Source organism: Castanea sativa, chromosome 5 (assembly GCF_040712315.1).
Source record: "Castanea sativa cultivar Marrone di Chiusa Pesio chromosome 5, ASM4071231v1".
NCBI classification, from domain to species: domain Eukaryota; kingdom Viridiplantae; phylum Streptophyta; class Magnoliopsida; order Fagales; family Fagaceae; genus Castanea; species Castanea sativa.
The window spans coordinates 66,804,461-66,948,639 of NC_134017.1; the positions used below are offsets into that span (position 1 = coordinate 66,804,461).

Below are 144,179 nucleotides of genomic sequence, written 5' to 3' on the forward strand. Positions count from 1 at the left end.
AGATAACACGAAAATGTGTTATCAAAGAGAAAACCAAAGAACTCGGCAAAAAACCTCTCCGCGACCCTCCAAGTCAAAATCGATCCACTAGTCAATAAGTTGGAGTACACGAATAACAAAAGACCCTCCAAGTCTACCCAATGTACTTGAGCCCTCCAAGCTCCGGCTATCAACGGACTTCTCGTAGTTTTATCTTCACTAGCTTTTCGGATCCCACAATACCACCCGATTGCATCCGCCAAGCCTCACTGGCTTCTTTTAGCAAATCCCCAAAACTTCCCAAGTTCCAAATCACTCTCTACACTTTGAATAGGTGTGGGTTGTGTTTGGGTACAAATCTCCTCTCAAGGTATAACAATCGGAGAGGGAAAGGAGAAGAGACTACAAGGATTTCTCTATTGAGGATGAGTAGCTCTCTCTAACAACGGGTGAGTGTGTTATAGAAATCTCTCTAGGGTTTTCTTCTAAATAGTCTCTTTGCACTTTTGTGGGTAATGAGGGTAAATTTAGTATGGGTGAAAGGTAAGAAAGTCACACTTAAAATCCTCTAGGCACAGAGTTTCGCGGGTACCTCGCGAGATGAACTTTCTCATGAAGTACTCACGAAAATATAGCCTGGTACTTGGCTTTTCAACTTCCAACATGTGCCTCTCATGTGGTCTTTTTCGCTAGTACCTTTACTCGCGAGCTTCTCACGAGATAATCGTGAAATTGCACTGGTCTTCATTTCATGTTCGATTTTTCACCAACTTAATACTAAATCCAATACAATAAAATCCCACAAAATACAAGAAAATAATTTATAGCAATTACAACACTTTTTGTCATGAAATAAAGCCAACATAAAACATAGTTGTAAATCACAACTTTACAAAACCCCACAAATAAGCTAGGTCATCAAGCCAAGGGCCATTGGCATATACATAGATTTAGCATTTAAAGTACAGATGGTCTAATATCCAATTATATTGTGGGAGTGTAGCATGAAAGAAATTTAACAACATTATTGTGCAAATTATTCTTCCAAATCATCCCATATTTGGCTTTTGAAAGGGATACAACTACAAACATATTTTTCCACTGGCCTTAAGATTAGCTAAATACATACACTTCCTTGTCTAATGGAGGGACATATCCAGCTCAAGTCCCCTCAATAACTTTTCCTATACAAAAAAAAAAAAAAATACAAACACATTTTATACAATACTAAGAAAAGAAGTTGGACTAAGGGGGATTGAGATATCTACAATCCCTTCCAGCATTAGTTGAACCTTTTTTTATCAAAGGACGAAGAGATGACTCATCAAGAATGCACCAGAGTCCCACTTTAACCATTCTCTCCAATTGTTTTTTGTCAACTTCCTTACCACTCACTGTGGACGCAAGGGGGGTCAAAGGAGTTGCCACCTAGTTTTTGCAATGGTCTACCAGAGATATATAGCATATATAGCATATATATAGCATTCTTTTGAGGAAGAACCTTTTGATTCATATTACTACCAGAGATATGAGTTCAGAGTTAAGATACGGTCTTAAGGAGGTGATAGGCGCCCAAAACCGCCCAACCCTAAGGTTGGCTTCCCATCATTGTGTCTCATGTCATAACTCTATTAAAGGTACACTCAATGTTGTTATCTAACTCACACACACACTAACATACATCTAACAATCAACATGGCATCAAACATCTCTAACCATATATCTACCATGCTCACAAGCAAACTACCATACATCTAACATGACATCCCCTATCATACATCTAGCATACATGTCACTTAATCCTAATATTCATCTAGCATGGCATAGCACAACATATATCATAAACCCTAGCATTTATCTAATCATGGCATCAAGGCATTCATCACATCACAAACCCTAATCATACATCGAAGCATGCTTCATCACTAACTCCATGTTATCCATTCAAGGCAGCAAGCAAATCATGATAGAAACACAAGCATAGAAAGATCCAAGCAACATTTGATTGCACCTACGCATTGGAAATACTCATCCAAACAAGCATGTTCATATTCATTATCATAGCAAGATCATTTCGCAAATGCATGCACATTACAAATGCATGACTTACCTTTACTTACCGTGCAACAACTCAACACCTATGGCATTATGCATGAGCATGTGAATCCATGTTCATAGCATTAAAGCAATAAAACCCTAATTCTAACATATGAAAGCAAAAAAACAATTAAGCATGTGAAACAAAGACTTTGAAAGCATAAAAATATGGAAAAAGAAGCTAAACAAAACAAACACGTGAAGGCAGAAACAAAACAGATAAATAAAATTAGGGTTTTTGGGCAAGTTCATGCGCATGCATAAATTTCCCTGCATGCGCATAATCAAGCCTGCGTGGCAGGCAAAGATTATGCGTACACACGTCTCTACCTAGAAACCCTAGAAACACAACAAAGACTTAAAATACTAAATTTGACATCCTACCATGCATTTCAAACATACAAAAACGTAAACCTAGACTACATAAACATATTAATACATAATATAACAAGAAACTAAGATAAACAATAAGATTAAAGAGCGGAAAATAAGAAAAAAGAAAAAGAAAGGTTTAAAACTAATAACTCAAAGAAAATCCCTTCAAGCTTGATTTATGACCGTTCCTCTTAGTCAAATCTATTCACAATTCAACAAAACAATGATTAGTAATCTTAAACTCAAAGATCAAGATCAGAAAAGGCCTTAATCAAAAGAAAATTGAATTGATGATGTTTTGTGAAAAACTCACTCTTTGTTTCACTATTTCTAGTGAATCTTGATGTTTTCCCATGGGATTTCTGTGTGTTTTGAAAATATACCATGTAAGGCTACTTATAGTGTGAAAAAAGGGGGTTTAGAACAACTCCTAGATGATGTGAGATTCGTTCCAAACCTCAACATTAATGTAGAAAACTTGCCTTGTATGGTTTCTGAAATTTGTTATACGTGCGCAAGATCGGGCCTGTGTAAGATCGGACCTGCGTACACAAGATCGACCTTACACACTCCAATTTCCTGTACCAACATTACTGCCCTTCTTCCTAGCGCTGCTTAATTAAGTTTCCATCGTTTCAGCACAAAGAGGGAATTGGAACCTTTGAGTCTAGGCTTGCCAAGATCTCTTCACTTGAACGGCGAATCACAATTAGGAAAATAATTCTATATAACGTTGAATTAAATTTTTATGAAGAAGTTACTTCCATAAAATCTTTTTTTTATTTTATCAGAGCCTATTTCTGCCATTTGTACTGTATTCATACGTATTTTGAATAGTAGCACTCTTCTTTATATATTGAACTTGATTGATTAATCATTAATGCAAGTATTTAATTAATTATATGTTCCTCATATAAAGATATATATGATGAAATGGGTGTGGAATCCTTGCAAGTTGCAATTCGACTTTGGCACTATTAGAGATGCGACAGATGACTGTTCTGAATCAAATAAGCTTGGACAAGATAGATTCGGGGCTGTTTACAAGGTAATTGTATGGTATAATATTGTGGAGAATTGTATCATTCATCCATAAAAAATCTTCAAATTCTCTAACCGTGATAAGAACTTTATTCTTATATATCTTCAGGGTATGTTCTATAATGGCCAAGTTATTGCAGTTAAAAGCCTATCAACAAATTCTGGACAAAGAAATCTAGAATTTAAGAATGAGGTCTTATTGGTTGCCAAACTTCAGCATCGTAATTTAGTCAAACCTTGATCACTCCCTTTTTGGTATGTATGCATTTCTCTTTATCAAGCTGTGCTCATAAATTTTCTTTTGGGTTACATGTCTTATCAAAAAATATCTCGACATATTTTAATTAATTAAATCAAATGCTTGATTTGTTACGTAGACCCTATCAAACGTGTATAGTTGAATTAGGAAAAACGTTACAAAATTATAGGAGGTATTGCTCGAGGGCTTCTCTACCTTCATGAAGATTTGTGCTTTCGAATTATTCATCTTGATCTTAAAGATAGCAACATACTTTTAGATGTAAATATGAATCCCAAGATTTCCAATTATGGCATGGCAAAATTGTTTTTACTAGATCAAACTTAAGCAAATACAAGTAAATTGTGGGGACCTAGTAAGTATCTTAAGTGAAGAGAGTTAATGTTTATTTTATAGAAATATAATCAAACTAATATTATTAATGTCCACTATGCAGTGGATATATGACTCCAGAATATATAATGCATGGCCAGTTTTTAGTGAAGTCTGATATCTTTAGTTTTGGTGTGTTAGTTTTGGAGATAGTGAATGGACCGAGGAACAGTTTCATTTGAAATGGAGAGAATGTGGAAGACCTTCTAAGCTATGTAAGTACAATCGATTTGAGCACATTTCCCCTTTCTTGTTAGTGTAGCACTTGTGTACATTCTACATACCGATGAAATTAGAAAAAATTGGAAATAGCAAGTGTGTTTCTCCCTCTTACATACGATGTAGTTATAATGTTTCCTCTAATTTTAAAGCCAAGCAATGTTTCTCCTTTGCCCCTTTTTGTTAGAAATTCTATCAAATTTGATGGAAAAGCCAATTTTTTTTAAGTATTTAATAGAATTTTGAATTTTTGGATAACAATATTGATAGAAATCCTAATCACACGTGGTACCATACTTATTACCACTAGTTCAGTTAAATAAATTTTTTAGTTTGTATTTTAAGGGGGACATTGCAGCTTCACCATAGTCAAGGGAAGAAAAGTACGATTTGCTCATAAAATATTTGTTTTCTAATATCATTCTTGCCCATTTAATTATATCTTGCAGGTATGGAAAAATTGGACAGAGGGAACTGCTTCACATATTATAGATCCGACATTGAGACATAGCTTGATAACTGAAATAATGAGATGCATCCACATTGGTTTACTACGTGTTCAAGAAAGTGTAATTAATAGGCCAACTATGATTATTATTGTTCTTATGCTTTGTAGCTACTCTATCACTCTTCCAGTAACATCACAACCTGCATTCTTTATGCATAGCAATATTGAATTAGACCATAATTTGGAGGTGACCAGGTCAAATCTTTCTAGAGGCAACTATGTCCAACACTGAACCAATGAGGCTCCAATTATTGAGCTATATCTGTTTGTTCTGTTTAGACCCCTTAAACCAGATTTTTTAACATAATATATTAGCCAATTGATTATTTAGGTTAATTATTCATATCTAGGTTCAATAATAATAAATCATATCATACACAACAGCGGAAAAGTAAATAACACCACAATATGATGACTCAGGAAAATTGATGAAACAAACCATTTCAAGGTAAAAAAAACCTAAGGAGGATTTGACCTAGCAATCCTCAAGGTAAATATATTAGTCAAGTGATTATTTAGGTTAATTATTTATATATAGGTTAAACAGTAATAAATCATATCATGCACAACAACGGAAAAGTAAATAACTCCACAATATGATGACCCAGGAAAACTGATGAAACAAACCGTTTCAAGGTAAAAACCTAGGGAGAATTTGACCTAGTAATCCTCAAGGTAAAGCAAATTCACTATAAGAGAATTGAAGTTTTTACAATCAAATTTAACCCTAAATCTATTGCTACCTCAAGTAGTAACTTACTGATACGACCACATGCAAGCACCAAATCCACGAACTCCTCTCCTTGGATTTACTGCAACACAAGCACCCATGCTTGTGACTTTGAGATCCCACTCAAAGGTTTCAGATCACCCTCTTTTGTTGATCTTTGTAGCAGTAACTAGGATCTACCATGGAGCAAGTGTATTAGAAGGTACAAAACCTCTTAGATCTCACAAAGGGTAACACACAAGTCTTCCAAAAGTCTGAAAAAAATAGTTAGGGTTTCCCTTGTATATGTGGACAAGTTAGATTAAAACCTTAAACGTTTTCGCAGACTTGGGCCTGATTTAAAATTCTATAGAATTTCTTTTTCTGTGATTCTCGATCAATAGGGCCTAATTCTTAATCGATCGAGCTTGGTAGATTCTGACTCCTCTTTTTTGCAGTTAGCTTGAACTTGAAGCTTGAAACATACACCTTTGAGCATTGTCTAACACATAGACTAGAAATGGTTTGTTCTCAGTTTGCCAACACATACAAAATATGGTTCTAAACATTTAATCCTAAATCTTTAGAACCTAACAATCTCCCCCTTTGGCAATCCATGACAAAACACACATACAAGATGAATTTCTCAAATCAAACATCAGCCCAAATACAAAGTGTTGCCCTAATACAATTCTAACACAACTACTAACTATTAGTTGCTAGTATAGACAATAGCTGTTGAAAAAATTAACCTGTAAATTCCTAAAACACTGAAAACAAACCATAAACGCATGTATGAAAATTACAGTAGAAACCCAATAAATAAAAACTGAACTTGAATTCACAAAGCTTAAAAGATAGACAAAATATCAAATGAATAAACATCAAATATAATATCATAGTCAATGAACAATCAATGTTTGTGAAACAAGAGCAATAACACTAAACAAATATACATGAAAATAAGAAAAATACATCAAAAACTATCATCAACTCAAAACAACTCCTCCTAAGTACAAAAACTCTCTACTCCCCCTAAAAACAAGAACTCTCAAAGACCTAAATCCTACTCCCCCTTTTTGTTACATATTGCCAAAGGCAACCATCAAGCATTAAAGGGCAAAGAAGGTGGAAAAACACTCCTATACTCAGCAAAATCAGCTCTCAAGGCAGCCACCTCAGTAAGTGACTATTAAGAAGTTGTCCATGAGCTGCCTGAGTAGTCATAAAGGACTCCATCATGGCACAGAGTGAGAGGGGAGGGGTAATTGTAGGGTCAACAGCATCATCATCACCAGAAGGATCCACAGCAGCAGTAGGATTGACATGAACCTCCTCAGTAGTAGGCATAGCACCAGAGGTAGGAGCTGTAGTGGAGGCTTCACCTCTTGATCTCTTTAAAGTACCAGTGCTTGGTTCAGCACTCTTCATCGGAGCCTGTCGTTGTCTAAGAAAAGTGTCTTCTATAGGGGCAGTGATATGAACTAACTCTAGATGAGGAAAATCTAATAACCTTAGAAATTTCAAGATACTATATATATACACAGGAAAGAATAGCTTTTGTGCTTTACACTTACTCCTATAAATATCAACAACAGTTTGAATGAAAAGAGAAGGAAAACACATAGATCCATCAGTGATGAGAGCATAAAGGAATGCATACCTATCTATAGGAATAGTACGAACATGAGAGATAGGATAAATGTTATGGCAAGTTATATTTAAATTAAGATAGTTAAGCTCAGTAAACTCACATGAGTTTATTCTTGGTTCAGATCCCCAAGAAAGTGACCTACCACAGAGCAAAGACATGATATCACTTGCAAGAGGAAACTCATGATGGATATGTGAGTTTACGAACTAAAGGTATACCTAGAGCTTCAGAAAATGTTTGTTTAGTAATCCTAAACTCTTTACCTCTAATCCAAGAAGTCAAATAATGACCACCTGTAACCTCAAAATAGACAGAGAGATTGGAGAAAAACTCTCTAATCAAAGCAGTAGGAGGAGGATCAGACATATCACATAAAGAAACCCAATTCCTAGACACTAAATTCCTACGTATAGAAGGATCTAACTCACATAAAACAATCTTTCTCTCTACCCCTATATAGACCTGTACTCATAGACTTCCTCAATCTTAGTAGAAAGAAACCTAACACTATCAACCAAAGGAGAGGCAAAAGAAGAAGAAGCAGTGTTTCTATTTGCTTTGATTTTGAATTTCCTACCAACCTTAGATGTCATGTCTAAAGATTAAACAAAAGACAAACAAAAACCAAGGGAAGACTGCATCAAATTGAGTTAGAGACAAGATAACATGAAATTTTTGAAAAACTATATGATGCATGACATTAGTACACAAATGATGCATGATCTAATGCTCTCAAATAGTTCAATTTCATCTTAATTTTGAAAATTAACCAAGAAAATTGGAAATTTATCAAAAACCCAATTTTGAAAAACCTAACTTTCAAAAATTTTAATATTGAGAAATTGAACAACACAATATGTATCAAACATATTAGAATCACTCAATTAAGCAATATCAAGTGTCAATTTTAATCAATTTAGCTCAATTGAACAAAATCCCCAATTCTCTCAAGAACACATAAGCCCTAATTTTGAGATTTTTGAAATTAAAGCATGAGAAACATGTTTATATTATGTATGAACAAAACCCATCTAACAAATTGGATCAAAATACTTAAAATCACCAAAAACCCTAAATTCTCTTTGATTCAAAAATTTTGAAATTTTTTATGAAAAATGCATGAATGCATGTAATTTAGACAAAAAGAAGGGGTAAAAGAGTCTTACCTTATGTGGAGGAAGAAAGCCTTTGAAAGTTTGACTCAGAAAAAGACAAAATATTTTGAGTAAAAAGGGATTGAGAGAGGGAACAAAGAAAAAGACAAAAACATGAAGAACATCTGATTTGATTCCTATTTGTTTAAAAAAAAAAAAAAAGAGTTTCGATCAGTCGGGAGGAATTGAGACAAGAATCGAATATCATTTAAAAATAGATTTGACTAATCGAGAGGAATCGAACGAGAAAACCCAAGAGTTTTAGCCTTAAAATGGATTTTTCTTTTTCTTTTCGATTGGTCGAAAAACAGGTTTGATCGATCGAATCCTAAAGAAACAGGAATTTTGAAAAACCTAGAAATTTTTCTATAGAAACATTTGTAAACTAGTTTTTATGATATGAGATGCATGTTCATGATTTTAAATGTTTTACAAAAACAATCTTTCCCAAAAAAGAAAATTCAATCCTAAGCAAATTTCATCAAAGATTTCTTTCCTCACACCCCCAAAATGTATTAAACATATCAAGAAGTTAAATCTTGGATGGCCACAAAAATTAACACACAATCACAATTACAGAGTTTAACAAAGACTTGCTTGTGGTGTGTGAAACTAGTAAGTGTATGAGTAACCCAATAGGTGATATGTAGATGGAAAATAAGCATAATTTCTACATTATCAATCACATAAGTTTGAAAGTGACTATCATCTAAAGAGTTACATCATCTAACTCTCACATCTCCTAGAAAATACGCTTGCAACCATGCAATTTTTTTAATATATATTTTGCTTTTCTTTTTCTTTTCAAGCATATATTTTCTTTGTTTTTCTTTTTGATTTTTGGTTCTTTTATTTATTTTCATAGCAACACCTTAAAATTCTTGTTATGCAAGTGCTACACTTTACCAAACACGGCTTATATGATTTGCATACAGGTGTTCATGATTGGCGAGTAATAGTGGTAAGATGGTTATTTATGTCTTTCTCCCAAGAGATTTTAGTCCTTACAATCAAAAGAATATGACTTCAAAATCAAGAGCATGTATTTAAAAACCATAAACAACTCACACAATATAAGCACTACATAGCACAAACTAGCAAAGTGCAAAAAAATAAAACTCATCAAAACTAAACAAGGTACATAGTCATGAAATGCAAATTTCATAGGCCAACCTTAATTACACATCTTGAAGATGTATGATACAAAAACCTTCCTTTTTTTGTTTTCTGATTTTTTATTTTTTATTATTTAAAAAAAAAGACAGAAAAACATCAAAAACAAACTTAGAATGAAATAGATGAATGTAATGCAAATGCAAACCCTAATGAAAAACAGTTTTGGTCACGAGAGATTGAAAGAATTAACACAAGGACCATGTTAGACAGAGTCACTAAGACTTAGTCTTTTGCATCCAAATTCTTTTAGATGCAAACATGGAGTTGGGGTTTCTATTAGAATTAGCCCTAATCTTAGCTCTCGTATTGGCATAAAGGTTAAGAACCTTTACCAATTCATGGATAAGTTCCATAGGATCTTGTGCTTTTGGCATAGGCACTTTTTGTTTTGATGCTTGCTTTGAAGCTTGTAGTTTAAAGCAATTTAACCGAGTATGCCTAGCTCTACCACACAAATGAAAAAACCATTGAGGTTTGATGTTTCTTGCTTCCAGATTGATTGGGATTCTTAGGTTTTGACTCACTTAGATCTACCCTAGTTCTTCTAGAAGCTAGAACTTCTTCCTTATGTACCTTAACTTCAAACAAAGATGGATGAACAATAGAAGTAGATGTAGCAAGTACAAACTTGGGAGGATGGACAACAGTAGAAGAACCACTCTCAACAAACCCAAAACCTGTCTTATCAAGTACATATTTTTGAGCATTTAGCATATCATCCAGTTTAGAAGTAGAAGACTTATCTAGTTGTTCTCTAGCAGCTGATAATTCTAATTCTAAACCTTTAACCTTTTCAAGTAAAGACATGTCCTCAATCTTAACATAATTTAATAGTTCATTGGCATCAAACAATTTCAACAACAAATTCTTTTTCTCTTGTTCAAGGGTGTTTTTCTTTTTCGGCCCAAGATCAACACTCATGAAATCTTTTGCTACAATCTTGCAAAGCTTGTTATAAGCCTCTCGTAGGTCAGCATTCTTAAAGAGTTCCCCATTAGAAGGGTTCTCATTAGTAGTCTCAGTTTCACTTACTACAGCAGTAGTAATGAAAGCCATAAAGTTTCCTTCTTGATCACTTTCAGACTCATGATTAGAAACTTCATCATCACTTAGAGTGACAACCATAACTTTTCCTTTAGATCTCAAAAATGTTGGACTTTCAGATTTTAGATGACCATACCCCTGACAACCAAAACACTGTTGTCCTAAAAACTTGTTAGAAGATTGAATAACATTATCTTTTGATTTTTCAGAATTGTTATTTTTAGTTGTATCATTCTTCTTCACATTCTTAGGGTCAACATTGTTTCTATTTCTTTCCCTTCTATAATTATTTCTTAAAAAATTTCTAAAATTCTTGGCAAGATAAGCAATCTTAATAGATGAGAGTTCATCATCAAATCCACAATCATCAACATCATCAACAGATTTCAAGACTTGAATTTGTTAGTTTTTGGTAAGTCAGATTCATAGGACTGAAGAGATCCTACAAGTTCATCTACAAGAATGGAAACAACATCTTTAATTTTAGTTATGGTAGGCACTTTTGATCTAAAGTCCTCAATTAACGATTTAGGAATTTCCCTAACAATTTTAGGTCGATCATAAATTTTACCCAAATTAAAAGCAGAATTGAAAATATCATTCAACTTAACATAGAATTCATCAAAAGACTCATCATCAAACATTCTAATACTTTCAAATCTAGAGGTCAACTGTTGCAATTTATTTATTTATTTTGCCTTAGTGCCTTCATGCACTGTTTTCAAGATGTTCCATGTAGTGTGAGCAATCTCCACATTTGAGTTCCTCTTGAATTCTTCCATAGAAATAACATTGAATATCACATTCATAGTCTTACTGTTAAAGCTTGCTGGTTCCTTTTGGGTAGTAGTCCATTCACCAATAGTAGTGGTTAGTCTTTCCCAACTGTTTTCAACAGATAGCCATACTCTCTCATCAATAAATTTCAAGAAGATTTTCATTCTAACATTCCAATAAGCATAGTTATTTCCATCAAAGTGCAGAGAAATCACAAGATAGTGACTGTATTCCATGACAATAGGGGTCAAGGATCAACTTTAGGTATAAATGCCTAAAAACAAGAGCTAACTTGCTCTGATACAACTTGTTTGTTTTGTTTAGACCTCTTAAACCAGATTTTTTAACCTAATATATTAGTCAAGTGATTATTTAGGTTAATTATTCAGATCTAGGTTAAGCAGTAATAAATCATATCATGCCCAACAGTGGAAAAGTAAATAACACCACAATATGATGACCTAGGAAAACCAATGAAACAAGCCATTTGAAAGTAAAAACTTGGGGAGGATTTGACCTAGCAATCCTCAAGGTAAAGTAAATTCACTAAAAGAGAATTGAAGTTTTTAACAATCAGATTTAATCTTAAATCTATTGCTACTTCAAGTAGTGACTTACTGACACAACCACGAGCAAGCTCCAAATCTACAGACTCCTTCTCTCTTTGTATTTACTGCAACACAAGCACCCACGCTTTTGACTTTGAGATCCCACTCAAAGGTTTTAGATCACCCTTAGTTGTTGATCTTTGTTGCAGCAACTAGATTCTACCACCGCTAGATTGTAACTCTTGCTCTGGTAGACACTTGTGTAGTTAGAAGGTACAAAATCTCTCAAATCTCACAAAGAGTAACACACAAGTCTTCCAAAAGTCTAAAAAACTTAGCTAGGGTTTCCTTTTTATATGTGGACAAGCTAGATAGAAACCCTAAATGTTTTCGTGGGCTTCGGCCTGATTTAAAATTTTGTAGAATTTCTTTTTCTGCGATTCTCGATTGATCGGGCCTAATTCTCGATGGATCGAGTTTGGCAAATTCTGACTCATCTTTTCTGCAGTTAGCTCAAACTTGAAACTTGAAATATAGACCATCGAGCATTGTCTAAGATAGATTAGACATTGTTAGGACATATGTGGAACATGTTCTAAACATATGTTATTTAGAATTGGCTAATCCTTTAACAAAACGCACTTTACTTATAATTGAATAGATCTAGGATGTGTTTAATACTTCAAGGAACAAGAGTTCAAGTCCAAGTATTGAAGTCATGCAAATCTGTCCAAGAATCAAGTGAAAAAGTGTTGTTCTTTAAAGCTCGATAGCTCTCGACAAATAGCTATCTACCGAGACCCTTAGACTACTTTTCTCGATATATCCTATTGCATTTTCGATCCATCGAAGCTTTTTAGAATTTTCTCGATAGCTTCTTGATAGCTGTTCGATCCATCGAGGTTTCTTTGTCGTCGACAGATGCTCAACAGCACATGGATAGGTATATCTATTGAGAATTAATGCTCAATAGCTCTCAACAGCTCCTCGATCCATCGAGATTCGTGTTTCTATATAAAGCTTCAACGCGATTTCTTTCTCACTTTTCTTCAATCTCTCTCGATAGAAACTTTCTCTTTACTCTCCCAAACATTTTTCCCTCAACGCCTTCACCTTCCCCACTTGTTTTTCGGCCCAAATATTGATTTTTGCCTCTGGTATGATCTTTTTTCTCTCATTCATCATGCATTTCATACATTTAGACCTAGGTTTTTGGGCTTTTAAAAGTTTTTGGGGTTTTTCAAAATTGTTGAGTTATTTGTGAAATTTTTGGGTTGGGTTATATCTAAATGATCCTATATGCTCATGCATTGCATCACATTTGTATTTTCACAATGTTTCATGCATTTATATGTGTGTTTTATATGTTGAAACCTTGTGTGCTGGTAGGTTTGGATTGGGCTGAGCAATGATGTTTTTATTGTTGCATGTCACATGTTCATGCATTTTTCATGCATACGTACCATTCTTTTCTTTCTTTATGGTGTTGTTGTTGATTGATGCTAATCTGCTTCTCTCTCTCTCTCTCTCAGATAGTCTGCCTATGGCACGCAAGCGCAAATCTGCTCCATCCGAAAACCCTCTTCGTTCCAAGGCATCTTCTTCTTCTGATTCTACTCCTCTTCACGTCTGATTCCGTGATGAGAAGGCCCGTCACGACTTCTCGAAGAACTTTTCTAGACGTGGCATTCATTCGGAACGCCAGGTCATCCTTTCATATTTCTCCGATATTGACATTCCCACTGTCATTAACAGTAGGGGTTTTACTCCAATATGAGATCCCGGTCAGTTGTCCCTCCGTGATCATACAGGAGTTTTACTCTAATATGCACAAATTTGATTATTCCATACCTCTCTTTGTCACTTCTGTTCGAGGTATACGTATTATAGTCACTCCGGAGCTTATCTCTGCTGTCCTCGTCTAAAGACTGTGTCTAAAGACAAGCTCATATCTCTCTTTTGTGCGACACCTTCATCTTGTGGTGAATGTCAAAACACCCATTGCTTGGGTTTTGCAAAAGGTCTGAGGTTCCTGCATATGGTGATGACATTTGTTTTACATCCCTTGCCTTACTATAATTCTATTACTAAGCCTCGTTCTTGCTTTTTGTTATCCCTCCTTGAGGGGTTTACCATTGACTTTGCCTCTCACTTCATACTCTCCCTTATAGATGTTTATAAGGATACAACGACCTGTGATAACCTTATCTTTCCTTCTGCTATCACGAGGATCATTCGCCATGCTTCTGTCTCCTATCCAGAGTCTGCTCACTTCACCATCATGGGTGCCATTAACGGCGTGTCCGTTAGATGAAGTGAGGCTCAGCTTTGACCAAAGTGGCCATGGACGAAGATGGCGGCTCCTTTAGCCCGTTCTACTCCATCCACCTCCGCTCCTTCTTCTTCCGCGGGTGGTGTGACTCTCAAGGCCAACATGGCACAGCTTGAGCGCATGGATACCAACCTTGACACTCTCAGTCATAAGTTGTGTCAAGTGAACACCTGTGTTGGTCATATCACATGACGACAAGCTGTCATGGGTGGTTTCATCGCATCTTCGTCTCCATCTCCACAGGCTTCAAAGGATGAGGGAAATGATGATGACTCCAGTGATGATGATGCTGATGAGGATGATGGTGCTAGCTCTTCCAATAACGAGAAGATGACTGCTTCTTAGTGACTTTCCCTTTGTCATTTGTGACAAAAGGGGGAGTAGTTTTGGGTATGAGAGTAATCACATACTTATGGGGAGAGTTAGCATAGGAATTTTTGGTAGGGGAAGCGTTTATCACTTTGAGGGATGTAGTGAGGACTTTTGTATCTTTTTTTCTTTTTATTTTTTTATTTTTTTATTTTTTTATCTTTTCGATACATTGTTCTTGTACATTGGTCTTGTAACCACCTAGTGATAGCAAACCTTGTATTTATTATTGATATATATTTGATGAGGTTGTTATTACATTTTTTTTCACCTATCTTTCCGTGTGTTGTTTTTTTTCTCTCTTTATACACATGCTTTTAATTATTGTATGCAATCTTTTATTTTTGTTTCACACTAAGATGCCATGATGAGTTTTGTTTAGTGTTTCAGAAATACAAGTTGTCAAAATCTTTCATGCCATGAACTCTCTTCTTGCAAATTTTTTCAAGATTTTGTATTAGGGTAGATTTTATTGTATTCAACAAGTGAGTATGAGTTGAGTAATTTATGATTTCTCTCATATTTCATTTATTTGTTGTGGTTTCGTCACGGATTGCCAAAGAGGAAGATTGTTAGGACATATGTGCAACATGTTATGAATATATGTCATTTAGAATTGGCTAATCCTTTGACAAAATACACTTTACTTGTAATTGAGTAGATCCAGGGTGTGTTTAATACTTCAAGGAATAAGAGTTTAAGTACAAGTATTGAAACCATGCAAATCTGTCCAAGAATCAAGTGAAGAAGTGATGTTCTTTAAATCTTGACAGATAGCTGGACAAATGTATCTATCGAGATTTAAAATGTGAATCTCGTCAGATAAGCTCGCCAGCAGTATCTATTGAGAACAATGAAAATCAGTTATTCTGATATGTTTTTCACACATATCCAAGCTATGTGTTTAGGTTTTTTTTTTTTCCTCACAACCCTAGACATATATAAGGATTATTTCAAGGGTCGTCTCACTTGATGCAAAGGTTGTTGCAATGTTGTTACAAGCATATTATGATCGGAGACAATTTGCCGTAGTTCGTCTTTTTCTTTAAGAAGCTGCTGCGTTTGTACGCCGTAGGGTTTTGTTACTAAGGAGCTTCTTGATCTTCATCGTCTGGATGAACTAAAGAATTTTGTAGCCAACATTCTTCTCAAGTTGGTGTGTCAATCACGTATTGGGATCCGTGCATCGATTTGTTTGTCACGTACTTGGAGTCGTGCATTGAAATGAGAGATTTTCACTACATTACAAGTCTAATTGTGTATTAGGGTAAGGGTTCAACTGTAGGTTGGTATAAGGTACTAGGATTCCTTCACTTGTAACCGTTTGTTTTGGTAATAGTGGATTCTCGGGAGTGGTGACCTTAAATTCACCCGGTGGGATTTTTGCCTAGGAGATTTTTCCCCATTCGTAAATAAATCACCGTGTCAAATTTATTTTCTGCTGCATTTAACTTAGTTGGTGATTTATTTGTATTACCACGCGAATTGCATGTTAATTGACTTAATTAATTCACTTGGTTAATTTACCATAAGGGGTCAATACATTCTTGACCTATCAGACATGTTTTGTTATCAGTTTGCCAACACACATAAAATATAATTCTAAACATTTAATCTTGAATCTTTAAAACCTGACAATATCCTCGTTAGTGGTTTAAAGAAGGTACAATTGAGAAGGCATATATACGCCAATCGTTTAACTACATATTGATTGATTTTGTTGTATCTAGAGAAAATAAAATCCTTGGTAAGTGGCGCAACCCAATGCACTTTTAATATCATAGCTGTGTATTACCGCTTTTCGCTCAAAAAAAAAAACCATAGCTGTGTATGATCATTTTAATTTTGTTTTCGATTGTTTGAGTTTAATTAGCAATGTTTGTTGAATAAAATTTTCTCTTATTTTAATTGAGAGATAAGTTTGTCTGTACATGTCATGTAGTTTAGTTTAATTTAAAAATAACAAATTTTCACAAAATATTTTATAAATATTGAGGTTGCAAGTTCTTAATAGTAAAACTCAAAATGAGAAGTAAATAAAACTTGTCAATTTCGTTGTTGTGAAAAATATTGGTACCACACAATCATCTATTATGAAATATATCCAATTTCTGGTTAGTCTTTGAATAACCAATACATTCCTAGCCTCTGCAAGCTTCTTCTTTTTTTTTTTTTCTGTGGAAAAATTATATTTTAACTCCTAAAATTTAAGGGGTGACAATTAAAGGCTATAATTTTAAATGTAAAAAAATTAAATCTAATAAAAGATAATAGATTAATCATTGACTTATTTTAAACTCAAACACAATATTCTATCACTTTAAATACGAAGGTTTAATTTGTAAATTTTTAAAACCTTATGGGTTTAATTGATTACTTTTTCAAACTTAAAATAATTTAGTTTATTATTTTTGAGATTACAGGATTTAAACTGCTACACTCTCAAAATATAGGGTTTAAACTTTGAATTCCATTTTCAACTCTTCAATTATTTTTATTTTGGTCTTAAATTTTTATGAAACTATCATTCATTAAAAAGTAAAAACTAAGAATAAACATTAAATGTAATGTATATCTCATGTATATGTGGATGTAAACAAAAAATACATTTTATTTTAATTTTTTTTGTGAGAGATAGTTTCAACCCAAATTTCTTATTCCACAATATTAAAAATCAGTTGAGCTAACTGGAACTTACATATATATTTTTTTAATTAAATGTACTATATATCTCCCTTTAAAATTACTGAATAATTTCACCCCAAGTTACCCAATTATCCTGCCAGTAATAATTACGCTTGCATAAGACCAGCTCTCTCCATGAAAGGAAGTGGGTAAGGCTTCTGTCCAGTGGAAATTTCCACTGGACACGTCCAGATTCGGACACGTGTCCAAGAGTGGACACATGTCCACCATCCAACATGTCCAGTGGAAACTTCCACTGGACACAAGCCACACCCAAAGGAAGTCATTTAACAGAGCTTAAGGCTTTTATTATTTCAATTTTTTTTCCTTGCCACAAGGCCAGAAATTCCCCGAAAATACTCTAGTTAACGCCAAAATGACTTGAGACCTTGACACCGCATTCTTAACTTTTGAATATTCCAAATTAAATTTAGGGATGAATCTAACTAATTTTCTGTTTAGAAATTATTTCTTATGGATAATCAGCCATAACATAAGCATATGTTCATGAACCAATTTTCTGTTGAAGCTTAGGGAGTATTATGTTTTTATTAGTCTTCTTTTGTTATTATTTGCATTCTTTGCGCTTAGCAGCTCCATTAATTAATTTAATTCCCACCCAACGGTTCCAACCTGGCCTACAAGAAATTGCCACTTTTGTTCAGATCAATCAATGAAACTGCCAACGCCAATTACAAATTGGCCTCACAGTCCTGTTGGATTCTTTATCCTCTAAACCATTCCATAACTACAGCTTCTACAACGATAGCTCTAAAATTGGAATTTATTATTATTGCCTCTTCATGTGGAATTTTCTGAATACTTTTTCTTCTGAGCTACCTAAATTTTTCGCTCCAACGGGTTTATAATTTTCATCTTGAGAATGTTTGAATCTAGACCTTGACTCATGACTCAAATATAGATATTGAATTTTATGGTAAATCAAATGTTTGTAATACCTATTTAACATAATGGATAGTTCTTCCCTGGACAAGTAATTCCAAATCAAGTCAATTATATACATGGTGATCCACCTATATTAAATCTCAAATATGGTGATAGTGAATTAATAATGATATCCCTCGTCAAGAGTCTCATAATTCAACTGATTAATAACTCCTAGCATGTCTATCACATCTAGGGTTTAAATCTTTCCTCCACCGTTGTAATTATTGAATTATCCCCAAAAAAAATCAAACATGGTCGTAGCTAGTGATCTCATCCAATAAATTGAAAAAAAAAATCACAATTCTTGTTTAATTTATGAAAAATACTAGTAGTATTTACTCTATCACAAGTCACAACCATTGCATAGATAAAATGCTTATTTTTCCCCTCCCTTCTTTCATGAAATATGGCTGTATTGATCAATTGTTAAAGGATTTAATTGGTTAAATTCTCTGTGTTTAATTTGTTAGTTTTGAAATAATAAGATTAATTTATTACACCCTTATAGTTTTTACTATATAGTTTTACTCATTTTTTTCCTTTTCAAGTTTTTATGAGCCATAATTCATAAAATAAAATAAAAAATAGAAGTGAACATTACAATGGTAGAAAATAAATCTGTAATATCAAATAGTGCTGCTAGAATAATAAGATCCAACAGATGATCATAACTAAAAACCAATCATTCCAATGATTGGTTTTTTATCCACATCAGCTTTGTCACTTCTTAGAACTCGAGAATTAGATTTTTTTTGAATACGAGAGTGTTAAATGTTGGGTGTACATGTGCGAGTGAAGTCCAACGTCGAATAATGATGAAAGGAATGAGTGATTAATATATCATAATTGAGCTCATATATGTTGGGTTTAGGCTTTTTGGGTTAAATATATTTATAATTATATTAACTAAAAAACTAGATGGAGAAAAATGCTATTGAATGTATTCAGCATTAGTGTTACTATTTATCAAAAAAAGAAAATGTTAGTGTTACTAGAATTACACTTTCACTAACGTGTGGAAAATTAGGTGGACAAGATTTTGGGGACCCATGAGATTTACTCTACTAGAACTGTACTTTCTTGGAAAAAACTGGACACTATATAGCGTGTAGAAAGTTTGCACTTTCTTGGAAAAACTAGATGGTGGACAAGATTTTGGGCACCCATGAGCTTTACTTTACTTGAACTACACTTTCTTGGAGAAAACTAGACACTATCAGTCTATAACGTGTGGAAAGTTTACACTTTCTTGGAAAAATTAGGCGGTGGACTAGAACTACACTTTTTGGAAAATATACAGTGGAGAAAACTTCACACTAACGTGTGGAAAGTTTTGCCCAAGGTAAAGGAGGCTTTAAAGACTTTAGAAAAGAAAATCCAATTCTCTAAAACACTCTTGTAAGACTTTAGATGTTCAAAGTCTTTAGATTATAAATTTGTAATTTTCAAAACAAAAAAATATATATATAAATTGAATTATCATTATTTGAACAATTAGGAGTTTAGAATTATCATTTTGTATTTTGATTTTGATCACAATAGTGGCAACATAACAACCCCATTATGGTTATGAGGCATTTGATCTAAATTGGGATTTCGAATAAGAGACTCAATGTTTTGGTTATTTTTCTTCAAATTTTATGAGTCTTTCAACTAAATATTATTAACATTTGCATTTATAGGTGTTATGTTGATTGTGTCAACTAATTTAGGTAATGGAGAAGAGACTTGGGAGAACTCACTACCCTAAGTGCTGAATTCCACAAAATTTTGGCATTGGCGGTTACAAATTAGGGGGAAGAGAGGAGAGAAACTTTGATAGCAAATTTAGTACTTCCTTTCATATTACTATGAGACTAGTTATCTCTATTAACATCATGCAAACTAGAGGACTCATTTTTACACACACACACACAAGTCCTAAGTGATCAATTAATCCGTTAAAAATAAATAAATAAATAAATAAACCTTCAACTAATCTCACATTTTGTAGAAAAATGAGAGATTCAAACAAATGACTTAGTTTAATGAAGGACTCTCCCTAATCACTTGTGTTACTCAAATTCTTCCAAAAAAAAAACTTGTGTTACTTATGAAAAATTCATATAAGTCTAATGCCACACACACACACACACACACAAAAAAAAAAAAAATCAAAACTATTGAGAAGACAAATTATTATTATTAATTTGATAAGTGAAAACACGATATTGATAACATGCTCAGATAAGAATCGATATAAATTTGTCTAATCAGCTATTGTAAAAACTGTTGTGTTTAAAATATTCCTCATGCAATACATGTCTTTAAAAATGAGAAACTTGCTTTTTATGGTGGAAGACTTCTTTTTTGTAGGGGAAGACTATGCAAAAGGTTTTATGTTTTGTGACTTGTGAGAAAGATGATTGTGGTTGCTTTTTGTAGTCTAAACTCTATGAACATGAATCATGAATTGATTAGAAATTTTGAATGCTTTCGATAAGACAAAATTATTATTATTACTAGTGTTTAACCCGCGCAATGCGCAGGAACATTTTACATTTTAATTATGAGTTTTGCATCGTACATAAACTTAGTTATGATACTTACACGGCATACATTCAAACTTAAATAATGTAGTATATTTAAGCATATAGTGTCTGAAAAAGGAATTTGACTTTAAGCAACAACAACACCAACAATTATGCAGCTACTTAAACCTCCAGCAGCAGCACCAACATGAGTTATGCAGCAACTTATATTGAGCATTATTGCCACCAATCATGAGCATTGGTTCAGCCATCATAAATTCTGAAAATCAGTCTCATTCTGGTAAAAACCCAAACATAGAAAATCATTGCATCAAATCAAATCATTGCCAAACTCAAGGAAAATATTATGCAATAATAAATCATGACAGATCGTATTTAACCGATGCATCAAAACTTTCCTTGTAACTTGTATATTAAAATATAATAAACTATTTTATTACTTAACAATATAGTATATATTAAGAGTCATCAAGCAACACCTGTGATGTTTCTGCTAAAGTTGACTTGCTGCCATAGCTGTTATTGTTGATGTTGCCTAACGTACACTTGTCCTAAGCCGCTGCATTAGAGTTAGAGAGTTGTTAGTCTTTTACCATAAAAGCTGTTAACATCTGTTAGTTGCTGTCAGTTAGTTAGATATATAGGTTGTTAGAATATGGCTTTACTTGGAATAGCTTTGAATACTCAAGAAAACTGGATATTAGTGGTTTGCTTGAGTGGTGATTGTAAGGACCATTGAATGAAATAAGCAACGGTTCTCTCCTAATCTTCTCTATTCTCTCTAAATCTTATTTCTCATTCTTGGAGGCCAGTTGCCTCGAATTAGGTATTTCTCATAGATATGAATTACATATTATGTTAAAACTCTAAGCACAAAACTTTTTGGAAAGTAAAAGAGACAATAATAATGAATTGCTATAAAGTTGGTCTAAATGGTTTGGCAATGTGTTGTAGCTAATATTTATTTGCACATAGGCTATTAGATTTTCTATCACTCATTTATCACTCATTTCAACAAACATTTGGCGTTCAAATATGCTTCAAAACACATTTCTTATACATAGATAAGAGATGTCAGTTAAGAACTCAACCACCGATACCTTTATTTTATTTTTTGTGAACACGTGGAAGAAGAACAATTGAATGTATGAGATGACACTATTTTTTGTGATACTGATTTACAATAATGCTTTATGCTCACTGTGAAGCAGGTTATTTAGTAAATATCTGATAAGCCAGGAGAGGGGTACCAATCTCCAAAGGATTTGTAAAAAGCAGAGAAAGGAAAAAAGTAGATAAATTGGATGTCTGACAGGGGCATGATTTTCTATCTCTTTTTCTTCCTGCCATGTAAAGAACTGACTTCTATCAGTCACTGAATTTCAATTTAGCTATTTTGAGTACTAATTTATGGTCAAGTGCAGGTTTCTTCTTGGCATTCTCTGTTTTTTAAAAAGAGTTTTGAGAGAGGGCTTGATTTTGTTCTTTTGAATCAAAGTAGTGTAAATCCCATTCACAACTCTAATTTGAGTCCGATTGACAACTATAAGCCCAAACAGGTCCAGGAAATTAAAGGGTTGACAATAACAAAAATGTTTACATCAATGTATGCATCATAAAATTTAATTTTCCACCTTAACTTGCTTCTACTTGGCAGGAAAACACAGGATTAAGCTTCACAGGTCATTGAAGATTGGGTATGCTTGGTTTCTTTTCCAGGATATGACAAAAATAGCACATGGTTTAAAGCCACAATTCATATACTTAAATTATTAAGGTTTTTAGTTGGTCAATGAGTACTCAAATTGATAAAATCAAGAAAAAGGAAATGTGTGGATATTTGAGCCTCAAGAGAGTCAGGGCATTCTTGATCCTTATTGAGACTATAAAGCTATTTCGATTAAAATTTAATATAGGAAGTAAAAGTTTGATTTATATCCACAATTCACTACACATGATTACATGAACAAATTACACTGGAGTCTCGCCCATCTCAGCAAGTTATTGATCAATTTTTGGGAAATCAAAAAAGGAAAAAAAAAACATCAATTGTAGGTATTTATGCCCAATTGCTCATTCCTAGTACAAATAAGACTAAAGTTAAACTCCGTATGTTCTCAGCTTTGGTTCCCTATAACTATCAGATTCTAATAAATTTAGAGGGAAAAGGGGGAAGGGGGGGGGGGGGGAATTGATTTAAACCTTTATAAATTATTAAAAAATAATAAATAAATAAAAACTCTAGTTCTTTATAAATGGGTTCAAAAACTGAACTTCGTTTTTAATATACTCAAAATTTTCAAGTAATGCTATAATGTTGACAATTATCATACACCAAGGTTTCTCTTCCAGATCATGCCCAATACCAAGTAGTGATGTAAGCCAAGCTTACTGTGATTTTAAATGCATATATGTATGTATGTATGATGATGATGATGATGATGAACGATATATCCATACCACATCAGCAAAGACAATCTCCAGCTCATTGAAAAAGTTCTCTCTCCGATGTTCGTACTTTGCAGCAATCTAGAAAATAATATATATATATATATATATATATATAAAGGATTATCTACATAAATCAAAAGAAGAAGAATTAAAGGTTTATTACTAAGAAATGAGTATGGGGATAGAACCCCATGTGCAGACAGAGAGGGGGAAAGGAGTCCATTTACAAACTTAATGGGAAAACAGGCATGCATTCTACAAATATAAAAATTTCCTCCTTTAGCATGCCATAATTAGGCATCCAGTAAAACAAACAACACATTCACTAACCAAAAAGCAGACTCCATTGGAACATTGACCCCAAAAAACTCCCATTTTCAACTAACAACATCCCAAAGATAACACATTTATAAACCACAACCCAAGTAAACAATTAACAAAAACCAAACTTTAAATAACAAATGTGTTTTCTTATCAAAACTTTGAATAACCAAAAAAAAAAAAACTTATCGTTGAGTGACACAAACACCCAATGGGTTTTAAAATCCATGATCTCACCCTACAACTTGGGGGAAGGAAATGCCATTTGTGCCAAAGCTCATTCCTACCAAAACTTCACAAAAATTGAGAATGACACACGCATTGTCAAATACACACAGAATTTGAACCAAGTATAACATCTATATATACCCAGAAGCTCCAAAAGTACAAAGAATTCCCCCACCACCAAAAATAAAAATCCAAAGACAATTCATATAAAATTACTTGAAGCTTCTTGGCAAGGGCCACTACTTCATCCATGTTTGCGTCACTTTCCTGGTACAAAGATAACAATGCCAAATGACTGGTTTTGTGGGAGATTCTTAAATTCTATTTTTTTTTTTTTTAAAGCTGAATATTATTAAAAAAAATTAGAAACAACAAAAAATCAAAATTTTCACATCTGCTTCTGATTCCATTGATTAAATTAAGTAAGCAACAGGAATTTCACCATCTATTAGCACAATGACCTAAAAGATGACTCACCTCTAGGGAAGATGACTCACCGCTATGGTTTGCCATCAAGGGCTATATCCCTGTCATGGAAACACCACCAATTAACTCCAAGCTTGTTTATGAATCCAAAATTGGCTTTCATTGTTATATGCATTAAGAATTTTGAGGGGGAAAAAAAGTTCATATCATTTCCACTGGTAAATTATCAGTGCCAAGTATACAAAATTGGACAATAAAGATCAATCTTACTTCTTCTCTTGGCCATAGCCACTAAATTTGTACCATCGCTTTAGCATTTTCTGTTGAAAATCCACTTCGTTCTTTAAAAATTTCTTCTAATGTAATGTGCTCCTATCAAACAAAGTATTTCAAAGATTTTAAAAATTAAAAATAGAACTTTACAGGTAACGATTTCGGCAATTTGACTGTGTGAAGACTCTAATTTTTCTCCCTACTTTATAATCTCAAATCTCTATGTCGTTATTCTAAAATCCCCAAATTTTTCCTATTTGATACTGAAACAGTTTTTAACAGCAATTGTGGTTCAACATTTCAACAGAAACTGCCATAGAACGGTTGCAGAGAAAAAAGAAAAAGTAAGAAGAAAGAAAAGGAAAACCAAATATAATTCAGAGAATAAGAAGAAAGCAAGAAGAGAACAATAGCATTAACAAAAAAAATATATATATATATATATAAATCTGAAAAATAAGAATCAAAATTGATTTTTTTTTTTCCTTAGAACTTTGAGTCTCTCTCATTCCGTTGTGCGCCTTACAAATTGTTTCTATTTGTGATTGTGGTTCCGGTGGTCTAAGATTGGCAAGGGAACGGATGGTAGAGGAAAAACTAATGGTTTTGGCCGGCCTTAAATATTTATCTCTTGGCGCCCTATGAACTCATTCTCTCCTATCTCTATATCTCAAGCCTTTCGAGTTCCAATTGCATTTTAAGTTTTTAACTCAATAACTAAATCTAAAGCAATCCAACCAAAAAATCCAAACCTAAATCATATTCAAACCCCAGATTTGAAAAAGAAAAGGAAAAAAAAAAACCTAAAAAAAAAATCAAATGCAACATTCAATCCTATACTTATTTAATCCCAACGATTTGGTTAAGATTAGAAACATAAGTACCCAAACTAAAACCAATATTTTTTAGTGATTTCTGTAATCTTTAAAAAAAAAAAAAAATCCTGTTTCTTTACGGTGAAAACCCCAAAAAAAAAAAAAATCAAAACCTAGTGTAATCCAAATACCTAAATAAATTCAATCCAACCAATCTCATACCCAAATCTAAGAAAGAAAGAAAGAAAAGAAAACCTTTACCGATGGTAGTTCCGACGATCTGATGGTAACGTGTTAATGGCAATTAGTTTTCTCTTCCATCAGTAGCTGTATTTTCTAAATTTCTCATAGTTCTATCTTCTCCTAGGCCTTTCCTAAACACATCTATTTTCAATAGGGCGATACTTCCAGTGCTTTTTTTAAAAAAAAAAAATAGTAATGATGATATTTTGAGACCAAAGAATTCAAAGAAAAATACTAAACCCATCTTTTTTAAACTGTTTTTGTTTAAAGTTTTTTTTAATCAAATATTAACAAATGATAAAGAGATACAAATTTAAATGAAAGCAACGAAGGAAAATTAGGCTGGCCTGACCTTTCTATTTAATCTTGTAGCTCTTCTTGAATAGCTACCAACTGTCTTATAAGCTAGAGCCGAGATGATAGATCTACATTAGCACATGAGGAAAAAAATTTCATTGAATATACAAAATTACTGATAAGTGAAAATGTAATTGAGGCCCTCAAAAATTTGGCATATTAATGAATTATTAGTACTTGACAGGAAAAACTCAGCGAATCTGAATTGCAACAAAAAATGGAAGGGTAAGAAGGTTTTTTAAAATGATAGAAGAGAGATGAAAGATAGACACACGCCAAACAAACTATCAAAAAGTAATAATCACACAACCATATTAAGTAAATAATCCCTTAATATGCAGTAACACATTTATTTAACAAACTATTTGCTATTTATTTGTTTGTTTCTACTCAAAATTTCACTCTGGAAAAATTCTCAAAACAAAAAAGTAGAGACGTTAATTTGAGACCAAAGCATCCCAATAAAAACCAACCTTGCATCTTTTAGGCATTTTATCGAACACTTCAAGTGCATAATTAAACCTGCTACTGTAAAAAACAACAGCATATTTTGATTCTGTCAAATTTTTACACCCAAATGCAATGGGTAGGACAAACTTCCCTTTCACAATCCTAACATTCATATGAAAATCTGCTAACCCAAGTTTTCGACTAATGCTAAATTAATCATTATGCATGAGCATGGAAATACCTTACTTTGATGCATGAAATGCATAGGAAGTCAATGAAATTTAGAGAAGATATAGGGCTTACCAATTGATAGAGAGCAACAACAATTAATAAGGAATAAATATGCGTAAGGAATTTGATGGAGAAAAGGGTTTATCCATGTGTGTCTGATCAAATGGGAGAATTTGACAGTTACAAAATGGGTCAGATTGTAAGAGATGCTGTTGTTCCTTGATAAAAGAAAAGGGTTCTTTACAATTTTTGAAGAGGCAAAATTGGTTTGCGATTTTGGATTTTCTATTCCCTGTGTCTGTTGTTTTGAAACGGAAAACACAAATGGAACGAAAGTGGGCCAAATTTGGTAAACTACACAGATTTAGTATCCGAAACAGTAAAATTAACAAAGCTATACTGACCTTGTGTGTATGGAGTTGCAGAAACGAAACGGCCAAAGAATGAACAGGGGAAGAGTTTCAGTAATCTCAATGAAACAGAAAACAAAAAACAAAACAAAAGCAAATATCTAAAATTGAGGAAACAAACATTTTGATAGAAAACCCAAAATCCCAAAACAAAAACGAATCAAATCTAAACCCATTCAACAAAAAAAATAAAAAAAATAAAATAATAATCGATTAAAGTAACATTTCATACCCAAATCTAAAAAATGGAAAGAAAAAAGACCGGAGCCAGTTTTGACGATCTGGGTGGCGGATGTATGGCTTAACGGTTTCTTTCTGTGTGCTTGCAGTTCCGGCAGTCTAAGTCTGGTGAGCGACCAAAATTGCAGTAAACATAAATTATAGTTATCGCAGATTTAGGTTTTTACTTATAAAAATTTATAAAAAAAATCGAAAAACAAAGAAAGCAAAAAAAGAAAACTCACTCCGTAACAGTGCATCGCCAGTTGAGGGAAGCAAGAATTTTGGTGGTCAAAGTCCGACGGTGGTACTGGCCTGAGAGGTCTCTAACTCTGCCTCTTTCTCTATTTCTTTCTCCAGGTCTCATCGCCTCTCTATTTCTATCACCGTGGAGCAAGTTTTTTTTTTTTAAGCGGTTAGTTTCCTTTTATACCGGGCTCCCAAAAAGTGTTTTAACGCAGTGAAAAATTATAATTTGTAGCTTTTAAACGGTGCTGTAGCATTACCAAAAAATGTAATATATCGCTTTTTAAAGTAGGACGTGTCTGAATTTTAGATAGACACTTTCTTATTTGTTGACATGGCAGGGTCTAAAAAGTCAAGCATTGTAACGCACGACTATTTTTTTAAAAACTGTACACATGTCGGAATTTTAAATAAGCAGTTATCCTATTTGTCAACACGTCCTTAAATATAGGAACTAACTTTCTCTCAGCTTCGTCTATTATATATATATATATAATATAGATATATAGATTATTTACTTTTCGATAAAACCCAACTTAATTACCTAATCTTAGTGTAGAAAAATAAGATCCAATAAATGATCCCTTTCAAATTAGTGTAGATCTTATGTGTGCATGACTCACATGTAGAGTGCACCGTTAGAGAAGAATTGCAAAGGTTAAAATCTCTGCTTTTTTTTTTTTTTGGGTGAAAAGAGAAAAAAGAAAAATATATATTGTCATGTTATTCTATATTCTATATTCTACGAGTAGTAATCGATGGCATTAATGTAAACGTGTTACGGGGTAAACATATCTCAAGAGGATATTTCATGTCTCTATAAAAATAGATTATGGATTCCATCTTGAGAATATGTATTCCCTCAACACTACATGTGGTTACCCAACATACTGAGGTTTTGACTATGAATATCATATCCTACTCCTGATATATTAAAGTAACCTTCATTTCATGATCAGGTCCACTATCCTCTCAAGATTAAGAATTTATAAAATTAAAAGTCGTGAGATTAATTATTCAGGTGACAGTTGTTGATTGAATAATTAATCTCAAAGCAATCCAGTTCAACATGTCTTAACTCTTAAGACACATCAACACATCAACTAGAAGTCTTCACTTCCATGATTAAGACAAATCATCTTAGTTGATGTATTATAGTCTTCGCAAATGAAACGCCCAATTTCATCACCGACTACGAACTACGTTTTGAGTTTACAAGGAACTTTTGATTTATATCTTCTGTAACTAAATCACATACAATGCATCTCAAGGACTATGATAATGTCCCATTAGTTCATTTATAAATAGCCTCATATAATTAAACAATTTAATTATTTATGACATGCCAATAAATTGAATTTTAGGGCATAAATCCCAACAGTGTCATCTCTTAGGCATCAAAGAAACAAACATGTATTTCTCACTCCACCATGGAATCAGAATTTATAGCCTTGGCAGCAACAAGCAAGGAAGTGGAATGGCTAAGAAATATGTTATTAGACATAGAGTTGTGGCCACAACCAATACCAGCCATTTCCGTGTACTGCAATAGTGAAGCCACCTTGGGTAAAGCATACAGTAAAATGTATAATGGTAAGTCTAGACATATAGGTCTAAGACATGATTACATAAGACAATTAATAGAATTTGGTACCATTTCAATTGTCTATGTAAGGTCAAATAATAATTTGGCAAGCCCTTTAACCAAAGCAGTGTCTCGAGATATAGTTGGGGTAATATTCATTGTAATGGGACTAAAACTCTTCTATTAAGAGAATCACCAATAGTGGGAACCCAACCTCGAATTGATTTAATTTAAAGAGGTTTAAAGGGTAGTAACAAGCTATTGATACGTGGTTAGTAAGAGCACTAATTTTATGTCTCGTTCAGGATGAATTAGTGCAAACTGTTATGATATAATTGAGGATGAGTTTTAATACTCTTAATGAAGTTTATATAGTACAAATGTTTGTATAACAGGGACATAAGAAGGGACTTCACCTTTGTGAACATTGAAGTGGTGCCGCTTCTAGCAAGAGTAAATGATTTTCTCTTGTAAATGTTCGCCAAACCGAGAAGAGCACAAAGCCATAATAGTGCTAATAACAGTGGATTTCTAAATGTGTTGTGGATTTTCACATGTGTGTGTTGTTTCCGTTTTCAACACATAAGAGTTTTGGTTTAAGCACCAAGCCACTGTTAACACCGTTGATTTCTTGAGCAATTACACTAAAGGGAGGTTTAAGTTGAAAGACACCTTCCATTATGCATAATAAAATAACAATCAAGTGAGACATATATTATTACAACCTAGTGGGGGATTGTTGTATATACAGGTATATACAAGGATAGGTTGTAATAATGATATTTGAGTTTGGAGAATATTGTTTCATAAAATGAAAATTCAAATTCTGGAATTTTCTAAGTGAAAATTCAATTTCTGGAATTTTCTAAGTGAAAATTCAAAAACAGCAATTTCGATCGGTTGAAACTTTGGCTCGATCGATCAAAATAGTAAGAAAAATAATCTTGGAGTTTCTCGATGGTTCGGTTGCTATTTGATTCCTATTTGATCGATCGAAAAAAGCATTTGATCGATCAAAATGACCTCTTGACTGATCGAAACTTGAAAACTGAATTTTCTTTAGAATTTTTCTGGTGACTGTTTGGAAAGGTTGAAGAGGTTTCAAGTCTTGTGAATGGTTTTATGAAACATTTTAACTTTCCATACATGCATTTTGATGAAATATAACCCTACGGGTATAAATAGAGGCTTATGTTCACTTGAAAAAATAGTAAGTTAAAGAGAAATACAAGAAATCCTGTGGTTATTCTCTAGAATTGTTATCTTTAGAATCTAACGTCTTGATTATATCTTGGGGGACAAGTCTATAATAACCCTTTAGCAACAATTGTATGGGGGGCAAATATTGTTTAAGGGACATGATATTGTGCCTCCGAGTTATATATTTCAGTTTGTCTTTTGTGTTAACCTTGTTCTTCCATTATTATTTTGTTTAATATCCGCAACAAAATGGAAACAATAAAATGTACATGAATGAAATTATAATTACTCCCATTGTTGGAGCATGAGCATTAAAATTTTATATGCATACTTGAATGGAGATAGTTTTGGACTAGATGAATTTTAGACAAGTAGACATATTCTAAGCTTGAGCTTAATATTTGTATAAGCTAATCTATTTCAAATCATAATTTCATTTTTATAGCAAACAAAATTCTTATTTAAATCAATTTAAAAGAATATTTTCCAACCTATTGCTAATAGGATGGCTATTCACCTTTTTTTGTTTCAATTGTCCCATCAAATAATCTAAACAAGTCACATGATTATGAATTAGATTACATGGATAACAAAGGCATGATCACAATAACACAAAGTATACATATAGTAATAAAACTATAAAAATTATTAAGAAAACATTATTCTCAAGTTACATATCCTAAAAATTCATTTATTAATAAAGTTATTTAAATTTCATTACATGATCAATATTTCAAATGAATGATAAAATTATTTTTAATATTAATAAAGTAATTAATATGTATAGAGTTAGGGATTAAGTTTAAGTTGCACATTGTCAACTCTATATAATTGTACACCACCTTATAAATGTTAATTGAAATAGCATTGTAATAAATATTAAATACTCTTCATGCTTGCAAGATGCTAATACTGTTAGAGATCAATAATTATCTCATCATAAAATGTTTAAGTTTTTTAAAAAAATTCTAATTTTAAATTATAAACAAAATATCAGTCTCTAAACTAGATAGTAAAAGTGCATATAAAGGGTAACAAAAATATACAATGGTCGGATTTTCTAAATGGTTATCTTATAAAAAATAACTTGTTAGTAAAAAGAATTTAGTTTTCCCCATCAAAGAATTATATTTGCAGCCTATGATATTTGATTCACCTTCCAGTTCCTTCTATTAGATTGAAATTCGGTTCAATCACTAGGCCTACTATGCAATTACCTTCTAATAGATGAGTTTAAAAGTTAAAAAGCTCACTTTGAATTGCAATCCTTGTATCAGAATTTTTTTTTTAACTTTTTTTTTTTTTTTTTTTGGTTTTTGCATTTCCAACTTTAAAAGGGCAATTGCGCGACCGCAAGTCCGTGACTAAAAAGTAAAAACACAAACTCAAAATCAAATCATGGCTCTGCCAGTGTTTCAGACTCCTGAGTTGGAGATTTTCTTCGTATTTTTTGGGACTATGGACTCATCAAAATGAAGTACGCCGGGAATCTACTCCTTGTCTGCCGACGTGGTTGTGTTTTAGTGCTGTCAACTGCACTAAATATAATATATATGGAGATGAGTTTAAGCTTAATGTGGCAGGTAGAAGCTTTGTGTGAACCGAACGGATCATTGATTTAGCACTGATATGAGCAGATTATGGAGCAAGCATTGCTGCATTAATGTGAAGATCGATCGATCGTTCTCTGTTGGAGTACTCAATATATAGCCAGGTGGGAAACGTATTTGTATGAGGTATTTGGGCTTTTCTTTTATTGGACGATAGATATATCGATAGATATATCATATATATCAGATTACTATCTTATCATCATTTTTTTTTTTTCTTTTGAGCATATCTCTTTCTCTTTCTCAGCATCAGCACAATATTTAAATAAAATTCTTTTTGTTTATTCAAACTTAACGAGCAGTAAAACTCTATCTCTCTAACAAGTTCAACTTAAACTCAAACTCATCATTATTATTTTTTTAAAACAAAATTATTTTTGTTTAATCCAAACTTAACAATGAGTAAACCTCTATCTCTCTAACAAATCCAACTTAAACTCAAACTCAAACATTGATAGTTACTATATAAAAAAAGAAAAGAAAAAAAGAGGTATCACTTGCCCAAATTACTACACGTAACAATATCATTACTGACTAATGCAATTGGTTGATGGAAATGTTAGACCAATGCCACCAAATTGGTTAAATATTGTTACCTTTTCTTTTTTTTGTGCTTTTCATTAGTTTTAGTCTTTGTTTAGTTCATGCGAAATTTGTGGTACAAAGTATTTAGCATCATAGGTAATACTCAGTCTTTGATTCAAATTCGAGAGAGTCTTCAATGTCAGCTTTGATTATTTTTATTATCAAGTCCAACTTAAACTTAAACTCAAACTCAAATATTAATAATTACTATATGTAAAAAACAAAAACAAAAAGAAAAAAAGAAATTGAGATATCACATGCCCAAATTGCTACACGTAACAATATCATTATTGACTAATGCAATTGGTTGATGGAAATGTTAGATCAATGCAACCAAATTGGTTAAATATTGTTACCTTCTTCTTCTTTTTTTGTTCTTTTCATTATTTTTAGTCTTTTTTTAGCTCCAGTGAAATTTGTGGTACAAAGTATTTAGCATCATAGATAATACTCAGCCTCTGATTCAAATTTGAGAGGGTCTTCAATGTCAATTTTGATTATTTTTATTATCAAGTTGAGATTTTTATTGGTTTATCAAGAATGGGTTAGTTGAGAAATCTAGTCCTCATACACAATTGATAGATAATTACTAAGACAATCACTTATTATAAATAGAGGTTGAGAAGTTTAACAAGGTTTTGGGCATGTGGAAAGCATGGCTTAATGAGTAGCAACATGACGAGAAGTCGATGGAGGAGATTGGCGAGTTTTTGGACTTTTTTTTTAAAAAAAATTCTATGGTATAGGTCAAAATCTTACAATATTGTCAGTATTTTGTAGTGTATTATTTTGGGTATTGGGTATTTTGTTGTCCAAGTAGGAAATAGAAAACTTAGGTATAAATAGTTGATTTGCTATTTGTTGTTTCATACGTCTGAATTTTTTCGTAATTTGTAATTTCATGGAAGGAATTAGGGTTATTTGGAGTGTGGTTTTTTGTAGATACGGCTAGAAAAATATATAGATGTAAGGTTTAGAAAATATAGCAATGTATAGATTCTATGAACTTAATTGAAATTTTACATGATTAATAATGTTATTTATTTTTTCATTTATGGATTGTGGCAACATGGTTAAGACTTCTATGCAAACTACAAATGGAGTAAATACTAAAACTAAGCTAAAGGTAATAGATGCCTAAAATTCTTTAACATTTGTTAACTATCCCGTGCGTGAGTGGCTTGAGGATGTGTTGTTATATATTTTAACCAATCTATTAATGTATAAATATACAATCAAATTTCGGAGCAATTATAAGGGTATAACTTTCCTTATACAAAAAAAAGTATAACTTTTTTAAAAATAAAACGAGTAATGCTACAAAAGTTTTTACAACATTTTTACAAATTATTGAAATGACAAATTCTTATTAAATCTTATTTGGACTCACTGTTATTTTAACTTTTTTATAATAAAATTTCTAATCCGCAAGATTTGTGGGTTCCAGTTAGCTTAACTGGTGTTGTATAATATATTTGGAGTTCAAACTCCGCCTACACCAAAAAATTATTAGTGTCTTGGTCTGATGATAAAAAGCTATTGTAGACGCCATAAGTTGCAACTTTCTCTTTAAAAAAAAAAATAATCCGCAAGATTTGTTTAGGGTTGAGACTTGAGATTTTTATTTACATATATATATATATATATATATATATATATATATATATATATTTTTTTTTTTTTTACATAAAGCCGAATCAGCCAGGTATCAAAGCCTCCACTGTTTCTCCCAAATCACGGCAGGGTTTATATAGGGTTGAGAGTGTTTTTCTTTTTTTTACTTAAAACCGAATCAGCCAGGTATCTTAGGGTTGAGACTTGAGAGTGTTGTTTTTTTTTCACGTAAAGCCGAATCATCCAGGTATCTAAGCTTCCACTGTTTCTCCCCAAAATCATGGCAGTTTTAAGACAAGTAGTGAGAACAACTATTTCCACGATCAATAATGTATACCCTTCGCGTCTTCACTCAAGTCACCTTCCTTGTCGTCACTACCACAGTATGTGCGCTTCTCTACCTCTTAGACCTCCATCATTATAAATGCTCCATTAATTACCTTCGTCTTCTATTTATTTATTTTTTTGTAATTTCCTTTAACTGTATCTTATTGCTGTGATTCTCTTTTTTCGCATCATTTTTTTTTTCCGATAGTTAACATTAATTGTGTTTAGTGGTTTACAGCTTGCAATTTTAAGTTGATAATTGACTATTGCAGAGCCAATTAAGCGCCATAGTAATTCTAAATCTAATGCATCTGAAGTTCGGCCACAAAGATCTAAAGCATCTAATGCCTGGGCTGGTTGGCTTGGATCTTTAGCGGTAGGTATAGCCTTGGCCAATGCTGAAAAGGTTTGTGCAAATTTATTTATTTCGTTTTTGGTATTGCCTTTGTTAGTCATTAGGTATTGAGTGTTTATTCCTTAAAAAAAAAAAGTATTGAGTGTTTAGAAGTCTTTTTTTGGCATTTATTTTTATTAACATTTTTGAGAAATTTTTAATATATGTTGAAGATATTACAAATTTTATCACACAAGTCATATAAATATGTGTGCGCATTTCGCTTCAAATTAAAAAGCCATTTTATTTTACTATTTAGCTTATTTTTTGTATTATTTATGAGTCCAACTACACTTTTTGGTACTATTTATGAATCCCACTATATTATTTCAGCTAACTTTTACTTTTATCTAGAATACTTTTAGTAAAATATTTTCAGTTTCAGCAAAATAAACGGTGGATCGCAAACAAACTCTAAGGGCTTGTTTGGTACATATGTTTAAAAACTGAAAATTGTTGTTTGAAAACTATCAGAAGCTAAAGAAATTAGAGAAGCTGAATGAATTTCATGAATCCAGAAGTCCAAGCAGCAGTAAAGATGAAACAGAGAACAAAAGTCCAGGCAGCAGTAAAGATGTAACAGAGGACAACGGCAAGTAGTTTTAAATACAAAGACTACATGTAGTATAGTTTAGTTAGTGGACATGTGACCTACACGTGACTGATTTAATTGTAAATATCTGTTGGTTAGTTAGGGAGGTTGTTAGAACAGTTAGTTAGATCAGTTAAGTTAGTCTTGGGCTTAGTTTCGTTTTTTTTACTGGTACTATAAATACATGTAATTATTTTGTTTTCAATCAGATCAATTGAATCATTTTCTTTAGTAAATCTTCTTATGGTATCAGAGCGTATTTTCTCCCAAATTTCTAGGGTTTACTCTTGAGAGTTTTTTTTTTTCTTCCTTCTTTCCTTTGAAGCTTCGTCAATGGCTGAAGCATCAAATATTTCATCTTCTTCCTCGGTGCAAGATCCTGCACTTGTAGAGGACATCTCAAACCCTCTGTTTCTTCATCATGCTGAAAGTCCTGGAGCCATGCTTGTGTCTGAACCGTTGATTGGTGAGAACTACCATGCTTGGGTTCGTTCAATGAGGAAAGCATTGGTTGCCAAGAATAAGTTCGGTTTTGTCAATGGTAGCATCACTCTCTCTTCACCATTGATAAAGACCTGGCCGATTGATGCTTGGATTATTTGTGATAACATGGTAGGTTCTTGGTTGATGAAGGTTTGTTTCACCTCAAATTCGAGTGAGCATCACGTACGAGACACTGCTGCGGAGATTTGGAATGATCTCGAGGATACACATTCTCAAGGTAACGGACCCGGGGTTTTCCAACCCGAAAGGATATAGCTTCAATGTGTCGGGGTGAGTCCTCGATTACCAACTATTTCACTCAATTGAAGTTATTTTGGGATCAACTTCGAATTTTAGGCCTACTCTGTTTGTTCTTGTGGAAAGTGTACCCGTAATTTGCCTCGAAGCTTGAAGATCTTCGTCTTCAAGAATCGATTATGCAATTCTTGATGGGGCTCAACGACTCATATTCTCGGATCAAAGGACTGATTTTGTTAATGGAACCATTGCCAACCATTAACAAAGTATACTCCTTGTTGATTCAAGAAGAGGCGAGAGGAGTGTGGGCTTGGTAATTGTTCACATAGAGTCTACTACTCTTGCGAGTGAAGGGTTCCAATGCCAATCCCAATCCTCATTTTCTGGTTTCTTTGGTAATTCTAGTGGCTCTGGGGAAAGAATTCCAAAGGCGAGAAGTGAGCCTATATGTACTCACCGGTTGTGGGAAGCTTGGACATGTCATGGAAAAATGTTTCAAGCTACATGGTTTTCCTCAGAGCTTCAAACCTAAAGGCAAGAACTTTATGGTAAATCAAGTCAATATGCAAGAGGCTTGTGCGGACGGTGGGCATACTTCTACCGGTTTTCCACTTCACTCAAGAGCAATGCCGGCAATTTTTGACTATGTTGGGGGCTCGAATGCAAGCTACTCATCTCACTTCGATGGCAAGGATGCTCGGTTCAATGTGGGCAACAAGGAAGCACACATGGCCAACAATGTGATTAGGCTTAATCCGGTTGTATCTTCTTCTTCAGTCTGCCACGATATTTCTCACCATGCGGTATGCCTAATTCTACTTGTGCCGATTTGAGACATTCGATTTTTTCGCTTCAAAATTACACATAGAACAGCTTTTGGTGGTAATACTTGGGTTATTGACACCGGAGCAAATGCATCATATAGTGTATTCGTTCATTTGTTGACTGATTTTACCGCTTTGTTAATTGTGTGGTAGTTGCACTTCCCAATGGTGAGATTTGCTTTGGTAACTCACATTGGTTCTATATGTCTTTCTCGATAATGCGGTCTTAAGCAATGTGCTTTGTGTTCCATCTTTCTCCTTCAATCTTTTATCAGCAGCCAACTCACCAAGAAAATGCATTGTTGTCTCATTTTCTTGTCTACTTTCTGTTCATTCGGGACCTCAATTGTTGGAGGACGATTGGTGTGGGTAAAGTTCATGATGGGTTGTATCTTCTTCAACATAGCCCTCCCGATACTTGTGCCAATCCAATTCAGCTGAGGCTCCTTCATCTTTCCAATGTCTTTAATTTCGTTTTTCATTCCATTTTTAGTACAAATAAACCTCCCCGTAGTTAATAATGTCAAAATTCCGGCTTACGTATGGCATTCCGGACTTGGGGCATCCCTCGGATGCTAAAATTTGTTTTGAAGAATGTACTTCACGATCTTAATTGTTTCTCTAATGAAATTTGTGAAATTTGTCCTCTAGCTAAGCATAAAAGGCTTCCATTTCCTTTTCACAATCATGTTTCTGCTTTCCCATTTGATTTGATACATTGTGACATATGGGGTCCCTATGTTACACCTACGTTGCAGTCCTGAAATATTTCCTTACCATTGTTGATGATTGCACTAGATCAACTTGGGTTTACCTTATGAAATCTAAGTACGAAACTAGATCCTTATTACAATCCTTTTTATGTTATGATCAAGAATCAATTTGGTAAGTCCATTAAAGTCTTTAGGACAGAGACAATGGCCTTGAATTTCAAATGATTGACTTTTTTAAGCTTCATGGCATCATTCATCAACATAGTTGTGTTGCACTCCACAACAAAATTCTGTTGTGGAAAGAAAACATCAACATATCCTTTGTGTTGCTAGAGCTTTAAGACTTCAATCAAATGTACCTATTGCTTATTGGGGTGATTGTATTCTCACCGCCGTCCATCTTATCAACGGACTTCCTTATCCTCTTTTAAACAACAAATCTCCTTTTGAACTTCTTTACAATAAACCTCCAACTTATTCCCACCTAAAAGTGTTTGGTTGTCTGTTTTGCCTCTACTCTTTCTCATAATAGAGGTAAGTTTGACCCTAGGGCTATCAAAATTGTTTTTCTAGGATATCCTTTTGGGGTTAAGGGTTATAAACTTTTGAATTTACAAACCAAATCCTGTTTCATTTCCAGAGATGTAGTTTTTCATGAATCGTGTTTCCTTTTAAGTCTCTTCTGTTTCTCTTCCTTTGTCTCGATCGACCCTTTTTACCATGATTGTTTTCCTAATGCTACACCACTCCCCGTCATCCTTTGATTCTATTCATCATTCTCGCTCCTTTACCGGACCCCGCAGTTCATGTTGACTCTTCTATTCTTGAGGAACATTTCTTGATCTTCCCGAGGATTTGTACGTCCTTGTCCCTAATGACATCAACATTTCCTATTTCTCCCTTGTCCATTGAATCTTGCTTCTCCTGTTTCTCTCACTCGCATTCCCCGGGAGGTCTACTGTAGATCTCTAGACCACCCGCTATCTTCAAGCCTATAAATGCAATGCTGCCTCCACCAAATATCCTCTTGCCGGATTATCTTTCCGGTCATAAACTCTCTTCCTCTTACTCTCATTTTTGTAACGGTATCTCCACAATTCCCGAACCACGGTTTACCATCGGGCGAGTTGGTGATCCTAGTGGGATGCCGCCATGGCGTGAAGTCAGCTTTAGAACTCGATAACACTTGGTCTCTTGTCCCTTTGCCTCCACATAAAAAGGCGGTTGGTTGTAAATGGGTCTTCAAAGTTAAGTACAAGTCGGATGGGAGTGTGGAAAGGTACAAGGCAAGGTTGGTTGCCAAAGGATATACTCAACAAGAGGGTTTGGATTATGCGAGACCTTCTCTTTTGTTGCCAAGATGGTATTTGTTAAACTTCTATTATCTTTGGTGCTTTGTGCAAAAGTGGACTCTTCATCAATTAGATGTAAACAATGCTTTTCTTCATGGTGACTTGCATGAAGAAGTGTATATGTGCCCTCCTCCGAGGCCTGCCCCATCAAAGGGGAGTTTGTATGCAAGTTGAATAAGTCCTTGTATGGCCTTAAACAAGCCTCAAGGCAATGGTATTCTAAATTTTCTACTACTTCTTGCAACATGGTTTTTGCGGTCTAAGGCGATTATTCTTTGTTCACCAAGCAATGCGGAACTTCTTTCATGGCACTTTTGATATATGTTGATGATATACTCATTGCCAAGCAATAATCCTCAATCAGAGACACGAAAGTTGTTCTAGATAAGCGATTTAAGTTGAAGGACTTAGGCGGTTGAAATACTTTCTAGGCTTGGAAGTGGCTAGGTGCGAGAAAGGCATTTCCCTATGTCGGAGAAAGTATGCCCTTGAAGTGATCAATGATGTGGGAATGCTTGGATGCAAGCTGTTAAAACTCCCATGGAAGTAAATTTGAAGTTAAGTAAAGATGAAGGCAAGTTATTGGCTAATGCGGTATGTACGGAAGTGGGATAGGAACTTGTTTCTTACTATTTCTAGGCACGATATTACCTATTCAAGACATAGGTTAAGTCAATATATGTCTAAGCCTAGAGAGCCACATTTAAAGGCAGCTTATAGAGTAATTCGATATCTCAAAGGCACCCCCGGGACAGGGTTGTTCTTTTCGGCTCGGTCCTTACACATCAAGGCATTTGCGGATGCGAGATCGGGCTGCATGCATTGACTCTCGAAGGTCCATCACAGGAGCTCATCTGTGTATTTCTTGGTGATTCTCTCATTTCTTGGAAGTCTAAGAAGCAAAATACGGTTTCAAGGTCCACAGAGGCCGAGTACAGAGCAATGGCCGTTGCGGTGTGTGAAGTGACATGGATCTTGTCTTTGCTGTAAGGATCTTAATGTAAAACACAACCAAGCTGCCTTCTTGTTCGAAGTGATTCTCAAGCGGCAATTCATATAGGTACTAATCCAGGTGTTCCATGAGCGTACAAAACATATTGAGATAGTACTTGCCATATTGTAAGGGATAAGGTGCGGGCGGTAAAAGTAGAGTCATAAAGTTAATGGATATTAGAACTCAACACCCATACGAGTGATCTGTTAACAAAAGCTTTGACTTGGAATCAATTTTGTGGTCTTCTTACCAGGATGGGCATTTCCAATATTCATTCTCATGATGTCCATCCTGAGGGGGAGTATCAGAAGCTAAAGAAATTAGAGAAGCTGAATGAATTTCATGAATCCGAAAGTCCAAGCGACGGTAAAAGATGAAACAGAGAACAAAAGTCCAGGCAGCAGTAAAGATGTAACAGAGGACAACGGCAAGTAGTTTTAAATACAAAGACTACATGTAGTATAGTTTAGTTAGTGGACATGTGACCTACACGTGACTGATTTAATTGTAAATATCTGTTGGTTAGTTAGGGAGGTTGTTAGAACAGTTAGTTAGATCAGTTAAGTTAGTCTTGGGCTTAGTTTCGTTTTTTTTACTGGTACTATAAATACATGTAATTATTTTGTTTTCAATCAGATCAATTGAATCATTTTCTTTAGTAAATCTTCTTAAAAACATTTGTGAAAATACGTATAGGTGAAAAAATGTGTAGAAATAATATTGTTTAAAAACTTAAAATTGTTGTTTGAAAACACAAACCAAACACCCCCTAAATATATCGATTTTTTAACATAAACAATCACAATTATTGCCCTATGAATTTATAAACTGTTTATAGTACAAGTAAAAGTAATGGTAGTAGTATTTTCCTTCTCCCCCCCCCCCCCCCCCCCCAAAAAAAAATCTAAAGAGCAAAGCACCCCTCAAGTTAGTTAAGCTCACTAATATGTGTTTCTTTTTTCAAGTGTGTACTTAACGAGCAGTAAGCATTTACTATGTCGACGCTGCAATCTTTGAATTGATTTTGATGTTAGCTTTCTGCAGGCTGCTGAAAAATCTCCTTTGCCATCAAAATCTTCTCCAAGTTATGAGGAAAATGCCAAGAAAGAACAACATCGAATGTCTGAGGAAAATGCTAAGAATGAATAACAGCCAATGTCTGAGGAAAATGCCGAGAAAGAACAACAGCGAATGTCTGAGGAAAATGCTAAGAAAGAACAACAGCGAATGTCTGAGGAAAATGCCGAGAAAGAACAACAGCCAATGTCTGAGGAAAATGCTAAGAAAGAACAACAGCCAATGTCTGAGGAAAATTCCAAGACAGAACAACAGCGAATTGAAGAGTTACTTAGAAGTAAAGGAATGAAACGAGGTCTTTATCCCCGCATATCTGTTGCCAATAAGGGCCAAAAGGTTAGTGCATTTACTTACTATGGAAAATTATATAGCGTTAACTATGGGTTATGTAGTGGCTCGTAAATTATTAGCCATTAGAGAAACAACTTCAGGTTTGATCATTTCTTTGTTTTATGGGGGAACGTAAATTATTACTAATGGTGAAGGAAAAGTTTAATATATATAAATAACTGCTTTCTAAGAGTCTTGTAGTAATAACATAGTGAAGTTATATATATATATATATATATATATATATATATATAATTGTAGTGATAACAGGGTAAAACAACTAAACTTGCTTCTCTAAGACTAAGATCGATTTCATTGAAAACATTTTCTATCGGTTCAATTTTGTATTAATTGCAAAAGTAAATTTTATACGAGCTTGATTCACATATATTTTTTTGAAAAAAATTAAAATGAAGTTTAAATGCAGTTCCTTTTCATGTAAACAATCATAGTAGAGGAGAATTTCAAAATATGTTTGACAGAAACCTATGATGCATTATAGGTCAGCATCAAATTCCTAATTCCTCCTGGTTGTGAAGTTTCACAACTAATTGGAAACCTTGTTTCAAGTCTTGGACTGAAGGTTGAAGAGGGAAGCAGAGGATCAGATATGTTATTGCGTGCTTCAGAAAGGTTTAGTAATTTGTAGTGTCCTTCATCTTTCTTGTACTTATTGACTTTGAGCTCATGCCCTCCGTTGCACTTAATTTAAGCCAACGCATCTATGTTAATCATGGGCATTACATGAAGTGTACTAAATAATGTTTTCTGGTTCTTGTGACCTATTCCAGTGCAGTTACTTGGCAATTAACACTTACTCGTCCTGGAAAACAAGTGCAAGTTGAAAAGGATCTTGGACAGTCAAAAGATATAAATGCACATGATGGGGATCTATGCATCCTTATATCTGGTTCACTCAACTCAGAAAAACCTGTTAGTATTTTTTTTTTTTAATTATGAAACTATTATGCTAACAAGTTTTAATTTGCTTTCTATGCTTATTATTTAGTTTATAGAAATGAAGAATTGGTCAATTATGAGAATTTCCTTATCGGTTAGCATAAATTGCAGGAAATTGAATTCATAAAGCAGGGGCGCTTGAGTTCCAAAGAGCTTGAAGCTTTTGTATCTGTTTTAGGATTAGCCGGTGGAAATTTGAGACAAAATTGTTCATTTGGAAGAAAACCTCAGGAAGGTGCTGTACGTGTACAATCTGCAGACAAATCGATTGCTCGTCTTGAGTCAATGGGAGTGAAAATTTATGGACTCGATGTTTCTTCCTCGGACATCAACACATCATGGGGCAATCTTGTTGGGTATGATCAGCAAAAACGGTATGTGAAGGACCAGGGTGCATTGCAGCTATTGTTGCTATATTTTCAATATAATTTTGTATAATATTCTATTTGTGAATACTATTCCATTACTAGCAATAAAAAATATCAGCAGAATCATTATCATAGGTAGGTGGAATCTCATAATGTTTAAGAATAGGCAACAGATGCGAAAATAATCACCCCCTTTCATCTATAAGTGTTTCTTTGTTCTTTTGTTTTAAAATGTAATCTGGCTGCTTATTACACAATGTATTTCGGATCAGTTTCTTACTTATCCCAAAAAAATCAAATAAATAAGTGTTTCAGATCAGTGGCATATTTTGGTAATCCATCTTAAGCAAGTAAACTAAATCTTGTATATGCATTGGTTAAGGACTACGTGGTGCATGAACTATCCCTTTGAAGAGCCAGTTAACTTATGTCAGTTGAAGTCCTTTTTAGTTTGATTATGTGTAATATCTTGTGTTCTTTGCTTTCCACATGCCTACATATTAGTTTTCTTTCTTTCTAAGGTTGTGTTCAAGTATGAATGTATCTCTGCTTCTCTTTATTCGAGTGCTTATGTATAGTTACCGCTGATTGCTGGTTGTGTAGAGAGATAGAGGATACAGTACTGTTGGCTCTGCGTAGGCCTGAAGTATATGATGAGATTACTCACGGAACTCGGCGTAAGTTTGAATCAAACAGGCCTCGAGCTGTGCTCTTCGAAGGTCCGCCTGGTATGCCATTCAACCCCAAGATAAGTTAACGAGTGATTATGTTTGAATTGATTTTCTTATATAGAATATAATAAAAATTCACTTCCCCTCCTTTATCATTTTGAGGCAAGTTTCTAGTACATGGGAAAAAAGTGAACTAGACTTTAAGGCATCTGAATTTATGTTGTAATGTGTGATAGTAATAAAGGAATAAGCATCGTGAAATGTGAGATTAAAAGCCCTTGAAATGCAAAAATGAGAACAAAATATACAAAGGGTCTGTTTAAATATCGTTTATTGCTGAAAATTGAAAATATTGTAGCAAAATAATTTTTAAATGTGTGAATAGTATCGTGGAACCCAATTTTAAAGTTGTTTTTTTGAAAAAAAAAAAATACTTACGGATCCTGTGAACAATGCACGAGATCCACCAAAAAACGTTGGATGTTGGACACTGGACCCGTTATCCAAACTCTACCAAAATCAATCAAAATCTCCCCTACATCCAGTAATCTATCACTGTTCAAATTTTTACAAAATGCTAGAGTGACATTTAAAAATAGATTAATACTATAGCACATGCAAATCTTTTTCCTCTTGGTTTATTTGCCCCTCTCTATTGCATGGCTTAGGGTTATATATTCTCATTCCCATATTATTTTCTATAAATTTCTTCTTATCCTCTTTTAAAAATGTGGTTATTCTCTTTCTCTTGATTTTTTTTTATTTTTTCTTGCAACTCTACTTTATATTAATGAATCATTGTGATTTTTAAAACTCTATTTTGGGTTCATACGTTTTAGTATTATATTTTCTAGTTCCCTCTCTCTCTCTCACTCTCTCTCTCTCTCTCTCTCTCTCTCTCCACAATAAAATTTAGAAAATAAATTATACATATTTAGTATAAGTTTGATATGAGTTTTGATTATCATAATAATTTCTTTTAATAAAATGAATAATTTATTCAAATAAAACTTAAACATAAATACATATATGTATGTATATATTTATTTATTTATTTATTTATTTTTCTTAAATGTATCATCAACCTCATGCAATTCATTTAAAATTAACAACGATAAAGTAAATGAATAACTGCCTTAAATATTAAATTTGTATATTCATAGCTTTTATGTTTAGAAATACTATCACTTAATTTAACTTTACCGAAGAGAACTAAAATGCTATATTAATGTGGCTTAACAAAAGAGTAGCAAGAATAAATATTATACTTAAGATTTTTGGCTATTGCGAATCTGACACACACACACACACACACACACACATATATATATATATATGGATTTAGATTAGATACTTTCAACCCAAACATGTCTTTTCCCATGTGCACAAAAATAGATTGAAGTGGACCAAACTGAAGTGATCTGAGTGGACCGAATTGGACCAAATGGAACAAAGTGGACCAAATAGACTGAATAGGAACAAGGTGGAACAATAGGATCGGATAAGACCAAAGTGAACATGATGGACTAACGAGACTGAAGTGGACAGAACAGGACCAAAGTAGACTAAATGGACTGAATAGAATCAAAGTGGAGAAAATGAACCAAATAGGATCAAATAGCTCGAATAGGACTGAAGTGGGTCAAAGCGAACTGAATATAACCAATATGAACCGAATAGGACCTAAAAGAACCAAAGTAGACCGAATGGACGGAATAGGACGAAAGTGGACAAAATAAAACTAATGTGGACCGAATAGAGCAAATGTGGACTGAATAGACTGAATTAGACTGAAGTGGTCTGAATAAGAATGAATGTGCCGAATTGGACTACATAGAACTTTAGTGGATAGAATGGACTAAACAGGACCCAATAGGACTAAATTGGACTAAAGATGATAGAATGGACCGAATAGAACCAATGTGAATTGAGTAAGACTTTTAAATATTTATCATTTTTATTACATTTTTAGGGCTCATATTTCTAATTTCTAATATCTATTTTAGTATTTTTCTTTGTATTTTTTAAACTCAAACCTAAAGAGTTTAGCCCAAATATATTGAAATTTCATACTTTTCAACTGAAAAATGAATCTTACTTGAAAAGAAAACCTAAAAAATAATCAATTTAAGGCTCAATTAGTTTAAAATGAATTGAAGGGGAACCGAAATTAACTGAGTGGACTGAATTGGACCGAGTGGAACAAATTGGATCGAAGAAGACCTAATTGGACTGAAGGGTACCAAAGTAGACCTAATTGGACCAAATAGAAATTGCTTAATTTTTAGGGAAAACAAATTATCCTTAAAAAAAAATTGAGAAAAAATTATATATTATATTATAATACTAAATAATTATTTATTTCCATGCATTGTATGGGTCTGCAACTAGTTTTAATAAAACTTTATTAAAATTGAGCCAACATCCCTCTAATCTAAAGAAATTTAATACTTAAGAGATTCAATACTAACGAAAGTAGCTTATCATTGCCATTGGTGCCAAGATGCCCCACATCGAAATTAAATCACAATTCTTAAATCTTCTGGCATTTTATCTTGTTCTCCCTCTTACTTTTTATTTTGGATTTTTCTTTTGGAAACAAATAGTCCAAGAGATGCAATGCAGAATTTTGTAAAGATAGAAGTGATGAAATATATATATATATATGAGTTCTGGAGGAACGAAACAAGGCCTATCTCATAGTTTAAATTTGATGTTGGATACGTTACTGATAATGAATGTTAAATTCAGGTACCGGAAAGACATCTTGTGCTCGTGTTATTGCTAATCAAGCGGTGAGCAACTCGGCACTTCATCAACTATTTCAATAGTTTTAATTAGAGTTTATCTTTTCTAAATGATCTGTACTCTTTATCTGTAATCACTGATTTTTTCCTGCTATTTTTTTTTTAAAATTTTTTGTTGTTTGTGTGTGTGTTGGGGGAAGGGGGCGCTGTTTGTTATACAAGTTAAGTGGGTCATTTGCCATGTGAAACTGTAGTAAGTTCCCCAAAATATTTCCCGATCTCCATAAAAGTGTAAAACTAGCATATATGTAGTAGATTCTTTTCTGAACCTGCAAATATGAGCTACACTGCACATGGGTCAAATGCTTAATTGACAGGTTTGGATGCACACGAAATGACATACTTCAAAATAGATAAATAAATATACTTAAAATTTTGGCTTTCATTATTACATTCAACAATATGAGCCACTTATTTAGGCGCACAAAAACAAACAGCAACAAAAGAAGTAGATGGTGATGATGAATCACATAATTTTGTCTCTTGCTAATGAACTTAGTTCAATTGGCTACTCCTCCCTTTATAAGTTCTAGTTGACAGGCGAGGTTGTGGGTTTAAGAACTACTGCCCATTTGGCTGCTTGTGTAACTTACCAAAAAAAAAAAAAAAACGTTTTATCTGTGTGTGTACTTCAATTTGGACAAACTTTGAATGAGCATGTAGCATTACTTGACAGGGAGTCCCTTTGCTATATGTGCCTTTGGAATCTGTCATTACAACGTGGATTGGTGAAAGCGAACGCAATTTAGGAAGAGTGTTCTCTCACGCAAATATGTTCCCAAATGGTGCTATCATTTTTCTTGATGAGGTACTTGAAGCTTTCATTGCTTACCTAACAATGGCCCTCTGTATATTTGTTAACTAGTTTGAATTATTTTCTGTTCCCGTTATTGTTTTTATTTTTATTTTTTATGCTCCAAGTGTTCTTTATCTTATGCTGAGATTGCAGTTGATGTTGTTTAGTTTCTTAGTAATATGATATTATTTTCTGGTACAGATTGATTCTTTTGCTACTGTTCGTGATAGTCTTAGACTAAGTGAAACTCGCCGGGGAATCTTATCAGTGTTGTTGCGGCAGGTGAGCTTAGGTTTCCATTGCTTTAAACATTGCAGAAAATGAGCCATTTATTATGAGTGGCTGAACTTTTTGGATGTCATGCAGCTATTGCTCTGCCTTTAATATGGTTTCTCCATGCAGATTGATCACTACAACAAATTTGACTTTTTTCAAGGGTCAAAACCCTTGAAAAAAGTATTTAAAAACCTTGAGAAATATTATTTTAAGAGTTCTATTGACCCTTAATAACCTTTGAAACTTATACCGTCGAAAAGGAAATTTTGAAGGCCTTCATGGCCCTCAAAATATGTGCTGTAATCTTATTTTGAGGGTCAAGAGACCCTTAAATAACCTTTTACCAAGGTTTAAAAAATTTACATTTACAACTCTTGATAAATAAGGTTATTTAAGGGGGTCTCTTGACCCTCAAAATAAGATTTTTTTTAAAAAAAAAAAAAACCACAATCATGCACAAAATATATATACACACACACAAATTTACAATTGTTGAGATGATATGCTATGATATTGATGTATAGCAAAAGTGATATCAATGGTCTCAAAAGTGATATGTCAATTATTGTTTAAGAGAAAAGATATCAATAACCACACTGTACAAAGACCAAATCTTTCCAAGAGTTAAAAGTTTTGATACATTTTATTCTTCATCATCATCTCCAAAGCAAGAAGTTATCAGCTAGTGCAATTGAACATTTCAGCCATTATGAGTGCCCTCAAGTTTCTGAAAAAGAGAGAATGATACAAATTATGAAATTGAAACATGTAAGGAACACCAAAAGAAACACATGAAAAATAACCTAAAAGCAAGAACAGACTTCAGTGGAACCAAAACTAGTGAGATACCAAATCATCCAATAAATAAGCTTACACCTATATAAACTAATAAAGGGCCACAACATAGATCTTAAAACAAGCATAGTAATCATGGCATCCTATACTAGAGACACCCTTTCCTACTCCAAACCACAGTTGTAGTAACATTACAGTTTTGAAAGGCATTCAGTAATTTCGGTTTGCAGAAAAAAAATACTATTGAGATAAATCATGCAACAATAGTACTTGTGTAAAATTGACCAAATTTCAATATATTTAATAACTTGCCAAGTTCTATGATTTTAACCGTCTTTATAGGGACCATTAATGACATGTGGTCCTAAATTTATCTAGGCAACTACAAAGTGTTCCAACCTTTCAGATGATGATTTAGCTTTATGCTGTAAAATAAAAGAATTTCATGTTGAAAGAAAAATTATTGCAATAAGTATTAATCACATGTGGAATTATCATAAATTCCTTAAATTATGGGTTAAATGCCAACCTTTGAAGCATCTGCATGATGCCAACTGATGCTGCTATCTACAATTTTTGGTAGGCGGGCAGCTGTCTTCTCAAAAGATAACTTTGATTCCATATTAATCTCAATGCATTTGATAGACCTGAAAAACAATAATAACAATGAGTTAGAAATTTTGAAAATAAAGAGTAAGACTCTAGGCCCCAACGCATTTATAATTATCTCGGTTCTTGCCTGCATTTTCTAATAGCTGCTAATGATAATCTAATTACACCAGCTCCTGCATACAAATCAGCAACAGATGCACCAAAAGGAACATACTTCTGTAACTTCCGGAGCAAGATATCAAAAGCCTGAAAATAATTAGCATTGGACTGAATATTATTATTACTTTTGTCAACATAAGATAAAATTATGCATGTCTTGCTATCAAGTTCTAATTATCTAAAAGAAAAAATTGAAAATAAACCTAAATGATGCAACAAAACATAAAAGTACAAAAACTTGGGCATCCCAAACAAAAAGGCAGGATCTAAATCCCAATACTCATGTTATTTATGCCTTCAGCCTATAAATCCTATCTTTTCAAGGAATTGATGATCCACGTCCATTGTTGTCCAATATTTGATCTAAAAGAAAGAATATACATGCACAATTAAATAAGAAGAGGGGTTTGCTTGATTAGAAAGTCCATCTACCCGTGTGTTTGCTTGGCCAAAACTGGATGGAGCCAAGGCAATATCAATTCCTCCAACATGTTCCGAAGAGTCTCTCTCTCCTTAAAGATGTCTCCATCTAGTCCCAAAATTTATCTGCATCATCAGTTAAACATTCTTAGTTCCACAAATTTCAATCTTTTGAATAAATACAAAAATTTGTAAACTATCCTAACATATTGCATAGCAGATAAATACATGAGAGAATACAGTAAGTCTTGCAGTTAAGAAAGCAGATCTTAAATTGAGATGACCTGCATTAGACGTCATAATTGTGAAGGAAATATTAACCATTGTAAGAGTATACCCAGGAAGTGAACTATTCATTTCCCTATATATTTCAATCATCTCCTCAACATATTATCCTTTCCGTAGGCTTTCAAAACCCAACATTAACAGTCAGTGTCAAAAGAACATTAACAGCCAAGCCAATCATAGTGGATTTGGCTTGGGATTATTTTATTGTTGAGTGGTTTTGGGCTGGCTGTTGTGTTGTGTTTTGTTCATATTATAGTGTGCGTGCAGAAGCTAGTTGGACTTTCAACTCTGTCCAAATCCAAATACTAGTGCTACTGCATTTTTGGCGCGTTTTCATCAGAGATAATGGTTGATAATAAATTCTATTAGCATTCCAACTCATAACTGAAGGAAAACTGCTTCTTTGGTTAAAATTTGAATATTAGTCTATGTTTTGGACAGTTGGGTTGGTTTCTCATGAGGTATGCCAGCTTTGTGCCTTCTTTAGCCAATTCATGAAGATGAAACCCCATCTATCAAATCAACCCTATTAAGTCCTTTCTATCATATGATTTTTTCTAGTTGACATAACTGGAACTTAGGGAGAAGGGCAAAATAGAAAAAGCCTTTTAGTAAATAAAAAAAGGGGAAACTACAAGTCAGAACAGAAAACAAATCTGTTGAAAGAAATAAAAGACAAAGCATAACAGAGTTGATACTTTTTTACATCAGCCTAGAATGAATCTAGGGGGATTAGAATGTGACAAGACTAAAGTAGAGAATGTAAAGGTACTTGCAAGTACTGAGAAAACAAGCATAAAGAGTTAATGCCAATGAAGAGTAGGAAGTCAAGTAATTTTTAAAATATAAAAATCATATGGTACAAAAGGCAATACATAACTATAAAATGCAAGTTTTTCCCCTCCTTATCTCAAATTTAAAGAATAATGAGAAACAGCAATAATGTGTAAGCATAAATAGCTCCACAAACATACAAATATCGATCAACTTTACAATAACACCTGGGGACAGAATGTGGATCTGGATGAAAGAGACTGCTGCAAGAAAACTTTGCACAGATAACACAATACATAGCTACAAAACTAGCTTAGCTTTGCTTTTTGCAAACGGCTTACCTTGGCATAGTAGTCCTTCCAAACTTTGTGTGCAATCTGATGACCTCCCAAATCAAATGCTTCGAACTTAATTTTCCCAATACTCAACTCCTCAGATGTAGGGTATTGTGTCAGCTGTTGCTGTACTAATCTCTGAAAATCAATCAAAGAAGGCTCAACATCACCCCATGACACCCAAAAGCAAATTGCCCAAATGGACATATGACAATGCAAGGATCATGATATTCCATAACAAATATCATCCCACTAATTTGAACCTTCATAATTCATAAAATTCACACACATTTTCAGCTTAACTAGGCCTTGCACAGAACATGATACTCCAAAACAATGCCAAGAGCCTTGAAGCCAAACCTCTGATAATTGAAAATTAAAAAGCTAGATCTGAAGCAAATTAATTATTAAACTAACACACATTAGATCCAAATACTACAAACAAAGACAAAGAGAGTGCCCAAGCATTTTCCACACAATAAAACAACAAACGATATAAATTAACACATATATCAACAACCGCATAGTAACTTAGCAATTGATAAAGTAATAGTTCTTGAATCCAAAGAGAAAATCAATATTCATTCATCAACACAGTCAGAATACGAAAAGGCAACGAATTCAAATTGATTTTCACAAGCCTCACTGATCTAAGCAAGTCGTGCAGTTATACTAAAATCTGATTCGATGAGAATCTGAATGAAAAAAAATAAGTTTTCGAATAATCTGATTATGCATCAAAATTGATCAATTCGATCAAATAGAGATTGAATTTGCATGGATTAATTTCGATAAAGTGATTGATTCGGTGAAACGCAATATATCAAAAAAAAAAAAAAAAAAGCAACAAACATTAAAGCGCAACAATGAAAGAATCGAATCGAATCAAATTGAATAGAACGAAAGGGAAATTAAACCTTCTTGCGGAGACCAGAGGTACTAGGCTTTTGGCCATCGATTGGCTTGGTCTCGACGCAAGACACCTTGAACACCATTGCTGAGAGAATGAGAGAAAGAATGACTTCCATTTCTCAGTTTTTTGAAAAATGTGAAATGAAAATCATGGGGAAATCGACGAAAAAGTGTGGGTAAACCAAAAAATCAAAGACGAAATTAGGGTTTGTTACTTCCTTGGTCAATTTGTACCTAATCGGAGCTGAGAATACAAAGCCGAGAGAGACGAAGAGTCACAAATTGCCGAGACCAATTCGTACCTAATCGGAGCTGCACGATTTCCATGATCGTCAAGCTTCCATGATCGTCGAGCTCTGAGATTTCCATCAAGCTCTTTGGGCTCAATGCTTTATCAGTTTCTGTGAGAGAGTGAACAAATATTTTAACAAGGGCTGTGGCTTCTTTTTAAATTTTTTCGTGGGCTGAAAATTTTGTCATATTTTATCAAGGGTTGTGGGTTGAAAATGTAAAGTTTTGTACCCGCTCTTTTTTTTAACAGTTATTTCAAGGGTGTTTTAACTTATTGCGAGGGACCTAATAACCTCTGAGATAAAGTTTAGTAATATTTACCAGAGCACTTGTACGTATAGATTGTAACGACAGGTTTTAGTAAACCCTCGATAAAAGAGGGTCGAAATAAATAAAGTTTGTTGTAGTGGATGGATTTGAACAGGATAAAAAATTGATTGTAGTTGGTGCAACAAATAGAAAGCAAGACCTCGATCCAGCTTTACTTAGGTAAGTTGATGCATTTTTTCCTCTGTAGATGACAATTGCATACCCAGAGTTGATGGAAATGTGTTCTAACTTTCATTTTATCTATGTTGTTTCAGTCGGTTTGATACAATGATTACGTTTGGCTTACCTGATCAGCAAAGTCGTCAGGCAATAGGAGCTCAGTATGCAAAGCAACTAACAGAACCTGAATTAGAAGAAGTTGCAAGGGTTACAGAAGGGTAAGTTTGATATAGGCTCACACATTTTTTTTTTAAAAATTATCTGGAATATGAAAAATATCTTCTACTTTAATTAGTTCAATTTATCTCATTCAAGGCTTAAAAAGAAGCTTACACAGTGTCATTTATTGTCTAGCTGCTACTCTTTACTTTCAGGTTTAACCTGATCAATGTTGGAATCAAACAATAAGATCCTCTCTTTAATTGAAATTCACCATCATGTGTCCTAGTCCCATTTATTTTCTAAATGACTAAATTCCGACCTACAATAGTGCCATTTATTTTCTAGCTTCTATCTTTTTCTTTTATTTTCGGGAATTTGACCTGATCAGTTTGTTAGATTCATACAATCAGATCCTCTCTCTTTCAATTTAATTCACCATTATGTGTCCTTTGTTCCTCAATATAGCAAAACCTTCTGCCATGTGTTAAAATAAAAGTAGAAAGATTGTAGAGAATTGAGAAAGAAGCAGAGAGAGAGAGGAGGGAGAACACAAGAGGGGTTTCGTGGTTTGACCCGATGGCTTACATCCATGGGGTAAAGCCTTAAATAGATATATCTTTGAAATATATAAGTAAATTAAAAATTACAATGACCTTAATAAGATTTATATAGAAGTAGTAGGGTTTAGGGTTAGCCTTGAATGGGCTTTACACTAAATTAGGCCTCTTGGGTCATTACACAACAACCCAATACAATATTATCTTTAATACCATGCAATCTTAAGCCTACCACTAAATATTGTTGTTTGCATAACATAACTGTTGATTTTCTTTCAACTTTTTCTTGTTCTTGGCCATTCCAGAATGTCTGGAAGGGATATTAGAGATTTTTGTCAACAGGCAGAGCGATCATGGGCATCAAAGGTAATAATCTAGCTCTTCATGATTCTATCTTTCACCTAGTACTAGTCTCTCTTTTTTCTTTCTTTAATATATGTGTTTATGTGGTCTGATCCATGGTATGTTCAATATTCATAAATGGCTTTTATAGGTAATTCGAAAAGAAGAATCTAAAAATGAAGAACATGATGGGTCTCTTCTTCCACCTTTGCAAGAATATATTGAGAAAGCCATTTCTCGGCAGAAGGCTTTACATAGTGCTGCATATCAAAAGAAGATCTGAACTTAGGTTTGTTTGGAAGAAAGTTGATAGATGCTTAGAGATGGAGAGTACATGGATGGCTTTTGATATTTTTGTGTTAATTTTCATTTATTAGGATATAGTTTTTTTTTTTTGAGGGGGTTATTAGGATATAGTTAGTAGTAAATTTATGTATAATTTATCAAAAATCATATATTTCTAGGAGTATACCATAGATTATGATTAAAGAAGTAACAAATATACTCAACATGATGTAAATCATTAATTCTAGTTAGCTCAACTGGTAAAATTTTTTAGTTGTATTTATAAAAATAAATAAATAAATAAATAAAAACCTTGGAGTAACTGTAATAACATGATTTATTTTTTTCTTTTATTAATGAAGTGGGAAAATAAACCATTACATATAAAATTAGCTTGAACAACAATGCTAGGGTTATGAGTGACTTTTCGAAGAGCAACTTTATCGGGTTAGAATGTTGGATTGAACGACAAAGCTCCTTACTTGCAATGGTTAACAAAAAGTCACCGACTTAGTGAGCTAAATAAACTTGTTACTCAGCCTGGTCATTGAGTCCAACTACTAAAGTGACTTTGGACTTTCGTTATCTACTTGAAATTATCTGTAGTGGTTAAAAATCAACTCAATAACTCAATACAAATAAATTTGTTTATGTTATAGGAGAATTATAAATGACACGTAGAAGTAACAATCTCGAATGAATGGCTCAGTCACCTATCAAGATATATTATGAACTTCAACCAAGGAGCCATTGTTCGGGGTTCAGTCATCCTCCATGGTCCTTGACCTCAATCTTCTCGAAGTATATTGTAAGAAGCTTAGCTCGGTAGTGTTTTGACTCTTGAGACCTTAGAGTAACCACATCAGTTAGTGTTAAATTTTCATCTATTTTGCAAGAAAAAACCTACTTTTTCTATTTTATAAACTCACTTTTACAAAACTCTCATATCAGTTTATCTATTTTACACATTTATTCAATAAAATAATCATTTCTATTAACACCATCATCTCTCAACACAACCCCCACGACCACCATCATCAAGCAACCACCATCATCAACCCAGCCTCCGACCTCCCACTAAGCAACAAGATCGACACCAGCATCCAAAAACAACAAAAAACACTAAAAAAAACCAAAAAGAAAAATCCAAAGAACAGTTCGGCAACCCACCGACCCACACCCACAATCACCAAGACCATCAACCCACACCTACAATCACTATCACCGCAGCCTTAAGCTCAACCAAAAAACTAGGGAAAAAAAAAACCCAAAGAATAGATCAACGATCAAGAGAAATAGCCCACCACAACCTAATCAGCGATCAAAAGAAAACCAACAACCATGATCTGAGAGAGTTGATCTGATCCACAACAGATTGGCGATGGGGCTTGAGTTGGCAGCGTGGGTCGGCGAAAGTGAGGTGATCAGTGAGGGTGAGGTAAGAGAGGAAATGAGAAAAAGAGAAAGGTGAGAGTCAGAGGTAATGAGAGGAGAGAGCTACAGTAACCGTGTAAATATACACGGTTACTGTAGCTAATGTGTATATTTACACATTTTTACACCCACTAATGTAGGTATTTTTTTGCTCAAAATGTATAAAATGGGTACATTTTTCTATTTTAAAAAACTATACAAGTACTAATGTGGTTGCTCTTATGGAATCTGAGAGCTGGGATTTGCCAATGATCCTTTCTATGGGCCTTATCCTTGCTTGAGTGGGGCTTTCATGGGCCTACTACTGAGGGCCCTGTATTTAGAGAAAATGGGCCTACCCCACTTGAATGATGAGACATCTTCTTCTACTTGCTTCCTCTTCTGGCTCAGATTGTGTGGCGAGACAAACAATGCAATCTACATTTTTTTTTATAGAAAAAAGATGGACTATTTTATTATCTAAGACTAAAAAGATCAATCATGAGTACAATCTACATTTTAGTTTGTAGCAGCATTTGAGTTTAGCTAACTGACTATTCAACTTGTCATTTCTGGTCTGTTTGAATTGAAGGGAAGGAGGGAAAGTAGGGTAGAGTAGAATATATTTTGTCCAAAATTAATTAGCTTATTTTTAGCTAATTCTACTCTAGTCCTCTCCACTCTCTCTCCTTCTCATCTCAATCCCAACAGGCCCTTCATCACTTCTAATTAGGAGTCCTCCCTTTCCTTGGTAATCACAATTAAGAAACTAAATTGTTACACGAAAAACTTTTTAATAAGACGAAAAAAAACATGACTTGGTCCAATAAAAGCTTTCATTATTAAATAAAAGATTTACAACAATATTTTTTAGAACAAACTAGTAAACTATTTACACTAACCTCCCATGGATGACTAAAAAGAAGGCTTTAACCGTTAAATAATATTGAATTCTTATTTTACCATCTACTTAAATTGTTATGCACACTCCCTTCCCTTCTAATAGGAATTTTGAGATTGTTTAAAAATTTTGGTATTTTTTTCATTTATTTAAGGGACATCGGTCTAACTTGCAAACTACACTTCTAAAGTTTTAAAATGTTTAGATTTTACACTCTAAATTTTCAGAATTTGGATTTTACCATCTAAAATTCTATTCCATTTGCATCATCATTCTATATGTCTATATTTTCTGTTAAGTACTACATAAACTTGCCACACATGTTTAGTTTTGTATTTTCGTTAAAATATGGATAAAGGAATGCTAATACAAAAAAAAATAGAATTTTAAGTGATAAATTTTAAATTCTAAAATTTTAGACTATAAAATCCAAAAACTCACAAATTTTTAGAGCATATTTTATATTATCCTAAAAAGTTTAAAGAGTGTTTAGTAGAGTAGTTTAAGATGATATTTTTGTAATTTTTTAAAATACGTGTGGGTGAAAAAATGTATAAAAATATATGTAATATTGTTTAAAATGTAAAAATGTGAGTTTGAAATAGTATAACAAACAAAACAGGACTAAGAGTATCTTGCTACAAAAGTACATAGAGAGGGGGAACGCGAGTGTAATAATAAAAAACTTTGGGGGAGTTGAGCCCAATTTTAATTTTCCCCAATATGATAATGATATTTTTTTATCATATTTTATTTATATTTTCCATGTATATATTTGATGGAAGTTTCTACTTTTCCGAGATTCACCGCCTTTACAAAACTCACTCAGAAAGAGACTCACAAACAGTCAACACACACAAACACGAACAAACTATGGCGGTTTTAGGACGACTAGTGCGAACAGCTCACACATGGCGTACTTTTGCCTCTCCCAAAACCCTAATTCCTTCGCCTCCGCGTTCGCGTGGCCTTCCTCGCCGTCTCTACCACCGTACTCTTCTCTACCTCTTCACCTCCATCATCATAATTACACTATTCATATTTTTTCTTCTTTTTTTTTTTATTTTTTTCCAAAATTCTTTTAATTTTATTTTACCTCTTTGATTCTCTTTGGCGTAATTGTAATTGCTTTGAATTTTTCGAGTTAATTGTTATTCATGTAATTGCTTTGAATGTTTGGTTTGTATCAATTTTTTTTTATTTTTAGTTTTTTTCCTAGTTAACACTATGAAGTTGCTTCGCTTTAAATTGACTATGATATATGAAAGAGATTGTGCCACATGTTTTATATTCCTAAAATCTTATTAATTGATTTTGAAAAAAAAAAAAAAATTTATTGGATTTTGCCACATTGTCAGCAATAATTTAAATAGATGAATGATTATAATGAAAGATCCTAATGCGTTTTATAGTTTAGATTAGTTTGTTTACACTGACTGTAATAACTTTTATAAGTGATAGTTACAATGGGGTAGGGGAGCTATGAACCTTCCACGTCTCCATTGAAAGCACCTAACTTGAGTTATCATGCTCTTGGCAAATCGAAAATTGGATTCCTAATAATATTGGTCCCTTGTGTTATGCGGTGATTATTGTTATATAATGTGCAAATTTATGCATTAGTAATGGGCCATTGCAGGGCCTGTTGAGAACCAGAGTCATTCTAATGCATCTGAAGTTCGGCCACTGAGATTGGTGCCCAATGTTTCTGGACCATATTCCATATTGCCGGCTGTCTGGGCTAGTTTGTTTGGAGTTGGAGTGCTACAAGTAGCCTATGCAGATGGTGATCAGGTTTGTGTGATTTTTGTCTGTGTTAATTGTTTAGGGGTCCTATGTTTTGTCATTTATGACTTATAATACTGTGATTGGTGTTACTGATACTACAAATTTTACTACACAGCCTTACAAATTGATATGTCAACTTTTAAACACAAAACAAAAAAGTAATTAATTGGTGATGAGGCACCAATCATATTCATTGCTAGGTCAATTTGTAAATTTTTTATAGTAAAATTGATAGTAGTTTTAAAAGCACATGTGTACTTTGTGAGCAGTGAGCACTTACCATGTCAAAGGTGCATTCTTTGAATTGATCATGATGTTAGCTTTCTTCAGGCTGCTGCCAATCCTCCTTTGCCATCGCAATCTTCTCCAGGGTATGCGGACTTGGAGGAAACTGCCAAGAAAGAACGACAGCGAATTGAAGAGTTGCTTAGAAGTAAAGGAATGAGACAAGGTTTTTGTCCCCGCTTTACTGTTGCCATTAAGGGCAAAAAGGTTAGTACATTTTCTTCTTTAGAATGATTCAGCATTAAATATGGGCTATTTAGGGGGTGTTTGGTAGATTAGTTCTAACACATTTCCACACATTTTAAACAACATTACATACTTTTTCACCCACACGTATATCAAAAACACTCAAACAACGTAACGCAAACTCCTCTCCCAAACACCCATTTAGTGGCTCTCCTTAATATTACTTCACTTTGTTTTTTTTTTTTTTTTTTTTTGTTGATAGGTTAATAATTTACAAAGCACATAATATTACTTCACTTTGTAAATTACTATTATAGTCAATAGGGAGTCAACTTGGGTGACAGTCTCTTACTCTTCAAAAAAAAAAAAAAAACTTGGGTGATAGTCTATTTGTCCTTGCAGAGCGTAAAATATTACTAATGATGAAGGAAACACTTAATTTAGAAATTAAATGCTTCATTGATTGTCCCATAAATCTTGAGATTCAAATTTTGAGTCTTGTAGTCATAACATAGTAACCTAATAAAAATAAAATAAAATTTGTAGTTATAACATGGTAAACCAACAAAATTTTCTTCACTAGATCACTTTCTTTGAAAACATCTTTTGTCGTTTCACTTTTCTATTTATTGCTTCTTGGAGGCAAAGTTTTTGGTAGATTTAATACAAGTTTGATTTACTTCTTTTGGTTTTAAAATTCAAAATTAAGTTTAAGGGAGTTCCTTTTCATGTAAATTCATAGTGGATGAGTCTTTCAAAATATATTTGACTAAAGCTTTTCATTCATTATAGGTCACCATCAAATTCCAAATTCCTCCTGGTTGTGAAGTTTCACAGCTGATTACAAACCTTGTTTCACATCTTGGACTGAAGGTTGAAGAGCGTGGTGGTGGATCAGATATGTCATTGCGTGCTTGGGACAGGTTAAGTCAGTCTTAGTGTCGTTCTATTGTCTTGTCATTGCATCTATGTTAGTCCTGGTCATTACTGAAATGTACTAAACAATGTTTTGTGGTTCTTTTGACTTATTCCAGTGCTGTTGCTTGGCAAATAACACTTACTCGTCCAGGAAAACAAGTCGAAGTTGAAGGGGATCTGGGACATTCAAAAGATATAAATGCACAAGATGGGGATTTATGCATCCTCATATTTCGCTCACTCATAAGCTCAGAAAAAGCTGTAAGTATTTGTTTGCTTTAGTTATGAAACTATATTCATAACAAGTTTCTATTTCTCTTTCTATGCTTCTTATTTATCCAAAACAAATAACTGGTCAATTATAAGAATTTCCTTATCAGCTAGCATAAACTACAGGAAATTGAATTCATCAAGGAGGGGAGCTTGAGTTCCAATGAGCTTGAAGCTTTGGTGTCTGTTTTAGAATTAGCTGGTGGAAAGTTGGGACAAAACTGGAACTTTGAAAGAAAACCAAGGGAAGGAACTGCAAGGGTGCCATCTGCAGAAAAATCAGTTGCTAGTCTTGAGTCAATGGGCGTGAAAGTATATGGACTTGATGAAGCCCCTGTTTATTCCTCAAACATTGAGATTTCGTGGGACAATATTGCTGGGTATGATCAGCAAAAACGGTATGTAAAGGACCATGGTGCATTGCATTCTTTTTTGGTGTATTTTCAATTTTATTTTGTATATTATTACATTTGTTTACTTTCAATCAATAATATTCCATTACTTGCAATGAAAACTTTCAGCGTGATGTGGAATCTCATGGCCTATGTTTAAGAATAGGAAAAAAATAGCCAAGAAAATTGCCCCTTTCTTCTTTAAGAGATTGTTTCTTGTATTTTAAAAAAGAATCTTGCTGTTTATACTTTAAAACAGAATCTCACTGTTTATACCTAAGGAATTATTTTTGACAACAATGTGTTTCAGATTGGTGGCATATCTAGGTAATCCTTCTTACGCATGTAAACTAAATCTCTTATAATCATTTGTTCAAGAACTTGGTGGAGCCTGTACTTTCCCTTTGAAGAGCCATTTAACCTCTTTCAATTGAAGTCCTTTTTAGTTTGATTATTCTTGTTCTTTTTTTTGTATTTCCATGATTCTCTTTATACAAGTGCTTATTGTTGATTTCTGGTTGTGTAGAGAGATAGAGGATACAATACTGTTGGCTCTGCATAGTCCTGAAGTATATGATGATATTGCTCGTGAGACTCGGCGAAAGTTTGAGTCAAACAGGCCTCGAGCTGTGCTCTTTGATGGTCCACCCGGTATGCCCTTTAACCCCAAAATTGGTTGATGAGTGATTATGTTTGAATTGATTATACTTATATAGAATGTACAGAATACCCTTTCCCCCTACTTGATCAGTTTTGTAAATTGTAGAGGCAAGTCTCTAGTACATAGGCTGAAGGGCATCTGAATTAATGACCCAATGTGTGGGGCAATAAAGGAATAAGTATTAAAAACTTGGGACATGACGCATTTTTGCACAAAAAAAAAATTCCTTGTCTCTCTCTCTCTCTCTCTCTCTCTCTCTCTCTCTCTCTCTATATATATATATATATATATATATATATATATATATATATTTAATTGGAACTACAAGATTTGAGCACTAACTTTTGGAACTTTTGCATATATTAGCAGGAGTGGGAGCTTGTGCATAGGGTGCTACATTTTTTTTTTTATATATATTACCATGTGTTATTTAAATTGCATCAAATTCGCTTATAAGCTTCTTTAATTTTGCGTTTAGGGGCTTAGGGTGTTTCTCATTTTGACACAGGACTGAAGCCTTAACGGACTTTAATAACAATCTTGATGTCGAATCTTTAATTCAATAAAAATTTAGGGTTCTTGATGAGATCTTGAAGACTTCTTCAATAAGCTTTGTTGTTTAAGGGTTTAGGTAGGTTTAGATGATAACAGGATTGGATTTTGAATGAGTTTGATGGCTGTTTTGTGTTAAAATGGTAAATGGAACAAGAAACAAAGCAAGATAAATCCTAGGCAATCACACTTAGGGAGGAGAAGAACCACACCCTTGTAGCTTAAAATAAGTTGTAGGAATTTTATTAAATTCAGTCTCTCGTTTTCTAGTTTCTATTTATTTTGGAATTTTATCAAAGCCAATCTCTCTATTTCTATCTTTAATTGAATACATAAAGACTCTTTTATGGGGATTGCCAATACTATACCTAGAAAGACTAGGACTCCTAAATAACATTTTCTAGAAAGAATAGAACTCCAAATAATAGAGAAAATTAATTAAGAATTTCTAAACCAAATAGAAAAATGCCTCAAAATATAAAATAAGACTAACTGACCTCTAGTACAGCTATTCTAGAGAATCTGATAACTACCAAACTTCCCCTATTTTAGTAAATCTTTATTTAAATTGACCCAGCAGCTTTCTAACCTAAAGAAACTTGATACCGGCACTCAATAATAACTAAAGTAATAGGAAAGATGCTAAGAAGTCTCCACATTGAGTCTAGACCGTAATTCTTGAATCTTTTTTTTTATTTTATCTTGTTTTTCCTCAAAGCTTTTGCTATTTGCGTCACTTTTATCTTTACAAATTTCTGCTCTGCATATCTTGGACTGCATATCTTGGACTGTATTTTCTTGCCTATTGATATGAAAAGTGAGAACTGTAGTATGTACTGAGGTGATATAGTTTTTCATCCTTAACGTTAATAAAATTAATCTTACCTGTCAAAAAACCAAAAGATATAGCTTTTCATCCATTAGTTTAGATTTGATGTTGGATAGCTTGCTGATTATGCATGTTCAATTCAGGGACAGGAAAGACATCTTGTGCTCGTGTTATTGCTAATCAAGCGGTGAGCCACTGGGCACTTTTTGCAGTTTACTTTTATTCTCTATCTTGTCTGTACACTTTAGTTGTAATCACTGCTTTTATTTACATATGCAACTATGCAAGTGCAGTGGTTTAAAAGCCTTATTACCGATGCTTTTCTTCTTTGGAGGGTGAAAAAAAAGAAAGAGGGGGAGGGGGGGGGGGGGGATGAGGAGGAGGGAGGAATTTGTTTCTTAAACAAGTAGAGTGAATCATTTGCTGGTAGGTTCCCCAAAATACTTCCTGGTCTCCAAAAACTAGCATATATGTGGTAGTTTCTTATTGGAACCTACAAATATGATGTACACAGGCTTCAAAATAATTAAAATGTAATAGTATAAGATTTTTCTTTCATCATTCTATAAAATAAATCACTTAATTTAGCCACACAACAAAAAGATGAAGAAGATGAATCATGTATTTTTCTGTCTGTGGCCAATGAGCTCTAGCTCAACTGGCATCTCCTCCCCTTATAAGCTTTAGGTGGAGGGTGAGGTCTTGGTTTCAAGATCCATTTGGTGCGTGTGTAATTTAACCAAGAAAAAAGGTTTCTGTCTGTGTACCTGAGTTTTTGACAAACTAAGAATGAGATGTGTCATTACTTGGCAGGGTGTCCCTTTGTTGTATGTGCCACTGGAGGTTGTAATGTCAAAGTACTATGGTGAAAGCGAACGCTTGTTAGGAAAAGTCTTTTCGCTTGCTAATGAGCTCCCTAACGGTGCTATAATTTTTCTTGATGAGGTAACTTGAAGGTTTTATCGCTTACTCAACACTAGCTATCTGTAAGATATGTGCAATAATTTATATTATTTTACTTTTCTTCATTATTGTTCTTTCCGTTTTATGCTCCAGGTGTTTTTTATCTTATGCTGTGGTTGGGATGTTTGGTTTCTTAATGATATAGTATTATTTTGTGTTACAGATTGATTCTTTTGCTGTTGCTCGTGATAGTGAAATGCATGAAGCAACACGAAGAATCTTATCAGTGTTGTTGCGGCAGGTAAATCCAGTTTTTCCATTGCTTTACACATTTCAGAAATTGAGCCATATAGCATGGCTTCCTGACACGGTGTACACCCGAAGAAAGGGTGCTGGATGCCCATGTCATTCCATGTGTATTAATATATGTGTGTGCATATATTAATATATTAGGAGTATCTTAACTTTTTCGATGTCACGCCCTTGATCTGCCTTTGATATGGTTTTTCCATGCAGATCGATGGGTTTGAGCAGGATAAAAAAGTGGTTGTAATTGGTGCAACAAATAGAAAGCAAGACCTAGATCTTGCTTTAATTAGGTCAGTTGATGCATATTTTTGGTTTCCTTTGTAGATGACAATTGTACCCAAAGTTGATGGAAGTGTGTTCTAACATTTGTTTTATCTATGTTGTTTCAGTCGGTTTGATTCAATGATTAATTTCGGCTTACCTGATCAGCAAAATCGTCAGGAAATAACCGCTCAGTATGCAAAGCACCTGACAAAACCTGAATTAGATGAAGTTGCCAGAGTTACAGAAGAGTGAGTTTGATATATGCTGACGTATTTAAGAAAAGATCTGGAATATGAAAGCTATATTCTAGTTCAGCTCATTTGTCTCAATTAAGGCTTAATCCCAATCTTCCACGGTGCCATTTATTTTCCAGCCCCTACTTACTGATGGAAGTTTGACGTGATCAGTGTTGGATTCATACAATAAGACCCTCTAACTAAAATTCACCATTATGTGTCCTAGTGCTTTCTTTCTTTTTTTTATTCTTTTTTTTTTAAAAAAAAACTTTTTATAAGGCTTAATGCCAATCTGCCATAGTGCCATTTATTTTCTAGGCTACTCTTTTTTGGGTATGTTTGACCTGACAATTTGTTTGATTCATAAAATAAGATCCCCTCCTTAAACTGAGATACACCATTGTGTCCTTCGTTCCTCAACTTAACAAAACCTTCCCAACCACATGGGCATGGGATCAGCTACATGGGTTCTTTCTTGCCATGCAATGTACCCTACTACAAAATATTGTTTTTTGCATTATTGTTAATCTTCTTTTAACTTTTTCATGTCCCTGGCCATTTCAGAATGTCTGGAAGGGATATCAGAGATGTATGTCAACAAGCCGAGCGATCGTGGGCATCAAAGGTAAGATTCTAGCTCTTCATGATTCTCTATCTTTTCCCTGGTACTAGTCTCTCTTGTTTCTTTTATCAACAAAAAAAGAATGTCTTTTTCTTCTCTTTTTTTCAATCCATTTGTTTGTGGTCTGATCCCATGGTATTTTTCACCATTCATTACTGGCTTTGATAGATAATTCGAGGACAAGCATCTAAAGATGGAGAACCAGTGTCTCTTCGTCCTCCTTTGCAAGAGTACATAGAGAGCGCCATTACTCGGCGGAAGGCTTTACTTAGTGTTGCAGAGCCGAAGAAGATTCAAAACTCTAATCCTCTCCAAAAGAACCCTAAGTTAGATTTGTGTTGATGAAGTGGATAGATGCTTATGTGATAGAGGGGGTACATGGGTGGCTTTTTGTATTAAATTTTTATTTGTTAGGATTTAATTAGCAGTAAAATTTATGTTATTCATCAATAATCATATATTGGTAGGGGTATACAATTAAATTAACTATGATTAAACCAGTAAAACACATGTATTTAACATGGAATAACTCTTAATGACACGATTTAGAGTGAACCGGAAATCTCCCTCCCCACAATGGTTAACAAAAAATCACATAGTCAGTGAGTCAAATAAATCAGTTACTCGATCAAGTCACCAGTCCAACTACTACAACTCAAATAAAATAGTAAAGAGCAATAACCTACATAAACATAAAAATTCGGCAATAATCCCCAGTAAACACATTGTTGTCGAAATAAATCATTATGTAATAAGTAGCCATATTCTGTTTCAAATTATTAGAAGCAAGAAATTCTTTTATTTTTGTTGCTGTCTGCCTAGTCTTAAACATAGCAAATTAGATTCTGAAAGTTTTCACTGCAGTAATGGAATAGTATTCGTTGCAAGTTAACAAATGACATGGTATACAAAATTAGATTGAGAATGTAGCAACAATGGATGCAACACACCCTAGTCCTTTACATACCCATTTTTATTATTATGCTCAGAAAATCGTCCCATGAAAGAGAACTCAATTTTACAGGAATAATCACTGTCTTCATAAAGTCCATATATTATCAATCCCATTGACTCGAGTATCAACTGATTTTTCTACAGATTGGTACCTTTACAATTTACATACCTTCCCTCTGATTTCTTTCAAAGGTCCAATTTTGTCTTGTCTTTACACTAGCTAATTCTAAAACAGACACCAAAGCATCAAGCTCTTTGGAACTCATGCTCCCCTACTTTATGAATTCAATTCTTGCAATTTATGCTAAATGATTTGGAAATAATCATAGTTGACTAGTTATTTATTTTCGATAAATAAGGACTAGTAAGGGTCCTTAATACTTGTTGATATATATTCAACATAAGAGTTGTGTATATTCTTTGAAGAATTAAGTATGTGGAACCGAAAGAATTGTATCCATTATTTGAAAAATGTATATGTTGAATGTATAAAATTGTTTAAATTCTTTGAAAAAACATGTGTAAATTAAATGTATAGAATTATTATATTATTAGTATATATTAAACGTATGAAATTGCGTACATTTTTTTAAAAATTGTGTATATTAATTGTACAAAATTCTGTACTTAAAAAAAAAACGCAAACATTAAATGTACATAATTGTAAACATTTTTTTGTAAAACGTGTGCATTCATTGTACATATTTGTGTACATTATTTTTTAAATATATACGTTGAATATACAAAATTATATATATTCTTTTAAAAATTATAGAATTGTGTATATTATTTAAAATATTGCGTACCTTAATTGTACTTAGTTATGTACATTCTTGGAAAAAAAATGTATTCACTGAATATTCAGAAATAGGTATAATATTTTAAAAATGTGTACGTTGTATATCAACACAATTGTTTACATTTTTAGGGAAAAAAATATACATTAAAATACAAAATTGTGCACTTTATTTAAAAATTTGTGTTAGCTAAATGTAGAAAGTTGTGTACGTTAGGATCTGGTGTGCATTTATACTTGGTTTTGTTCAAGTATATATAAGGACGCATAGATCCCTGTCATGTGTGTTTATACCTGTCAAATGTCCCGGATCTCCTTCAAAATTCATCTGTATTCCTAAACTGAGCCATTTTTTGGATCTGGTTTATACCGGTGTTGTTCATGTGTGTGTGCGCATATATATATATATATATATATTGAGGATGCATAGATCCCCGTCATTTGTGTTTATACCTTTCAAATGTCCCGGATCTTCAAAATCCATCTTTATTCCTTAACTAAGCCAATCTTAGGATCTGGGGTGGATTTATCCTGGTGTTGTTCAAGCAGATTTAGCGCCAACAAACCTTGGTGAGTCTCATTATTCTGAAACAGTTAAAGCTTTGGATTCATTTCACTGGATCTATAAAATTCTATACTGGAGCTTCAATTAGTAGTTGCAAGAACAATGCCCTCCCCCATGAAAAAATGGACGCCAATCAAAACTCCAATCATAATCACAGATTCACAGGAGTTGATGGTGGAGAGACAAAAATATAATATAAAGCAAAAAATGTTCCAGTTTTTTGTTCAACAAAAAGAAATTTGTTATACAAAAATACTATGTTTTCCAAACATGCATGGTGATATTTTGTTAGAAAATAATTTTCCGAACAATTACCTACGCAATTCCATTTAAAACATGTTGGATTAACATTCAAAAGAGAGTTAGCCACTAGGTAAGTATCTCAGTATGAAATTAAGTGCAAATCATACTAAAACAATCTTGTTTCCCACCATCCTCTTCCTCACATTTATTTTGAAAGAGTTTTTGTACACAGAATAATATCCAGAACTTAAGACATATATAACACGAGATCTCACAGAGTTCATATAAAAAGAAGCTGAGAGACCTAACAAATTATATAATGAGCACAATTTAATAACATGTTTGCAGAACTGACCTTTTTTATTCAGAATAAAAAGCACCTCAACTCCTCTAGTTTTATTACTGCTGTCTGATAGGAGATGATGGGAGACACTCCTTTACAATCTCCTGGATTCTTCTCTTCATTAGCTTGTCTTTGACACCTGCAAGCATATTTCGGTAGAACATTTCCAACCTGATGAGCTTTGTACGATCTGCCACCTCTAACATGTTCTCCCATTCCTTTGCAATGTCAAAAGTACCTATGCTCCGCAATGAGGCTGGAATATCTTGCTCTTCAAAAGGTTTTCCAAAAACTGAGCCATGAAGTATGCTAGCATACCGTTCCATCACAGAAAGTTTTGATTGAAGCAGCTTCATCTCCTCCATTGCCAAAGACAATCTTTTATCTGCTTCTGTGACTCCCTCAGAACCCTTTTCTCCAACACCATCTTCCTCACTAGAAGTCTTCAATTCCTCTTGTTCGAAATCTTCTGAAAGGGGAGGCCACATTACCATAGTAGGAGCATAACAATCAACTGTCTTACCATTTCCAAGAACCCCGCTCCTTCCCCGACCCCAAGACCAAAGCTTATATCCATCATGTTCAACAATAACTGTATGTGCAGCCCCACACACAACTTGAACTGGATCATGAAATTTATGCCCAATATGGAGAGGAGAAATAGCATCACCGGCATCAGTACCGGTAAAAGTAGCATCTGGGCATAGGCCAAGACCCTTTACCATTCCCCATGACCACACATCTCCAGCTGATGATAGAACACTAGTGTGAAACAAGCCACAGTCAACAGAGATCAGATAAACAGGCTGTGGCAGTTCTTTCACAAGTTCAGGAAATAATGCACTCTGTGTAGTTCCATGCCCAAGCTGCCCATTTTCCCCAAGGCCAAATGTCCAGCACACACTTTCTAGAGTGTCACTTGGACTCTTTTTGTGAGTAAGTAAAGCTGTGTGAAAGGCCCCACATGCTACCTCATAAACTGCCCAATGGGAGTCTTCATTAAATGTTTTAATGATTTCAGGATGTAGCCTGCTCTCTCTATCCCCCAAGCCTAACTGGCCATGGTTATTGCTACCCCAAGAGTAACATAACAGATCTTCACCTTTATATGTTTCTCCAGAACTAACCAGGGCTACAACATGCTCATTTCCACATGCCACCTTGACAACAGTGTGGCCATGGAAATCCCAGACAGGAGTTGGGGTGGAAATGCTTACAAGAGAGAACACACCATCATTGCTGCTGCTTGGCTGTGGGCAATTGCCCCACATCCAGAGGGCCCCAAGATTATCAATTGCCAGTGACATCATTCCTCCGGCTTTGACAGAACAAACCTGCGGTAGACAAAGTGACGCCAAGTACACTAGATAAGACTCTAGACCAGACTCTTTCCAGTGCAGCAGCAATACAAACGATTTCATACCTTCAGTGACACTTTACTTTTTATTTCTGACTCATCTGTCAGAGGATCAGGAGAGTTTAGCTCGATGAATTGCTTCAGCAAGCATGGTACTGCAGAATTCTCTCCACTTACACCAAGTTGGCCATCCATGTAATAGTCAAGGATGCACAGAAAATACACAAAAGAATCAAAAGCATAGGGAAGAAATATTAGCAATTAAACTTCAAAAACTACACTCTATTGGGAACCAACTGCAGTGAAAGAAGATATTACACCCCTAGTATGAAGGATACAGATGTTATACCCCCAGCACCAAATGGATCCATCATCTGCCAATACACAGAAAGCCAGAAAAATCAGAGCTAGGGAAAAATTGCTTCCAATTCCCACTTATTTCATTGTTTTCTGAGTTAAAATTAGCTTTAGATTAAACCAATTCTTAGAAGCCCCTTTTGAAATCTTATGGTTATACAAGTCTAAACTTGATTATCATCACGAGCCTTGAGTAGTGTCTCACATTACTAAGCTGTACCCACGCATCTGACCTTTGATCATTCTAGAAAAACTTAGGAGCACATAACTCACAAAATCCATAGATTTCTTGGCAAGAAGCTGTAGTCTCACTACAAAACCAAAAATTTCAGCAACAGAGTAAAAAAAAAAAAAAAAGAATATATCCTTCTAAATGACCATCTTTCCACTACATTAGGCACAGGTTATTCCCTAATAAAAGATGATATCTTAGTGCTCTAGAGATGCCACTCAATGCAGCTTTGGTTATTTAAAAAAAAAAAAAAGAGTATATTTATTTAAGGACCTCACTAGTCACTAAGACTTCAACTCTAATGCAGTTCATCATTTAGTTCGCTGGTAGGAATGTTAAACGCCATTATGCTAACCAGATTCCAAATTAAATAATACATTTTGGTCCTTTAAATATCTCAATGGTATTGAAGAGGAAAGAAAAGAAAAGAAAGAATGCATTTCCCCAGAAAGGCAAGAACCAACAGCAAACGAAGAACATAAAGGAAAAGGCTTATCTTTGTCCAATAGACCATAAACTTATCCCAATGCCAGCTACATTGAATTGACAAGGATCAATTGATAACTTGGGTACATTTTAATCTTTTTGAACTATAATTTGTAATAACCTTGCAACAACCGGCATAACTGTTGGGGAAACTAACAAATTATATACAAACTTACACAACAGAATTAAACTATATCCATTTTCCCGTCTTCGCGCAAATTCAACCGGCAATTTGAATAAATTAGCTAAGTACAATCACTAAAAAAAATACAGTACTATTTTGTTTCTAAAAAGGAATAATGAAAACAGAAAAAAACAAAAAATGTGAAATCCATAGAAAGATAAGACTAACCTGCAAGAGCAAGACTATGATAAGCACCAGCAGCGACAGCAACAAACTTGAGAGGTGGGTCTTGTTTGGATCGACCGGGAGAATCAAAATTGACCCGAACCGGAAAAAGCTGGTCGGATTCTGAACCGGTTCCAAGTCGGCCAAACATGCCTCTTCCCCACGTGTACACGCACCCATCACCTGCAATCTCCACCAAAACAGAACAACCAAACAGGATGTTTATGTGGGAAAGTACCAGGTTTTACAATTATAGTATCCTATAATAACTGTTTGCTAAGCAATCAAATAAATGAGAGCAGAAAATCCAAGCAAAGTTAAAAGTAGAGTGTGAGTTTCTCACCTGTGAGAGCGAGAGTGTGGGCTTCACCGGTAGCGACTGCCACCACTTTTTTACTGGCTAGGAGAGGCCCGGCATCATCCATTGTTGCTGTTGGTTGCCGAATAATAGTGAAAACGAAATGACTGAGAGCTGAAAATAGAGTCGGTGTTGATAAGCAGCGACTATCAGCGATCAAACGACAGTCGTTTGAGACTGTAATGCACAAGCCGAACTATATAACATAATATCCATATTTAAGTAATTTTTTTTTTTTTTTTTAAGTTTTAAAAGGGACCCGTTTACTTTCTTTTAAAAACCAAAAATGCAGTATTGGGCGGTGTTTATTTCACGCACAGAAATATACACACCTGTACACACAATGACACAAAGCCCACTCAGCTAAATAAAACCATAAAATGTGATATAGTTAGCTTTTCTAATTCCAAGTAATCATTATTCATAATATCTAAATATAAACCAATCAAATGACCAAAAACTTATTGATATCAAACTTAAGCTCACTCTCTCTCCCAGGTTCCCAATTGATGGTTCTTCAAGAGCATGAGAATGGAGGTTGGCTATGTTCTTGAAATAGCGTTTGTAAGACACGATTTCGGTATAAATTGAATACTACTGAATTTTTATGTTAGAGATATCGAAAATAATATGTAGAACTGAAATCATATTTTTAAAATATGATTTCTGCATAACATTAATAAGATTGTATTTTTGCCTTAATGAAGATATGATATGTAAGCTCGTATGTGAAATGAAATAGTATTTCTAAGACACGATTTCGGTATAAAATGAATTCTATTTGAATTTTTGCTTGAAAGACATCCAAACCTTAAAGGTTTGGATTTCTGATATCCAAACTAATTAGTAGAACCAAAATAATGTTTTTAAGACACAATTTGTGTATAATATGAATACTATTTGAAGAAACTACTCCTACATTAAAGATATCAAAACCTTTAAAGGTTCAAATGTCAAATATCCAAAATGATATGTAGAACTGAAATAATGTTTCCAAGACATGATTTATTTATAACATGAAATCAATGAATTTTATCCTTAGAGATATCCAAACTCTTTTTTAAGACATGATTTCTACATTATATGAATGAGATTATATTTTTGTCTGAGGGTTCATATGGTTGGAGGGTGAAAAAATGGAATGATGAAAAAGTGGGAGGATAGAAAAGATTTTAATTTTTCTTTTTTTTTTATTTGCTTGAGAGTGGAAAAATTGAGAGATGAAAAAAGTGAGTCTGTACACTCATACACTCTTGTTAAAAAAATGACGGCTAATTAAAACAAAAAAATAGTGACAAAAAACCAACAACCAAAAAAAAAAGCAATCACCCAATTTATTAGAAAAAAATAATGTCTAGTTCAAAAAAAAAAAAAAACAAAACAAAACAACTATCACACCCACAACCTAGGAAATAAAAAAAGAAAAAAAGAAAGGCAATGTCCAGGAAAAAAAAAGGAAAAGGCAATGTGAAAGCGCGCGCGCACACACACACAAAGAAGAAGAAGAAAAGAATTGGACGAATTGCCCATGAGCAAGTTCACATGAGCATTTTTGTTTATTAAGCAATCCTTATTTCTCCCTTTAGTTTTCTCTCCATTTTGGAGATTAAACTTTTTGGTGGACCCAGGAAGAAAACACCCAAACCCCACCATTTATTTTCTATCCTCTTCACCAACCAAACACACTTCAAAAAGGTTTTTCTTCTCATTTTCTCTCCAAAGTTTTCTATTTATTCTATTTCACCTCCAAACAAACACACCCTTAAATGTGGATGTCTAATATCCAAACTCATATGTGAACTGAAATACTATTTCTAAGACATCATTTCAGTATAAAATGAATACTATTGAATTTTTGTGTTAAAGCTAAGATTTGGATGTCTAATATTGAACTAATATGTAGAACTAAAATCGTGTTTTTGAGACATAATTTTTATGTAAGATTGTATTTTTGCCTAAAGGGTGGATATCTATATTCAAACTCATATGTGAACAAAAATAATGTTTCGGAATAAAATAAATACTATTTGAATTTTTGCCTTAGAGAGATTTAAATATTTCTAAGGCAAAAATTCAAATAGTGTTCATTTTATATCGAAACACTATTTAATGGCTATCAAAAAATGATATACGAGAAACTAAACAAAAAGGTAGATATTAGCAACGAAAAAACCGTCCAGTGTCCTTACTAGCTTCAAGGCATTGAATTGAAGGGGCGAAAATTCTATACAAAGATGGGATTCTATTATTATTGGCATATCAAAGGAAGTTCATGTCATCATGGTAATGTTTGGAATTTTATTATTCTTTTAGGGAAAAATGCCCACACACCTCCTAAACTTTCAACCACTTGCCAAAACACTCCTAAATTATTATATCAGTCAATTTACTTCTTAAACTATACATACCTGTTAAATCAGTACTTCAGTTAGTCTATCGTTAAAAACATTAACAGAATAAGCATGTGAGATGCACATGTTACCCACTTCTTCAAAAAATAAATTCAATAACACAATAGAGAGGAGAGACCTCTGACCGACAGAAAAGAGAGAGAGAGAGGCGGTAGAATCAGAGCCACCGTAGAGCTTCCCTCCACCGTCTTGCTGTACTTGTTCCGGCAGTGCCTTGGTGGTTTAGCCGCACTATTCAAGAACCCAGCACCTGGTATTTTTTTTTTCCTTTCATTCTTTCCCTGAGTTTAAATCCACAAAGAAACTCTTTTTCTTTTTTAATATCCATGTGCGAATTTCTATAGTAGAAATTCTTGGTTTGGTTTTATTCTTGGGTTGGTTTAATTCTTGTTTGTTTGATTTTTTGAGGTTCTATAGAGCTGTTGCTTTTTAGTATGCCATAGAACTGTTTGATTAAATGCCTATGTGAGATATGGCTATTGCATTATCTTAGACTTAGGGGATATGGTGGCTATTTCCTCACACGAATAATTGTTTTAGATTATTTAGTGTCAATTTGCAAATCATAAGACAGATGCATTATTTTGTGCAGGTCTAGGTTCACCCGAAGTTTATTTAGGTTCCATTTTGTGTAGGTCCAGGTTCACCTGAAGTTTATTTTTGAAAGTGCTAATGGATTGTTGGAGGAATATTAGCGTTTAATGGTAGTGCAAAGAATATAGAGAGGACTGGTGCTTTAGTGTGGGTGGTTTTAGTGTGAATGTTTAGTTGATGTTCCCCTTAGTGCTAGTTCTTATCTAGCTTTACTTGTATCTTTCGTTTACCGTCTAATAAAGGTTTTCTATCGTTCTTTGCTTAAAAAAAAACTTGAATGCTTTTTCTCTGAAGGACACCCCAATATTTTTATTCCTACACCATGAAAAGAAATAATTAAGTTACATAGCCTACGACCATTCAATCATTCATAAAATTGCTCTACTTGCATGATTACACGTCAATAATAACATGGTCACCTAAAAGTTACGTGAAAGTATATAAAAGTGGTAGTTGGGCAAAAGAATATTAAATTCTTCCTAATTTTAAGAGCAAAGCAAGAAAAAAAGAAAAGTTTGAAAGAAATTGATACGTATATTTACAATATTCAGAACATACAAGAAGCAAGGAGTATAAAATACAGTATGTTTTAAGTACAAAAACAAACTTTTAACTAAGCATCAAAGTTCACAAGGTACAAAAACTAGCAAGTTCACAAAGAACATAAGTACATTACTAAATTATCGACTCCTAACTCCTAGTGCTCCTTAATCTCTTTAATATCTTGTTCAATACAATTTAGGTAATGTAGAATCTGATGTAAGCAAGGCAGAATCTGCTACAGGAGATCCATCATATCAGATAATGTAGGATGTGCAGCATCGGAATCACTGACAATGTAGCTTGAACATTTTGCACAAGATGAACTGAGCTGAAGTGTTCTACTCCCAGAGGTAGATAAGGGCTTTGCTAGAGCGGCCGAAGCATTGGATGCAAACAATTTTGAGGGTGGTACATTTGGCATAAAAGGTGCATTTGCAGGGAGTAAAAGTAGACATTTATTCATGGCTGCAGTACAAAATTAACAAGAAGATTAATAGAAAGAGCTGGGAAAAAAAGAACAATATAGAAATAGGGAAAAAATACACTAAACTCCTCATTCATAATCTAAACTATTCCCTTAAAGCTAGTGATTTTTACCAGTCTACTTATTTAAATAAAACAGTATGAAGAATATAATTCATTGCAAATGGCCAATAAAGAGTCAAATGATTAGCAACTAGATTGCCAACTCATCAAACAATATATACACCGTGCTAAAAAATCACCTATCAGCAAGCTCGCTAAATTGCACTCTAAATTGTGTTTTCCTTTTCTCTTCATCCCATGGCCTCATCCCTCTCATACACAGGACTGTGACCCACAATTGCATCAAATATTTCTGCATATAAAGATTAAGAAAAGAAAAGAAAATATGTTTGAAAAGAAATGAAGCACTCTAGTATTATCTTATGGTAAGGCGATTCATTAATATCAACAACATCACAAGTGAAAGACAACAATTTCATCTCCTGCTCAAACATCTCAACAATAGAGTGGGCATGCAAGCTAAAAAGCACCAGACCTTATATCCATCAGAAATAATACATGCATAAACATACATAAATAAAACTACTGAACTTCACCTTGCAAGAGGCTTCAAAAAAAAAAAACTTCACCTTGCAAGAGATGTACATCACTGCTATATGTAAAAACCACAAGTTCAAGTGCCAATTTATCTATTATTCTAATAGACAACTACTGATAAACAGACCACAGCTACTAATATGACCTCCTACCAATGTCAAACAGTTCTATGGCATATTCAAAAGCAACACTCAATGATCCCGAAGGTGGAATCTAACTTTAACAACTTGGACTTGAGTTCTTAAAATAATGCATTTGTCTTATGATCTGCAAATTGACACTAAATAATCTAAAACAATTATTCTAGCCAATACTAAGTGTGAGGAAACAGCCACCATATCCTCTAAGTCTAAGATAATGCAGTAGCCATATCTCACACAGGCATTTAATCAAATAGCCCTATGGCATAGTCAAAAGCAACAGCTCTGTAGAACCTCAAAAAATCGAACAAACAAGAATTAAACCAGCCCAAGAATAAAACCAAAACAAGAATTTCTACTATAGAAATTTGCACATGGATATTAAAAAAGAAAAAGAGTTTCTTTGTGGATTTAAACTCAAGGAAAGAATGAAAAAAAATAATAATAAACACCTGGTGCTGGGTTCTTAAACGGTGCGACTGAACCACCAAGGCATTGCCGGGACAAAGGCGGCAAGACAGTGGAGGAAGCTCTGTGGTGGCTCTAATTCTACCGCCTCTCTCTCTCTCTCTCCTTTCTGCTGGTCAGAGGTCTCTCCTCTCTATCGTGTTATTGACTTTGTTTTGTGAGGAAGTGGGGAACACGTGTATCTCATGCGTTTATTCAGTTAGTGTTTTAACGTTAGATTAACTAAAGTATTGATTTGACAGATAGGTATAGTTTAAGAAGTAAATTGGCTAATATAATAGTTCAAGGGGTGTTTTGGCCAGTAATTAAAAGTTTAGGAGTTATATGGACATTTTTCCCATTCTTTTATCTTTTATAATTTACTAGTCACTAACCTATGAGATGCACTAGACTAACCTGTGAGACACACTCCTCCATATGCCCAAAACCTTGTTAAACTCCTCTACCCCATTATTTATGGTAATCTGCTTGTGTTTGTGTACTTGGGAATCATACAAAGCTAGTTATTATTTTTTAGTTGAATTTAAAAACACATAGTCAAGTCCAAAACATTAATATAAGAATCCCAATCAAGTTTTTTTTCGTCCTCATAATTATATTGCAACGGGGTGAAAAAATATGGTGGGCCTCATGATATAGTATATTATTTTGTGGCTGATTTGTTTATAAAAAAGATATCATGCGTAATTCTTTTCTTTTTTTTTAGAAAGAATGCGTATTTTAATTGGTATTAGAATCTTCCTTCAACTTGTTGATATATAAAGAAGTACCAAGCTTTAGAAGTCAATGAAATTTATCAAACAACTGCCTATTCGCAAAACAGAATTTTTTAAAACAAAAACGTATTTCCACTTATCAGCACATACCTCAACCTGGCCTCAACTTGGCTTGTTTGGATTAGAGGATGAATGTGAGGTAAAGTAGAGGAGAATAAAATTGACCGAAAATTACACTAATTTTCTTGCAAACTCTAGTTTAGATTGACGTACTGGTTTACAACTCTCTTTGGTTTTGCAACTCTCTGTTTCACAACTTCACATATGGTGCAAATAATTATTAAATAATTTTATAAAATGATGTGTAAAATTGTGAAACTGCCAAAAGTATTTTTTTCCTTTTAAAAAAACCAAAAAAATTGTGATTTAGTTATATTAAACTTTCAAAGTTCTAATGGTAGATGAAGACCGGTCGACCTAAACATCTATTCAATTCTGAGTAACTTGGTTGGTTTAAAGAAATAACAGTATAAATACAATCCTTAACCTTCTTTTTACAGCTTAAAAAATCCAGTCTCTAATGGACACCGCCACTGTTTCTACCGTGAACTCATATATATCGTTCGAGTTAATTACCGAAATACTATCTAGGCTACGCGTCAAGTCACTCATGCGTTTTCTGTGTGTTTCATCAACATCCACCTCAAGAACTCCATCTACAGCGACAGAGATCGACCGTAAGCGTCACCGAAAATGCCCGCAGTTATTGCTACCCCAAAACTGCCGGCAGTTATTGGTACCAAAATCACATATCCTTCCCTTACCACCGCAATAATCGTTTCGGTAAGGCCGTGGAAATTTACCTGCCGCTAGTTCGTCCAAGAAAGATGACCAACATCGTGGGTTATTGCGACGGCTTGGTTTGCATTCTTGACTCTAAGACTATTGCAACATGGAATCCACTGATTAAGAAGTACAAGAAATTTCCGAGGGAACCCATACAGAAGTCTTCTAGTTTCGGGAATGGTGATTATTGTTTAGTATGTTTGCATTCGGACACGATCCGCATAAAGATGACTATAAGGTGGTGAGGATTGTGGAATTTGTTGGTAGCAGATATATGGAGACTGAAGTAAAGATTTATAGTCTTAAATCACAAGCATAGAAAAAAGTTGATGAACGATGGAAAGATGTTGAAAAGCATTTGCCAAACAAGCTGCCGGTCATGCTATCTCAAATTCTGACCACCTCCTTGAATGGAGCTGAGTATTGGTTAATTGTTCCAAGTGGTGGATATCCAAAACCGGAGTTACAATTGCAGTCCATTCTTGCTTTTGATATTGTCAATGAGAAAATGCGGGTTTATAAAACACCGGTTCAGCCAAAGAATGATGATAAATATCAAATACAAGTTTGGGAGTGTTGGGAGGATGCCTTTGTTTTGTTGTGCATGTTCAAAATGCTAAAGATATGTATTATGAAGTTTGGTTGATGAAGGAATATGGGGTTGAGAGTTCTTGGACTAAGGTTTATAAAATTGAGAAAGGTACAATGCCAGAGGCTTTTTGGTCTATCGAGCCTCTAATATTTTCTAGGAATGGCAAGAAAATTCTGTTTCAGGGCATTCATTTTGGCTGTGTGAAATTTATTTGGTACGACGTAGAAAAGAAAAGAGGTAAATCGGTTAAGATTCAGAATTTGCCTGCAATGTTTGCGTCGTCAGTAACTTCTATTGGGAGTCTTCTTTTGCTTGATGGTGATTGTTAGAAATACCGAATAATTGTATTGTATTTCTCGTGAAAATATACGTGGGTGCATTTATATAAGAGGCATATGAGTGCAATACAAGTAAGAATGTAATACAAGAATGTGTGCTATATAAGTAATTTAGTTAGGCTTAAAGCGCACAACACTACACATTAACAGCCCCCCTCAAACTCAAGGTAGATGTGAGACCAACTTAAAATTGTCAACCAAAGTATAAAAGCGTCCCTTAGGATGTGACTTGGTGAAGATATCTGCAAATTGATCTTTAGTAGAGACTGAGATCAGCTTAAGAGCACCATGGACAAGATAATAACGGATAAAATGACAATCAATCTTGATAAGTTTAGTCCATTCATGGAAGACATCATTGTGAGCAATATGAATGGCACTTTGGTTGTCACAATAAAGAGGAGTAGCAGAGGTTGTAGACACACCTAAGTCTTTGAGAAGCTATCATAACCAAAGGAGCTCAAATGTGGTATCAGCAAGGGCACGATACTCTGCTTCAGTACTGGAGTGGGCCACATGAGTTTGTCTCTTGCTTCGCCAAGAAATCAGAGAAGAACCAAGAAGAAAGCAATAATTTGTAGTGGACCTGTGATCAGTGGGATCTCCTATCCAATCAACATTAGAAAATGCACGAAAAATAAAAGGAGACTGAGTGGAGTAGAAAAGACCATGGAAGAGAGTGTCCTTTAGGTATCGAAGAATGCGCAAAATAGCAGCATAGTGAGTCGATCGTTAAACAGACAGATACTGGCTCACCTGGTGAACAGCATAGGAAATGTCTGGGCGAGTGACAGTGAGATAAACTAGGATGCCAACCAAGCGTCTATAAAGAGAGGGATTAGACAATGGTTTCCCCCCTGAGGGAATCAGATACGCATTAAGCTCAACTGGAGTGTCAATAGTCTTACTATTAGTGAGTCCAGTTTAAGACAAGAGTGTAGAGGCATACTTGACTTGAGTAATATAAAGTCCATCTGTAAAATGAGTGATTTCAAGACCCAAAAAGTAGCTGAGATGTCCAAGATCTTTCATTTCAAACTGGTGACTGAGAAAATCTTAGAGTTCTTAAATGCCACCGAGGTCATCACCAGTTATTATCATATCATCCACATACAAGAAAAGTAAAATAGTGTCTTTGTTAGTGTAACGAAGAAATAAAGCAAAATCATAATGACTGGCCATGTAACCCAAGCAAAAGATGGTAGAGCTGAATTTGGCAAACCAAGCTTGTGGAGCTTGTTTAAGGCCATAAAGTGCACGTCGAAGGTGAAAAACCTTGTTTGATTCAACAGAGAGAGCAAGAGAAGGTTGCATATAAACTTCTTCACTTAAATCCCCATTAAGAAATGCATTTTTGACATCCATCTGAAAAATGTCCTATTTATTGGCAACAGCAACAGCTAAGAGGGCATGAACAGATGAGATACGAGCAACCGGAACAAAGGTCTCTTCATAATCAATCTCATACTCCTCTTTAAAACATTTTGCTACAAGACGAACTTTGTAGCGCTCAATGGACCCATCAAAGCGAGACTTAATCTTGTAGATCCACTTACAACCAACCACAGATTTCCCAACGAGGAGTGTCACCAAATCCCAAGTATGGTTTTTGGATAATCCATCAAGTTCCTCCTTCATTGCAATCTGCTATAAAGGGTCAGTGGAAGCCTCACAATAGGTGTGAGGCTCATGCAGTATAGCAAGGGCAGTGTAACAATGCTAGTCAAGTAAATGTGCAGGAATCGATCTTACTTGAGTTGAGTGACGAGGTGGAATGTCTTGTGCAAGATCTTCAAACGGAGCAAGAGCAAGGGACTGAAGCTCAGGGTTGGGGTTAGGTAGCTCGTCTTTAACCTGTTCATCTTCCACCTATTCATTAAAGGGTGAACTAGGAAAGGGATTAATGATATCTGGTGGTTTAACAGAAAAGTCTATAGGAGAATCAAGAGCAACTACAGGAGGATTAGGAGCAGCTATAGAAGGAATATGTGCCTCATATGGAAAAAGATCTAAGACAGAGGAGGAAGTTGGGGAGGCACGGAAGTGAGAGAGCTCGACAAAGAGGCGATGTTTCCAAAAGACAACATTGTGAGAGATACGAAGACGATGAGAAACAGGATCATAACACTGATACCCCTTTTGAGTTTCGTCATAGCTAAGAAAAAAACAAAGCCTTGACCGAGGCTCAAGTTTTTTGTGCTCATGTGGCTAAAAAAGAACGAAACAAGCAAAACCGAAGAAGCAAAGGTGATCATAGTCTGGAGGTGACCCAAAAAGGTACTCATATGGAGTTTGATTTTGGATGATAGGACTGGAAATGCAATTAATAGCATGAACAGCATGAAGTGCAGCTTCACCCCAAAAATGAGCAGGAACTTTGGCAGAGAGAAGGAGAGCACGAACAGTGTCAAGAATATGACGAAATTTTCGTTCGACTCTACCATTTTGCTGAGAGGTACCTGGACAAGTTAGTTGATGAACAGTGCCATAGCAATGTAAAATGGCTTGGAAAGCATATTGAGTGTATTCAAGAACATTATCAAATCAAAAAATTTGATGCATTTGGAAAACTGAGTTTCAACCATTTTTGCAGAATTACAATATACTTGCAATAATTCAGAACGATGTTTCATATTAAAAAAATTCAGCTATAACGAGAGTAATCATCAACAAAGAAAACAAAATATCGAGATTCACCAATACTAGAGACAGAAGAAGGCCCCCAAACACCAGAATGAATAAGATTAAAGATATCAGTAGATATTCATTCACTAGTATTGAAAGGCAAAGCTAGTTGTTTTCCAAACTGACATGAAACACAATTAAAATTTTCTGTAGACACTGAACCTAACAAACCTTTAGAAATTGTTGTACCCGAGAGGAAAATGCGTGACCAAGTCGAGCATACTAAAGTGCAAGAGAAGGAACAGAAAAAACTGCAGCAACTACAGCAACAGAAACAGGAGCAACAAGTGGAAGACGAAGGTTGTCCATAGGAAACATATGCCTAACTCTGGGATCGGTCCCAAGCTCCTGTCCCGTCCTCGGATCCTGCACAATACACCCAGAATAATCAAATATAATGTGATAACCCAACTCAGATAATTGTCCCACAAAAAATAAATTGAAAGAAAGGTTGGGAACATTAAAGACCCCTAGGAACCGAGAGGTTGGAGGTCGAAATAGAACCAATATTATGACCAGACATTGTGGAACTATTTGTTGTGCAAATATTAAGAGAGTGTGGTGCAGGTTTAAGATCAGAAAATAAGAACGAGTGAGGTGTCATGTGATTACAACAAGCAAAATTCATAAGCTAAGAGGTAGAAGACATACCAGATAAGGCTGAGAGAGAAGAGGAATAAGATGCATTACCAACCATACGAATGACATTAGTGATAATGTTTATTAGGTCATCTTTGGAAATGGTGAAAGTGGATCCAGAAAATTGAGACTGTGCAAAGACGGGGGCCATTGGTTGGACACTCTCAGTGTTAGCAACAGTAGCAGTAGAAATTGAAACAGTTGATTTGTTGTAATGATAGCAAGTCTCAATATTGTGGCCAAAACATTTGCAAAAATTGCAAAAACGTTTGCTAGATTGTTGGCGATGATTATTGCAACAAGAAAAAGACTTGTCCTTATTCTTCATTTAAAAGTAAAATATGCAAAAATGGACTACAAAAATGAAATCTACGCGAAAAACTAGGTAAGGAGCACCTGGACTGCAAAAAGTCAAACTTGACCAAAAAGTCAATGGTCAACGGTCAAACCCAAAAGTCACGGTCAACTGTCAAATAGTTAACGGTCAACTATGGCAAAAGTCAATGATGACGTAGGCAGGATGACGTTAGCAATCAGCTACGGTTGACGTCAGCAGATGAGTAGCTAAGGCTAACGTGTCAAGTGATGGCGTCAGCGAGATTCCCTGTGCGCATGTGGCACGTGTAGCACGTGATCTAGATGCGTCGAGCTTCTTCTGGCATGTGAGGGCGCGTGTAGCACGTGAATGGATCTCGCCGATTTTCAACCAGCACGTGGGAGTGCGTGGAGTGTCCTATGTCGACGATTCTGGCGAGGATGAGTAGATCGGGTGACGATCTACACGGTGATATGTCTTGTGTTCTGATCGGAGGTTCGAAGTGAAGATCCAATGAGGGCAATGATCTTTGTGGTGGAGAGCGAGCTTCTGGAGGTGAAGATTCAACCTTGAGGACCTCTGACAGCAACGGAGCAGTCTGGAGAGGACACCAAAAAGAAAGGTTTACTGACCGGAGAAGTTAAGGCAACGAAAAATACCAATAAAAACAAGACTGTAAAACACAAGAAAATTAGAGAAATGACTCTGATACCATGTTAGAAATACTGAATAATTGTATTATATTTCTCGTGAAAGAATATACATAAGTGTCTTTATATAGGAGGCATATAAATGCAGTGCAAGGAAGAGTGTAGTACAAGAATGTGTACTATACAAGTAATCTAATTGGGCCTAAAGCCCACAACACTATACACGTTAACAGTGATAATGATATGATTGATCCAAGGCAAAACAAGAGGAAAAGGTCTAAGAGGAGAAGGTAAAAGTAAAATGAAAGAGTTTCATGAATTTGAGAGTGATTACTAGTGCCATGAGGAAAGAAGCTTCACAAGGAGTATGCTTGGGCTTTCAAGGGCATCAATGAGTTAATTTATTAAAAATCTTTCTAATCAATATCTAGTTAGAGTTCTTTTACTACTTTTGTGGGGAATAAAAGGACCTAATTAAGTATTTGGCCATTGGGCTTTATTGATGGACGCTAGTTCATTTTAGACTAAAGGCCTCTAGAGCTGCAGGTCGGCTCATAGGTCGAGAGTACGAGGATTCGTCCGAGAACGAATCTCTCCTCGGACAGACCCGCGAAGACCCTGGAATTCGCCAAAAAGATCAAGGCAGTGTCCTGGACGAACTGTTGGTTAAGAGGGGGGTCTAAATACCCTTTAGACACCAGGGAGTGAAAGAAATATCTTAGAAAAAGGCTGCTACCTCCACATTAAAGACCCTGCACCTACCTCCCTGGCCGCATTAATGGGGAAGTGACCCCTGAATAGTAGAAGTCAGCCTTCTTGCTATCATTTGAAGACTTCCAGAGGGTGGTGGATGGGACAGGTGTCTAATAGGGTGATTTGCGTTACACGTGAATAAAGAGGGAAGAAGAAGAAGTATTTAAGGAGGGAAGAGAGTACAGAAAAAGGGTGGCAAAACAAACACTAAGAACTGTAACCTTTAAAAGAAAACAAAGAGAAATAATACATAAATTGTCCTCGGCTTACGTCCGAGGAGGTTCATTTGCCTTATTCGTCCGTTGTTTGCAAATACTGTAACATGCTAGCCTGTTCATCAAGCTTCGAATATCATTAAACTAGATTGCGAGCCCACACTCTACAAATTTCATTGTTTAAGGCTCATTGGGCCTGAGCCCACGTGTGATTTTAGGTCCAGGCGCAATTGTGCACTTACTACTTTGTTAAGAGATTTCTGGGTATGTTTTTCTTTTTTCTTGGTTCTTGTTTTTTCATCTTTGTTTTTTAGGTTTAGTTGTGATGGAGAGGTTTATGGTATGGTTTTACGATAGTTTACTGGTTTTTAATTGGATTTTGATCTCTACAAAACATATATAGCTTTCAAAAAAAAGAAAAATTTAATGGATGTTCTAAGGAAATTGGTTTAGTAAATATTTTTAGAAATTTTTTATGAGAAATGAGAAAGGTAGCTGTTTTATTTATTTACTTATTTTTGTATATAGTTTCTTATATTTCTGATAAAAGTAGTATTAAAATATTCCTAAAATTGTCCATTAACCAAACCCTTCAAAGATAGCATCAACACAAATTTCAAGTTCTTTTAATTTTAATTCCAAATTTTATGAGTTGTAGTTGAAAGGTGTTAATTAATCTATTTAATTGTCTTGATTCAAGAAATGAATTTATGATGTTTGTGACAATAAAGTAAAAGGGATGGGGGGACAACATTAAATAAATTGGTAACATTACACAAGATATATAGATGAACAAAATGCTAGAGTTCCTAGATGCATAGAAGATATGAGATTTCTTCCCCCTAAGGTACTTCTCACATTAGGTCTAAGTTATGGTTCAATACCCATCTAGAAACTTAACAATAATATCAAAATCAACAACCAATAATATGAGCATAAAGGAAATGAGAGATAGATATACACAATCACAACAACAAAATGTTAGGAATTTAAAGCAATAAAGTAAAGAGACAACAAGCAACTAATTTGAATTTCATAAATATGAGATGAATGATGTTTACATAGGAGGAAATAGAGAAGGATGGGATAGGTGTAGTTATTAAGAAATTGCTACCCCATCCTTACACCTTACCCACAAAGATTACAATAAAGATGAGAGGGGCTTAATTTTTTGTGATGGATTTCCTAAAAAGAGGAGAGAGAAATTTTTTCAAAACTTTCTAGGGTTTTTTCAGATTTTTCTCTCTATTTTTCTTTTCTTTTTTTCCCCCAAAAACTTCATATATTTTACAAAAAATGGAGACCATTACATAGCCTCCCACTTTTACACTTAGTTTGGCTATATCATTTTTCCAATTTCTAGTCCAATTTTCATGCAACTGTTTGAAGGTCTTTCCAAGCTCCGTTTTCTTCAAACTTTATATCCTTGAAAAGCTTTGGATGTTTAGTTTCCATAGTTTCTTACCTTGTGAAATTTGGAGCTACGGTCGTCAAGATATCGCATCAGGAAGGGAGGTGATGAAATGCAAGAAATTATGTGATGTTTTTCCTTAAAAAATTTATTCCCTTCCAATTTGTGGCAGATATCATCAAGCCCTTTTTGTGAGAGGCACCCAAGACATGATACTTCAAGCTGGTTTGGTCGGATTGCTTCCATTCCTACCCAATCGATATATATTTTTATGCAAAGTTGGTCCAAAAACAGCTTGTTTAACCTAAAAAAAGTGAATTTTAATTAGGGTTTTGGTTTTTTGTTGATATCTCATCCATTTTAGCTTCGATTTTGGCCCTTGAACTATTGTTTCAAAGGGAAAAATATGACCTAAAAAACAAACCAAAATTCAACTTGATCAGACGGCCGGGTAAAAAAGTCAACTTTTTTACCGTACTTGGTTACGATTTAGGGAATATTTTATATTAATGGGTAATTCTAGATAAATACATGAAAAAATTGGTGAGTTGCTCTAAATATCTTTCTAGGTATCAACGTGTATTCCCTAAACATATCTCATATTTTTCTCTATCTTTTAGTCATGCATTTTTCTTTTTTACTTAGTTTTAATAAATTTTGACTTTAATTATTTGACTTTTTTTGTCTTTTGAAAGTTTTAATATCTGAGATTTTAGGCTATCTGACTTCTAACTTATGTTAAATCTTTTGAATTGTGGTTTATCTTCTCAATCTTGAGCTTTTTGGTTACAAATGTGAGATTCTAAGAAAATTTGCAACTATAATTTCTATTTGATAGCTCAATAAATGAGATTAATTGAATTTGAGTCTTATATTTTATTTTTCTTTTTGTGGTTGCTTTCTTCATTGTATACAATCTCACTAAGAGCCAAATGAAGAAGATAGGTTATTATGTCAAAATTTGTGCTGCTATATGCTTGTGAATTTATAGGAGAAAAATGACTTTCTATTTTGAATGGACATGAATTGGAGGAGTTGTACCACTTACTAATGGCATGGAATCTTTTTTTGATCAATTCTAGAGGTTCTGATTTTGTTGAAAAAATAATATTAATGAGTAGAAGGTAGAGTTGAGCTCTCATATTGATCAACAATTATGTGGGCAAAAATTGAATGAAATGGAGCAACATACAGCTCAGGAAATCCTTTTGCTAAAGAAGGAGTTAGCAAAGGTGAGAATGAATCTATCAATTAGACATTTCCAGAAATTATACTGCTAAGGACAAGTTTTCAAAGGTGAGATGAGAAATGATTAGTTGGAGATAAAGTTGAACTTTCATAGATGAACATTTCTAGTGCAAATGAAAGTATGACTTGTCCTAGCGGTGCTAATTGATGTATCATGATATTTTTTCAATAAGTTACCAAAACATTTTTCTTTTTTTCTTTTTCTAGGTGAAAATTTATAAAATAGATCACTGGTGGCTCTAGTGCATAGTTATAAATTGTGGTATGGTGAAAGAAATCTCTTTACTTAGGATTTTCTTCTTTTAATATTTGAAATGGTGGTTTGGAATGGTTCAATTTTTTTAATATAAAATTATAAGCATTGGAGATGAGAAAAATTAATTTGCATTAAATCATATGTTTATATTTAAACATAACCATAACAAATATTACAATAATAACTATATGCACCACAATGCGCGACCACAAGATGGCTAGCGGAAAGAGATGACCTTTATTTAGTGTGTCCATGATCCTTCCATAATGCCATTGTGAGAAAGCATCATTTATTAAATTTGATAATGACCAAATTTTATATAAAAATGAAGTTTTAAATGAAATTGAGTAGGCACTATTTTTCAAACAAATTTAATAAATTCCCTATAAAAAAATTGAATAGAAAGCACTTGTGGCTTGGCATCTCTATTCAGGTGATAAAATGTTTATCGGGCTCTGATACTATTGTTTATTAATCAAAATGTTTTAATGTTTTTGTTTTGAGTTCGCTTACCCATTGTCTTACTCCTCTCTTACTGCAAAATGGTAAAAAAATAAAAAGAAATCCTTGAAGAAATCAAAAAATTGTATCCAGAAGTGAACACACCCTCAACATGGCTGGCCTAGGTTTATTAAGTAATTAGGGGGAAGTAGGCGCCAAATCTTGAATTTTTAGAATATCATAACAATTACTGGTGCACCACATTTTTATCAAATCTATTTGGACAAAGGAACACTTGACGCTTGATCAAGCCTTTTTAATTACTATTGGGGAATTTAAAGAATTGAGTCCCAATTTAGGAGCACTCATTATGTTGATCTTTAGAATCTTTCCACCATTTATTATTCTCATTGTTGGAGCTTTTTTTAACCTTTGAAGCCATTGGTTTCTCTCTACTACTATAAATGGGAAGATAATGGATCAATCTAAATGGAAAGTAAATGGTCATCTTTCTTGGGGCTCTCTCTCAAAATTTTATAGCTTTTGGAGCATTAGAGTCTTCTCATAATTTCCCCTAAAATCGATTCTTAGTTAGAGTCCTTTTTCGATGTTTCGAAGGGCTAAGTAGTACCGCGCTGCTAAAATTATATTTCACCTGTTTCAAAAAAGGAGTCAAACCAAATTCTTCTATTTTTGGCATATGTGCCTTCAATCACAACTTTGTTCTTCTTACTCCTAAGGATTTTATACCATTCCTATCATCCTAAACTAGGTTTATACTTCAAATGCATCAGGATTTTCATCCATCCCTATCATCCAAAAATCCAGAATGGTTTATAGTTGAGTAAATGTTTAAATATATGTTTTAAACATAAATATGATAATAAAATGTCAAACATAACTATTCTCTATAAGCACTTCAATGGAATGAATTAGCACCTTGTGTGTGTGTGTGTGTGTTAAAATATTTAGTATTCTAAATAAATAAATAAAAAATAGCACCTTAATTCAACTCTACAATCACTATTTCAAAACAAAACAAAAAACCTATATTAACATTTATTAGGATTTTTTGCTGCTTAGGTCATTTTACTTTCAACTTCGTTATGTGGCCCAAAAGCAAACATATTAGTTAAGTAGCATATCAAGTCTTAGCCTTCGTTTGAAAGTTTATAAAAGAATGGAAAGGAATGAAAAAAAAAATGATTATAAAAGAATGGAATAGAATGAAATGTATTTAAGCAAGGGAAAGGTAATGGAAAAAAATGAATAGAATAGAATTAAGTAATCCTTTTTTAATGTTTAAAATAAACTAGCGTGTAACTCCGTACATATGCACAGGTACATTTAAAACCAATAAAAATTATATATATATACTTCACAAATGTTGTTACAAGTAATGCTCATAATACTAAGATGTTTATAATTACCATTTGTTCTAATATACGTTTCTTGGCAAGAAGAGACCTATATTGATGAAACGTATATTGCTGGTATAAATTCCACTAATAAGTGGATTAAAACTATCTATACCACCAGTAGGTGGAATATAATGATTTCTTCGACAGAGAAGAGTAACAAGGGGAAAAGACTTGCACAGGGCTATCCTCAAGACAAAAGGCTCCTAACAGGACAATTTTTTGTAATGCATGAAGGCGCATATTCTAGGGTAAAACCTAGTAGTGCAATATCCCTTCAGGAATTTGTCCCGGCAGAGGTGATATATTCCAGTGGTGACATGGTAATTGCTTTGCAGGAAGTTTTGTCTAGAACATTGCAATTCCACAATGGAGTTTACAGTGAATTACCAGACTCCATTAAATTCATCCTTGACAACCTCCAAGCTGCTTTTACTTTAAATCGCCACTCTTTTCCAAAAAAAACCATTCAAGCACTTGAAATCCATCTTGTTAACCTTATTGCTCAAAATGAAGTCTACACAAGCCACATTGCTGACCTTACTACTCAAAATGAGGACTATACAAGCCACCTTGTTAACCTTGTTTCAAAAAATGAGGCTCATAGGAGCCACCCTAATAATCCAAATATTATAGATAAAACCCTTACTAGTCAACTCTTTGGCAAAGAGGAAATCCATTCAAGGGATAAAAAGACTATAATGGGTACTGATTATGCTAGATTGAGTCTTAAGACCTAATCTTTGCTAAGAAGTACTGTTGCCAACTTGACGACAGAATTACAATCTTGTATTTTTGAAAGCAAGGCTATGACCAGATCTCTTGATCTTTGGTTTAAATATTTCAAAACACTTGTTACAACCACTATTCCCGATCCTGCTGATTCAGATGATATTAATGACATCTATATGCAGTCAACAGTATGCAAGGATTCATTCCTTGGCCAATAATATGCAAGGATTCATTAGCAAAATTGTTCTGTTCAATAATGGCAGAAATAGGGGTTTTATCATCAGCAATTTTGAAAGGGAAGGCTTTTACTTCAATATTTTGGCAAGTTATCAAAACAGTTTCAAAAGGTGGATGATTAGACCTAACGATGGTTTTGTCTTCCTTAACAAAATTTGATTTCTTTATTATGCTCAAATGATGTTTTGAAACCTCATCTTTTGAAACATAATAGTTTTCAAGGAAATCAAAAAACAGGATGTGTTTTTGCAATTGGTTCATTTTTTCTTCCCATTTCCTCTTAACTCGATCCTTCTTAGACTAAGCAAAAGTACTTTGGTAATACTTTATTTTATTTATGTTTTTGGCAAAAATAAATTCATTAAACAAAGAAACCATATCAATTTCAAAGGGTTTGTTCAAAACTCTTAATTGACTTTGAAAAACAGGGGTTTCAATAGGTGGAAAATCAGATCCAGTAGGAGAAACAGATTTTTCATCCTCTTCTTCTTCATTAGCATCTCTGCTAATATTAGAGGAAGGTTCAGCTTTAGTAGAATAAAAAGCAGCTCTAACTTGGGAGTTACAACTTGAAACTTCTTTTAGCTTCAAATTAGTGGGCTTTTCAAAATTCTTTTCTAAAAACTCATCAAGATCACGATCTCTTTTGACAATACTTTCAAATCTAGCAAAGGAATGTCTTCCTTCGTTGATCCTTAAGGGTTTGTTTTCACCAAAACTTATTTTAACGGTGCCATCAAGATATTGTTGGATATGAGTAAGATCTAATTCATCAAAAACATGTTTAATAGGTGGAGATTCCTGTTCCAAAATCCATTCTTTGGGAAGAGTAACATCTTGCCATTGAATCATTTTGGGGACTTAAATCTTAGCATCAAGGGTGGAGCAATGAATTAATTTGGTTTTACCAGCAGGATCTCTTCCTCTAGCACAAGGACTCAATTGAGAATCAAGCAATCTATAATAGATACGGTAAATAAGAGCAAAAGGCTTACTTCCTTCATTCATGTCATAACCAGATGTCAATATGTTCAAAGTCAAGGCTTTAACAATACCAAACTACCTGTTAAACAGTGAAAACCATGAACCAAAGCATTATTCAGAATTGTTTGGTGTAAAATACCGAATATGCAATAATCCATTATCAAACTGGGTAAACCGATGGATTGCACCAGTTAATCATTTTAACCCATAGAAAAAAAAATAAAAATCAAAATACTGATTGGTTTGCATTGAACATAAGCAACCACTATCACATTGGTAACGCCTGATTGATTTTAATCATCAATTTTATTTAGAGATTTGAATAATTTTGTTATGCTCTAAGATTTAATGATTAAGCTAAAAATTTATTTTGAATTTCTATGAGATATGTTGTTTCAAGACTTTTGGACTATATAACTTGCTTATTGGATGATTTATGCAAATGATGTGTTTATTTATTTTTATATTCTCTAAATTTATGTCATGTGATGTAATTTTTTATTGTTATAATTTATTAATTTAACTAAATGGCATATTTTTATTTTATTTTAGTTGGTTTTTATAATTATAAAATATAATATTTAATTAATTAATAAACCTATAATTCAACTAATGAACCACAGGTTGAACTAGTGAACCAATTCTTTAGCTGGGTCAACCTCAGGTACGGTTTTTATAACTATGGTTACCAAGGTTTTGAATTCCATTTTGGAGACCGTTCCGAATTGACAATTTGAATAGAATATTCCAGTACCAATATGTTTCAGTGCATCGTTTCGGGATTACACACCGAATATATATACACACACATGTATATAGTTTATATATTTATAACTTCATATTTCATTATATTAATTATCCAAAACAAGATTTAAAATATGATATGGGAATAACATGAGTCAAATGATGACTTTGGGCTTCAAAGTTTTTTAAAAAATCAACACATTTTGGAATAGGTCGGAATTTAGAGATTGGAATAATCAGAATTTGTCTGATACACCAGAATAGTCCGAAACAACCCATAATTTAGATTGAAATAGAACAAGGGGTTATGTGCACTAGATTAAGGACCATAATGGAATATTCCAACTAGAACATAACAGAATTTAAAACATTGATGGTTACACCAACCCAATTTCAATCCCCATATAATTGCCTAGGTGTCTAAAGACCAATACGAGGAGTTTCAAGCAATACAACCTCCTTTGAAGCCTTGTCTTCCTCACCCTCATATTCACTAGAGGCATCCACCAAATGATTTGTTTAAAATCAATTTTGATAGAGCCATTTTCTCATATGCACCTAAATCCAGGAATGGAGTGGTTGTTCGAAATAACCAATGCTTGTTGATTGCATCTCTCTTGCAACAACTTCCACAAGCTTACTGCCTAGAGGAAATTGAAGCCTAGCCACTCTAAGGCACTTTATTTTGCTTTAGAGATAGGGACCAATCAAGCTGCCATGTAGGGGGACTCTTAAGTGCTGATGAAAGCTTTGATCAATGGTAGTGAAAATTTGATGTAAGACTCCGTTGTAGGCCTTTTACTCAATTACATTACTTTTATACTTTTTTTTAAGAATACTAAGAGCATTTGCATTGGGTCTTCTATATGCCATATTTTGGTATATTTAAGTATCAAGGCACAAAAATAGCCCATTACCCGGTCTTGCAAAGTCTTACCATTGCAAAAAAACTTGCAATTATGCTACAGTGCCATCCTAAATGTATGATGGCATTGTAGCACAATTGTAAACCAAAATATTTATATTTTTTTCCCTTTTTCGCCTTTTGTTTTCTCTGACTTTTGTCTTTCAACTCCTCTCTCTCTCTCTCTCTCTCCGATCACCATTTGTGCTCTCTCTCTCCCTATGCCTCTTTTTTTCCCCAGTTCTAATTCTCTCTCTCATTCAATCCCTCCCTCTCTCTTGTCACTCTCTGTGTGGATCGGTGCCCATGCATTAATGTATCTCAAATCATACGGCGTGGGTTAGGTGGTGCAGTGGCATGGTCTGGTGGCGTGGGCAAGTGGTTGTGGCAGCGTGGGCAGATGGTTGCGGCAGCGTGGGTCTAGTGGTTTGGGCAGATCTCTTCCCTCTTTGTCTCTCTTTGATATCTCTTCCCTTTTTCTTTTTTTTTTATTCTCTCTTTCCTTGAATCAAGCCTTTGTGCGCCTAATGGTTTGATGTGGCAGATCGGGGTGGTGCAATGGTGGTGGATCGGTGGGTGGTGGTTGTGTTGTTGATGATGGATCGGGGTGGTGTTGTGATTGGCCTTCTGTAATGAGTCAAATGCCAAGCGAATCTCAAATATGATGTATACTGTTGAACTGTATTCTTTCTAATTTTTAGAAAAGTTTGGATGTCATCTTCATTTAGACTATTCTTGTTTGGCAACCCTGTGAGGCTTTAATGAATCTTTATTCTTTAGTTTATAAAAGTTCTCTAAGTGCAAGTTCAGTTTTCTTATGGGCGTGTGCCATAGTCTGTTTCAGAAATACATGAGTACATAAAGAACAAAATATCAAGAATCAAAGATTTTATATTCTAAATTGTAAGTTTAAATTGTGCTTAAATTGGGAGGTGGTTGTGTTGATGATGGTTGGGTTGAGTTTCTGTGCTGGGGGTTTGTTTGGGGTTTGTGATGAGTTTCTGTGCTGAGGATTTTGGGTCTGGGTTTTAGGTCGTGATGAGTGGTTAAGAGACAGAGAAAGAGAAAAATGAGAGAGAGAGAAAAAATATTTTATTGTGTAGATATATTATTTTAATACGTTGAATATAAAAATAAAAGATGAGATGTTGAGTATGTTTTAAAATGATATGGTATAATAGATATAGTAGTTTTTAAGATAGTAAAATGAGATATATTTTAGAAACCGGGTGTGAATGCTCTAAGAGAGAAGCTAATAAGGTTACTCATAATCTGAGTAAGTATGCAATGCATGTGCCAGATTTTGTTATGTGCATAGAGGAAGTTCCACGAAAATTTTTGTATATATACTATTATTTAAGGAGCTTCCTTTATTTGGATTCCTCATTTTTTTTTAGTTCAAAAATGCCTCTACCCCCCTATATTTAAGTAGAGATAAAACTAAAAGACAATCCAGTAAAAATACAACTCTAACTTCTACTAAAATATTGGGGAATTCTAGGCTTTTGCCCTTATTTTTTTAAAAAATCTAGCAATATGTCCCAGTTTTGAAACTATTTAGGTCTGGGTCCCTGTTTCGATACTCGATTTTCTCAAAATCGAGTTTCAATGTAAAACTCAATTTGTAGAAAATCAAGTATAGGCGATCAAACTTAAAAAAAAAAAAAATGGAACTCAAGTTCCATGAACTCGAGTTCCACAGATTTTTTATTTTTATTTTTTTAAGTTTCATTTGGCATAATTCGATTTTAAACCAATCGAGTTTTACATTGAAACTCGATTTGAGAAAATCGAGTTTCGAAACTGGGACATGGACCTAAATAGTTTCAAAACAAGGATATATTGCTAGATTTAAAAAAAAATAAGGGCAAAAGCCTAGAATCCCCAAAATATTGTCTAAAAAATATGACCACTTTCCTGTTAATTTTCAAATTTCTTTATCCACTTATAAATTAGATTTGCAAAATAAAAATTATATATATAAAATAAAAACACAGATTTTTTTTTCCTAAAAAAAAAAGCCTTATTGCACGTGCGAAACGCGTGTGATGAGACTAGTTTTTATAACCTAAATGGATTTATGAAACATGTGGATCCTTCAGTTAAACTATAATATTTAGCTGTCTTCAAGTAGCTTAATTTAGTATCCCTAACTTTTAACACAACAAATTTAGTTCTTCTCAACAACAACAACAAAAGAAAGAGAAGACATTTAGTTAGACCTAGCTAGTATCAACCCTTCAAAAACATATCAATAAACAATACATCAATACCTAAAATACCTATTAAGCAAACACATTTATTCATCACAAAATTGGCTCTTCTCGAGTCCAACTTCTATATATGAAAGCTCGCAAAAAAATATCATTCAAGTTTGCATCTGAGCCAGGCTCCAGACAAAAACACATTTCAGAACAAGACAATATTCGCTGCTAAGACCCGATAGTAAGTCTAAAGCTCCCCATTGTTAGATACGGCTAAAAAGAAAAAGGACCGAAAATGTGGAAAAAGAAGGGGGAAAATAGAAAGGTTGGATTGGAGCATTCAAATTAAAGATACCAAATTTTATGGTATGTGATATCTCAAGAAATTTTATTGGTATGTGTTTGGTAGTTGTCGTGTGTAATTGACATAATGTCAGAGAAATGACGAAGTTGTCGGATACATAAAATAATTATTGATTTGATAAATATATGGACCAAAAAAGTGAGAAAATGAAAAATTGATGTAAATTTCCTTTACTTTGAGAAGAAAAAGTAAGAGAATATATAATATGTATTAATTAATTAATTAATTTTTTTGTTGGATGTTTTATTTTATTATTATACCCTTGTATAATTAATTGTTGTCTTTTTCCCTAAAAAAAATACAATGTAATTATTTTTTTATTTTTTATACAATAATTATTTATTATTATATATATAAAAACATTTTCTAGAATTCTTAATATTTGTATTGATAAACTTGCTTTCTCATTTTAGATTTGATGCTACAGACACAAATTATTTTTACAAACTGATGTTGTGGTCAACTTTTTACTGATTTTTATCTAGACCCACCATTAATATCACTTTTTAATTTATCATATTAAACGTTTGTATTTTTTTTATTTTTGTAAAATAATTTATATCTCTCCTATTACTCCTAAAAGATTTGTTTATATAAGAATGAAAGAAAGAATAACAATCAAGGAAAGTGTTTCTAAAAAAAAAAACAATAGAGGAAAGAGATAGACGGTAGAATTTGTTTTGGCAAAGGAAATCACATATTAAAAACGGTACCGTAAGTCTGTTAAGAATTTGTGGTGGTTTAAATTTTCAAATAATGAATTTTTTTTTTTTTTTTTATAGAGAAATCATAGGAATCATAAATATCTTTAATCAAGAGAGTGAATCAAAAATCAAAATAAGAGGCTCCAAAACCGGAAGAGGAGAATCTTCTGCCATAACCTGTTCCTGTTGGATCTTCTCCAGAATGTGCCCCACGCTAGATTAATTGGTCATGTTATGTATGGGATCAACAATCACACTAACAAGATCAAATTTCAAATTTCAAATTTTGAAATTTAAATTTAGATTTGTTAGTGTGATTATTGATAAAATATTCTGTTGATTAAAAAAAAAAAGTTTGCTGCTGTTGATTCTTTTAAAAAAAAGTTTATATGGTTCTGTTTCTAAAAAAGAAAAGTTCTCTCAAAAAATAAAAAAGAAAAGTTCATGTATAAATAATAAAGTAAGAAAACTATTATTAAGAAGTGATAAAAACGATTAAAAATGTTGATAATTACAAAATAAGTAAGCAATTAAACAATAATTAAAAACTATTACTAAAAAGTTGATACGAACTATTAAAAAAAATAGGCCGATATGTATTAAATAAGTTTTTTTTTTTTGGAAGATATGTATTAAATAAGTTAAATGCAAAAATTTTATTAAAAACAATACACATGTCAATTAGGTAGGATAACCATGATTTTTAAGAGTCAAATTTTATTATAAAGTACAAATAATATTCTTTTATAAAAAAAATTCTAGTAACACGTTTGCGTGATGCTTGGGCTAATTAATTCAAAATTTCATTTAAAAGGAAAAATATTTTGTAAATATTATCTAAACTTTCATAATAATTAATGAGCCACTTGAAAGTTGAAACTATAATAATTTATTTATTATTGTAATAAATTCATCATACATGAGCTATTTGACACAAAAATTGTTTATATTAAAATATTAAATTATTATAGATGATTAAAATAATTAAATATATATATATATATATATTAAATCTAATTTTAAATTTCTTGAAAATTTATAATAGAGCATTCATTAGAATAGAATTATAAATTTCTTGGAACCCAAATGATAGAACTTTACTTACATTAAACTATCTTTAAGAAAAAAATTAAAAAGTTAAATTAAATTTTAGTTGGAATTGAAAATTTTTAATTTCTTGAAACATAAGTTAGATTTTTTTAGTTCAATTAAACTATCCTAAGAATTAATAAAAAATAAATAAATTTATTTAATAATTAATGAAAGTTTAGCCGCTTGTTCTCATTTTTTAGAATCAATTTTTATTCTACAGTATATGATATGATGTGATCAAAAAAATTTCTTAAGTTATTTTTTAAATTACTAGATAATTGGTAGGAACTTGAAATTCTTTTCATGATGTTTGACCAACACAATTTAAATCAAACAACGGCCAATTAAATTTGGATTTATATTTTTGGTCAATTTTACAAAAATACAAGATTCTTTCTATAATTATTGGCGTTCTTTTTGTTTTGTAGAGAAATTTTTGTGAATGTACTATTTGTCATCAGACCAAAACACTAATCAATTTTTAGTATAAGTAGAAATTCAACTCTAAATCTCTTATTTAATCATAAAAAATTTTATCAATTTTTGTTCTTGACAACGTTTGTGAAGTTTAACCATATGATAATATTAAGGTTTGCTACTTTATTTTAAGGAATCTCTTTTTATTTTAATGAGAGATTATCATATCACCCACTAACTAAATAAAATGTTAAGATTAAAATTGACTACCATTTACCCTTGTATATTAAAAACAAAGGACATATCTAATTAAAAAGTTACTCAAAGTAAGTCAAATCCATAAAATTGATTAGAAAAAATAATATATATGATAAAATTATTATTTTTCTTTTTCCTTTTCCTTTTTGAGAATTATCATATATCTTTTTCCTTCTTCTTTTTTGGTTTCGTTTTGCTGAGGTGTTTTCACTTTAAATAAAAAGTATTTTTACTTAATTAAAAATAAATAAATCAAAGAAATTGCGGTTAAATAATACTAGTACTCCATATTCCAATCACTATTGTAGACTTTTTAAATTGGGTAGAAGAATCCCAGTCGACCTCAACCTTGTTTTCGAAGAAGTTGGTCTGTTTGATAAATCAGTGACTCCGAGGATCATGGGCTAAAGTTTCAAAACAATTGGGTTCACTCTCGCACTGAATTATTAAAACCCATTTCGTCAAACTTAGCTCTGACTTCTCTCTCTGTTTTCTCTCTTCCTACAGAGAGAGATAGTAAGAGAATCTGAAGAGGAAGAAGAAGAAGATGATGACGAGGAGGTGCTCGAGAAGGCTAAGCATTAACAAAGAGAATGAGAAAGATGGTGGGTCCAAGATGGTGATGATGAAGAGGTACGAGAGAAGAAGGAAAAGGATCAAGGAAGAGAGTGAGAAAGAGAAAGAGAAAGAGAAAGAGAAAGGGTCGTCTGAGATTATGATGATGATGTACGAGAGAAGAAGGAAAAGGATTAAGGAAGAGAGTGACAATGCCGAAGAGATTGATAAAGAGAATGTTGCAGAAGATTGGTGTTTCGTTTGCAAAGATGGTGGAAAGCTAATTATCTGCGAGCTCGGGTCAGTTTTTTATTTTTAATTTTAATTTTTCATTTTTGGGTTTAATCAAGCAAGAAAAGAAACTATTTGTTGCAGTACTATTGTTGACTGAAAAGACCTGTTTTCTTTTTTTTCTTTTCCTTCTTTTTGTCTCACATCAGAATCATTGTTTTGTTTGGCACATCTCGAAAAAAAAAAAAACTCATTGTTTGGGAATTTTGTTTTTATTGGGACTAAGGGTAATTGCGTAATTTTATTTGCTTGTGCTTTGAAAAGTGAGGTATAGGAAAAACTCTGAGGTGAGACAGGCGCATTGTCTCGCTGACATGTGGGACTCACACTTGTGGGTTCCATATGTTAGTGAGACAATGGACGCATGCACCCGTTTCACCTAATACCATCTCTCAAATCAGTCACCACATGTCCCACTTTTATTGGTTTTTCATTGTGTCCTTATAATTATGAGTCTTATATTTTTCAATTCTTGCATTTCTTGATTCTAATATATTGTATATGTTCCAAAATATAATATACATGGAGTGATGGATGGGACAATCAAACTGGGAATGTCTATTTGATTTTTTAAATAAATCTGTTATAATGATTTTATTTAAAATAAAAAATAAAAAATAGAACGGCCATTAGAATGGTTAGAAGAAAATATATTATACTTTTAAGATTTTTTTTGATCCCCTGCGTGCTTCATTTACTTACTGCTCATAGTTTTTACGGACCAGTCTGAGCTTATGAAACCAGCATAAAAATTCAACATGAGTGTAGAGATAGATAATTACCTACTTGGTTAAGAAGAACCCTCTCTTACTTGAAAAGAAACATAATTGTTTAGCGAACGTTTATATACAACTACACTGCAATGCCTTGGTCTCAAAACTATGGAGTCAGTTATGGTTCTGGATCATCAATTAAAATAATCTTGATTCTTCACGTGTGTGTGTGTGTGTATATATATAATTGCAAAATCAGGATTAGTAAATGTATATATGATAAACCAACATCAAAATTGCAAAGGCTAATCATCTTTGACAAAATAAAATAAAATCTGCAATCCTCTCAGCCAGCCTTTCACTTTTTTTTTTTTTTTTTTATTGCTTTGTGGTTGGTCCTGTAAAGACATGGAATGATGTTTTGTCTCCCTTTTTCCTTCAAGTGAATTACCTATGGTGATACTGTGCAGAATCTCATTTATTATATGGTCTTAAAATGATACTATAGAAATGCTAGTTCATGAGTCCCGATTACCTCTTGGCCATTTAAACTGAAAAATTTGTTTGCTCTGATCCCTTTTTATTTTCTAGTCAGTAGGAATCCATGATCCCTTGTAAAGGGTTTTGTTTATAGGTCAAATGCATGACCCCACCACCCCTAGTGTCCCTCTATAATCTTATTTAAATTACACTTTACTATCATGTATTGTTTTACATTTTTCTAAGCTCTTTGCTCTTTTAATTAAAATACCATCATCAGAAAGAGCTCTTTGCTGCCTTATAATCCATCAAGTATCCATAGCATGTAAGTTATCTTAACTACTTGCTGCAATGTTGTGTATTATGTTTGTGGAGGAACATCTCAGTAAAGAGTAAAGGGGTCATAAATGAGTATCATGTCAATGGAGTTTCCAATTGTATTTGGTTTGATTTTGCTCAGGTTGGGAATTTTCTTTGAGGCATTGTTGTAGGTTTGGTGCAATGTTGTACTTATTTGCTAAATATATTAGTTGAATTTGGAGAGTGCCAAGGGGTTCACAGTTTATTCTAAAATTATGGAAAATATCTTCTAATGACGAACCCTTTGTTTTCCTGCTGTTGAAACTTGAACATATGCATTCCAGAATTTGAATGTTAAAGAAGCATATGTGTCTTTTAGCTAATGTAGTAACTCATCACGTCTCAAAGGACCATTTGCATATCATTTGATTGTATTGTTGTTCATTAGCTTCTCAAATATGGTTTGGTGAAATTTAAGAAACTTGAAATTTGGCACATGTTGGATGTGTCAGCAACTAGGTTCTAACAAGCTTGACAGTTTAATATACATGTGAAAATTTTGGTATGCTTTTGTGAGAGTGAAAAAAGTGGGGCTGATCAAGTAAAATAACACGATCGTGTAGATTTTTTTTTTTTTAATAAGTAGCATGATAATCTTGATTCAATACTATATGTGTGTGTGTGTGTTTCTTTGTGCTTCTTTAGGGATTCCATATAAACAGAATGATCCTTTAATTGCTCTACATAGATTGTTGTCTACATTATTTTATTCATGTATCTGCTGGCTCCAGGGATTGTCTAAAAGTTTATCATCCTGGATGTGTGGGAAAGAAAGTTTCATTTTTGGAGGGCAGGGAAAGCTGGACTTGCAGTAAGCCATTTACATTTTTCAAATTTGATAAGTTCGAATTTGATTTGATTTTTTTAAATAAATAAGTTAGGATTTGATTGTGTATTGTCTTTTCCATCAAAACATTTGCTTATCAAGTATGGCACGATTTTGGTAGATCTAGCATGCATGAAGGCTTATGATCGATCATTTGGCTATCTTCTAAGATCATTCCAATCTTAATAAATGATTCTGATTCTCCTATGTTACACTTTTTTATTCCAATATTTTTTTTAAAATCAACTATTAAAAGCTCTCTGTTCTAACAATTTTATTTTATTTTTTATATTATTTACTTATTTTATAAATGTAGTGTGTGTATGTGTGAATTATCACCTCACAAGAAATTAGTATAAAAAAATTTCTCAGTACTATTTATACTACAACTAGTTTAACATGTTTTAACTGATCCTACTGATAGGACTTCAATATATGTTGAAACTTCCTATTTTGCACTGAATTCCTACTTAATAGTTTTTTTATCACACTGGAATTTTGCCTCATCACATTTTCAATCACATGCTTGCTTTGCAAAATTATTAAATGATAAGCTTTACATGTCAGATTGGCACTATTGCTCAATATGCCATAAATCTCCAAAGTTTCAGTGCTTTTGCTGTCCTTATGCCATATGTGAGTGCTGCATGAATGCTGCTGAGTTTGCACCAACTCGTGGGAAGAAGGGATTCTGCAGAGAGTGTTTGAAGCTTGTTCTATGTGCAGAAGAAAACGTGGAGTACGATTCTGATGGGGTATGTGATGCAATCCTACAAGCTTAATATGAAATATATAGGTTTCCCCTCTGCTACATCCTTTTCATTACCCAAATAGGGTTTTGGGCTGATGAAACTCTGTAGAGATTATGACTGCAGTCAACTTTTTAGAAGTTTACCAAAATGGGGTGCTAAGATCTCAAATTAGCGTGAAGCCACTGGCCAGTGAGCTCTAGGTCAAATGGCACTTCCTCCTTAATGATGAGATGGAGGTCATGGGTTCAAGATCCACAAGGTGCTTGTGTAACTTGCCCAAAAAAAAAAAATCTCAAATTTGTGTGCATGTCTAAGAGAGAGAAGTTGGATTTTAAGCAGCCTCTATTATCTCTGCTCTTCATTGCGTCATCTTTTATCAGACAATTGAGCTAAGGATTCACATTTACATAAAAAATGACGAAATCATTGGCATAATCACTAAAGAGAGTTGATTGAATTTGTTTTTCTGTTTCTGGAAAATTACTTTTTATTCTCAATGGAGCATTTATTTACGTCTATTTTTTGTTTCTTCCTTGGTTGTATGGTTGTTGATTTTTCAGGGTAAGGTAGACTTTAATAACAGAGATACCTATGAGGGGCTGTTCAAGGAATATTGGGATATCGTAAAGGATGAAGAAGGCCTGACTTTGGATGATGTCAATAATACAAAAGCCAAGATGAAGAACAGTGAAAATGAAGATGAACTGATAAGATTTGAGTGTGATTTGGATGATATGGAACAATATAGACCTTTGTGCAAGCGGAGGAAGTCCAAGGCGCAAGTGTTCATGGGATGGGGATCAAAACCTCTCATTGAATTTCTCCAATCCCTGGGTCAAGATATAACCAGACAGTTAACACAATTCGAGGTTGATCGTCTCATTTTTGAATACATTCAAGAAAACAAACTTCTAGACCCATTAAAGAAGAAGAAGGTCCTTTGTGATGAAAGGTTGCATTCTCTTTTTGGAAAGAAATCAGTTTCTAAGAACCGTATATATAATCTTTTGGATGTACATTTTGCTGAGAACTTGGTGCAGTCAGAGGAGGATGAAATTGAGCATGAAGACAAAACCAATTCCAGAGTCAAAAATGAAAATATCAGGCTACCGTCTAAGAAGAAGACAATGTTGAGCTCAGATAAATCTCCGTCAGAGGAAGTTGAAAGAATTTTCCAAAAAACTGGCTATGCCTCCATAATTACTGAAAACATAAAGCTTTTATACTTACGGAGGAGCTTAGTGGAGGTGTTATTGAAGGACCGCGATAGCTTTAGTGGAAAAATAGTGGGGAGTCTTGTGAAAGTAAAAAATGACCGCATGGATTATTTGCAGAAAAATTCTCACCAGCTTGCCCAAGTTGTAGGTAATTGTTACAAAGCAAAGTGATCTGCTAGCATTGTGTTAATATTTCAGATAAGATAAGCTTGGTCTCTTGTTTGAATCGTCTGGTTTCTTTAATATGATAGTCTGTTAAACTAAACGTTAACCGTGATCTTCAATAACTAATGATTGATTTATTTTCTTTTATAATATATATTCTCCCTCCTTTTTTTTTTACGGTCTCAGGCGTGAAAGAAACCTCATCAGCTGGTAAAATCAACAGTGAAATTCTCCTGCAAGCTTCCAGTGTGCCAATGGACATTCGCATTTCCCTGCTGTCTGATTCTGACTTCACCAAGGTAACTAAATTGCTTGGAAACTTTCTCATTTTAAATGAAGCAAATGTTTTTTTTTTAAATATTGATTGATTTAAAATCGGCTGAATCAATTATTTTTCTGGTACAAGTCATAACTCCTAAGAATAAATTAGGAACAGCCATTGTAAAAAAATTTCCATTGAACAGTTGTTTCTAGCGCAAAATTGGAGTAGTAAGTTTGGAGTATGTTCAGTTGATCAGAAATACCCTCCACAACATTGTGTTGCTAATTGTGTAGTGCTGTTTGCAGGAGGAATTGGAGGATTTGCAGCAAAAAGTAAAAAACGGCATGCACAAAAAACTGACTGTTGTATGTTCTCTCATTCATAAGCAGTTATCTCTCATTTATGTTGTTTTTAGTAAGTACTCTTTTCAAAGTTTCTTATCTGGCAAAAGTTTTTTTTTTTTTTAAGAAAGAAAATAAAATATATATATATAATAAATTACCAAAAAATGATTTTCTCAGGGATATTTTTTTTAGAACAGCAAAGGACAAACAATCCTATGCATGATTATTCTACAATGAGATGAATTTTAAAGTTTTAGATTTGAACACAATTACATTTACAGAAAAGACCGAAAATCCATATGGTGCCTATCTGAAAACTATGCCATGGCAGGACATGTTTTTGAGAAGAAAAAGCAATGAAAAGTTATCTTTGTTCTCTCAAGAAAAGTTTTCTAGCTAATTTAATTAGACGTCAAATTTTTTCCGGCATTGAAATCTCTTTTTCTAAACTAAAAGAACCACCCATTTTTTTATCTGAACTAAATTCTTCAACTATATTCTGTAAAAAGATCTTCAGAAATAAGGCTACAAATTATCTATCAAAAAAAGTAAGCTATAAATTGGTAGGAATTTGGTAAACTATCTTTACCATCTTGTCACCTCAACTTGAACATCCCATCATCCTGTGGAAATTCTCTTCATTTCCATTGCATGTCTGTTTAAAAATTTACTTAGATAATTGCATATTATTCATGTTCATTTGTTGCGTGAAGCAATTACCTAGGTATACTTAGATAATTACACGCTTTTCATGTATCTTAACTGTGTGAAACCATCACCTAGATTATGGGAAAGCAGTAGCACTGGTTGCAGAATGTATAAAGTAAAGAAGGTAGATATTTACACTGATCTCAAAAACATATATGCTGGTATTAAGTCATGCAAGAATTAATTACTAAGCAGATAAATAAACAAAATAAATAAATAAATAAATTCCAGGACTAGATGACTTCTTGGAGCTTGTCAAACAATCTTAGAAGTTGTGGGATGCCTTTCAATTCTCAGACTGCCTTTTGTGGTAATAATCTCCTGAAATTTTGCTGTTATGATTGTCATATGATTATTATTGTGAGCAAACATTTGATCATTTGTAAGAACTCTGCACCAGAAATTCATCCCAAGGATTAAAGTAAATTCTAATCCTATGACAATGTTTTAAAAAAGAAAAAGAAAAAAAGAAGTAACCTTTAATTATGTTTGCGTGAATCATTGATATATGTAATTTTTGAAGATTCCATCATCTAGGTCCTTCTGTTGTAACTTGTCAGTCCAGACTGTTGATAGAAAGTTGGCAAACTTGCGGTTGGATTTCTCTCTAAGTAGTTCTTAATAAACATTGAAATAATGAATTTTCATGTTCTTTTTATTGGTTCACCATGGAGGCTTGTGCACTTCTTGACATAACCTAGAAAGCTCTTTCAACTCTGTAAGTTCTTTATAAAATATGTTTGTGAGAAAATAAGGATTTCACTTTTCAGTTGTTAGATGATTGTCAGATATTGACCCAGTTTCTTTGTTTGTTTGCATTCTATAGTTTAATGATTAATATGGAGAATCAAAACCTGAACCAGAATACATTGTTTGACAGGTGGAGCTAGAACAGAAGGCCAAAAGTCTGCGTGCGGATATAATGAAGCATGTATGTGATTTAAAGCTAGTAGTAGTAGTAGTATCATCAAATGATATATGTCTATATACACACACACACATATAATAATCAATAACTTTTGAATGAACATGCTTACAAATATCATGATGATAAAGATAGCTTTCTCATCTATATTTTATCGAATGCAATATTCAATGTTTCATTTTTATAACTCTGTTAATGGTGCCTAAAATATTGTATCATTTTCATATATGCACTTCTTCTTTTTTTTACTTTGGTGTCATCTAATTTTATTAAACAATTTGATCTACTGCTTTGTCTTCATTTTCTGATCCTTTTTTGCATTTGATGCACAATTTTTGTAGTGGATTGAGAGAGAGCTGGTTCAATTACAAAACCGCATTGATTATTCAAATGAGAAGGGCCTGCGAAAAGAATATCCTTTCATGGTGTATGATTTGTTATTTGAATCAGGACTGCTAACATATTCCAAGTAATGAATGCTTATATCAGATTTTTATTCCTCTAAATACTCAACAGCACAAAAGGGTAATTTATCTTGGGATTAAAAAATCATTAAAGTATCTCCAAAGAAGCTAGATTTATAATGTAATGCATAAATTACCATTATTTTTCTTTCACCAACTTCATCCCATCTTTATACTTGAGCAGTCATTTTAACGAGTTAATCTAATGTGTTCATGCATCATTTCCACCCATTTGCTGGCTTGTGTAGGTGCATTCTTTTTTGTTTATTTGTCCATGTGCTTCTCAGCAGATGGCGTGGACCTTAACCTGCTTTGTGTTATACATTATCTCAATATCTAGATCAAAGAGCATTGCTCCAAAAGCCTTCTGAGCAGGAACGATTGATAAATCAGGTGCCAGAGGTTGTTGCAGAGTATGTAGAGCTCGAAGTTGCTTCTGGAAACTCAGAATCTGATAAACAACTCAGTTCATGCTCACCACAATCGATTGTGCATGATCCCAAAACTCCCAGTACTTAAATTGATTTTTTTTTATTGGTGAATTAAATTCTGCAGGGTTGTGACTTAAAATAGTTTAAATTTTAAGAGTTGTCCAATGCAATCGAATTTTACCCTTTAGTAAGATTATGTTATATATTTTAGATGCATCATGTTATCTTGATCTTTTCCAGCTTTGAAGAAATTCCTTTTCAAGTTTTCAACCATCAAAGTCTTTACCAATTGAGCTAACTAGAACCCACGTACTTTACTTTCACAACTTTGTTAATATATTTTGTATGCATCATTTTATTTGAATTTAGATGATTGATAATGCTTCTTTTCATACTTTCCTGAGCTACCAATTGAAGCAATTTAGAATTACTCACAAATTTGAGCTGGGTATATTGGAGAAATCTATTGGATTCATTACTATATATATATATATATATATATATATATATAAGTGGGTCAAATTAATTGAGCGCGAAATGTGAGGTGTTTACCAGAAAATTGAAAGAATTGTGAACTACCTAGGAGAAAATGTTTTCCCCCCTTTTTTTCTTGATCTCTCTTAAAGTGTCCAATTAATAAGATTTTTCGTGAATTTGAGGGGTTCATACTTATGTACATTTGGAGTCGATGGATCCAGGTTTCCATGTCTCCTTTCAATTCTATGATCCTCTCTATTCTCCCCACTTTTTGCTATTTCTAATCATATGAACTAAGGTAATAACTGATAAATCCCCAAGAGGGGACCTAAGTGGCAGACTCATTAGCCTGTGTGGCGGAACATAAACTTAAGAGTCTCAAGTTCAATCAACTACACTATTGGTCTATGGGATTTTCAGCATCTCATGTACTAGAAATGAAATAGTTTGGCTAAAAATTGAGACATCACTTCCTTACATCCAAACAATAAAAAAATTAAGGTGATAGGTTCATAGAACAGATGAACCAGAATTGGGAAGCTTGATAACATCGAAAGCAAATTCACCAAAGCCCATTCCTTCACTACCTAAGAGGATCAATACAGAGCCCTCATATTGCAGAGATCAAAAACCATTATATTTACAAAGTGAAACTTGCTCATTTCTAGCATAAATTTCACGGCCATGGCTCTCAAATCTCCATCAAAAGCAAACAGTTGACCTCCCTCTCTCACTCCCTCTAGATTTTCTTCTTGCTCATAATCGAAAACCCATTTCTCAGATTGTTAGTTTATTTTCAATTAAATGGAAGAGAAGCTTATGGGGAGTATTTCTCTATTTGTTAAAATTGGGTTGTCTGAAGTTTTGTTCAGAATAACCATTGCAAGAATACATCAAGAAAGTAGAAATAAATTTATTTGAAATGAATTCATTTCTTGATTCAAAGTAAATAATATAAATCTAAAAGTATATATTAACACTTAATTTTAAATTTTAAATGATATAATTTCATATACACTCTTATAACTACAGGAAATAAAAACCAATTGAAATGGAAATGGAGGGTAATTTTTTTTTTCTTTTTTATATAAGATGGAGGGTAAATTGTATTTATTATTTCTCAATTATCACATAATTTATCTTTAACATGGAGTAACTCTAATGACATAATTCATTTACTTATTTTAAATAAATAAAAACACAATTTATTTATTTTTTATTTAAAAAAAAAAAAAACATTACATAACATTTCCAGGCGATAAAATTAGAGCAATAATGAGTGAACTTCAAAAGAGCAAATTGCACTGGATTAAACTGAACAGCAAAGCTCCTTCCCTGCAACAATAGTTAACAAAAAATCGCAAACTCAGTGAGTGACTCAAATAAACCAGTAACTCGGTCGAGTCATGCGTTCAGTATGCATATGATTTTCATTACCTTTCGGAAATTAAAGCCGAGTCGCCTTCTTCGACTCGCTTCCTCTTCCGACTGGGGCTCTGCCTCGACGAGGCAAACGAGGCGATCTGCAACTGAGTCTGGAGCAGCATCCGAGTCAACTCGGCCTCCGACTCAACTCGCCGCTTCTCCGCTTCCAACCGCGAGGCCTCCCGCGCCTTGGCCATCTCCAACTGGGCTCGTTCCATCCTCAGCAGAGACTCAGAGAAGACTCGAAAGCTAGCAGCCAGACCGGTGAACCGAGTCGACTCAGTGGCCGAGTCGGTGCTCTCCGAGTCAGAACTTGGGGGTTCATTGGAATCTTCGTCGTGGGGGTGTGCGCCGGATAAGAGTCCAGCGTCAACGGCGTATCTTAGACGGTTCTCTTCGTTGCCAACGGCCCGGTTTGGTCCGGCTCTACCGGTCTGCTCTGCCATTAGTCGGTGAGTGACTCAGTAGCACTTAGTATTGCATTGTTGTGTTGTGTTGTGTTGTGTTACCTTTTGCGGAAGAGATGCTCTCAACAAGTAATAGACAGAATTATTGTCAGAAAGATAAAACTTTTTGAAAAAGCAATTTTTGTTGAGACCCTTTAGGCCCTAGTGAGTAGTGACCTTTTCTTTTTTTTGTTTAAAGACACAATAATTAAAAAAACGGCGAAAATGCACTTTTGGTCCGTACATTTTGGGTCAATTCCCATTTTGGTCCCAAAATTGATTTCTTTGCTAATGTCATCCCTAAAAAAAGAAAATCGTTTTTAAAATGGTCCTTTCCGTCAGGCTAGAAACGGAGAAATCCTACGTGAATGAATGTCTGTTCTTGACGTTTGACGTGTTATTTAAATATTATTAAAAAAGATTATTTGGCATATTTAAATGCCATGTCAGCATTTTAATTTTTTTAAATAAAGCCACGTCAGAAAATTTATATAAAACAGAAATTAAATTTAAAAAAAAACCTTAAATCTAATTTAATTAAAAAAACTTGTTTCTAAAAAAAAAAAAAAAAAAAGGTGTTCTTCGTGTTCTTCCCCATCAAACCCAGGAAGAACTCAAACCCACATTCCCAGAAAACAAAATCATTAGTATTTAATAATGCTTAATGGAAAAAAAAAAAAGGGAGATCTAATTTAATTCCTAGTAGAACTCTTTCAACAAAATCAGACACATACACTCTCTCTCTCTCTCTCTCTCTCTCTCTCTCTCTCTCTCTCTCTCTCTCTCTCTCTCTCTCAAACTCAATCAACCATGGAAGATTCATCATCAAAAGACGACAGCCCACGAGTTCTCAGAGTGCTAGAAGCTCTAAAACAAGCCTCGCACGAGTTACAAGCCCACCCGAGCCCCAACTCGGACGAGCTTAACTCGTCCTCCGCCATTAACGCTCTCCTGGAGCTTGAAACCGAGTCCGACGCGCTTCTCTCCAGAGACCCAAATCTCTCTACCCTCTCTCAACACCTTTCCAACCTCAAAGCCCTCCTCGAGACCCTCAAGAATTCACGCCGCCACCACAGCATCCAATCGTTCTTGACTCGCCGAGTCTCGACTCACTCCATCTCCCGAGTCGCGGCTTCCATTGAGTCCGAAATTCAAGCCTGGATCGACCGCGAGAGCATCGAGACCTTGACGCGTGGACTACGCGAGCAACCAAAATTCAACAACGAGGACGAGTTGATAAGGTTTAACAAAGATGTGTTCGTGGGTTTGAGAGAGAGAGAGAGAGTGTATGTGTCTGATTTTGTTTCTGGGTATGTGTTTGTTGTTTGGTTGCTGGGTTTGTTTTCTGGGAATGTGGGTTTGAGTTCTTCCTGGGTTTGATGGGGAAGAACACGAAGAACACCTTTTTTTTTTTTTTTTTTTTTATAAAAAAGTTTTTTTAATTAAATTAGATTTAAGGTTTTTTTTTAAATTTAATTTCTGTTTTATATAAATTTTCTGACGTGGCTTTATTTAAAAAAATTAAAATGCTGACATGGCATTTAAATATGCCAAATAATCTTTTTTAATAATATTTAAATAGCCACGTCAGCACCACGTCAGCAAACAGGACATTCCGTTAGCCACGTAGGATTTCTCCGTTTCTAGCCTGACGGAAAGGACCATTTTAAAAACGATTTTCTTTTTTTAGGGATGACATTAGCAAAGAAATCAATTTTGGGACCAAAATGGGAATTGACCCAAAATGTAGGGACCAAAAGTGCATTTTCGCCTAAAAAAACATACTATAGTGAGTAGTGAGACCTCTATTCCATAGGTTAACGAATAATAAAATTATTCTCTAATAATAATAATAAAATTATAAAACTTCGACACAATAATGACTCTCGTTCTTAATGATAATTCTTTATCTTTAGGCTAAGACACTAATTATTTTTTAATGTAGACAGAGATTAAATTCCAGATCTCTTATTTAACCATCAGAAACTTTATTAGTTGAACTAACTGGAACCAGTATAACATATTAAACCATGTGTAATGGTCACGCCACAAGTATAAATGTCTATAAAAGTGTGAGAAGGGTAGCAAATTTTTTCCATAATGCTTGAAATTCAAGGTTGGCGAGTTCAAGTTCCAAAAATGTGTTATATAACTAGAAAAGTTTGGACTAAGCTTTTCAATAATTTTTTTTTCTTTTTTACAAAAACATAATATTTGGAAAAACAAATAATACAAAGCCTAAGATACCTCATATGATATCTAGATAATATTTGTTTCAAATTTTTAATTTTTTGTTAGAGTTTAAATCTGCTTCAGTTTTCAATAAATTGTTCAGAACTTTTTAATAGGAGTAACTTTTAAATTTTTTTTTTTTTTTCATTATGAAATGGAACAAAATGTACATAAACATTTTCCTTTTCGAATTAAAACGGTAAAAAATTGATCACAGAAAAAGGGGTTTTTTTACCTAATATTCCGTTTTGGCAAATTTGTTTTACTAAAAAACATCCATCCAAACTTATTTAGTTGTAGGGATAAAAGACTCAGATATAGGTATTGGGCCGTGGGCCGCACCTGAGGACATCAAATAACCTAAGGACAGATTAGTACAAATGAAGGCAAATAGATATTGGGTCAAAGAAGAGATCAAGCCATGATGAGCGGGAGACGTTGTCAGAGGAACAATAACTCCTTAGCCAGCAAGATGGAGGCTTGGAAGCCAATCACCCATCAAGTACTAGGCAGCAAGCAATTGTGCTTGGAATGATAAGCATCGAAAAGAAATGAGTCAACAGAGAATTGAGAAATATCTGGGAAGAAAGTTGCTACCACCGCATTGAATACTCTGCATTTAACCCTCTGGCCGCATTAATGTGGAAGTGATACCTGAACAGTAACTTTCATCCTTACAGCTACCCACAAAAATTTCAGGAAGGTGCTAATGGAACAAGTATCAAAATTACCAATCTGATCTACACGTGGAGGGCTGAGATGAAAGAAGGAAATGAGTATAATAGGAATAAACCCCATTACAAAGGGATCGATTAGAAAAACTAGAGAGAAATCATTATATACCCAGGAACTATAATTTTTGTATAAGTCTAAGAGAAATATATAAGAACAGATCTTCCTCGGACTTGACTGAGGAGAACTTTTCTTGTTCAGAATTATTTGTTTTATTCTTTCTAGTAAAACTAACCTATTGTGATCATTATCCACCGAACTCCTTGAAAGTTCAGTTTCAAGCCCACTTTCTAACAAATTTATTGTTTTGGGCTCATTGGGCCATTAACCATCCATTTGGATTGTGGAGCAAATCGTGTCCTTACATTAGTTATATACCACATTTTTATAACTTGAATTTGCTAAGCTTGAGTTCTAAGTGAAAATCGAGTTTACTGAACTCTAGTTCTAAGCTCTAGATTGACTTATCTTGAAACTTTTTTTATTTATTTAACACATTTTTGCCATAATGCTCTGAACTCAAGGTTAGCGCACTTAAGTTCCAAAATTGTGCTACATAACTTGAAAGCTCGAATTTGTATGAATACATAAGAGCTTGTTTAGACCCTCAAATATAAGTTACGGCTCGGTTGCTTTTACTCTAAAATTTAAACTAAGTGCAGAATAAGAGTAAATGCTAGTGAACAAATGATAAAACTATTCTAAGCCATATTCAACAAATATCAACAATAAAATGAAAGCTAAAAGAGTAGGGAAGAAGGATGCAAACACAAGATAACATCAAGACGTATTATCGAAGAGGAAACCGAAGAACTCAGTGAAAAACCTCTCTGCCGCCCTCTAAGCGGTAAATCGATCCACTAGAGAATAAGTTAGAGTACAAGAATAACAAAAGACCCTCTATGCCTAGTCTACCCCATGTGCTTGAGCCCTCCAAGTTCCTGCTACCAACTGACTTGACGAAGCCTTGTCTTCTCTAACTTTCTCGGATCATGCAATTCAACCCGATTGCATCTATCAATGCTTGGCTTCTACCAATGCTTCCTAACAGCACCAAAACTTCACTTTACACTTAAATTGGGTGTGGTAAGTGTTTGGGCTCTTAACTCTTAAGGGTAATATCTAAGGTTTTCTCTCTGAAAAGCACTCATTACATTATGTGGGTAATGGGGGTATAAATAGTGTGGGTGAAGACATGGTGGAGCACATATGACAAAATAACAAAACTGAATGTTTTGCGGGTATTTCGCAGGAAGGCCTTACTTGCAAATTACTCGCAAAAACCAGCTGTAATGACTCTTCGCATTCCAATCATGTGCTCTGCACGTGGCTCACTTCGCGGGATAGCTTCTTATGATTCTTCTTGCGAAATCCATTTGGTCTTCAATAAGAACTTGAGTCTTCACACTCTCTCTCACATACAACCCTTACAATAAAATCCTATATAAAATACAGGGTAAAAATTATTGAAAAGAATTACAGTCAAATTTGGCACGGAATTAAAGCCAATACAAAATAATTGTAAATAACAACTTTACAATCTCCCCCTTTGGCTATTTCATGACAAAACCCCTAAAACAAACTCTAGACTTAAATCTGAGTTTGAGAACAATGGTAAAACTCACTCACACCTAATTCTATAATCTATGAAGCACTTGCACCGTATACACCTGTATCATGAAACACTCGCACACAAACAAAACTTTCATTAACCTTATTACAAGTTGAATACAAGATATGTATAGGAACAAGTAAAATGCTATCAAGGTATTTAACAAGATATAAATTATGAAGCATAACTTGATCAAAAATCAATTAACTAGTAAATGATCATTCGGACACACAATGCAATTAAGAGCAACGTAAAAATCAATTGCATGTCCAAAACACAACCAATGCAAAACACTAAAGTATTTGCATCAAGGATGCAAGATCCAACAAAAGCACAAGTATGGAGTACTAAAGATAATGAATACAAAATCTAAAAGTGCTTAAAAAGCTACAAAGCAAGGATACATAAACAAAGTACTAAAGATAAACTGAAGTTTTAAACTAAAATAGTTTAAAGCTTTAAAAGAAAGTAATGTAAATATCCATAAGTTATAAAAACTACAAAGGTAAATGAAAGTAGACTACTAAAACAAAAGTAAACTACTAAACCACCACCAAAATAAACCAATATCTATGATATGCTACGCTATGCTCCCCCTCAAACTGTATAACTCCCCCTCAAAGTTCTCCCCCTTTTTTGATAGGAATGGCCAATGAGGCTAGAACTCTTCGGATTCTGATTCGGAACCCTCTTACTGCTGCTGCTGCTGCTCCATCATCATGTCATCAATTTGAGATGAGATTGCAATGATCTGGCCTTCATTGTAGGTAAATTGATCTGTGGTGTTTTGCACATATGATTCTAACATACCATACATTTGCTCAACTTGTGCAATGAGACGATTAAGGCAATCGGGTGCACGTGCACGTGCTTGGGAAGAAGGTTGTATGGAGCCCTCCAAGGCCAATGTGAACCTGCCTATCTCTTCCTTTGTGTCCCCACCTTCTCCTTCAACATCGTCCCTTGGAATTTGAGAAATACTACTAGTTGGTCCGGTGATATGGGCTTTGCTTCGGGTCATTGTTTAAGTACTAATCGGATAGTCCCTTGTCACCATAGTAAGACCACTCGGAAACTTTAGCCTTGTTCTTGCAATAAGAACCATGATGAGACTTGGAAATGGCAAGAGTATTCTCAAATTCCTCTTAGTGATGCATTTGATGAAGAGGTAGTAGATGTGACTACATATGTTGATCTCCTTATATATGAAGAGATCATACAGAAAAACAGTTCTTGGTCCGAACAATATGGTTAAGTTCTTCACCGGGTAGAGGTTGTGGAGCATTATATAGGCCAATGTCCTCTTGGATAAAGGATTTTTGAGACGATGGATGAACTTCCAATACCTCTTAGATAGATTCCCTTGTGACAGAAATTCTCTCTGCCTCACCCAACAATTTATGCGCTCCCCTTCCACAAGGGCATTTGCAAAGAATTCCCTTATGGTTTTGGCAAAGACATTCCCACTAAGGTTCAAGAACTTTGTCCATGTCCTCTCTTTGAACACTTCCGGAATGAAAGTGTTTTCAAGGGTCTCCATATTTACCACCCTTTCCATGATGATCGGGGCCTTCTTGTAGAAGTCGGGTTAGGCCAAGTCTGCCTCAATAGTGTGAAAATTTTCTGAATCAATGCATGGGCGCTTCAATGACTTCTTTGAGGCCGCTTGCTTAATGAAGACATCTGCAAAAACAAACACAAACACAAAGAGACAAGTACAAAACACAAAACAAGAACACAAACTTGATTAGCACCAAGTTAGTTCATAAAACAACCACAAAGTCCTAAAAAGAACATAAACACTATCACAAGATCATGTTATAAGTGTTAAACATGTAACAATACTTATCTAGCATGAGTGATATGCAAAACATGACAAGTGAACAAGTGTGTGCATTAAGTGTGCATGTGGTGTGCATATGTGATGCATGATCAAGGCATGACAAAGCACATTTAAGTCAAAGTGTGTAAAACACACAACCAGTGATCAAAACACAATAAACATGCAAAATCATGGTAATCCCCAAAGTTTGGTACTCATTGGAGTCCAAAACAACACCAAAATGTCATTTGGGCATTTGATCAAACGTCTGGTATGCACAAACACAACTAACATGTAAACAATGCATTTTACTATGTTATACTTATGTATCTCAATTTTCATAGCAATTGATCCTTTAAATTTAAGAAAATGCATTTTTTTCCATTACTTTGGAAAGCAAATGTTAAACACAAGTCATTTACATTGTTACGCACGTATGCAAATAGATTTTATGTATGTTATGCCTATAAACTAACTAGGATCCAGAGAATGCAAAAGCATAAGAGATCATCATAAAGACATTCATGATATGAAGGTTAGTTGAAACCAAAATAAAATGCCACCAAAACCAGGCCCAAATTAATGAAAGATATAAATGGAATTGTGATAAAAAAAAATAAATAAACAAATAAAATAAAAAAAAAACAAACAAACAAAAGAGTCAAACCAAATTTTGCTTAAATTATTGGCATAATCTTTTACCATTTACATTCTTGCATTTAAATTCCTGCTCATAATTTTTGATCATCTGCTTAATAAGAAATGAATTGTAAATCTCCCACAAGAAAATTTGGATGTCTTTTAAACGCAAGGTACTTTTGAGAATTAATTTATTTTAACCATTTTTAATTATTCATGTTATCTTTACCCAAGGTGTCCTAACGACTTTTCAACATACGCATGGTCTTTTGTCCAAATTTTTGCTTAAGCCAACCATTTAACCTAACAAGCTCTTCTCTTCTTCTTTTTTTCGCTCAAATGAAATACTTGCAAGGGCTATCCATATTCAACTGAGCCAAATCTAATCTATTTTAATTGAATTTTAGGTAATAGATAAACATTGGCATTTTACATCTCGGATTTAATTATTCAACTCAAAGGTTACATGTTTCTCAAAAAAAAAAAAATAATAATGACTACTTTTTATAATGCTATATTGGTTTCACTTTTGCTTATCCAATTATATAAAAACAAGTTCACAATTTTATTTCATACCCTTTATATACATACACCCACAAGGACACACATGGTTATAAACATAAATGTCAATAAAAATACAAAAATAAACATAAATATAAATCTACACACACACATATATGTGTGTGTGTGTGTGTCTACACACACACACAGAGGAAAACTATGCATTAAGTATTATTAGTGAACAAATAATTGATATTTTTATGTGTTTCATTTAAATCGCTATTCAAATCTACTTAAGGTAGTTAATGGATCTCTGTATAACATATTATTATCTAATTTGGTTAAAAACATATAATTTTGTCAATTGCAACCATCATGGAATACAAATTAATAAGCAATATAACTCTAACCATCATGTACGAATGTACGATTTGACCACAATGTCGGCAAGGATAAATATATTTGATTCCCTATTGAGCATAATATTTATCTATATCTTATAATATTGTTATATTTATTCCTTTAATTGGATTCAATTCATAATATATCATATAATATTGAGTTTTGAAGTCATGACTATGTCAAGTGGATACCTTGTTTATTTGTCAAGTGTGTAAAGTTGTGATTTACAACTAAGTTTTATGCTGGCTTTATTCCATGACAAAAAGTGTTACAATTACATTAATTTTGTTCCTTGTATTTTGTGAGATTTTATTGTATTGGGTTTAGTATTAAGTTGGTGAAGAATTGAGCATGAAATGAAGATCAGTGTAGTTTTGTGACTAGCTCGCAAGAAGTTCGCGAGAAAGATTCTTGTGAAAAGGCCACGTGAGAAACACATGCTGGAAGCTGAAGAGTCAAGTGTCAGGTTGCATTTCACGAGTACTTCGCGAGACCGGCCATCTTACGAGGTACCCGCGAGGTACCCACGATTGGCCGGTCTCACGAAACTTTCTGCCTATAGAATTTTAAGTGCTACTTTCTTACCCTTCACTCATACTATATATACCCTCATTACCCACAAAAGTAAAAGAGGTTATCTAGAGAGAAAACCCTAGATAGGTTTCTACAACACAACACACCCATCTTTTAAAAAGAGAGTTGTTCACCCTTTAGAGAGAAATCATTGTAGTCTATTCTCTTTTCCCTCTCCCATTATCATACCTTGAAAGGAGATTTGTTGCCAAACAAAACCCACACATATTTAGAGTATAGATAGTGTTTTGGAGCTTAGGAAGTTTTTGGGATTTTCCAAAAGGAACCAGTAAGGCTTAGCAGATGCAATCGGGCAGTATTGCGGGATCCAGAAAGCTAGTGAAGACAAGACTCCGAGAAGTCCATTGGTAGCAGAAGCTTGGAGGGCTCAACTACATTGGATAGACTAGGCTTGGAGGGTCTTTTGTTATTCGTATACTCCAACTTATTCACTAGTGGATCGATTTCGACTTGGAGGGTTGCGGAAAGGTTTTTTGTCGAGTTCTTTGGTTTCCTCTTTGATAACACGTCTTTGTGTTATCTTGTGTTTTCATCTCTCTTCCCTTACTCTTTAAACTTTATATTTATTGTTGCTTGCTTGCTTATGGCTTAGAGAGTAGATCCAGTGATTGCACTTTATTTACTCTTATTCCGCATTTAGATAAGTTAGAGTAAAAGCAATTAAGCCATAATTTTTAATTTGAAGTCTAAACAAGCTCATGTGTTTCACAAAAATCCAAGCTTTCAAAGTGGTTGCACCAAATTTTAACAGTTTTTTAAAATGGAAATAACAGTGATTGTTCCTATCAATTTTTCCTTTACTCCTTTATCACTTCTTTTGATAAAAAAACAGTTTGTATTTTAACAGAACATGCAGCCCAAAATTTGATTCATACTTGATAGAAAATTCATATTTGATTTTAAGTTCTACTTTTTCTACTATCAATTTTTTTTTTTTAAGAAAAAAAGTTTTAAGGATAACCAAATCGTTGAGTTACCTATTTTTTTCATGCTGGCCGTAATGTTACCTAAGATAATTTTGAAGTTATAATGCATTAAAAAAAATCTCAACAATTTCAAATTGTATTTGTCACAAATATAGTGTTTATCAAGAAACAATTCCATATTGTAATAGGTTACGTGCATAGGAGCAAGTTTCAAAAATGGTTAGGTATGCTAATGTTACCTCCCACGTGGAATGCAATAGAAAAGATCAAACAGGGTTGTTTTGGATATTGCAAGATCCTAGAAGATGATGTTATTTGAATTTATCTACACTTAGTTGCAACGTTCAAGTATTGGAGTTGGGTTAGAGTTGTTATGTGTAGTTTACGTTAAGTTTATGTTGTTTCTATTGTATTCCTTTTGTATAAATTGAGTAGTACTTCTAGAATAAATAGCATGCTAATTATTATACAAAAATTGTTCTTAAAGAGGCCTGGATTACATCGAATTAGTCAATAAAGTTTCTAAATTATGTTGTGTTCTTTTACTGATAAAGCGTCATATGTTCTATCACACGTTTCCTTATTCTGCTGTAAATACTAGTTAAATTCCCATGTATTACACATTTTTTATGAAAAAACTTATAGCGTATATAATTTTATTTTACAAAATAATTATATAAATATTTATTATATAATTTCAAAACACTCATACAATTATAACGTAATATCATAATACAGTCGTAGCTGCTTGGACAAAACTAGACGTGGAGTTCATGCCAAGATTGAAATTTGGAGAGATGCTTTAAATTCTATTTGTCCTATTTGTGAGCAAAAGAGCTTGCCCTTTCCAATTTCTACTCATACGGATCTGTGTGCATTTGATTTAATAAACACTGTATTTTTTAGAACTAAGAGTCAGAGTACTTAACTTTTAGCAACTCAAAGAGCTTTGAAGTAAATACAGTGTAAGTGGACCCAATTAACTGGGATACGATGTGGAAAAAAAGACAGGAACCCAGGTGCCAGCTAATATAAGGTTGAGGCCTGTCGTATGACATGTTTTGGCGATGGGGAACCTCAGAGAGCAGTGATACCAGCTAATCTAAGCCTCCATTCAAATTGACTTTGAGGATGGACTCTAGCAACCTGAACTAGTTGGAAGTACTATGGTCAAATCAGCGTCAGATTATTGTTGTGATTTCGAGATGAGGTTTTAAGGCCTACACTTATGGAGTGTGATGTGATAATAAGGTATCGAAATACGATGGGGATGAAATCTCAAAAACTACGCCACCAATTTAGGCATATGGTAAGGATAGGTAAATGTCTTAGAGCATCTATATCAGTTGGTGGATAATCATGTATAATGTAAAAATTTTTTAATTTTACATATTTTGAGCAAAAAATTTCCTACATCAGTGGAGCTAAAACGGGGTAAAATCGTGTAAAACCATCCACGAGTTACAGTATCGTATATATTTACACGGCTACTGTAGCTCGTTTATACAATATTTTATCATTTCTCCTTCGCTTCTTTTTTTCTCTCTCTGATCCGTGCTCAACAGACTCCATTCTCTCATCTTTTTCTCAACACAAAATATACAAAGATATACTTTGCTTAAAAAAAAAAAACACAGACATACACAAACAAACACAAATCGGTGCTTGACTGGTCGGAGCTCGTGGATCGGAGCTCGCGGATCGCCGATCGGAGCTCGCAGATCGCCGATCGTAGCTCGCGGATCGCGATCGGAGCTCGCGGATTGCCAATCGGAGCTCGTAGATCGCCGATCGGAGCTCGCAGATCGTGATCGGGCTCGCGGATGGTGATCTGAACTCGTGATCGGAGAGGGAGTTGATCGAGAGGGAGAGGGAGAGGGAGAGTTGATCGAGTGGCAGAGGGAGAGGGAGAGTCTGAGAGATGGGTATAGAGAGAGAGAGAGAGAGAGCAAAAGTCATAAATGAGTTGGGAGAGAGAGAGAGCGCGGTAATTTAAGAGGTAGTTGGGAAAATAATAAAATATTAAAGAAAATTGATTATTTAATTAAAAAGGGTGGTACGATAAATGAACTGATGTGGGTGTTTTGTAAAATTTGATGTGTAAAATAGAAAAAGTGAGTTTTTAGTGTAAAAGTGGATGTGTAAAATGAAGGAGCTGATGTGGATGCTCGTATGACTAAAAATAACAAAGGAGGCAAGCCAGATTTTGATTAAATTGGCATGATCTTTTATCATTTACTTTGTTGCATTTAAATTCTCACTTATGATTCTTGTAAGGTTATGATTTGCACCCACACCCAACATTGGGAAGGGAATAAGTCTCAAAAGTCCAATACAATAAATTTTGTAGAGAGTATGCTTGAAATTTAGGTTATAGTGATGTTAAATAACAAAAAAAATGGGTTAGATCGCCACATCTCATACAATGAACTGTTTATGTAACAGAAATTCTCCTCGGACACAAGCCGAGGAAGATTTGTATTATCTTTCCTTCTTAAGATGGATTACAATTATGGATGGTGGTGTGTACAGAGTTTTCTCCCCTTTTTTTTTTTTCTTTCTCTCCCCCTCCCTGAATGCTTTTCTTTTCCTTTTATATTATCCAATTCCTTCTCTCCATCTTCCACGTATGAATCAGATCACCGATCCAGATACTTGTCCTATCAACTGCCCTCTTGAAGTCTTCAAACTATAGCTGTAAGGCAGATCACTACTGTTCAAATGTCACTTCCTCATTAATGCGGCCAGAAAGGTAGGTGCAGAGCCTTTAATGCAGTGGTAGCAGCTTTCTCTAAGATATTTTCCATCCGTTCTTCCTCTCTGTAGCCTTGTAAAACATATCTTCATCCATAAAATCTTCTAGAACATCCTTTTAACCACCATGGCGCACCATACGACCTTCACTTCACTTAGTCAAGGAGACACCCCTCCTCAGACTCTTTCTACCAACTTCTCTCGCAACAGTTTACTTGTGAGCCTTTAATTTTGACATCATTATTACCACTGAACCATCCTCGAACAAGTAAATACTCTCGGATTAGGCTCAAGGCTCAAGAACATGCCCTGAACCTTTTGTTCTCACAATTCTCAAAAAATAAATAATAAATGAAAAATTCTCACTTATAATTTTTGCTCATCTACTTAATAAGGGAGATGAAGTTTAAATCTCCCACTAGACAGGTTGGTTGTCTTTTAAACTCTAGGCACTTTTGAGAATTTATTTATTTTCGCCAGTTTTATTTAAGTTCACCCAAGGTTTCCTAACGAATTTTTAACATGTTGATGGTCTTTTGTCCTAATTTTTGCTTAGGCTACTCATTTGGGTTTTCAACCTAGTGAATTAATCCAACTTTTTCCTAGACCGCCCTTTGTGGGTTTTCAACCTAGCAAGCATTTCTCTCTCTCTCTTTTTTTTTTTTTTTTTTTGCTAACATGAAATTCTTGCGAAGGCAACCATATTCACTAGCTAAGCCAGCTCTTATTTATTTTAATTGAATGTTTAGGTAATTAGATAAACACTGGCATTTTACATCCTGGATTTAGTTGTTCAACTCAAAGGTAACTTTTTTTTCAAAAAAAAAAATCAAAGATGACTTGTTATAATACTATATTAGTTTAACTTCAACTTATCCAATTCTAAAAAAACAAGTTCACAGTTTTCTTTCATACTCACATACATACACCCACAAGGACACGCATGACTATAAACATAATGTCAATATAAATATAACAATAAACATCAAGATAAAAATAAGCTTACATCCATGTAAATAAAATAATACAAAGGAAAATTATGCATTAAGTATTATGAGTGAATAGATAATTGGGATTTTTTATGTTCTCCATTAAAATCCCTATTCAAATCTACTTAAGGCACTTAATGGATCTCTATATAACCTATTATTATGTAATTTGGCTAAACACATACAATTTTGTGATTTGCAACCATTATGGAATACAAGTTAATATGCTATACAACTCTAACCATCATATTCGATCTGATCACAATGTCAGCTAGGATATATATTTTTGATTCCTTATTGAGCATAATATTTATCAATATCTTATAGTGTTGTTATATTTATTATTATTGTTTTTTTGAAAGCATTATATTTATTCTTTTAATTGGATTCAATTCATAATATATCATATACTATATAGTAAAAATTGGGTTTAAAAGTCATTACTACGCCAAGTGGATACCTTGTTTATTTGCCAAGCGGTTGCACCAAATTGCAACAACTTTTTAAATAGAAACAACAGTTTAATAGTTCATATCAACTTTTCTTTTACTCCTTTATCACTTCTTTTAATAAAGTAACAATTTGTGTTTTAACAGAACATGTAGCTCAAGAATTTGATTCATATTTGATAGCAACTTCATATTTGATTTTTAGTTCTACTTTTTGTCCTGTCAACTTTTTTTTTTTTTTAAGTTTAAGGATAACCAAATCATTGAGTTACCTATTTTTTATCCATGCTGGCCAATATGTTGCCTACGATAATTTTGACGTTATAAGGCATTAAAACAAAATCTCATCAATTTCAGATTGTGTTTGTCACAAATACAGTGTTTATATAGAAACAATTCCATATTGTTACAGGTTACATACTTAGGAGCAAGTTACACAGGTGGTTATGTATGCTTATGGTAGCTGACGCTACCATGTGGAATGCAATAGAAAAGATCAAAGAGGGTGGTTTTGGATATTGCGAGATCCCAGGAGACGATGTTATTTGAATTTATCTTAACTTAGCTTACTTTGAGGTTATGTTGTTTTTGTTGTAGTCATTTTGAATAAACTGGTTAGTCCTTCTGGATAAAATGATTTGCTAATTAGTATCCAAAAACTTTTCTAAGGGGGCATAAATTACCTCAAATTAATTCATAACATTTCTTGAGTATATTGCGTTCTTTTACAAATAAGCACCGTAGGGACTTATAAAGAACCATATATTCCATTACGTTTCCTAAATCTTCTATAAATATTTGTAAGCAATCCATATTCATAACACATACTTTTAGAGTAATCTTTATCATCAATGAGTGTAGCTACAGATTAAAAGGCTGAAGTAAGGATGTTTTTCAAATAAGATGTGCTAACAAAGATGCAGATTTCTTGTATTTCATATCTCAAGTTTAATTTTACATATATCTAAGTGTCTCAATCACTTACAAAGATTAAGCATTTTTCAAAATTATAAATAAACAAAAATAACACATTTAAAGGCTCTATGTCCTTTCAAAATATACCTTTTAGAAACCCTAAGTGTCGTTGAAGCACTGTGTCAAGCTTTAACGGAGTTGTTGAGAAGTTTAAATCATATGCACCTAAAACCAAAGTCAATTTTATACTATTCTACCACCGTATGCCCTCGGTGCGATAGTCACTTTACAAATATAAGTGCTTGTGGGATGTGGAGAGTAAGAGTCGGGGTTCAAGTCTCTATAAGGGAGTTTCACACACATATGCACTTAGATTAGGTTAGAGTAGAATTTCTATCTTGTATAAAAAAATAATAAAATAATAAAATTATACTTCTCTCTCTCTCTCTCTCTCTCTCTCTCTCTCTCTCTCTCTCTCTCTCTCTCTCTCTCTCTCTCTCTCTCTCTCTCTCTCTCTCTCTCTCTCTCTCTCTCTCTCTCTCTCGGCCCTTTGATATTGTGTGAAACTAGAATATATAAAATAACACGTGTTATAACATGAAAAACTAACATTGAATCAAGAAGGCCTCTCATTATTGAAATGAATGAAATTCAAAGTGGAAGAGTTCAAAAAGTTGAAAAAGGGAGTGGAACCATATCTCTTAATCTTCTTCATTTATGGTTAAAACTGGTCATTTATAAGAAGATGAGATTAGGTAAAAGGTTAAATGAAAAACTACTCATACAAAGCACCATATGCAGAACCTATTAAAGAAAAGATACTATATATCCTTGTCAAAAGGAGCAAATCCTAACAAGCTAAATGTGTCAGACTCTTCACTAATGTTAAAGGTATATCAACCCACATTGTTACTGCTTACGCCCAATCACACTTGGTACAAACCACGAAATGTACTACACCGAGAGGTGGCTTTACGTGGAGTTTAGAGCATTCATGTCAAAAGTGTATAATAGAAAAAGTTGTGAAATTCACACATTTTTGCCCAAAAGCTTCCCACTTTAGTCCTTGAATAAATGTATATTTACATTTTTTTATAATAATTATTTAAATATACACTGTTATTGTAATTTTGTATTTAACTTTTTTTTTTTATTCTTTTTTTCTTCCGCATCATATTTATTCTCTCTTCCCCTCACTGTCTTTCTCTTCTTTCTTTCTCTATCTCATGCTCTCTTCTTTCTTCTTGTTCCACTAACACGTTGACCACCACAACGTGAGAATGGTGATGATGTGGACTCGTCAGTGTGTGGAGAACTTGGAATCATCGTCACCACATACCTTCAGTGCGATAGTTACTCTACAAGTATAAGTGCTTGTGGGATGTGGGGGGTAAGAGTCGGGTTCAAGTCTCTAGAAGGGAGTTTCACATACATATACACTTAGATTAGATTAGAGTAGAATTTCTATCTTGTATAAAAAAAAAAATACTATTCTCTCTCTCCCTCTCTCTCTCTCTCTCGGCCCTTTGATATTTTGTGAAACTGGAATATATAAAATAGCACGTATTATAACATGAAAAACTAACATTGAATCAAGAAAGCCTTTCATTTTTTAAATGAATGAAATTAAAAGTGGAAGAGTTCAAGAAGTTGAAAAAGGGAGTGGAACCATATCTCTTAATCTTCTTCACTTATGGTTAAAACTAGTCATTTATAAGAAGATGAGATTAGGTAAAAGGTTATATGAAAAACTACTCATACAAAGCGCCACATGCAGAACCTATTAAAGAAAAGACACCATATATTCTTGTCAAAAGGAGCAAATCCTAACAAGCTAAATGTGTCAGACTCTTCACTAATGTTAGAGGTATATCAACCCACATTGTTACTGCTTACGCCCAGTCATACTTGGTACAAACCAAGACATGTACTACAATGAGAGGTGGCTTTACATGGAGTTTAGAGCATTCATGTCAAAAGTGTATAATAGAAAAAGTTGTGAAATTCACACATTTTTGCTCAAAAGCTTCCCACTTTAGTCCTCGTATAAATGTATATTTACATTTTTTTTAATAATTATTTAAATATATACTGTTACTGTAATGTTGCATTTAACTTTTTTTCTTTTTTTCTGCCGCATCATATTTATTCTCTCTTCCCCTCACTGTCTTTCTCTACTTTCTGTCTCTATCTCACGCTCTCTTCTTTCTTCTTGTTCCACTAACACGTTAACCACCACAAGTGAGAACGGTGATGATGTGGACTTGTCAGTGTGTGGAGAACTTGGAATCATCGCCAATTAAGCATCTTAATGGATTAGGTTGCTTTGGTTTTCGTTGATCTAGATGTGGAAGGGTTTTGGCCGGGTTGATTTGTGCAATGGGTTGATTTCTATAAAGAGGTGGATCTGGTGGTGGAGGAGGATAGAGAGAAACGTGAGTTTGGAAAGGAAGAAGTGAATGGTTGTGGACAAAGGGGAAGAGAGAATCTTGGGTTCGGAAAGGAAGAAGCAGTTGGCTATGGAGGAGAAGAGATTTTTGCATGGGTTTGGATGGTGAATAGACTGGTTGCGAAGGAGGAGAAAAAGTATCTGGGGTTTGGAAAGGAAGAAAAGGTTGGTTGTGGAGGGTGAGAAAGAGAGTCTTGGGTTTGGAATGGAAAAAAAGAAGGTGATTTCACAGAGAGAGAGAGAGAGAGAGAGAGAGAGAGAGGATGAGTTTTTTGTTTTGTTTAAGGAAGACAGAGAGATTCTAGAAAATAATATTTTTTTAAATGATAAATGAAATGTAATCTAAAATAGATGATTTGGTGTGGGGTTTTTGGGGTTTTTTGAAAAGTAAGTATGTAACATAGAAAAAGTGAGTTCTTATGTTAAAATAAATGGAAATATTTGCATGAACTAATGTAAAATATGAACACTCTAACTTAAAAAAAAAAAAAATATATATATATATATATATACACACACACACACACGCATACACATAATTATTTTTAAACTAACTTGTTTTGTCTATCCTAAAAAATATATTATGTCGTCAACATTTTTATAACAATTTCATAACAAATTTTAAATAGCAGGTTGTTATGAGTTGCTATTGGTGAACAAAAAAGTAATTTAAGTGGTTTTCAAATTCAAACCAATAACAACTTATCATCTATTATTTGTTGTGTAAATGTTATAGATGTAGCACCTCTCTAAAAAAATATTAAACACCTGAACCTGATAGCCCTAAAAACTTCTCAATTTGCTTATATTTAGTATCCTAATAACTAAACCTAAGGCTAACATCAAAATTATCTTTCAATTTTGCATCTAGGCAATTCTTAATATTTGTCTATATACATACATACATATATACATATATATATATACACACACACACTTACATATAGGAATATGGTAATTTGAACATTAATTTCCGGTAATTAGATAAACATTGACATTTTACATCTTGGATTTAGTTGGTCAACTCATAGCTAACTTGTTCTAATGCAATTATTAGTTTCATTTAATCTTATCCTAGTTAATAATTTTATTTTTTATAAACAAAGAAACCACTATATTTATGTTTATAACCATGTTTGTCATTGTGCGTGTATGTACATATAAGGGATACGAAACAATATAATATTGAAAATAAAATCGAAATATCATTATCAATATCAACATTAACATAAAAATAAACATAAATTTGTACATGTATAAAGAAAATAATAATAGTTAAAACTATGCATTAAGTATCATGAGTGATCAAATAATTGGAATTTTTTATGTTTTCTATTGAAATTTCATTCAAATCTACTTAATGCACTTAGTGGATCTCTATATAACATATTATTATTTAGAATAGACTAAGAACATAGAATTTTGAGTCTTGCAACCATCGTGGAATACAAATTAATAATCTATACAACTCTAACCATCATGGACGATTTGACCATAATGTCATCAGGGGTAAATATATTTGATTCCCTATTAAGCATAACATTTATCTATATCTTATAGTATTTTTATAGTCATTATTTTTTATTGAATTTAATTTCATAATATATCATTTACTATATAAGATGAGTTCACATTTTATCTAGCTTACAGTGTGTTGTTCCAGTTCGGATCAGATCAACATGATCCTCCATTGAAAATTGACCTTGATGATGAACTCCAGAAATCTGAACTAGTTGAAAGTAAAGTGGTTGAAACGCCCAAAAATAATTGCATCTTTAGGACTTCAAGATAAGATTCTTTGGTCTAAACTATGTGAAATGTCTGAAGAGTGATATGATCACACGCTATCCAAAGATTGCAACAAATAATCGCAATTCGATTTCAACATTCAAAATAGATTGGAGCATCAATCTATTTTGAACTAGTTATACAAGGATGTTTTAACTTCTTATTGTTTGTGCGTGCTCTCATGAGTAATAGAACAATAATGCACTTATACATATATGTAACAATTGATTTTGCATCATCGATTACCTTTTGCACCCAATTAACTTCCCAATATATATCCTTCAAAGGTAATTGAATTTCATGAGCAGCACATCGAGTTTTATACAAATTAGGACACTTACCAATAAGCATGTCTCCAACTAACTCAATATATGTAGCATCATTAGTGATAAACTGAACAACATGATTAGGCCTAATATCTTCAATTACTATAGAGATAATATGTTTGATAAAAGACCCTGTTTTTCTCTTTTAAGAAATGTCAATTGAACACATAAATACTGCTCCCCTAGAGAATATGCAATAATATTAATAAAAACTCTTTGTTTCTTATCACTCTATATATTTCACATAAGAGTACAACCAGTTGTAGCCCAAGACTTTTTAACATTTGATATATATTCTCCAACTTCTATCCTTGAGTTTGGAATTAACGTTCGATGAGTTGAATAAAAGGGTAACTTGTATCCGAGACCATATTCAGCAACACCTTGCACAAAGCAAATGAAGGGTGGTGTTTGAACAACATTAAATGATATATTATTCAATATAACATGTTGGGTAAGCAATTTATCCACCACCATCTTATCTTTCTTTTTGCACATCTCTAAAATGGTAGTCTAACGCAAATCATTTGACATTGAAGTTGACATTTTTTTTTTTTTTTGCTCTCCTCCACATTGCTAGAATTCAATGCAATCTTAAGCTTTTTACTGTGCCCTCTAGTTTCTAAATAAGCTTCAACTTGAACATTGTCAGGAACTTCTGTAAAAATATCAATATCACAACATTTAACTCCTGTTAAGTGTGATTAAATCCTTGGAGCACCTCCAACAAAATCTCGTTCATAAAATTTACATTTGAAAGTTGAAATGACCATCTAATTTCTCAACATACTTCAAAAAGTGATCTTTTGTTCTAAGCATCTTTCTTTTCCCCATAATAAATATATAATGAATATAACATGATTGGAAATAAAAATATCAGCTCTTGATTTCTTTTATACTTTAACTATTCAATCTGTTGACAAATTACAAGTATATATAATACATAATAAGTAAATATATAATTAATTCAATAGAAAGGAAAATTAAATCATAATTATTTCATAATAAGGAAGATGCAAATATGGTAGAATAGATGAAAGAGATTTAAAAATAATAATAAATGAGAGGTTATTGTATATTTCACTTACAGTAGTGGTGGATGTGTAAGCCAAAGCCTTAAAAGCACAATAAAAATTATATTTACAAGTATAGTAGAATGGAGGACAACTTTTGTGTATAATTAAAATTCTATTTAATATGTTTCTAAAAAAAATCTATTTAATATGGCAGCTTTTTTATTATCAGTTTATCACAATACCATTCACTCATTACTCATCTATCAGATAACAATTTGTTATAAATGCATGAACATAAATGGATTGACATGAGTCAAAGTCATCGCCTTTAGCCGATTATTTTAAACGAAAAAAATGGATTTATTGGACAATTTGACATGACTTATTATGACTTTATTGCTTTACTTTAGCTTTTTTTAATTTTTTTTTTTTTGTATTTTACTATGTAATACTTACGTATCTCAATTTTCACGGAAATTGATCTTTTAAATTTAAGAAAACACATATTTTTCTGTTACTTTGGAAAGCAAACATTAAACACAAGTCATTTACATTGTTAAGCACAAATGCAAATATTTCATGTATGTTACATGTATGAACTAACATACACGTAAATTCAAAGAATGCAAAAGAACAAAAGAGAATGCAAAAGTATAAGAGATTGTCATATAAACATTCATGATATGAAGGTTAGTCGATACCAAGATAAAATGCCACCAAACCATGCCCAAATTAAGGAAAGATATAAATGGTATTGTGATAAAAAAGAACAAAAGAGGCAAACTAGATTTTGCTTAAATTATTGGCATAATTTTTTACCATTTACTTTCTTGCATTTAAATTCCTGCTCATAATTTTTGATCATCTGCTTAATAAGAAATGAATTGTAAATCTCCCACAAGAAATTTTGGATGTCTTTTAAACTCAAGGTACTTTTGAGAATTAATTTTTTTAACCATTTTTAATTATGTCATGTTACTTTACCCAAGGTGTCCTAACGACTTTTCAACATGCCCATGGTCTTTTGTCCAAATTTTTGCTTAGCCCACCCATTTGGATTTTCAACCCAGTGAATATGTCCTAACTTTTGCATAGGCCGCCTTTTGCAGGTTCTCAACCTAGTAAGTTTTTTTTTTTTTTGCTAACATGAAAAACTTGCGAAGGTGACCATATTAATTGGCCGATCCAACTCTCATCTATTTTAATTGAATTTTTAGATAGTTAAACATTGGCATTGTACATCCAAGATTTAGTTGTTCAACTCAAAGGTAACTTATTTCTCAGGAAAAAAAAAAAAAAAAAGCTAAAAGATGACTTGTTCTAATACTATATTAGTTTAACTTCAACTTATCCAATTTTATAAAAGGAAGTTCACATCTTTATTTCATACCCTTTATATACATACATCCACGAGGACACGCATGATTATAAACATAAATTTCAACATAAACATAACAACAAACATAATTATAACAATAAACATAAATATATATTAATAAAACAATCAAAGGAAACTCAATACGCTATCAACTCTAACCATCATAAACAATTTGATCACAGTGTCAACAATGATAAATATATTTGATTCCCTACTGAGCATAATATTTATCAATATCTTATAGTATTGTTAGATTTATTTTTTTTAGTTGGATTCAATTCATAATATATCATATACTGTCTAAGATGAGTTCACATTTCACCCGGCTTACTATGTGTTGTTTCAATTCGGATAGGATCAACATGAGCTTCTATTGAAAATTGAGCTTGAGGATAGACTCCAGAAACGTGAACTAGTTGGAAGTAAAGTGGTCAAAGCGCCTTCAAATAATTTCATCTAGGCACTCCAAGATGATGTTATTTGATTTAAACTACTGAAGGGTGTTGCGATCACAAGCTATCCAGAGATCATAGTGATTCTGGGAGGTCCCATTCAAACATCAAAATGGCAGGAGTAAGTGGGTTGTAGAAGCTATACAAGCAAAAAAAAACAAAAGAGGCAAACCAAATTTTGTTTAAATTGGCATGATGTTTTATCATTTACTTTATTGCATTAAAATTTCCACTCATAATTTTTTATTATTTACTTGATAAGGGAGATGAAGTTTAAATCTCCCACTATAAAGTTTGGATGTCTTTTAAACTCAATGCACTTTTGATAATTTATTTATTTTCACCATTTTATTTATTTCATTTTACTTTTACCCAAGGTATCTTAACGACTTTTCACCATGTCCGTGGTCTTTTGTCCTAATTTTTGCTTAGGGCGCATATTTGGGTTTTCAACCTAGGGAACTTTATCTAACTTTTTTCTAGGCCACCCTTTGCAAGTTTTCAACCCAACAAGCTTTTCTCTTTTTTTTTTTTTTAACTCACATGAAATACTTGCAAGGGCTATCCATATTTACTGGCTGAGCCAACTCCTATCTATTTTAATTGAATTTTTAGGTAATAGATAGATATTGGCATTTTACATCTTGGATTTAGCTATTCAACTCAAAGGTAACTTGTTTCTCAAAAAAAAAAAATTATAATGCTATATTAGTTTCACTTTAGCTTATCCAATTATATAAAAATAAGTTCACAATTTTATTTCATACCCCTTATATACATACACCCACAAGGACACACATGGTTACTAACATAAATGTCAATAAAAATATGAAAATAAATATAAACATAATCCTACACACACACACACACACACACACACACACACACACACATATATATATATATATATATATATATATATATATTTGTGTGTGTGTGTGTGTGTAATATGAAGGAAAACTATGCATTAAGTATTATTAGTGAACAAATAATTGATATTTTTATGTGATTCATTCAAATCTACTTAAGGCAGTTAATGGATCTTTGTATAACCATTATTTTTTAATTTGGTTAAAAACATATAATTTTGTAAATTGCAACCATCATGGAATACAAATTAATAAGCTATATAACTCTAACCATCATGTACAATTTGACCACAATGTCGGCAAGGATAAATATATTTGATTCCCTATTGGGCATAATATTTATCTATATCTTATAGTATTGTTATATTTATTCTTTTAATTGGATTCAATTCATAATATATCATATAATATTGGGTTTTGAAGTCATGACTACGCCAAGTGGATACCTTGTTTATTTGTCAAGTAGTTGCACCAAATTTTAACAATTTTTTTAAATAGAAACAACAGTTTAATTGTTCATATGAGTTTTTCCTTTACTCCTTTATCACTACTTTTGATAAAGTAACAATTTGTATTTTAATAGAACATGCAGCCCAAGAATTTGATTCATATTTGATAGCAACTTCATATTTTATTTTAAGTTCTACTTTTTCTACTATCAATTTTTTTTTTTTTTTACAAAAATAGTTTAAGGATAACCAAATTGTTGAGATGTTTCGTAATTCTTCTATAGATTCTAGTTAAATTTCCTTGTGTTACACATTTTTAATGAAAAAACTTATAGCATATAATTTTATTCTAAAAAATATTTATTATATAATTTCAAAACTCTCATACAATTATAACATAATGTCATAATGACTGCAATAGCATAAGATTTTGTTAGCAATAATAATAATAATGGAAAAAAAAGGCATTGAAGGATTATTGAATATGTCATTATATACCATGCTTTTGCGAGATTATTAAATACCTCTTTATATACCATGCTTTTGGGAAATTATTGAATGACTCTTTATACAACATACTTTTAATGTGTCCCTATTCTTTTTTGGCATTTTTTTAAAATCAAAATTTTAGACTCTCAAGACACGACAACATACTTTTAGTTTATCCTTGTTCATTTTTGGCCTTTTTTTTTAATCAAAATTTTAGACTCCCAAGACTCAACAAAGCATCAAATTAATATCAATATGCAACACATAAAGATGCTTATGTAATTTTTTCTTCTTTTTAATTCAAGATATTGACTTCTATTCTAACCTAATCTAAGTGTATACATATGTGAAACTTTCTCCTAGAGACTTGAATCTTGGTCCTTACCCCCCACACCCTACAAATATTTATACTTATAGAGTAACCATTGCACCAAGAGCATACGGTAGTGATGCTTATGTAAGTTAATATCAAAGTATCAAATTATTATCAATATCTAACACCCTAAGTTACTTATATATATATATATATATATATATATATATATATATATATATATAAAGGTTTGTGCCCTAAAATCTTATTTATTGGCATGCTATAAATAATTAAATTGTATAATTATATGAGACTATTTGTAAATGAACTAATTGGACATTATTAAAGTCCGTGAGATGCAGTGTATGTGATTTAGTTACAGAAGATATAAATCACAAATTTCTTGTAAACTTAAAAATGTAGTTCGTAGTCGATGATGAAATTAGGCATTTCATCTGTGAAAACTATAACATGTCAACTAAAATAGTTTGTCTTAATCATGGAAATAGAGACTTCTAGTTGATGTGTCTTAAGTGTGTAAAATACATTGAACTAGACCACTGTAAAATTAATTATTTAATTAACAACTGCAACTTGAATAATAAATCTCACGACTTCTATTTTCATAGACTCTCAATCCTGAGAGGATTGTAAACCCAATCATGAAATGTAGGTTGCTTTGATATACCAAAAGTGGGATCTAATTTAAAGGTCAAAATCTCAGTATATTGGGTAACCGCACGTAGTATTGAGGAAACACATATTCTTAAAATAGAATTTATAATCTCTTCTATAGAGACACGAAATATCCTCTTGAGATAAGTTTAATGTGAACTAGTTATTTAGGGTTGGCCACTTTAGTAAAGAGTTACTAAAATTTATATTTAATGAAATTAGATAAGCCCGAAACCCATTGGAGCTAGAGCTTTATTTGTCCCTTTGGTCCCATCCCAAGCCACACACTAAAGCCCAAATAGGCTAGCCCAAAAGGCTAACCTAATTAGATAATCAATAAGAGTAATTAAATGAAGTAATTGTCAAGGCAATTAAAAATGTACATATGATTAAAAGAAGAGAAAACAGTTTCTCTCTATAGTATCTTTTGAATACATTTTTCCAAAAAGAAAAATCAATGTATTAAAGAACTGATTAAGAGACTACTCATCTTGGGCACCATGTTGAATTGGGATGAAGATTAAAGGTCTTCTTAAGTCTTGTTTTTGAATTTCACCGCATCAAGATACGCTTTCTATTCTTGGTTCTAAGATTCAAGATTATATGTTATCTCTCATGAATTAAGTAGATCCTTATGTTGCTTCCACAGCGTGTTTTGTATGAGATGCAAAACCAGTTTTTCAACAATATATACACACACCAAACACCTTAGTATCACCAATGTAATTGTAATGACATATATAATTGCTTATAAGGAAGTGTTATCACCTGAATAAATAGTTTTTGCTTTTCATAGATAAGTTTATTCCTTTTAGGATCCCAAACCTAAGGTACTTACATTCAATTGTTTATGTCCATATGCAAAATTTGTAATGATTTAATAATACTATTACCTCCACTTTATGGAGACTATTTTATTTCTGATTTACTTGATTCCTAAATGAAAATTTTTTATACCAAATTGAATATAGTAAAAAAAATGAAAATTTTGCATTGGTACAAAAGCCATCAAAATATGAACGATAATATTTCAAGATCATTGCAACACTATGATAAAGGAAAATGCCTTAAGATAATTGAATGAATATGATATTATAAGCACCGTAGATAATAGTGTTAGGTTCTAAGACTTTAGAAACTAAATGTATTAGAACTTCAATTTGTATATGTTGGCAAACCATGATCAAAACAATGAGTTTAGGTTTAGACTTGCTCAAAGCTTGGATAAGTGTAAGTTTGGAATCGAGTAATTGTAGGAAATTATTGGTCAAAATTTGCAAGACTCGATCGATCGAAAATTAGACTCAATCGATCAAAACTCGTAGAACAAGAACTTTCTACAGTATTTTCAAACCAGCCCAAGCCCATATGACGTATAGGGTTTAGTGTTTCACTCCAAGTATAAAAAGAAAAACTCTAACTACGTTTTAGAAGTCTTTGATGAGTTTTGTGTTGAATTTTTTGTGAGATCTGAGAGGTGTTTACCTTCATACACACACATAGAGCTATCAAGATCAAGATTCACATCAAGAACTTGATGGTTGCTTCAGTTGCTGCATAAAGAACTTTTAAGAAGATCTAAAACTTTTGAAAGGTGTCTCAAAATCACAAGTAAGAGAACTTGTGGTTGCTACAGATCAAGGAAAGAAGTAGTTTGTGGACTCGGAACTGTCACATGGTCGTGATAGTGTTAGGTTCTAAGACTTTAGAAACTAAATGTATTAGAACTTCAATTTGTATATGTTGGCAAACCATGATCAAAACAATGAGTTTAGGTTTAGACTTGCTCAAAGCTTGGATAAGTGTAAGTTTGGAATCAAGTAATTGTAGGAAATTATTGGTCAAAATCTGCAAGACTCGATCGATCGAAAATTAGATTCAATCGATCAAAACTCGTAGACCAAGAACTTTCTGCAGTATTTTCAAACCAGCCCAAGCCCATATGACGTATAGGGTTTAGCGTTTCACTCCAAGTATAAAAAGAAAAATTCTAACTACGTTTTAGAAGTCTTTGATGAGTTGTGTGTTAAATCTTTTGTGAGATCTGAGAGGTGTTTACCTTCATACACACACATAGAGCTATCGAGATCAAGATTCACATCAAGAACTTGATGGTTGCTTCAGTTGCTGCATAAAGAACTTTTAAGAAGATCTGAAACCTTTGAAAGGTGTCTCAAAGTCACAAGTAAGAGAACTCGTGGTTGCTATAGATCAAGGAAAGAAGTAGTCTGTGGATTCGGAACTGTCACGTGGTCATGATAGTAAGTTTTTTACATAAGGTAGTAATATATAGGATGTTAGTGGTCTAAGTCTTATTGTACAAATTTCAATTCTTTCATAGTGGATCTGTTTTTACCTTGAGGATAGCTAAGTTAAATCATCCTCAGGTTTTTTACCGGTTAGGTTTTCCTGGGTCATCAGATCTTTGTATTTTTTACTTTCCGCATTATATTTGTTTTACACATATTTGTTTAACCTAGTTTTAATTAACAAACTTGTTAATCAACTTGGCTTAATATTAGGTTAAACATATTGTGTTAAAAGGTCTAAAACTTAACAAATAAAATAATACTTAAGGATAATGCAAATTTAAATAATTATTTTTTTTTTGATGTGCCACGTTTTATAATATAGAATTCTACTCTTGATAATATTTCTTGAATCCAATGTGATGTCTTTGAGAGTGTTTGCTTGTAATTGTAGGATGATGATAGAGGATAATTGTGCATCCATGGAGCTCTCTCTGTTTATATTATTATTGCCAGTCGTCGAAACTGATAAATCAATTAGTTGGAATCATCAAACATCAAATTAATAAAATTGCGTCATAAAAGTGTAGGATGAAATAAAACTTCAATTATTGGGTATTCATATAATTTAGAACTAATGAATTCTAGTTATCTTTATAAAATAGAAGCGGATTAATAGATATAGATACTAGAGATTTTAGTTACTAAAAGTCTCGAATCTTTGGAGTTTTTTTAGGTAATAAGAACAATTAAAGAAAATAATTGATAAGAGAAAATAACTGAAATAAGTTAATAGTGAAAACTAGAAAATGAAAGAAACGAAAAAAAAAAAATTTTGAAAATGTGGGCTTAGTGATTAGAAGAATATGAAAGTTGGAGCAATTCAAATATCTGAATAGAGAGTGGTCCTATTTTATAGGTAATGTTTTAGTAGGAGTCAGAGATGCATTTTTACAAGATTATCCCTTAATTTTGTCTTTACTTAAACCTAGAGATATAAGGGTATTTTCCAACCAATAAAATGTCCATTCCAAACTGGAGAAGCCTTTTAAATAATAACTAGCCTTATCACACACGCTTCGCTCGTGCTATAAGGCTTTTTTTTTTTAGTGATCCTATTTTGTAGAAAAAAAAATGTGTAGGGTTGCATTTATATATATATATATATATAATTTTTATTTTGAAAATCTAATTTATAAGTGAATAAATTAATTTGAAAATTAATAGGAGAGTGGTCCTATTTTTTAGAATTAGTGAGAGTTAGAGTCGCATTTTTACCGATTGTCTTTTAATTTTTTCTCTGCTTAAACATAAGAGTGTATGGGCATTTTTTAACAAAAAAAATGAGGAATCTAAACAGGGAAATTCCCTTAAATAATAGTATAAATATAGACAAGCAAATATATTAAATACTTTTTTTTTAGAATCATGTTAAATACATATATCAAATACCAAATCTAAACCACTACTTTCCATCAAAACAAAAAATCTAAATCATCACTAATAAGGTAGTAAAAGCACACATATTGGGAACAAAGTGGAAAAACAAAGAACAACCACTTCATAGAAAAATCACTCCAGTGATCTAGTCATGTTGAGAATTCACAGAGGAAAACACGGTTACAATAGTCTACTACAAATTCTTGGTATAGGCTGATTCTTAATTTAGCGAACTTCCTCCACAAATTCCTCATCAATAGTAACCAGAATTAATAGCACTCCAACGATACTCCTTGAAGATTTGATAGTAGTAAACCTCGTTGGAAATGAACTATATGGTTTCAATCTCCTATGCACTCACTTTGGGATCATAAGTAGAGTGGATAAACAGATAAGGTTTAGGAGTTTGGCTCAATAGATAAGAGCCACAAAATATTTCTCAATACCTCCAGGTGTCCTAATCTCCTTCTTGTCAAAAAATTTTGCAAATAGGTGGACAATTAAGGTTCAGAAAAGACGGCACAAAACCTAGTTCAAAGGAATTGGTAAAATAAATCCATGCAGCCTAGCTTGAAACTTGAAACAGCTTAGAGTGAAGGATAGGCAAAGTCTTGGGTTGGTTTTTTGCTTTGAGCAAGTGAGGTTCTCTTTCACCCGAGTTTCTTTTTAGCTTGAGCAAGCTACACTTTTGCTTGAGTGAAATTCTCTAAATTGCATTTTTTTTTTCCAAGATAGCCTTTATCAATCTTTATATAATGAATGAATTATATCAAAATAAGTTGAATTGTGATTACAACCAAATTTATGGGATCATCCAACTCTAAATCCTCAATATTTTTGAAAATAAAAATTCTAACTTATGAGGTGTAATTTACATGCAATGCATATGGTACACATAAACATAAACATAAATATGTTTTTTTTTTTTTTTAAATATGTATATATGTGTGTGTCTCCTAAACATATACTTCTTAGGTAATTAAATAAGATTCATGATGATTAATATGTGATATTCATCTAAATGATAAACAAAAAGTTCATTTGGAACTGAGTTCATAGGTTTTGGAGAGGCTTTTAGTTTTGGGAACTCTACTCCATTGAAAAGGGAAAAAAAACCTTTATTAAAGCTACCTTTTGGATACTTATATATATATATATATATATAGACACGCACTACTCCCCACTTCTCTCCCCCAAAATTTTTAAATGGAAGCTTCGGAGTTATTATCAATTCAATTGTGTTGAGCTATTCCATAAACCTATAGTTGAGTTATGGATACCAAACTTTGGGCGTTATGTTTCTATGCCAATTATATATTGGAATATTAAAAATGCGAATGATTTTTAAATGATAACTGCGTAGTAAAAATAACTAACTTCAAAGTTTCAATGTTGATTCCTATAGGTTAAATACAATTTACTTTCTTTGAGGAGACTTGAATACTAGAACAAGTAACATGATAGTAGTCCAACCGCTTGTCTGTTGACAGAAAAAAGTGATATAATATATTCAAAACATTTATTAGTGATGGATATAACCATATGAGTTACTTAATATATAAATTGCTTCTTTTTGTTTTCTATTATTCTATGTTTAATCATTTTTAGAAATACAACTAATTCAATTTATTAGTATAAGTGACTACAGTGAAAATTTCACTCATCTGTAAATTTCTAAAAAAATAAATATAAAACAAAAGCAAATATGGGCAAGTGATACATGCAATTTGTGTCAAGTTACACATGTCAATTCTTATATTATTATTATTATTACTATTATTATTAACTGTATAAATAAATAGATATTTATATATAATATCTTAATGTTCGAAAAAGAAGAACAAAATAAGATATTGAATATTTTTTATACTTTTATAGATATTTTATTAATTTTTAAGTCCACACGTTGGTAGATAATGATGTTTGTTTATATATATATACATATTATTATGTTTTTTTTTTAAAGGAACATATGTGTATGTTTATTTTCCTAGCTAATTGATTGTGAAGTAAATTCTCACAATAATAAAAATCATGATTTAATATTGAGATTTTATTTTTCTAAAACCTATGAAACAAAAATTTTCATTTATATGGAATAAAAATATAAATAATAAAATTATTATTATTACATGCGCTCATAAAATATATGTTAAAATGTAATTTAATTTATTGAGGACTTGTAAATATATTTTCACATTTGAGATCTAACAGTGGAGGTCGTAAGCTATTCCTTCACTACTGGGGGGAAAATTAATTAATTTCTAAGAAATCACAAACAGAAAAGAAAGTTATTTGCGAGAAGTATATAAAATGGATTAATATGCAAAGTGACTGAAGTTATAAAAAGGAAATACGTCGCCAGATGAAATTAATGAGAACATTTTGCAACAGCCAAAAGACGCCAAAAAGTTCTTCAAAATCATGAACCACTCATCACTAGTGAGAGGAACTCCAAACAATTGAAGCTTTGCATGAGCTCAACTCAAACATAGCAAAGTAATCACTAGAAAGAAAGCTCCTAAATATAAACATAAACTATAATTGAACGAAATTAGCATTGGAGCCTTTAATCTCGGCCTTCACAAGTTTGTCACAATGAAGCAACTTAAAGCTCCTAAGTTGTTGATGACATATCTTAATTTCTTTTAGAAATCCGCAGCTTCTGAGTGTAAGATTTTCAAGTAGAAGTAGTTTAGAAACATGGTTTCCAAGCCAATCATCTGTAATGGTTGTGTAATGTAATATTAAAATCTTCAAACTCTTATAATCGATGAGATTGATTTCACAAGAACCAGTTGAGTTAAAATGTGAAAAAGATTGCAGATGGGACGCATCAATCACAATATTCCTTAATCCTTCCCAACACTTGACTGTCAAGTCCTCAACTAGAGTCAAACTTGGGATCAATCCTAAAACTTGAAAATTTAAAGCCCGCTAAGTTCAACACAACACAATTGATTTAGTAGTTATTGTTTTTGACAAACTATAGAACTTATTATAGAACCTATAAAGGTAACAACCACATTTCCATTCTTCTTCAAATCGAACAACCAACTCCTTGACATTTTGCTCTGTGGCAAATCAAATTGACTCATCAACCTGCTAATCTGATTTGCCATCATGGTTCTAGCACAACGCTTAAATTATTCTATGCCATATTTGATATGCGACATTCAAGAGATTTTTGCATGAAATGTATTGTGTATCTACGTATGAGTAAAGTATCATATTGAATAATAATAAGAAGATAGAATAATTAATATAATATAATTAAGTCCAAACTCAAAACATTTTGAGTCAAGTGATATCCCTATAAGTTTTTTTAAGTGCATGTACATAGTCCCATTCACAGATTGGAAAGGAATTGGTTGGGCGGTAAGAAATAAGAATCACCTATCAAAATTGGGTCTCTATGATTTTGGGCTTAAAATTGCTAGTTTGGACCCGTCAATCCAAAGTCTGTGAAGATGCTTGTTATGTACTGCGCTTTGCTTTTTGTTTGAGGTTCGAAACTTTGAATTGATTATTAGTCTCTCTTTTTTTAATTGCCTATCAGATTTGTACGGGATTTGTCTATATCATACTAACACAATTGCAAAAAGGTTGGGGTACTGTAGTTCCCGTAATCCTGTTTATATTTTATTATAATTTTTATTTAAAGATTATAAAAGAAATTGTAATAAGTTGCAATTTTTATTATAATTTTCTTTGCAGTCTAATGCTATTTTCTGTGTTCCTCTAATTTTTTACGGTGGTGGTTGGATTTCAGACCTAAAATTAAAACTATTTGTAATTAAGGAGAATTTAGATATTCTAACCTATAGATTAAGGCAGGAAATCTTGTAGTTTTTTTTTTTTTTTTTAAGTGTTGTTACATACCAAATTGGCTGTAATTTAGTAATTAAGGACAATAATTTTAGATTATAACATACAGTATGTTATAGTCAATTTACTACAGCCAATCTAAAATTAAATTGACTATAACATACAGTATGTTACATACCAAATTGGCCGTAGCAACTAAATTATTTTTGAGATTATTGTCCTTTATTTTTTATATCTAACATACTGTAGCAAATAAATTGACTATAATTATATTACCTTAACTTCAAGAAATTAAAAATTCTATTTAACTCATTGTGATAGTATACTTTATGTAAAATTTTATTTTCTAAGTTTCAAGAAATCTAAAATGATTCATCAAATTAAATTTTATTACAAAAAATTGGTCTTAGAAGTTAGAAGCTTTACTTACACCAGGTGTCTCTCTTTGCAACAATTGGTTACATTTTCATTAATTATGAAATTAGTTTATCATACTAATTATTAGGCATAGTTTAGTTTAGCTAAAACTCTATTCAAAAATTTCAATAAATTAAAAATTATATTCTCACTATAATTCTCTCTAACGCAGCAATGTGACGCCACATAAGAGTATTAGCATTGGGTCTCTCATATGCTATATGTAGATGAAATTTAGCAACAAAGCCCCAAAAACCCACGTTATCCAATCTTGCAATTGCAAAAATTAAAAATTAAAAAAAAATTGTAATAGTGCTACAGTGCCATCCTAAATGTAAGATGGCACTATAGGAAAAATTGTATAATGTTTGTTACGTTATATTTTATTGGGTAGGATGGTACTATAGCAAGTTTGGATTATATTATTTTATTGGGTAATATATATTATTTTAATGAGTTAAATAGGGAAATAAAAGTTGGGATGTTGGTTTTGGTATAAAATGGTATGGTATAAATGATAAAGTAATTTTTGAGATAGTCAAATGAAATTTTTTGTAGAAATCAAATGTGAATGCTCCAAAAGATTTACGGGTATTTCACAAGAAAGCAACTATGCCCATATTAATGATAGGATAGTATTTTTATATTATGTATAAAGTATGTATTCTTTATGTATAAAGTATTGTTATTTTATGTATTCTTTTTTTCTAATTTCAACAAATTTAAAATTCTACCGCAACTATAATTTTATTATAAAAAATTCAAGAAACTACAAATAAAATTTAAATATGTATGTTAATTATTTTAATCATGTATCATAATTTTGTAATTTAATACAATAAACTTACATAAAACTTAGTAACAAAAAAGCCTTTAAAATTATAACAATACTTTATACATACAATTTTTCACAAATTTTTATAACAATTGAATTGACAAAATTTTAATGAATTAACAATTGAGTTGACAATTTTCATATACACTAATCACTTACCTCTTTTTTTTTTTTTTTAATTTTAGCTAACAATCTACTACATTAGCAGTTCTAAAAAAAATTTATCAATTGTTTTTTTATCTATAAACTTAAGATAATGTCATCTTAAGCTAGTTTTATCATATTCAAAATAAGAGTTATTTTATAATCACAATTAATTTCATATTTATTTTTACAATTATCTTATACTTAACTGGTTAAGGACATGAATATGAAATTTAGGATTAGTTTGTTACCGTTGTTTAATCAACACTACATATAATTTCTTACATTTTTTTTCTCCACATATATTTCTAAAAAATACAAACAATATTACTAGAAATCTTTTATCACGGATCAATTTATTTTATCCTATAATTTTTTTTCTCTTAAGGGGTATCGACTATCGAGTCTATCCATAGAAGACGGTATATTTATAATGGTACTGTACTTTTGAAGTCAAAGCTCATTCATTGGTCGACGCGCTTCAAAAAGAGCGTGAATAAATAAATAGGCTGTCACTCACTCTCCTCGCTCACGCAAAGCTTCTCACCAAGAAAAAAATTCGAATCAATTCTCGCTCCGTCAATCTCTCTCTCTCTCTCTCCCAAAAAATCGCAGAAAAATCAAAATCAATGGCGTCAAAGGACAAGAAATCGGCGAAGCCCTCAACCAGTAGAGCCGGCGGTATTCGCACCCTCTCCGATCTGAACCGGCCCTCCGCCGACTCCGACAGCGACTCCGATGGCCCTCAAGAGTACTACACTGGTGGCGAGAAGAGGTCATCGTTTTTTTCTTTTTCTTTTTTTCTCTCTCTCTCAAAACCCTAACTTTCTGTTTTTCCTGATTCAATTTCAGCTCCGCTTATTCTTTTTTTAGCTTCTCGGTAATTGTGCTATTAGAATCTGATCGTAGTTTTTATTTTTAATGCTGTGTTTGGTTTTAAATTTGTGAACTTTCAAAAGTTGAACAAATATGAAGGTGATGATTGTTTAAATTAGTGTTTGTTAGTGAATAGAGAGAATTGCAGTAGCATATGTGATTACAATGTGGTGGAATATTTGGAAATTTGAGTATTGTGAGTTCAGAATGGTGTTCAAGATTGTGTTTTTATTTGGATAGGGTTAGAGAATTAGTGAAAAGACTGGATTTTGAGACTGAGTGAGCATTCATTTTCAGCAATGATTGGTGAAATCATTAGGTGGTAATGGTTTCTTGTTGGATTTTAAACCAGTATTGGGTGCATTTACGCGATTGATTTGGGAACTCTTGACTCTGTTTGTTTCAACGGAAAACGTTTTATGGAAAATGACTTTTTTGGAAGACTGGCTTATTTCTTGTATTTGGTTGTGACCCTGAAAATGAACTAGATTTTGGAAATCATTCATATGTTTTTTGATTCCAAATAATTATATAAACAAAACTTTCATTAACGAAAGTAGAACCTATATGGGAAAACATTTTCTTTTGGGGCAATTTGAATGCTTCAAAATGGAAATAGGCCTCAAATTTGGATCTGCATGAAATATTAACTGGGAAAATTAGTGGTTTGTGGAGGAGAATTTCATTTGGAAAAAAGTTAACAGTCGGTCAACAGCTAGTCATCAATCAGTCTATGGGTAGAGAGGGGGCGGATAGAGAGAAGTTACTAATGGGAGAGATTTTTATGTTGTGGAGTTGACTTATGGAGTTGGTGATCACACACCCAAATGGAATTGGTGATCACACGTCCACAAAGAAAAGCTTTCCATTGACACATTTTCTGCCAAAACAAATTTAGTGTCTAATCAAAGCTCAATTCAGATTTACATTTGTGTTCAATTGATCTACTGATTTGATGGAATATGCCATGTGAAGTTGTGTTTCAGTGTAGAATAGTCTTCTTCTTTTTTTAATAAGTAGTGTAGAATAGTATTATTGTTTGGCTGACATTTGTGACAACCATAATTGCAGTGGAATGCTCGTCCAAGATCCTAATAAGGCCAATGATGTGGATGCAATCTTTAACCAAGCCAGGCAACTGGGAGCAGTTGAAGGGCCTGTTGAACAACTCGGTCCCTCTTCAAGCTCAAGAAGCTTTGCAGGAACTGGTAGATTACTTTCGGGGGAAACTGTTCAAGCTGCTCCTCAGCAGCCCGAGAGTGTTGTTCACAACATTGTGTTCTGGAGTAATGGTTTCACTGTGAATGATGGCCCTTTGAGGAGCTTGGATGATCCTGAAAATGCATCTTTCTTAGAGGTAATGGCCATCATGGTTTCAATTCCATTAAAGAAAAAAGCACAAGAAACAGAAAATTAGTGGTCTTGTATATTGATTGTTTATCATTGTACTTTCTTTTTCATTGATTGAGTTGTCAGTGCCGTGTTTCTTCACTCTTTGTTATCATTGGTGTGGTCATCTTGTGTTTATGATTATGTTACATCTCAATGCAGAGCATCAGAAAGTCTGAGTGCCCAAAAGAGCTTGAACCTGCAGATAGGAGGGCTTCAGTTCATGTCAATCTGATAAGGAGAAATGAGAAATGCCCTGTGAGTGTTCTCTTTAATGTTTAAAATAGTCCATTGCTTTCCTCTATGGTGATAAGAGACCAGAATTTTATAAAAACAATCACTTAATGATTATTAAAATGTACTCCTGGTCAGGGTCTTTTAGGTTTTGTTTTTTAGTAACAGTAGTATTTTAGTAATGTTTTATGAAATCATAATGTATCTGTTAATGCATCTATGTACTCTGAGATCAAATGCAATCTGCTCTATCTAAGGTCCAGTAGAGGATGTGAAGTTTACCAGCACTCCTATACTTGCTTTATTACAGGAACCAGAGAAGCGCCATGTACCATTTCAGGGGGTGGGAAGAACTCTAGGTAGCAGCTCCACTCCAGCGGCAACTGAGCCAACCGTTGCTTCCATTCCTCTCAACACTGCTCCAACACCTTCCATGGGCCTGGTTGTGGATCAAACATTGCCATCAACCTCTGTTCAGCTTAGATTGGCTGACGGGACT

The 144,179-nt window shown here is 33.3% G+C and overlaps 9 protein-coding genes and 1 long non-coding RNA gene across 40 annotated transcripts in view; 5 read left to right on the top strand and 5 right to left on the bottom strand.

The window, feature by feature from the left end:
* Positions 1–20,708: 20,708 nt before the first annotated feature.
* On the bottom strand, positions 20,709–27,630 carry LOC142633321 (uncharacterized). Of its 28 annotated transcripts, none has more exons than XM_075807542.1 (10): positions 27,447–27,626; positions 27,215–27,327; positions 26,365–26,419; positions 25,887–25,959; positions 24,474–24,575; positions 24,255–24,304; positions 23,994–24,044; positions 23,238–23,352; positions 21,257–21,336; positions 20,709–21,054 (listed from the first exon to the last, which is right to left on the bottom strand). In XM_075807542.1, the coding sequence occupies exons 1-5, from the start codon at positions 27,566–27,568 to the stop codon at positions 24,495–24,497; spliced, it is 444 nt and encodes a 147-aa protein (XP_075663657.1). In that variant the 5' UTR covers positions 27,569–27,626; the 3' UTR covers positions 20,709–21,054; positions 21,257–21,336; positions 23,238–23,352; positions 23,994–24,044; positions 24,255–24,304; positions 24,474–24,494. The 28 variants fall into 28 exon arrangements, 20 of the variants coding, with proteins under 20 accessions (XP_075663657.1, XP_075663658.1, XP_075663651.1 ...); XM_075807541.1 differs by having other exon boundaries at positions 20,710–21,054; positions 23,238–23,306; XM_075807543.1 differs by lacking the exon at positions 23,994–24,044.
* A 13,503-nt stretch (positions 27,631–41,133) lies between these two features.
* LOC142635646 (uncharacterized) lies at positions 41,134–53,789 on the top strand. Its single transcript, XM_075809778.1, has 12 exons — positions 41,134–41,391; positions 41,888–42,018; positions 42,177–42,318; positions 42,457–42,719; positions 43,317–43,441; positions 46,136–46,179; positions 46,868–46,999; positions 47,189–47,269; positions 52,247–52,338; positions 52,434–52,556; positions 53,363–53,423; positions 53,551–53,789. Exons 1-12 carry the CDS (start codon positions 41,134–41,136, stop codon positions 53,680–53,682), a joined length of 1,584 nt encoding a protein of 527 aa, XP_075665893.1. The 3' UTR covers positions 53,683–53,789.
* LOC142637116 (small COPII coat GTPase SAR1-like) lies at positions 47,764–52,009 on the bottom strand. 4 transcript variants are annotated; one of them, XR_012844550.1, is made up of 7 exons: positions 51,793–52,009; positions 51,564–51,643; positions 50,653–50,784; positions 49,262–49,375; positions 48,798–48,916; positions 48,588–48,705; positions 47,764–47,990 (listed from the first exon to the last, which is right to left on the bottom strand). XR_012844550.1 is itself a non-coding variant. In XM_075811388.1 (3 exons), the coding sequence occupies exons 1-3, from the start codon at positions 51,672–51,674 to the stop codon at positions 49,343–49,345; spliced, it is 276 nt and encodes a 91-aa protein (XP_075667503.1). In that variant the 5' UTR covers positions 51,675–52,009; the 3' UTR covers positions 48,928–49,342. The 4 variants fall into 4 exon arrangements, 1 of the variants encoding a protein (XP_075667503.1); XR_012844551.1 differs by lacking the exon at positions 51,564–51,643; XR_012844549.1 differs by having other exon boundaries at positions 51,564–52,009.
* Positions 53,790–56,802: 3,013 nt separating the features above from the next.
* On the top strand, positions 56,803–64,666 carry LOC142633817 (uncharacterized). The gene is made up of 14 exons (XM_075808068.1): positions 56,803–56,989; positions 57,638–57,792; positions 58,117–58,278; positions 59,050–59,180; positions 59,292–59,436; positions 59,572–59,843; positions 60,364–60,488; positions 62,023–62,066; positions 62,693–62,824; positions 63,006–63,083; positions 63,299–63,381; positions 63,481–63,603; positions 64,156–64,216; positions 64,382–64,666. The coding sequence occupies exons 1-14, from the start codon at positions 56,872–56,874 to the stop codon at positions 64,553–64,555; spliced, it is 1,803 nt and encodes a 600-aa protein (XP_075664183.1). The 5' UTR covers positions 56,803–56,871; the 3' UTR covers positions 64,556–64,666.
* A 2,250-nt stretch (positions 64,667–66,916) lies between these two features.
* On the bottom strand, positions 66,917–70,420 carry LOC142633691 (ultraviolet-B receptor UVR8). Its single transcript, XM_075807932.1, has 5 exons — positions 70,239–70,420; positions 69,899–70,078; positions 68,810–68,845; positions 68,538–68,662; positions 66,917–68,448 (listed from the first exon to the last, which is right to left on the bottom strand). Exons 1-5 carry the CDS (start codon positions 70,318–70,320, stop codon positions 67,171–67,173), a joined length of 1,701 nt encoding a protein of 566 aa, XP_075664047.1. The 5' UTR covers positions 70,321–70,420; the 3' UTR covers positions 66,917–67,170.
* A 3,352-nt stretch (positions 70,421–73,772) lies between these two features.
* Positions 73,773–75,671, bottom strand: LOC142637152 (uncharacterized). The gene is made up of 2 exons (XR_012844565.1): positions 75,477–75,671; positions 73,773–74,266 (listed from the first exon to the last, which is right to left on the bottom strand). It is a non-coding gene; the product is annotated as an uncharacterized LOC142637152 (long non-coding RNA).
* A 1,290-nt stretch (positions 75,672–76,961) lies between these two features.
* On the top strand, positions 76,962–77,975 carry LOC142635647 (uncharacterized). The gene is made up of 3 exons (XM_075809779.1): positions 76,962–77,051; positions 77,374–77,619; positions 77,706–77,975. Exons 1-3 carry the CDS (start codon positions 76,962–76,964, stop codon positions 77,973–77,975), a joined length of 606 nt encoding a protein of 201 aa, XP_075665894.1.
* Positions 77,976–96,973: 18,998 nt separating this feature from the next.
* Positions 96,974–105,502, top strand: LOC142636873 (uncharacterized protein At5g08430-like). The gene is made up of 9 exons (XM_075811162.1): positions 96,974–97,511; positions 99,787–99,866; positions 100,449–100,636; positions 101,194–101,998; positions 102,202–102,314; positions 102,583–102,642; positions 104,210–104,260; positions 104,596–104,666; positions 105,042–105,502. Exons 1-9 carry the CDS (start codon positions 97,204–97,206, stop codon positions 105,235–105,237), a joined length of 1,872 nt encoding a protein of 623 aa, XP_075667277.1. The 5' UTR covers positions 96,974–97,203; the 3' UTR covers positions 105,238–105,502.
* A 1,306-nt stretch (positions 105,503–106,808) lies between these two features.
* LOC142634157 (uncharacterized protein At4g22160) lies at positions 106,809–107,635 on the bottom strand. The gene is made up of 2 exons (XM_075808445.1): positions 107,064–107,635; positions 106,809–106,961 (listed from the first exon to the last, which is right to left on the bottom strand). Exons 1-2 carry the CDS (start codon positions 107,495–107,497, stop codon positions 106,913–106,915), a joined length of 483 nt encoding a protein of 160 aa, XP_075664560.1. The 5' UTR covers positions 107,498–107,635; the 3' UTR covers positions 106,809–106,912.
* A 34,001-nt stretch (positions 107,636–141,636) lies between these two features.
* Positions 141,637–144,179, top strand: part of LOC142636777 (plant UBX domain-containing protein 4-like) — a 2,943-nt gene continuing 400 nt past the window's right edge. Inside the window, exons 1-4 of the mRNA XM_075811073.1 lie at positions 141,637–141,956; positions 143,129–143,414; positions 143,609–143,704; positions 143,991–144,179. The exon at positions 143,991–144,179 is cut by the window's right edge and continues 400 nt beyond it. Of these exons, the coding sequence (XP_075667188.1) occupies positions 141,811–141,956; positions 143,129–143,414; positions 143,609–143,704; positions 143,991–144,179 (717 nt within the window). The 5' untranslated portion in view covers positions 141,637–141,810. The remainder of the gene's footprint in view (positions 141,957–143,128; positions 143,415–143,608; positions 143,705–143,990) is intronic.

Excerpts from the sequence above, each read along its gene's own strand:
- LOC142635646 (XM_075809778.1), top strand. The coding sequence starts at position 41,134 with ATGTCTGAGGAAAATGCCGAGAAAGAACAACAGCGAATGTCTGAGGAA. Across the intron at positions 42,720-43,316 it reads GGGTATGATCAGCAAAAACG|AGAGATAGAGGATACAGTAC; the intron begins GTATGTGAAGGA and ends CTGGTTGTGTAG. Across the intron at positions 52,339-52,433 it reads CTCGATCCAGCTTTACTTAG|TCGGTTTGATACAATGATTA; the intron begins GTAAGTTGATGC and ends ATGTTGTTTCAG.
- LOC142633321 (XM_075807531.1), bottom strand. The coding sequence starts at position 27,568 with ATGAGACCTGGAGAAAGAAATAGAGAAAGAGGCAGAGTTAGAGACCTC. Across the intron at positions 26,420-27,214 it reads TTTCCATTTTTTAGATTTGG|TAGCAGGTTTAATTATGCAC; the intron begins GTATGAAATGTT and ends TGTTTTTTACAG. Across the intron at positions 25,960-26,364 it reads AAATGCCTAAAAGATGCAAG|ATCTATCATCTCGGCTCTAG; the intron begins GTTGGTTTTTAT and ends GTGCTAATGTAG.
- LOC142633691 (XM_075807932.1), bottom strand. The coding sequence starts at position 70,320 with ATGGATGATGCCGGGCCTCTCCTAGCCAGTAAAAAAGTGGTGGCAGTC. Across the intron at positions 70,079-70,238 it reads CCACACTCTCGCTCTCACAG|GTGATGGGTGCGTGTACACG; the intron begins GTGAGAAACTCA and ends TGGAGATTGCAG. Across the intron at positions 68,663-68,809 it reads GTGCTGGGGGTATAACATCT|ATGGCCAACTTGGTGTAAGT; the intron begins GTATCCTTCATA and ends ACTATTACATGG.
- LOC142633817 (XM_075808068.1), top strand. The coding sequence starts at position 56,872 with ATGGCGGTTTTAGGACGACTAGTGCGAACAGCTCACACATGGCGTACT. Across the intron at positions 56,990-57,637 it reads TCCTCGCCGTCTCTACCACC|GGCCTGTTGAGAACCAGAGT; the intron begins GTACTCTTCTCT and ends GGGCCATTGCAG. Across the intron at positions 60,489-62,022 it reads GCTCTTTGATGGTCCACCCG|GGACAGGAAAGACATCTTGT; the intron begins GTATGCCCTTTA and ends TGTTCAATTCAG.
- LOC142636873 (XM_075811162.1), top strand. The coding sequence starts at position 97,204 with ATGATGACGAGGAGGTGCTCGAGAAGGCTAAGCATTAACAAAGAGAAT. Across the intron at positions 97,512-99,786 it reads CTAATTATCTGCGAGCTCGG|GGATTGTCTAAAAGTTTATC; the intron begins GTCAGTTTTTTA and ends TGCTGGCTCCAG. Across the intron at positions 104,667-105,041 it reads GAGAAGGGCCTGCGAAAAGA|ATTATCTCAATATCTAGATC; the intron begins ATATCCTTTCAT and ends TTTGTGTTATAC.
- LOC142635647 (XM_075809779.1), top strand. The coding sequence starts at position 76,962 with ATGCCCGCAGTTATTGCTACCCCAAAACTGCCGGCAGTTATTGGTACC. Across the intron at positions 77,052-77,373 it reads CCACCGCAATAATCGTTTCG|AAAAAAGTTGATGAACGATG; the intron begins GTAAGGCCGTGG and ends TCACAAGCATAG. Across the intron at positions 77,620-77,705 it reads ATGATAAATATCAAATACAA|GAATATGGGGTTGAGAGTTC; the intron begins GTTTGGGAGTGT and ends TGGTTGATGAAG.
- LOC142634157 (XM_075808445.1), bottom strand. The coding sequence starts at position 107,497 with ATGGCAGAGCAGACCGGTAGAGCCGGACCAAACCGGGCCGTTGGCAAC. Across the intron at positions 106,962-107,063 it reads TCGGCTTTAATTTCCGAAAG|GGAAGGAGCTTTGCTGTTCA; the intron begins GTAATGAAAATC and ends CTATTGTTGCAG.
- LOC142637116 (XM_075811388.1), bottom strand. The coding sequence starts at position 51,674 with ATGGAAGTCATTCTTTCTCTCATTCTCTCAGCAATGGTGTTCAAGGTG. Across the intron at positions 50,785-51,563 it reads CCTCTGGTCTCCGCAAGAAG|AGATTAGTACAGCAACAGCT; the intron begins GTTTAATTTCCC and ends ATTGATTTTCAG. Across the intron at positions 49,376-50,652 it reads GGAAGGACTACTATGCCAAG|ATAAATTTTGGGACTAGATG; the intron begins GTAAGCCGTTTG and ends CTGATGATGCAG.